We start from the raw sequence: 136683 nt of genomic DNA, 5'->3' as shown, positions 1-136683 counted from the left end.
GAGGAGGTGGAAGGAGCCCAGAGCAGCCCAGTAGGCTAAAAGTGACAACTTGTGCGGCGCAAAGCGCATTGTCCCTGCACGGGACTTGGAGAGGCAGGATGGCAGCAAATAAACAGTGACCATGATCCCAATGGAAACAGTGACCACAATCCCAATGAATGAAAACAAGTCCTCCCGGTCCTGCTGTACCTTCACAGGTGACCCCCTTCATCCTGGCGTATCCCCGGGGACAGGCGGTGTCTGCAAGGAAAAGCAGGAATGTCAGCAGGGAAACGGGGCTGCTCCCGCCTTCCTGATTCCCCAGAGAATCGTGGAATATGCCAGAGCTGGGAGGATCCCCCAAGGATCCTCCAGTCCAACTCCTGGCCCCGCCCAGGACACCCCAACAATCCCACCCTGTCCCTCAGAGGATCATCCAACCCCTCCTGGAGCTCTGGCAGCCTTGGGGCCGTGCCCACTGCCCTGGGGAGCCTGGGCAGTGCCCACCACCCTCTAGGGGAAGAACCTTTCCCTGAGATCCATCCCAACCCCACCCTGGCACAGCTCCAGGCGTTCCCTGGGGGATCCCTGTGCCAGGCAGGGCCTCACCGATCTCGCAGCGCTCGCAGGGGCTGCCCCAGGCTGCCCCCAGGGTGGCACAACACTCCGACTTGAGCGTGGCCCCGTTGATGTTCACCTCGCAGCGCCCGTCCTGGATGTTCAGCCAGCAGGTGCCTTTCATGCTGTCTGCAGGGACAAGGACAAAGGGAGAGTGAGGAGCTGCTCCATTTCCAGGTTCTTGGAATGCTGGGGAGCAACCCTAGAACTATCCCTGGCTGCAAGATGTTGGTCTTTGGAGTCACTTCAGTCTGGGGGGCCAAGTGGCTTCCAGCAGGGACACAAATCCTGCTGGTCCCCAGAGCCACGTCCTGCCCTTTTCCCATTCTCAACCTGCTCCTCTTCTGGGTGGAAATAGTCCTTAATCCACCTGCCCTGAGATGCTTTGCAAGGCCCTGACCATCGAGGAGTGGGAAGTGGGAACCTTCCCTGTTGTCTTGATGAGAAAGGATCTACTTCTTCTTGATGTGCCTTGATGTCACCACACCACAAACTCATCTGCTGAGTGAGAACCCACCAGCCTGAAGGATGGCCTTGCATACTTCCAGGGATGGGGCAGCCACAGCTTCTCTGGGAAAACCTGTGCCACCCACCCAGGGTCCCAACCTAAACCTTCCCTCCTCCAGCTTAAGGCCGTTCCCCCTCATCCTGCCACCCGTGCCCTCACAAAACGTCCTTGGAATGCCCATCCCTGAGCCAGGAGGGCCTCTGGGATGCCCAGCCAGGGGTGCTGGGCAGTTTGGGAGATGGGATTCCCCCCTTACCCACGCAGATGGTGCCACTGGGGTCCAGTTTGCTGCCAGGGGAGCACTCGCAGGCGAAGGAGCCGGCGTTGTTCCGGCACACGCCGTTCACGCACGGGTTGGACGTGCACTCGTTGATGTCTGCGGGGACAACGGGACTGTCACTGGGGGACAATGGGACTGTCACTGGGGGGCAGTGGGACTGTCACTGGGGGGGCAATGGGACTGTCATTGGGGGGGCAAAGGGACTGTCACTGGGGGGGCAATGGGACTGTCACTGGGGGGACAATGGGACTGTCATTGGGGGGCAATGGGACTGTCATTGGGGGGACAATGGGACTGTCATTGGGGGGACAATGGGACTGTCACTGTGGGGACAATGGGACTGTCACTGTGGGGACAATGGGACTGTCACTGGGGGGGCAATGGGACTGTCATTGGGGGGACAATGGGACTGTCATTGGGGGGGCAATGGCACTGTCACTGGGGGACTCCCTTCTCCAGGCCTGAAACTGTGGTAGATGGTGGTAAAGAACATGGAGAGTGGAGGTTTCAGTTTAGATTTTAAGTTGTTTTTTAAATATGGTAACGGTATAAAAAATAGAAAATATGACATGTGAAAGATAGGATCATCTATGAAGGATATAAAATATATGAAATGGGTAATATGTGAATATCTAAAATAGCTAAAATATGAGGCACAATAATGTGTAAAGGATATCTATGAAGGATATGAAAGGATATAAAAGATATAAAATTGGGTAATATATAAATAGCTAAAATATGAACTATAATAATATGTAAAATATATAATAATCTATGAAGGATATGTAAGGATATAAAATCTATAAAATGAGTAATATATAAATAGCTAAAATATCTAAAATATTAAATACAAGCATAAGTAAAAGATATACTAATAAATGAATAATATGTAAGGATATAAAAATATAAAATCTATAGTATATAAAAATATATAAAATATGTGTAATATGTAAATATAATAATATTTAAAATATCTAGCAATCTATAATATGTAAGTATATAAAATATATAAAATATATTAAATATAATATAAATATACAAAATATAATAATATAAAACATATATACTAATATATGAATAATATATAAGTATATAAAATATAAACATTCATGTGTAAACATATAAATATATAAAATATATAAAATATAAGATAGAACATATATACTAATATATGATATATAAAATAGATAAAATGTATAGTATATAAATACATAAAATATCTAAAATAACATATCTAACATATAATCATATAGAACACATATACTACTATAGTAATAATATATAAGTATATAGAACTTTATAGATAAAATGTCATATAAACATATGACCTCTGACACCTGTCTGACCCCATGTGAGGCCACTCAGATTTGGCCACTTTTCACCTCTTTTACAGAAAATCCACTTTTTTTCCCTAAACCTTTCTGTGCAAAGTGCCAGTTCTCAAGTATTTGAGGACTCTGTGGACAGGAAACAATTTCTCCCACTCCAAAACACCACCCTTCAATCCAGTGCCCTAAAACCTGCAATTTTGGTCAGGCTTCAGCTAAAATTTCGGGGGCCTGGAGGAAATGGTTCTGGTTTGCAGGCACTGAAAAGCCCAGATGTTCTGGGTTTGGATGTCCACTCCTCTGATGGAAGTGTGGAACTTCACCCCGAGGGAAAAGAAGCCACCAGACCCACAAACCCAAAAGCTGGAGATGAAACCATCAAACCCACAAACCCCAAAACCCTGGAGATGAAACCATCAAACCCACAAACGCCAAAAACCCTGGAGATGAAACCATCAAACCCACAAACTCCAAACCTGGAGAAGCTCCAGTTCAACCCCACTGCGGTTGAAAAGGAATCAAAGGCACGTCAGACCTCGAGCTGCCTTTCAGGCAGGACCTCAGGCCACGGGTTTTTCCACCCCGTGGAGCTGCTTGTGGTGCCTCCAGAGCCCCGTTACCTTCACAGGTGTCCGTCTCTGTCCTGAAGACAAAGCCCTTGGGGCAGGTGCAGGTGTAGCTGCCGGGGGTGTTCCTGCACAGGCCGTTGTCGCACAGCAAACGGTTGACAGTGCACTCATCGACATCTGGGGGGAGAGACAGGGGGTTCCTGAGCGACAGCACCGGCCACACAGAGCCTGGGAAGGGCAGAAGTTCAGCTCCACCCTCACAAAGGCAGCCTGGAATGCTAAATCTTGTCCCTGCGTGTTCCCACGTGGCACCTTTGTGGCTGTCCGTGTGGGAGAGGCAGCGCTGAACGGGGACAGGGCTTGAGGGCATCACCTGGAGGTCTGGCTCCTGCCCACCCTCTGCCCACCAGCCCTGAGCCCCCCTGGCCCCTGTGCCCCTGGACTCACCCACGCAGTTCTTGCCCGTGGGGTCGGACTCGTAGCCCAGGTTGCAGATGCAGCGGTAGCTGCCCCGCAGGTTCTCACACATGCCATTGGGGCAGATGTCCGGGTTGAGGGCACACTCGTTGATGTCTGACAGAGAAAAAAGGCAAAAGAGATGGACCACAGCGAGGGGAACCACAGAAACATTCCATCTCCCCAGTCTTCATCGTTCCTTGGTGTCCACAGCCAGCAGGGACGTCCCTCTGCTGAAGCACAGTCCCAGACTGGTTTGGGTGGGAAGGGACCTTAAAGCCCACCCAGTTCCACCTCCTGCCATGGGCAGGGACACCTTCCACAAGCCCAGGTTGCTCCAAGCCCCGTCCAACCTGGCCTTGAACACATCCAAGCACGGGCATCCACCACTCCTCCCTGTCCTGCCTGCTTTCCTGGTTTGATCCAGTTTATCCTGGGGAATCTTGTTCCTCTCCCTCTGGAGAGGGCTCTGTCCTGGGAATACACAGCTGACCTGGCACAGTGCTCTGAGCTCAGGAGGAGAGAGAGCTGCATAAGGGGATGAGATAAGCCCAGTTCCATGAAGGCTTTCAAGTCCTTCTGTCCCACTCCTGAGTCTTCTTACAGTACCTTGATCCCACTGCTCAGCCCAGACCCTTTAATTATCCCTGGATTCAGCACCAGTGACCCAGAGGGGTGGCACCTGCCAGGTGGGCAGCACCTCTTCCTCTGCACCAGCATCAGCTCTCTGCTTGCTTTGCAGCAAAGCTCTGGTGCCTGGGCAAGGAGGTTTCACCCTGGCAAGAACGAGCCCAGGGCTGGCCCGTGTTTGCACAGCGGTGTCCTCGCAGTGCCACGGTGCCAGATGGCCAAAGGCCCAGGCCAGGGCTTCCCAGACACTGCTGGCTTTGGTGTCCAGGCAGTTGGAGCTCAGTTCCATCCAGGGAAATGCAGCCCTGGAGAGCTCTGAGTGTGGCTGCGGGCGGGGCCGGGCTGACCAGGGCTTTGTCTGGCGTTAATTCCTTGCTAGAAGGAGCCTTATCATTCATTACCCTGAGCCCGACTCTGGCCAGGACACGGGGCCCTGGCTGGAAGCCCAAGAAGTCACCGAGGGTTTTGCCTCTGGCTCATTCCCATTTGGAAGGTTTTGAAAGGTCGATATCTGGCTGCTTTTTGCTCTCCCAGGGCTGGCACTGTGACCTCTGGCAGGGCTGAGTGACTCAAAGCAGCCCCTGGGCAACACCCCCTCACAGCCACTTATCACCTCCCTCTCCCTGGGAGCCTCGGGACCCTCCCCTCCCACCCCCGAGGAGCCGGAGGGAAACAACCAAAGGGATGCAGTTGGTCACGCTCGTCATTCCCATCCAAGCAGGGAGCAGAGCCAAACTCCGTGGGAGCATCCCCAGAAACGCAGCTCCCACGGGGTGCCAGCAATCAAGCGCTCCGTCCTCAGGGGTAGTTGCTCAACACCAGCTCGTGGTGGTTTGGGGAGGGGGAAAAAAAACATCACACAGCACCCGCTTCCCACCCACCCCACCCCACCCGTGCCCAACTCACATCCCACCCACTGGCACCACTGGAGGTTCCTGCGGGCAGTAAAACCCACCCGGGCTCTGCAAACCCCGCTGTGCCCCCTCACACTCGGCTCTCACACCCCCACCGGCTGTGCCAACCCCCCCCCCCGGCACACCCTCCCAGTGTCACAGTCACACAGATGCAGCCACACCCCTGCTAAAAGCAGCTGAAATAACGAGCTGAGGGTGACAGGAGACGGGTCCAGGACCTGGGCTGCACAAACCTCTGCCATCAGCTGTGATCCCGATGCCGCTGCTGCAGAGAGCCTGGAATTCCGCTGTGGAGAAAGGACAGCAGAGCCATGAGCCTCGCTGGGCACCGCCCCGTGCCATGAACTCTGCTCAGCGCTGGGTTCATTGTCTGGTCGTTGGAATGATCATCCAGTCCAACCCTCAGCCTCGCACAGAACCATCCCCATGTCCCTGAGGGGATCACCCAAACGCTCCTGGAGCTCTGGCAGCCTTGGGGCTATTCCCACTGCCCTGGGGAGCCTGGGCAGTGCCCACCAACCTCTGGGGGAAGAACCTTTTTCTAATCTCCAACCTAAATTTACCCTGACACAACTCCAGGCCATTCCCTGGGTCCTGTCCCTGCTCCCCACAGAGCAGAGCTCAGGACCTGCCCCTCCTCTGCCCCTCCCAAGGAGGTTGTGACTGCAGCGAGGTCTCCCCTCAGTCTCCTCTTCCTCCCCCTTGTTCCCTGGGAGCAGAGCCCAACCCTCCCCAGCTCCCTCCTCCTGTCAGGGAATTGCAGAGAGCCAGAAGGTCCCACCTGAGCCTCCTTTTCCCCAGGCTGAGGCCCCCCAGCTCCCTCAGCTGCTCTTCATCCGACTCCTGAGGCTCTGAGCACAGGTTCCAGCTTAGAACCACCTGAGCTGGAAGGGACCCCTAAGGATCATCCAAGTCCAACCCTCAACCCTGCACAGAACCATCCCCAAGAGTCACACCATGTCCCTGAGGGGATCACCCAAACCCTCCTGCAGCTCTGGCAGCCTTGGGGCCGTGCCCACTGCCCTGGGGAGCCTGCGCAGTGCCCACCACCCTCCGTGAAGGGGAAGAAGAAGCAGAGCTCACCTGAGTTCTTGGCTGGGCAGGGCTGGCAGGGCTCCCCAACCCATGGTCGGGGTTGGCACAGCAACACTCGGACTTGGTGACGGCGCCGGGGAAGGGGCGGGCGCAGGTGCCCTTCTTGATGCCCCCGTAGCAGGTGCTGCGCATGTGGGTGTCCACGCACACCCGGCCGTCCACGCCGATCGCCAGCCCCCCCAGGCACTCGCAGCGGAACGAGCCCTCCGTGTTGATGCACCAGCCGTTCATGCAGATCCCGGGGGTCTCGCACTCGTCGATGTCTGCGGGGGGAAGGGGGGGACACCGAGGAGGGTCTCAGCGGCCCCACGGGCAACGGGGATGCGTGGAGAGGGGGGAGGGATGTGTGGAGAGGGGTGAAGGACATGTGGAGAGAGGTGAAGGACATGTGGAGAGGGAAGACAAGTGGAAGGATGAGGACGTGTGAGAGGGGAGAACATGAGGGGGGACACATGGAGAGGGTGAAGGACACAAGGAAATGAGTGAAGGACACATGGAAGGGCAGAAGGACACATGGCAAGGGCAGAAGGACACATGGAAGGGCAGAAGGACACATGGAAAGGGCAGAAGGACATAAAGACGGGTGAAGGACACACAGATAGGAGTGAAGGACACAGAGAGGGGTGAAGGACACACAGATAGGGGTGAAAGACAGACAGGGGTGAAGGACACACAGACAGGAGTGAAGGACACACAGAGAGGGGTGAAGGACACACAGACAGGGGTGAAGGACAAATGGAAGGGCAGAAGGACACCTGAAGAGGGGTGAAGGATGCATGGAGAAGGGTGAAGGACACACGGACAGGGGTGAAGGACTATTTTGCAGAGAGCCTTGTAGACCAAGAGGGTGTACAGGGCTTTGCTGCCTGTCCCCTGTGGTTCAGGGGGAGGAACAGGGGTCTGGGAGATCTGAGAACTCCTGAGATCCAAGCCCTTCTCAGAGCAGCAGGGTCTGGTCTCTGCTCTGCTGACAGGGCACTGACCCCAAGAATTCACCCCCTGTCACAGCAGCTCATCAAACAAAAGGTCTGTTCCTCCTCCTTCTCCTCCTCTCTCCACTCTGCTCCACATCCCAACCTTCCTGGCTTTGGGAGGCAGCACACAGACTGCACTGGGACATGCTGGAGAGGCTGGGAGCTCTGGGACAACTGCTGGCAGCTCACACTGGCCACCCAGAGCTCCCTGAGAGAGAGCATTCCAGCTCCAACTCGTGCTGGAGCGGAGCAGAGGAGGCAAAAGAACATTTTCCTGCTTTCCCAAAAGAACGTTCTGCAGGGAAGGGACCATTTCTGGCGGCTGAGCAGGAGCTGCCTTGGTTGTTCTCAGCTCCCCGTGCTCTGAGACACACCACAAACCCCGGGGGGATTGGGAATGGGCAGGGAACAGGCTCGGGGATCCACCCACCGACGCAGTAGCGCCCGTTGGGAGCCAGAACGAAGCCGGGCTTGCAGATGCACTTGAAGCTGCCGTCCTCGTTGATGCACATCCCGTTGAGGCACATGTTGGTGGTGGCACACTCGTCGTGGTCTGGGGAGGACAAACAGCTGGGCTGAGCCTGAGAGCAGCAGCAAGACCCTCCTGTGCTCCAAAACCCCCTGGGTCCCGTCTCAAACTGCTTCTGGTGGCGGTGGGGGCTGATCCTCGAGGAAGAGGGTTTGGGATGGTTTGGGATGGAAGGGAGCTTAGAGAGCACCTACTCCACCCCCCTGCTATTGGGCAGGGACACTTTCCCACACCTTCTCCTGGTGAGGAGAAGTCCTGCTGGGAACTTTCTTTCCCACCTTTCCTGGTGGGAAGAAGTAGTCCTGCTGCACCCCTGGTACTCTCAGCCAGTGAAGGACTCAGACATCAGCTGCTGGAGCATGTCCTGCTTCCAAACCTGGCCCTGCTGATGCTCCTGGACCCCAAAACCCACAGGAGCACTCCCAGCCTTGTAAAAACACCTTCCCATTTGAGGCCTCTCACTTTAAGATGTCCTAGGGAAGCACAGGGGGTAGGAACGGGATCCTCCAGACTCCTGAGGTGAAGGAGGTTTGATTAAGCCTCAATCCCGAGGGAGAACACAATCCCAGCTCAGCCCCAACCTCCCCAAGGGCCACCAGGAGCCTCACCAACACAGTTCTTGCCATCAGGGGTGATCTCAAAGCCAGCGTTGCAGATGCACTGGAAGCTGCCGTCGGTGTTGACGCAGCGGCCGTTCCTGCACATCACCCCGTTCATGATGCACTCATCAATATCTGCCAGGAAAGGGACACAGCCAGGTAGGAGCAGCTGGAGTGAGGAGCAGCTTAATAATCTCCATGAGAAAAGCAGGCAAAGTGCTCTCAGGCTCAGGGAGAATTCATCTTAAAAACATCCAGCTGGGAAATTATCAGCAAAGCTTTTCAAGCTGCCGGGCAACTGAGGGGTCCTTTGGAAACCATTTCATTGGAAAGATTAAGAATTCTACAGGGAAATCTGCCTTTGCTTCTTGTTCCACGTGGTGGTGGAATGTTTCCTTCCCATCATTCCCTTTTAGCAGTCCCTCATCTGGAGCACCACTTTGTGCTGCAAGACCCTGAGAGGACAACCTTGCTGGGCATCCTACATCGATACAGATCCGCCTCAAAATCCCATCTTCTGCCAAATAAAATCCTCTAAATAGAGTTCTGCTCTTGGAAAGGACTCTGTGGCTTCCTTGATTGCCACCAACCCATCTTAAGGTAGATAAAGGCAGAGGAAACTTCTCCAAGGCAGATCCCAGCACGTGTGGCTGGAGCTCGGTTGGTGTTTGGGGACTTGTCACTCTGGAACCCTTTGGCTCCCAGGGCTCTGACACCCCTGGAGCTCATCATGTCCCCCCAAAAGGGAGAGGGACAACCCTTACCAATGCAGGCCTGCTTGGTGGGGGTGCTCTGGAAGCCCTCGTGGCACTTGCAGTGGTAGGAGCCCGGGGTGTTGACGCAGTCGCCGTGCACGCAGGGGCTGCTGGAGCACTCGTCCACATCTGCCAGGGGAAAACACCAAACCCTGAGTGTCCAGCAGACACAGCCAGCTCCCAGGGCAGGCATGGGGGGGGCTGGGAGGTGCTGAGCCCCTTGTGCTGTCAGCAAGGTCCCTCAGGTGGCACCACCTCGACGTGGATTCACCTCAAAGCGAATAACTCGGTGGCACCTGCAAGAGTGCTGATGCAGCCACACTACCATCAAAGGCCACCAGGTCAATGCCTTTGAAAATCTTTGTGGATGTGTCACGATAAAAACACCAAGTTTCCCTCTCCTTTGTCACTGAAGTTCCATTTTCACACAGACAAAGCAAATTTTCCATCATCCCACCTGACACAATCCCTCTGTCCTCTGTCTCCAGCCTGCTGAGGGGAGCTCTGATGGGATCACAGAACCACAGAATGTGCTGAGTTGGAAGGGACCCCCAAGGATCACCCAGTCCAACCCTCAGCCCTGCACAGGCCCATCCCCAAGATGCTCTCCCTGTCCCTGAGAGCATCATCCAAACCCTCCTGGAGCTCTGACAGCCTTGGGGCCGTGCCCTGGGGAGCCTGTTCAGTGCCCCACCAAGCTCTGGGGAGGACGAACCTTTCTCTGAGATCCAACCTAACCCTCCCTGGTGCTGGGGCAGCAGCTGGAGGAGCTTTAGGAGCAGGCCCAGGGCCCAGCTGGAGCAGAAGCCACTCACCAATGCACTCCCCACGCACGTCCTGCTTGTAGCCCATGTTGCACTCGCAGCGGTAGCTGGATGGGGTGGGGATGCAGCGCCCGTTCAGGCACAGGTTGGTGAAGTGCTTGCAGATGTCAATGGTCTGGTTCAACGTGGCAGTTCCTGGGAAGCACAGAAACAGCATCAGGGAGAGGGTTCCAGAGCCCTTGGTTGTCCCCAGGGCTCAGGGTGGGGACATGGGAATGGTGACAGCCTCAAAGATGTTCCTGGGCCCTGAACAGGAACCCCCCAGACCCAGCAACCTCTGCAAGGGGCTGCAGTCCCTGCTGGGCCCCCACCCCACTGTTGTGAGCTGGAAGGGACCCACAAAGACCATCAGGTCCAGCTCTTAAGTGAATGGCCCACACAGAGACCAAACCCACAAGCTTGGTGTTACCAGCACCCTGCTCTGACCAGCTGAGCTCATCTCAGGGCCAAATCCCTCGGAAAACCCCTGGGGACATGTCTGGGATACAAACACCACCAGGCATGAGGGGGCTCAGCCTCTCTAAAATCAGGTGGGGATCAATTCCAACCTCTCTGAAATCAAGTGGGGATCAATTCCAACCTCTCTGAAATCAGGTGGGGATCAATATTTGTGGCCACCCAGCACATTCCCACAGGCTCCAGCCCTCAGCAAGGAGCTGCTCTGGGGTGCCCATCACAGGGGGCTCCCGAGCTGGTGGGGGGAGCAGTTTTGTTTGGGGCAGGCAGAGGGCGAGGTGGTGACGTGAGAGCTTTGTCCCTGTTTGGTAACTGTTGGAAAGGCTTCATTCCCGCTCGGTGACTGGAGAGAGATTCCAGACAGGAAGAGCCGACCCCCGGCTCTGTTGCTGTGCCAGCAGACACTGTTTGATGTGTTTGTGGGCTCAGTGTCCTGCACAGTGTTCCTGTCACATCCCACCACCCCCCCACCAGGGTGTCGAAGAACAACACCACGGGTGTGTTGCTCACGTGTGCTGGGCTGGGAGCGGCATTCCAGCATTCCAGCATTCCAGCAGGCGGGAACACCAAAGTGGGGGGGATCAGCACAAGGAGAAAGGAGCTCAATTACCGATGCTGGAGCTTCCTGGGCCCATTCCAGGCAGGCCTGGGATCCCACCTTGCCCGTTGGCCCCGTTCGGTCCGATGCCTCCGGGCCCGTTGAGTCCCGGCCCGACGCCGTTGGGCCCGAATCCAGGGATTCCTGGGAAGTTCCCAGGGAAGCCTGGCACGACCGGGAGCCCCTCGATGCAGAGCCTGCGGTACTCATCTGAAAGGGAACAGCTGCCTCAGGGCTCCTCCCCGCAGGGAACAGCGGGATGGAGATGGATCCACGGGGTGACACCTGGACATGGGTTAGTGGTGGCCTTGGCAGTGCTGGGGGATGGTTGGACCTGATGATCCTGCAGGGCTTTTCCAAACACTGCTGAGTTGGAAGGGACTACGAGGATCCTCCAGTCCAACTCCTGGCCCTGCCCAGAACACCCCAACAATCCCACCCTGCCCCTCAGAGCGTTGTCCAAACCCTCCTGCAGCTCTGGCAGCCTTGGGGCCGTGCCCACTGCCCTGGGGAGCCTGGGCAGTGCCCACCGCCCTCTGGGAGAAGAAATAATCATAATAATAATGGATATTACAATTCCATAATCCCCCAACCTAATCCTCCCCCACGATTCCAGGAGTCCCCACATCCCGCCGGGGTGGGCACAGGACAGGAGCTGGCCGGGCAGCGGCAGAGCCCTGGCGTGGCACTCACCAGAGCCCCTCACAGGGCACATCTCGGGGGTCTGGCCGATGGCCCAGCAGCGCCCCGAGTCGCAGCAGCACTGCATCCTGGTGTACTGGCCCGGCAGGTCCCCGGCGCAGCGGCCCCCGATCAGCGCCGAGAAGCACGTCCCGATGCGCTGGTCTGCGGACAGGGGGAGAAGGAGGGGGACATCCCGTCACAGAGTGCCAGCCCCACGCTCTTGGGGGGCTTCTGGGGGCTCATTCCCAACGGCATCTCCTCAGGCTGCCCCATATCCCAACCCGGCCCCTTGTTCTGCCTCGTCCTCCCACAGCCCGAGGTTCTCCGGCACAAGCGACGCTTCAGGTGGGGCCACAACTCATTCCTGGGGTTAAATCTCCTGTTCCCGTCCTCCCAGTCCCAGTCCCATCCTCCCAGACAGCCCCAGCATCCCATTTAGGCTCCCCAAACAGCCAGACCAAGAGCCAGACACGGGCAGCAGGTGGGCAATCCCAGCACTGCCTGCTCCTCTTCCAGGTGTTCCCAGACAGCCAGAGGACATTCCCCAGACAGCCAGAGGACATTCCCCAGCCATTCCTGCTCCAGGCTGAAGCCTTGGCTGCACACAGTCCTGCTCCTGCTTCTCCCTGGGAACTGCCAGACCAAGGTGGTTGGACTTTTCCCACCCCACTTTGGCCAGGCTGAAGGGAGCAGGTCCCACCCTCCCAGAGTCAGCCAGTGATGCCCTCAGTGCTGCCACCACCGATCCAGCGTGGTCCTGGGCCAGCAAGGACCTTCCCAGAACTGTCCCACATCCCAGGTATCCCACGGGGAAGCTCTCCCTGCCAGCTCCCAGTGGTCCCAGCATCTCCTGGGACTGGAGCTGTTCCCAATCCCACATCCCTCCAGCCCAGGGTATTCCTGTTCCAGGCCACGGGCTGATTCCCACAGCCTGGACTGAGCTGGGAGGAGAAGGAGCCCTGGATGGTGGTCAAAGCCACAGGCCTGGCCCCAGGGTGGGGTGTGTGTGGCTTCTGGACAAGGCCCAGCAGACTGAGGGTCTTTCACACGTCTGGGCAGGCCCCACCTGGCACAGAGTCCTCCAGGAAAACCTGGAATCTTCCACTCCTTCATCTCAAGGAAATTAATGAGGAGGGGGGGAAATCTCATCTGCTTTGCCAGCTGTGGCTCTAGGGGTGACATCAGCCAGCAGCTGGCACTGCCCTGGGCTATAATTGGGATGAACTGCCTGGAGATGTTTGATCTGTGGGCTGTGGTTCCACCTCTGCTCAGAACACAGCCCAGAGCCCTGCACAGGAGACAACCACAACCCAGTTAAAGCTGAGGTGACCAAACCAGCAGGTCCTTCCTCAGGCACAGCCCTCCCACCCCCTCTTAGGAAACTTCACCCACCAAAATCACACTTGGGAGAAGGGAAACTTGAGAGAGGGGGTTGAATGCAACACGGGATTAGCTCCTCATCCTGAGGATGGGGAGTGCAAACCACAAACCCCAAACCCCAAACCATTCCATGATTCCCTGGAGCCCCCTCGGACTCCTCTCTGACCAGCCCAGAGACAGGATATTGGGATAAACCTGGAAAAGCTGCCTCTCAACCCCCCACCCGATGTGAATTATCAACCTGAAGGCTCAGAGCTGAGCTTAAACGATCTGAGGGGTGGTAGTTGGGAATAAAACCCTTTGGCCATCAGCGATCCCACCCAGCTCCTCCCGCTCCCGGGTGGGTGGTGCTGGATGTCCCCAGGGCTGGCAGACAGGGTGACAGCCAGGCTTTTTGGAGAGCTCAGGCTCCCTCCCCGCGGCCAGACAAGCGCTGACAAGTGTGACAAGGCAGGGAGGTCACAGCAGTTTGTGGAACACGGGGGGGGAGGGAAAAACTCCAGCCCTCGTTCCTCCCGCCCCCCTGTTTATTAAACTCATCTGCTCCACTGCGGTTTGCAACAATCACCCCCGTGAAATGAAGGTCAGAGCTAATTGAAAACTCATCTGCAGCTGCCTGGGGCAGGGAGAGGGGTGGGGGGAAAGAGTTGGGTCGCTGCAGTCCCTCTGTGACCTCCTCCAGGACCACCCACACGCTGGAGGTGGGGGCACAGCCCCGGGGTGTGTGGGGGTTTGTCCTGCCCTCCTCTGTGCCTGCTCCGGGAACAGGTTTGCACAAACCCCTCAGAAAAAGCCAAAAATACCCAATTTTAGACTTATTTCCTCCCTTTGTGTCTTGTCACGAGCAGAAATTGAGATGCTCAAGTGACCAAAGCCAAACATGCCAAAGCCAGGTTGGAGCAACCTGGGCTCGTGGAAGGTGTCCCTGCCCAGGGCAGGAGGTGGCACTGGATGGGCTTTAAAGTCTCTCTTCCAGCCCAAGCCATTCCATGATTCCACGAGCCTCAGATTTCCTTCCTCCTCCTCCTCCTGCTCTTTTCTCTCCTGGACAATGCCCAAAGTGAACAGAACTCTCCAGGCAGGTGAAAACCTCAGTAACACCCTCAAAACCTTCTCCTGCTGGAGCAGAACCTTCTGCTGCCTAAAAAAAAACACCAAAAAACCCACAAAACCCTCCCAGCCTGGCTTTTACAAGCAGGAATGAATGAAACTCTTATGGACAGGTGTAGAACTGGACTCTTTGTGTCAAGCCCAGGGGGTTGAACCATTCACTAACTGCTCATTTCAAACCACCACGGGCTTTCTCCAGCCTTGCTGCTGGGGGGGTTTTGCTGGGCAGGGCAGGGAAATGAGGTTTAATGAGGGTGGGGATCAACTCAAGGCCTGAGGTCTTGCTGTTTCAGCTGTGAAAACTTTGGGAGATTATTCAAATCCAATAAAAAGAGGTGTTTCCATTACTGAAAAGGGAGGGGAAAGGGATGGCATCATTTAGCCAGTGATGGTGCCCTTTTATATATATTTATATATATTTATATTTATATATATAGAAACTGTGGTCACCTCCAACCTAAACATCTCAGAGGCACCAGTGTGACAATCTCTCCCCTCTCTCCCCTGATGCTGTTCAGGCTTTAAAAGTGGCCACATTATTTATTAATTTCCCAACTTTACCCACCGTTCCTTCCATTCGTTCAATCGCCACCGTTAAACTCTCCCAAACAAGCGCCCGAAAAACACCCCAAAAAAACCCCCAAAAACAGAACCATGGGAGCAGAGGTTGCAAAATCTGGATCCCAGGGCAACAGCACCCGAGAGCCACGGTGAATTTTGCCAAAAAATACACGGCCTTGTCCCAAAACGTGACGTGTGGGCTCAGGGAAACGGCTGGGCCGTGACGTGGGGAGTCCAGACCCACTCACAGTCCACTTGCAGCTGAACAAGCCTTGGGACTATTTTTAAACGTGGGCTTTCTAATTTTGTTTCGCTTGGGTTTCAAGGAAAGCGAGGAAAAGTCCACATGACTCATCCCTCACACCCCCCTGGGCTCGTGGCAGGGACTGGGAAAGAGGAGGAGGAGAATTTCATCCTTCGGATCCATCAGATTCCCAAACAACACGACTCGTGCCTTGCTTCTTACTCACACTTGACAACATTTCTCTTTCTGGAATCAGAACAGATTGAATTTTGCTCCAGGTTCTGCGGATAGAAAAGACTCTGGAGCTGATTTTTTTTTTTTTTTTTTCCTGCTGTGTTAATTCCCAGGACTTCCAGCTGGACCTGACATTTTGCACTGCAGCAACAACGATCTTTGCCTTTCCTGCGACGGTCCCTCTCTCCAAAATCCTCCCAATCCTGCTCCTTCTGCAGGCAAATCCTCCCCAATCCATTCCCAGCCCCTCCCAGTGCCCCTGCAGGTTCGAGTTTGCCACATTTTCCACCCCCCCGGATGGCCCCGAAACCCAAACCCGATGCGCTGAGAGAGCTGAGGGGGTAAAGAGGATCTTGGGGGGGGGCTCCTGGAGGGGAGTGAGGGTTCCAGAGGGGTTGAGCTGTGCTTTGGGACCTCACCAATGCAGCGGGATCCATCAGGGCTGGTGATGAAGCCCCGGGGGCAGGTGCACACGTAGCTGCCCGCGGTGTTGGTGCACTCGCCGCCGTCGCACGCGCCCGAGATGGCCCCACACTCGTCCACATCTGCAAGAGAACACACCCAGGGTGATGTTTTCCCCTCAGGGCACCTCCTCAGCTCACAGAGAGCAGGAGCTGCAGTGATGGGTGGTGGTGGGATGCTCCAGGTCAGCAGTGGCGTCCTACGGGCAACAAGAGTCTCCCCCAGCGAGGGGTTCGTGGAGTCCCAACAAGGTTATCCCACACTCAGGGATTTGTGGAGTCCCAACAAGGTTATCCCACACCCAGGGGTTTGTGGAGTCCCAACAAGGTTATCCCACACCCAGGGGTTTGTGGAGTCCCAACAAGGTTATCCCCCACTCAGGGGATTCGTGGAGTCCCAAAAAGACTCTCCCTCACTCAGGGGTTTCATGGAGTCCCAACAAGGTTATCCCACACTCAGGGGTTTCAGGGAGTCCCAACAAGACTCTCCCACACTGAGGGATTCATGGAGTTCCAACAAGACTCTCCCACACTCAGGGATTCATGGAGTCTCATGGACACCCTCCCACACTCAGGGGTTTCATGGAGTCTCATGGACACCCTCCCACACTCAGGGTTTCAGGGAGTCTTCCACAACTTTCACTCAATATAATGAAATGTCCAAGGCCCAGGGGGCACTTTGGCTCCAAGGATTGTCTGGGAGCAGAGTTGGAGCTTTGGCCTGGGCAGTGGTTTAATGGTTTGACTCAATAATGGTTTTTGGTTTTTTTCTTTTTTTTTCCTTAATGATTCTCTGGTTTTTATGATTTCTTCTTTTTATTGGCAGCTGAAATGTCTTTCAGGAACTGATCAGATTCGGCCTCTAATTAATTAATCCCCCCCAAAGCAGCTGATTGGTGGGCACAGCCCAGGTGGTGGTAAAAGACAGAAGGAATAATTTACAGGGGCAAAAAAACCCCTCAAACCTGTGCTTTGGCCATTGGGAAAATGAATTATTCCTGCTAAAACCAACATTATTTATGACATTCTAAAAGTCTGGTGCTGTGGTGAATGGATAAGGGTTTTTTTCTCTGGGGCTGGCAGGAAGGAACTGGTCAGAGTTTGGTCCTTGGAGGGAATTTTTCTGCTGGGAACCCCAGCCTGATGGCATTAACACGTGTGGAGCTGGAGCTGCTGCAGGGCAAGGATCTGCTAAAAAATCTGCCAAAAAAACAAACAAAAAGAGAGAAAAAGGCACAACAGCAAAGACCTCTCGTGTTGGAGAGGGGATTTTTGGTGGTGACTGGGGGTCCGGGTGTGAAGGTGGGAACTGCTGGAGCTGGGAAGGGAATTGCTGAGCGATCTCACAGTGCCCTGCAGTGGCTGAAGGTGCCAGTGCAGCCCTGAAAGGGGAGAGGGAGAAAGGCAGGGGATGTTAAATCTGCTCTCACCTCCCGTGGGAGGTGTCCCTGCCCGTGCCAGGGGGTGGCACTGGATGAGCCTGAAGGTCCCTCCCAACCCCAAACCAGGCTGGGATTCTCTGCAGCCGAGCTGGGGCTGGTTATTATTCCCATTTCCAGGCTCAATCGGCTCTTCCTGGAGTTCCTGCACGTTTTTAGCAGGACAGGACAAGGAGGGAGTGGTTTCAAACTGCCAGAGGGCAGGGGCAGGTGGGATTTTGGGAAGGAATTCCTCCCTGGGAGGGTGGGGAGGGGCTGGGATGGAATTCCCAGAGCAGCTGTGGCTGTCCAATCCCTGGAAGTGTCCCAGGTCAGGCTGGAGCAACCTGGGCTGGTGGGAAGGTGTCCAAAATTAAAACCCAAGTGCACAGGGCGGGTTATCCACAGTATAACCTGGAATTAGGGAGAAGGTTCTTCCTCCCCAGAGGGTGGGAATGGAATGGTCACTTCCCAAGGCTGCCAGAGCTCAAGGAGTGCTTGGACATCTCCCTCAGGGACAGTGGGGGGATTGTTGGGGCCAGCAGTTGGACTGGATGATCCTCATGGGTCCTTTCCCACGCAGGATATTCCAGGATTTCATTCTGTGATTCTGTTCTAGTGCAAAAGGGGAAGACACTGCCCTGCTTGGCTTTTTAGGACTAAACTCCTGCTTTCAGCCACCACCTGAGATCTCCCCTGAGCCCTTCCCGTGCTCCTCTGGCTCTTTGATGCTCAGAGCTCCCCTGGGACAAGACAGAAAGGCCTTGAAACCTCCCCAGGCAGCGAAGCAAAAGGACAGAAAACACTTCCCCCACCTGGGCCCCTGCAGTGAAAAAGAGATTTTATCACTCCAGCCTGCCCTGTCCTTTAATTACAGCCCTGCCTTGGGTTACAACTCACAGAGCACTGGAAGGAAAAGGGCTTTGTGGAGCAGGAGCTGGTTTGTACTGTTAGGGAAAAAACCAGTTTAATACTTGTGTGGAGCACTGGGAGGGTGGTTGCATCAGAGGGTTGGGGGCCAGAGCAATACCCACAACACAGCCAGTCATCCAAGGGGCTGTGTGGGCAGCAAATCCATCCCATTCTTAAGGAAAAACAGTGAATTCAAGAGGTTAAATCAAGCTACAATTTTTCCCCCTCCCTGAAAATCCCAGCTCGGCCTAGAGCAGCGACCCAAGGAGCAGGAAAAAGAGGCTGTTTCTCAAAGCCTTGCACATCCTGTACTTTGAGAAACCGAGCTCTGGGCTTTGTTATTGTTTCAGTTCTTCCCCCACCACATTTGCCTTCTTGGTTTCCCCTTTGTGAAGCGGGTTTGGATTCGTTCAGCCCAGGGAGAGCCTGACACGGCTCCATCCACCTCCCATTAACACCCTGGTGCTGGGCAGGGCACCCTTCCAACCCCAACCTGGCTCCTCCACCGCTTTTCCAGCCCTCTGTTGAAAATTAAAGCAATATTCTGAGCGCTCTGCTCTGCAGACAATGGCAGGATTCAACACAAACGTTGATTTTGGACCCGCTCTCCAGCGCCGGGTTGGAGTCGGAGCCTGATCCTCGCGGCTGAAAAAAGCCCTGGAAAAGCCAAAGGCTCCAGAGCTTCCAGGAGGAGTTGGGAGCCTGCAAAGCCCATCCAACACGGTGCCCACAGACATGTTGAAACCCCCAGCTTTCCATCTGCTAAAAAAAAAAAACAACCAACAAAACACCCCCAGGCCTTGATGGAGAAAACATCTCCGTGTTGTCAGCTCCTCTTGGGACTCTGAGACCTCCCCTCCCCCCCAAAAAAAAGCACAAAGGAACCACAGAAGGGAAGGAATGGAACCCTCCAAGCCACCCCAAATCCGTGGAAATGAGCTTTTAGTGGAGCCAGACAACGAGCTCTCCTGTAGGCGTTCTGCAAGGAAAATTAAAGATTGAAAACTGGCTAATGAAGCACCTATCGAGTTCCAGAGCATGGGAAAGATCCTTCCCCTGCAGAAACAGGGATGGGGGGAAAAACAGAGCCTTGGGTTCATGGGAAAACATGGAATTTTGTGGCCCCTGGTGACAAAAGAGGGACGGAAGTGACACCTAGATAGAAAGGGACGAGCGAAAAACAGGTGAGATTTGCGACTCAGGGCTTTGAGCTCTGCCTCGGCAAAGTCTCCTGGAGAGGCCAAAAAGGGTTTGTGCTGGAGGGATTTGAACAGAGCCTGTTGCACACAGCCCTTCTCTCCCTTTCCTGCTGTTTCTCCATGTGGGTTTTGGGTTTTTTTTGGGTTTTTTTGGTATGTCATCAGCCCCGGAACGATTGGGGCTGCGAGACATTCCTTTTGGAAGCATCCCCGGCAGTTGCCTCACTGATAACAGAGCTGGCCTGGCACTCTGTCATCCAGCACAGGAAGGGCTATTAGAAAAGTTCAATTCTTGGCAGGGAAACGCTGGAATTATGGCAGGAAAAGCTTTGTTCAGCCAGTGATTCCACCCTTAACTACACACCACGGAGCCGTTCCCTTCGGTGCAGTTTTTACGGCTGCTTCCAGGATAATTTAAAAATGTCACTGCTTGTAACAATCCCCCCCCCCCAAACCACCACCACTACCACTTCCCTGTGATTTATTGATCCAGGCCTCTGGATCAGGAGGATGTGCCTGAGCTCAGCTTTGATGTTTCCTCTCTCCATTTTTGCACCAGGAGGGTTTTTCTTGCGTCCCCCTCCACCATCTGCTTCCAGCAGCGTTCAGAACTCGCCTGGATTAAACCAGGGGCCTCTCTCCAGGCTCCCCCACTTCTCATCCCCACAAACCTCGACAAATCCTGCTTTTTTTCAACTTTTTTTCCCTATAAGCCAGGCATAAAATCTATTACTTGAGCCCTAAGCTGGCAACTTCTGCCCTCCTTGCTGATTTTTGGTGCTTTGGTTTGTCTCCAGCCTTGCTTTGGGGATCCACCCGAAATCCTCCCCCACCACTTCCCTCAGAAACTTGTGTGCCAGCAAGTTCTCCTCAGACATTTCACAGCCCCACAGCTCAGGAACTCCTGATCCCTCCCTGGGAATACAAGGAACAAAAGAATCACAGTGCAAGTGCCACACTCTGTTAGGGTCTCTCTCAGCCTGGAACTGAGCAGCCCTGAATTTGGAGGATGTTCAGCTACAAAGCCAAACAGAGAGGGAGAAAAAGGACCCAGTTTTCCTGCTGGAGTTGACCAAAATCCAGGCCTTCCAAAATCCAGCTGCAGCCTCCCTGCACTGCCTGGGAGCTCAGGGCCTCCACTATCAGCCTGGAATATCTCACACAAGAAAAGCATCTTTTATTCTTCAGGGATCCGGGGGGCTGAAAGCAGAGCCTCAACTCCAGGTGCCTTTTGTGTTAAGAGATAAGTATCACTATGGGAAAGCAACAACATTTCTCTCTCCTCCTGCCTGTTCCCACCACTAAGCAGCCCCGAGGAGATTAGTGGCACATGCTGCTGCTGTTAATGAGGGAGACATCATTAATCAGCAGCCCCGGTGACACCGGGCTCTGACCTTTGGCTCCGGCACAAGCCCATCTGCTGACTTCACTCCCCAGGAGGAACCTTCCAAGCACAAAATCCAAGCTCCTGGGAACCAGGGAAGAATTTACCATCGAGTTTTAACATTTCCTGGATGCTGAAGGGGTTGGAGGAGGAAACCTGAAGACAAGAGGGAAGCATCTCCTCTTCCTAAAGCAAGAAGATCTCAGTGCAGGCAGAGAAATCCCTCCTTTCACCAGCTCTAAAATTAACACAGAGGCTCAACAAGGGAGCTCCTGCAGCACTGAGATTTTAGACCTGGGTGAAGAATAAATATATCCCTTTATGCCTCTCTGTCCCCTTATTCACATCATTTTAGGGCATTGCAGGGGATGTTCCCAGAGGGGAGCAGTGATGCCCCAAAAGGTTGATCCCAGGATTCTGTGATCACCCTCACCTTGTGACAGGACAGGCTGGTGATTCCCATCTGGGAAACAAACCCCATCCCTTTGGATCATGCCTCCTGTTGATGTCATTCCCCCGGCAGGGCTTCCCAAGACCCGAAGCAAAGCCTCCTCTTTCGGTGGTCTCCTTAGCAACTGAGGCAAGATAAGCGATGGAACAGACACTGGAGATGGCTCTTTTTATGGCCATGCAGGAAGGAGAGTGAAAAGCAGCTGTTTGTGGCCACATGGTGCTGCTTTGGCAGGCGCTGGGGCGGGGGGGACCCACGCGAGGAGGCCCCTTCGCATCTGGAGGACAGAGCCAGACAATGGCTCGGGTTTAATCTCGGAGATTGCGGCTAAACCGATTGCAGATGTGCTCTGCCTGCTCCCCAGCCGGCGTGGGTGAGGCAGAGCAAGGCAAGAACAACTTTGGACTGCCCACGGGTTTGCAGGGGAAGGGCAGAGAAATTCCGGCGGGACCCCCTCGGCTTCGGGTTCTTCACCCGAGGCACGGATCAAAAGGCCGGTCTGGACCCTCCTGCTTTCAGGTCCTGGGATGTCAGGGCACTGCAAGAAACCCCCTTCTGCTGGAATTTGAAGGGAAAGTCTCGTGGCATCCTGCCCAAGGAAGAGCCACAGGCGCAGATGTCTCCCGGAGATAAAAGAGGGTCCATCCCCCACCCTAGGATTGACCTCTGGAGATGGTGGCTCACTCTGGAAAAAGAGTTTGCTGAGGGGCTGAACCCAGGGCATGGAATCAGGGAATCAAGGAATGGTTTAGGTTAGGAGAAACCTTAAAGATCATCCTGTTCCCACCCCCTTCCACTAGCCCAGCTTGCTCCAACCTGGCCTTGGGCGCTTCCAGGGATGGGGCAGCTTCTCCAGAAAGAACCCTCTGGGACAAGGAATTCTGTCAGCCCTACTGCTTCAAGTGCTCAGGATTTCATTAGGGCATGTGGGAAAGAGCCTTAAGAACCGAGGCAGGAAGAGTTTAATGCTGTTTTCCTTTTCATTTGCCAGATGTTTGGAAAATGCAACGAATTTCCTCCCCGACTTCTGAGAGGTGCAAGGTGTGTGTGTGTATTCTGGTTGCTGTTTTCCTACAGAACTGTGTGCCCTGCTCTTGCTGAGCCCCAAATTTACCAAGTCACACACTGGAGCAGCTCACCCCAAGCCCAGGAGCAGGCAGAGTTCTCCCTTAACTACCACAACCAGCCTGGAAATTGTTAAATTATCACACTTTGCGTGAAAAGCCTCCAAAGAAAAGGCTTTTTGAGTTTTCAAAACTTGATCACGCCGAGCTTTGAAGGCATCACCTGAGCTAAGCAGAGACCTGAAGCCTTCCAGAGGTCCCTTCTGTCCACTCAGCTTGTGTTGCCATTAAAATACCCTTCAGAAAACACCTGCATGAAAAATCCACCCCCCTCCTTTCCAGTTTAAGGGAAGCTCAGACAAGCTCTGCTCCTCCTTTCCTCACCCTTGGGCTCCGGGAAGCCAATAAACAGATTAAAACCTCATTTTTTCAGTGTTTCCCCCTGTTTGGGGAGGAGGCAGGATCAAGCCTGGCATGGGAGACCTCTCCCATCTCTCTGTGAGCAGAGAGAGAGATCCTGGAAGATTTCCCACCCCCTCAGGACGTTGGGAAGCCGAGCAATCCCTGCGGGTCCGAGCCGTCCTCACCTTCACACCTGTGGCTGGTCTCGCTCTGCTTGTGTCCTGCAGGGCACTTGCACTCGTAGGAACCCACGGTGTTGATGCAATTCCCGCCTTGGCAGAGGCCAGGGATGGCTTGGCACTCGTCCACATCTGCGGGGAGGAGGGCAAATGTGTGAGGAAGCGCCGCCACCCCACGGATCCACCGCCAACCCCTCGCGCTGGGAGGGCTGAGGATGGGGGGTGTAGGGGGAGAGAAAAGCTTTGCTCCAAGATCGCATTCCATAAACCCCTCAGACCGTGCTGGAGATAAGGGGAAGGACAGGAAACGGTCCTGAATGTATTCCTGGCTCATCTACACAAGCAGGAGGGAGACAGAAGTCTCGGAACGCTTCCCAGAGCAAACACCCGTCCCCTCGCGGATCGCTCCCCCGTGGAAGGCTGGGGGTTAATTTTAAACCTGGAGGAACACCAGCCTGGATTCACAAGCTCCTGTGGGGTGGAGGAGCTTTGGGAACCATGGTGTGGCCAGAATCTTTAAGCTAAAATGGTCCTGGATGATCCCACGGGATGTCCAAGGTCCGTGGTGCCGCTCTGGGGGACACGACGATGGATTTATCAAAGTCACATAGAGAGTTCTCAGTTTTGGGACCCTGTTCTCTGTATTCTCTGTTTTAGAGCCCTGTTTCCTTTGTTCTCTAGTTTGGGGCCCTGTTCTCTGTGTTCCCTGTTTTGGGCCTGTGTATTCTCTCTTTTTAGGGCTCTATTTTGGGGCCCTGTTCCCTGTATTCTTTGTTCTCAGACCCTGTTCTCTATGTTCCTTATTTTGGGATCCTGTTCTCCATGTTCCCTGTTTTAGGACTCTGTTTTGAGGCCCTGTTCCCTGTATTCTTTGTTTTGGGTCCCTCTTCCTCTGTGTTCCCTATTTTGGGGTCCTGTTCTCCATGTTCCCCATTTTAGGGGCTCAGTTTTGGGGTCCTGTTCTCTGTGTCCCCTATTTTGGGTCACTGCTCTCCATATTCCCTCTTTCAGGTCCCTGCTCTCCATATTGCCCATTTCAAGGCCCCCTTCTCCACATTCCCTCTCTTTGCCTGCCCTGGCACAACCTCCTCCTCCTCCTCCTCCCCCTCTCCCAGGGGTGGCACCGACCTTGGCAGGCTCCGGTGCGGATGTTTGGGATGAAGCCCCGGCGACAGGGATGGGGCTGGGCCGGGCACATCTCGCAGGGGTGCCCCCAGGCCCGGCCGATGGTGGCACAGCACATGGTCTTGGTGCAGACGATGCCGCTGAGCTGGCCCTGGCACATCTGGTTGTTCACTTGGCTGAAGCAGGGCCCGGTCCGATAATCTGGGAGAGAGAGAGAGAGAGGAGGAGGGGGAAAAAAAGCACATCCAAGGGTTAGATCCCGACACCAACACCAGGATTCCTTGGCCATTCGGGTTCTGGCAAAAAACCCAACACTGAAATCGTGAAGAGAAGAGAAATTTAAGAGCTGTCCTGGCACTAAAAATGAACTCAAAATAAGAAGTCAGGCAGTTTCAGCTGTGCTGTGGAACTGCTGGGGTTGGCAAAGCAAGCAAGCTTCATTTTATTTAGGGGCAAAGATCCATCCCTGGAAGTGTCCAAGGCCAGGTTGGAGTGACCTGGTCTAGTGGAAGGTGCCACTGCTCGTGACACAGGGTAAAATCTGACAATCTTTAAGGCCCTCCCAACCCAACCCATTCTGTGTCGTGATTAATTCCTTCAACTTAACTCTTAAACACCACCCCCTTGCAATTTGAACTTTAAAACCCCAGATACTGCAGAAGCAACCAGTGTGTTCCCATTCCCAACTGGGATCCTCCCATCCCTTTAAAACCCAAAAAAAAACCAACCAAAAAAGATTTTTGAAGGGCCTTGCTTGCACCGAGGAATGGGGGGTTGACCCTTGCTTAGGGATATTGGCACAGCAGGAAACCAAATCCTGAAATAAGAAGGTTTTCCCTTCTGCTGGCAAGAGATGATTTTGTGTAAGTGTTTGATCCGTGGCTGGGGAAAAAAAAAAAAAAAAGACCTTTAACCCAGCAAATTCCACATGAACTGTCTGAGGAAGTGAAGTGTTGGTCAAACAGCCGTGGTCTGGCTGAGATTTGCTTCGGGAATGTTGGAGAGCCCAGTAATTGGGCTGTGAGCCCAACTCCTGCATCAGCTGCAGGATTAACCCCCAGCTGTCTTTGCAGTGGAATGTTTGGATTTGATGTGTGAAGCAAGAAAAAAATTGAGTGTGTGTGTGGGGGGGTTATACCTGAGTAACGAGGCACCCACAGGTGAAGGTGAATGGTTTACCCTCTGCTGGAATTGTCCCACCTGGATCAGGGCGAGGAGAAACTACCTGGAAAACGCACAGGGAACCCTGGGAAAGGACCAATTAGCGAATAATTGCTTATTTCCAGCTTAATGCTCCCTCTGATTTGGGATTTCTTGAGCAGCTGGGGGCACAGCCAGGCCTGAAAATTAATGCTGATAAAAGCGAAACCGAGAAGTTTGGTCTGCGGATGTCACCGAGATCAAGAGCAAGAAGGATTTGAGGGTGGGGGGAAAAAGCAGTGAGTTTCAAGTTATGCTGGTGTAAAGGTGATGGGATCTTATAAAAAAACCCTTTTTCTGGCAATCTGAACAGAACCATGAGCCGTGTTTGCAAAGGTGAGTTACCAAATAACCATATTTTGGGGTTTTTTGACTCAAATTCTATCAAGATACCGAAGCAGCAGCAGCAGCAGAAGACATGGCTGTGCTGTGTGTTCCTCAAAGGGACTCAGAAAAGCAGATTAATCAATGTTATAACCCCAAATCAACGCAGAGGAGGGGGTGGACTTGCACCTCCCACCTCCTCTGCAGACGGAAGCGCCGCAGCGAAGAATTCCTGGAGATGGATGGTAATGAAAGGCCAGTTGTGAGGAGAACACCCCCTTTGAAACAAGGACTTGACAAAAATAGATTTTCATCTGTAGATCACTCCTTTGGAGGGAATGAGGCCAAGGAAATTGCAGTCTGGAGGCCAGGAAGCCTGGCTGCCTTCCAGCTCCCATCTGTTGCTAATTCGAACGGTCAAATTATTAAATTTTTAATGAGGCACCAATCAAATTTTATTAAGGAAATGCGGACGCTTAGGAGATGTCTAAGGCCGTTTTCCAGCCTGTGCATGGGATCCCATCTTCCAGGAACCCTGGTGAAGGGATGTTGTCCTTGAGAAGTCTGGTTTCTCCCTGGAAAAAGGGGTCTCCCTCGCTGAAAACTGGGATTTCTGAGCTTCCTCTTCCGAGCTCCCTCAGCCTTACAAGTGGTGGGATATGGATGAGTTCCACCTTCCCACCTCCAGGTGAAGTTCTCATAACAGCCATTGCAAGGAATACCGGATCAGGCTTGATTTTTGGGAATATTTTCATCACCCCGCCCACCAGAAGAAGCTTCAACCACATCAAGGTGGGTTTAACTGCAGGACAAACAACCTCCCTGACTCCACCTCCCCAAAGAACTTGGCCAGGAGCAAACACCCAGCAGGGCTGAGGGGGGGACACACAGCCCTCAGCTCCTCTCCTGACATCCATCAGCAGCCTCATCCAGGCCCTCGAGCTTGTTGCCACATTAATTTGCAGCTGAACCGCGCTCGACACGTTCCATCTGCACATTCCCGATGGCCGGAGCGTTGGCTGCGGTTACTCCGGGGTTACTCTGGGGTTACTCCAGGGTTACTCTGGGGTTATTCCTCATCTCTCCTTGCTCCAACAGCAAAAGCCACCCCGGAATCAGAGCTGAGCCACGAGAAATGGGACTCTCTGCTCTCCGTTTGCAGCCCCTCACGCTCCCCACCCCTGAACCATCCGCCAGGGGCTGCAACGGGTGGGACCTGCTGGACCCTCCAGCCAGGCGTGCTCAGAGCAGGAGGCCTGGCAGGGACAGACCTCCTTCATTGAAGAATTGGGCTCTGTGCTCCCTGGGGGTCCCTCCCAGCTCAGAATTGGGAATCATTCTGTGATTCCCAGTCTCGGTGTCATTGGGAACCCCCCCCTCGTTAAGGAACCCCTGACAATTCCCAGCCACAACCCACCCTGAGGGATTCCTGGGTGGGATCCCTGCTCGTCCACAAGCCCTGAAAATACCACTCTAAGACATTTTTGACTTCCCTAATTAGTGTGGGTGGGGTGTCAGTGGAGGAACCCTCCACTTGTGGCCTCCTGCCTTCACCCACGTCCCCCGTGGATTCTTGCTGGAAGGGTTGGGATGTTCAGCTGGGTTCAATTCCTCCTGAATCAGCCAAGCCAGCACTATAATTGAGGAGTTTCCCCACAAAACTGAGGAGTTTCCCCACGAAACTGAGTGGGGGAGGGAGAAAAAAGGTATTTAAAACTAACATTTGAAAATTAAAAAAAAAAAAAAAAGGGTAAAAAAAAAGCAGAGTTTCCTCCACTTCTACAACATCCACCGAGCCAGGAGGGTGTCCCTGAATCAATCCAAGCTTCCAGTGGGAACTGAGATCCCTGAAGATGCAAAAGCAGGAATAATTGCATTGTTATTTAAAGCACAAACCCCAGGGGAGGGAAGGGGGTGAGCAGATCCCAAGGGAAGGTGAAGGAATTGAAGAGCTGCTCCCACCCCTCTTCCAGCCTGGGTTCCTCTGGCACCATTTGGCTGGAATCACCTCCTGGGATGGGGTGAATTCCTTCCTTCCACAATAAACAAACAGAACTTGGGGGAGGGGGGGGTGGGAAGGAGGAAGAGGAGATTTCGCTTTGCTAAAAATCCAATCCCTTCTCACAACAAACACTGGGGGCTTTTTACTCCAAACACTGAGGACAAACAATTCCTGTGAGTCCTCCCTGGGCATCTCTGGCACCCCCAACACATCCAGGAGGCCACGCTGGGATGGAAAAGCTCCAGCAAGTGGAGCAGCAGAGAAAGGGCAGTGGAGGGTCCAGCCAGTCAGGTCATCCAGTCCAGCTCCTGGTCCTGCCCAGGACACCCCAGCAATCCCACCCTGTCCCTCAGAGCGTTGTCCAAACGCTCCCTGAGCTCTGACAGCCTTGGGGTCGTGAGCAACTTCTACTGAAAAAATTCCCACACCAACTCTGGATGGGAATGTTCCCTGGAGAAGGCTGTGAGTGCCCTCCAGGACCTGCTGGGACAGCTGGGAGCTTGAAGTTAAATGTTTAATGGAGCGATGGATGCCCTGCTCATGGAGAGACCATGGAATCACAGAGGGGTTTGGCTTGCAAGGGATCTTAAAACTCATCCAGTGCCACCCCCTGCCATGGGCAGGGACACCTCCCACTAGCACAGGTTGCTCCAACCTGGCCTTGGACACTCCCAGGGATGAGGCAGCCACAGCTTCTCTGCCCAACCTGTGCCAGGGCCTGCCCACCCTCCCAGGGAAGGATTTCTTCCCAAGATCTCATCCAAATCTCCCCTCTGGCAGTGGGAATCCACTCCCCCTTGTCCTGGCGCTCCATGGGACAGCACACAGGGGGAACAGCATCCCAAAGCCACCAGCCAGCCCTCCCTGGAACGATCCAACTCCAAGCCCTGCGATTGTTTCAGGGTGAACACGGAGGTTTTCCAGCCCGGATCGTGGCTCTGGGCTCCCAAATCCCTGCTCAGCCTCTCTGATACGTGACAGCTCTGCTGGGAGGGAGGGGGGGGATCTGCAGAGGGAACAGCATGAGGGTCTCCTTCAAGGGCTCCTTTCTCATGGAATACTTTCTCCACCTAGTCATTTCCTTACCTCATCCAAACACAGCCACATTCCTCGTGTTTAACTGTTTGGACTTTTGCAGAAAAGAAAAAGCTGGCTGGGGCACTTTTATAAGGCCAGACATTCCAAGTGCTGAAAAAACATATTCAAAGGAAATAGTGAAGGGAGAACTTTCTTTTTTTTTTTTTTGAGTTTTCCTGTCCTATTTTTACAGTTTCCTGACGAAGTCTCAGCCCGGTGAAACCCGAGCTAGAGCCCCACGCACAACCCTCCCGCACTCAGCAGCATCTGAGGCACAAAGAACACACAGGGCTGGGAGTTCCAGCAGTTTGGGGAATGTCTGGGAGGGCTGGAGCCGTGTCCTCTGTCCTGGAAGAGACCTTGGGATCAGAACGTGCCGGGATGGAGGGGCTGGAGTGGGGGTGGCACTCGGAGAGAGCTCCAGGCTCGGGTGGGAGATTCTTGGACCTCTCAGAGTCCTTGGGGACAGACCATGAGTGTGGACAGGCTCTTGGAAAAGAGGACATGGAGGTGGTGGTTGGGCTGAAAAACAGGGGATTCCTCCTGGGTTGTGAAGGTTGGGAAGGAGGAATTCGTGGCTGATGGGTGGGAAGCATTTTTGGGCAGAGGTTTTGAGGACTTTGCCCATCTTCCACCTGGGAAAAAACCTGGTTGGGTTTCCAGGCCTTCCCTGATCTTATAAAGGTGAAGAGCATCTCCACCTGGAGAGGATTCTTTGGAATCCTCTTCCCTGTTACTTCCACCAAACCTGCCCTGTTATTGTGGCTCAGACAGCTCTGCACCCAGGGAAAGCAGCCTGGGAAAACTCCAGTCAAAAAAACCCATTCCTGCCTGATTGAAAGCTTGGGAACGCTGTTCCCACGAGGAAACCAATCCCGAGGTCGGTTCCAGCACTCTGTGATTGTCTCATTAAGGACACACCATAAACCCCACGGGCACACAGGGAAAATGGCACGTGCAGGATCCACCTCCAGCCCCACCAGCGCTCCCAGCAGACCCTGCCTGGTTTCCCACAGAGGAAAGAAATGTGGTTTTCACAGAGCTGTCATTATTTTCTCCAGGAAACCTGCCTGCAGGAGGGAAATTAGAGAGCTCTGACATCCAAATGCTTTTCCTACCACGAGGCAGAGAAATGGGGGAGGTTATTCCTGACCTTTGGAGGGCAGAGCACCAAGAGAAACCAGCTGAGCTCCTGGTTTCTGCTGAGGATGAGGAATCTCTTTGGGAATGTGGAGTTTTAATAAAAAGCTCCTCTGGGGGAAAAAAAAAAATATCATGGAATCCCAGAATGGTTTAGGTTGGAAGGATTAAAAATTATCCAGTCCCTTTCCTGCCATAGGAAGGGACACCTTCCACTATCCCAGGGTGCTCCAACCTGGCCTTGGACACTCCCAGGGATGGGGCAGCCACAGCTTCTCTGGGAAATCCATCCCAGCCCATTCCCACCCTCCAGCCAGGAATTCCTTCCCAATATCCCATCTAAATTTCAGTTTGAAGCCATTCCCTGTGTCCTGTCCCTCCATTCCTTGTCCCCAGTCCCTCTCCAGCTCTCCTGGAGCCCCTTTAGGTCCTACAAGGGGCTCTCAGGTCTCCCTGGATCCTTCCCTTCCCCAGCCCTTGGAGCAGCTGGGCATGGATGGAGGGGAGATTTTTGCCAACTTGACATTTATCCCCAGACCAAAAAAACTGACTGGGCAGCTCAAACTAATGAATTTCCCATTTTTCCATCCCAAATTCATCCTGGGCATGGGGGGGGCTCCTCGTTTGTGCTGAGCCTCTAAATTAGATTGAAAAAAAAAAACAATCATTATGAGGGGAAAAATCTGAGACAAAGCCACTGAATAACTGAATAATAAAAGAGGCCTTCCAAGGAAGAGTAATGGGGTATTCTGCAACATTCGCAGCAGCTGGAAATGTGAGTGGATTAAAGTGCAAGTTTGTGCTGGATCCATCTGCGTGTTCCAAGCTGGAATTCTGGATGGGGTGTTGTGTTTACACGTGGCATGGGGTGCATTGTGGCTGGACAAGCTGCAGCTGGAGGGAAGGGGACAGATCCACTGGGATTGATCTTTCCCTCAGACCAGGCTGACTGCCAGGATTTATAGAATTTGGGTTTAATCACTTATAGAAATAAAAAAAAAATCCATGTGATTGTTCCGGTCCCTAAATGTTTCAGGGTGATAAGAGATTCAATGGAATTGTGAGAGGAATTGTTCTGCACAGCCAAGATCTTTGAGAAATTGGGAAAACATATAAAAATATGCCAATCTGGGGGCTTCCACTAATCTGACTCGCTGCTAATGGAGATTCCTTCCAGGATTGGAATGGTGGGAGTTACAAGGAATCCTCAGTTCCCAAGTCTTGTGCCCCTCCCCAAAAAAAAAAAAACCCAAAGGTGTGAAAATCTTTTGGGAACTTTGGTGAATCTACAGAATCTGCAGGCTCAGAAATGCTCCCTGAGTGCACCTCAGAGGGGATCCTCATGTTCTGCACATGATGTGTGCTAAAATAAATAAATAAATATATATATATATATATATATATATATAATAAAGCTGTGTCTTGATGGAAGCAGAATCCTGGAGATGCAGAAGAAGAAATGGATGATATGACCTGTGCGTGGACACAATCCCTTCCAGACAGATCATCTCCAAAAGATGGAGAATGTTACTCTAAAAAAAGCCTTTTTTTTTTTTTTCCCAAGTAAAAGAAGGTTTTTCTTTCTTGGCATCCACAGGGATGGGGGAGAAAAAAAATAAAAATAAAATAAATAAATTAAAAAAAACCAACCCAAATTAAACCTCATCCTTGGCACCCAGGAGGAGCTTCAAACCATCACCTGAGTCAAACCCAGCCACTCGTTACACACACCTCATTTTTTCCTACTTTGCAGGAGGGTGAAATCAGAGACATGACATCAAAATGCTTCACTTTCTGCTGTAAAACTATTAATAAAAAATTATAAATAAAAAAATTGGCCTCTGTCCCCCACAGCTTCATCTTTTTTTTTGGTTTTTTTTCCTGTGCTGCAGCTTTTCCTCCCACACTGATGTAATGGGAGTTCACCTTCCCAGAGGTTTGTACAATACAGTCATTAGTTCCTCATCCCCAAAGATGTCAGGGAGGGGGGGAGGAGGCAGGAAATGATGCCGAGGTGCTGTGAGTACCTCTCTCTTAAGGTATTTCCCTCTGAAGTGGAGAATTTCCTGAATGAAGTGTGAAGGTGCTGGGGTGGCTCCCAGGACAAAGCAGGCTCTGACTGGAGCCCCTGACCCTTCTCAGAGCCCAGAGGTTTCGGTCTTGTGGGCACGATTGAAAAGCCAAGTGAAAAAAAAACCTAAATAAATGAGAGATTGGGGGGTTGGGGGGAGGTTGATGAGTTCTTTTTAGCAACACCGACACGGGCACGTTCAGCGCCTGCCAGTGCAAACTCCACAGATAGATGGGGTTCAGGGGTTTGCAGAATCCTGGGATATTTGGGGTTGGAAGGGGCCTCTGGAGATCACCCAGTCCAACCCCCTGCCCAGGCAGGGTCACCTGGAGCAGGTGAATGTGTCCCACACCCTCCCTGGGCAGCTGTTCTGGCGCTCTCCACGCTCCATGAAAGAAGTTCTGCCTCACGTTGAGGGGGAATTTCTGGTGGTTTCGTTTCTGGTTGTTGCTCCTGACTCATTGTTTCACTTTTTAAGTGAAGAGAGGTCCCTGTGCCTGTGGCAGAACTGGTGATCCCTCTGTGATCCCTCATCCCACTCACGATCTTGGCCTAAAGGCCCAGGACTGGGTGGGATGCTGAGTAAGTTTGCTGATAAAACAAATTTGGGAGGAGCTGTCGACTCCCTCGAGGGCAGAGAGGCCCTGAAGAGAGAGCTGGATAAATGAGAGGGCTGGGAATCACCCAGAGGTGTGGAATTTAACACACACACGTGCTGGATTCTGCCCCTGGGATGGGACAACTGGACAAACCCGGGAAGGAGAGGCTGGAAAGCGGTGCCATAAGAAGGGGCCTGGTTGGTGGCAAGTTGAATGTGAGTCAACAGTGTCCTGCTGGGCAGGGCCAGGAGTTGGACTGGATGGTCCCTGGGGGTCCCTTCCCACTCAGGATATTCCAGGATTCTATGATGAAACTTGTCCTCTCCACCTATGAGTACAAAGAAAACCCTCCCAGCGGGTTTCGGGCTCTGCTTCGAATTAATCTTTCCTCGGAAAAAAAATCCTTGGGAACAAGGGATTTTAGAGCTAAAAATGAGAGCTGCAGATGATCCACGTTGCTTCCAAGCCTGTTACTTGAGTCTCCTGTCACTGGAGGCTTCCAAGGACGCCTGTGAACACCTCAAGCCCCACAGCTGGAGGATCAGCACACAAATTCATCAGCAGTCCCATCTCCAGTAAATCCGGTGCTCGGGGACTCATCTTAACAGGCCCCAGCGATGGAGCAGGGACCCATTTTCCCCTTGGAAGGGTTAAATCTTCCCTGCCACGCTAATGACTCTTGGAAGGTCAGCCCCAACCGCCTCACCTGGCTGCAAAACCCCCCTGACTGGCCCGGCCAGGAGCCTCTTGGAGAAGTGTAACTTTTAACATCTCTCAGCAGAGCGAGGGCTCTGTTTGTCTTGGCAGGGAAGAGCTGTGTGTACACAGCTGGAGAGCTTGTTTTGTCTCTTAGTACAAGTCTGGACCAAGCCAAATCTCCAAAGGCTTTGTAAAAATGCTCTCTTTATTTAAAGAATTTTATACATTACAAGATGTCTCCAAAGTCTGCCCCTGCTCAGACCCCTTCTTCCCCTGTCTCTTCCCTTCTCCCTCCACACTCAGGACGGTTGGGTTTTGCAGCCTTGCTGGATCCAGAAGTTTCTTTGAGGAATTTCCAGCTTTCTGTTCACACCCACGGCCAATGCCTCTATCAATTTATGAGCCTCAACGCTTCAGACCCCGTGAGCTTGGAAAATAAAAAAGTGAGGAGCTCTACAGACACAGCCCTGGAGCTTGGATTTGTGGGGCTTTTAGGGGAAGGAACCTTCAAAAGAGAACTCAGGAAAACCTGCCATAACTAAAGCAATGCAAGGGGAGGACTTGGGGAATCTGTAAGTGCAGCACTCGACGAGATCTGTGTTGGAAATGGGGCTGTCCAGACGTGTTGTGGCCGCCCCATCCCTGGAAGTGTTTAAGGATAAGGATTGGAGCCACCTGGTCTAGTGGAAGGTGTCCCTCCCCACTGCACTGAGGTGGACCTGGATGGTCCACCTCAAGATCCTTCCAACCCAAACCAGGCTGTGACTCCACAAAAGGAGGAGACTGGAACAACGAAAGGCTCCTTCAGCGAACACGTGTGGAGGCTTTTAAAGAACTTTCCCTTCCCTGCAGCCAATAAATGTGAGGCTCCAACCACAGCAGAGGCCTCTTAACGGGGCACCTGCACCGCTCAGGAGATGCTTTTGCAGAGCAGGGGATGTTGCACGAAGCCTGTGGAGCTGGGAGTGTATTTCTGCTGGCAGGGCTGGCCGATGCCTGGGCTACCAGAAACCAACCGTTATTCCCATCTCACCCTCTAAATCACCTGGCCAAGAAGCCCCAACATGGAAAAAAAAACATTCTAAAGGCAAGAGCGGCCCAAGCCTTGGACGTGGAGCTGGAGAGAACGAGCCCAACCTGGGGAAGGCGAGGGGCCAGAAAAGCGGAGCGTTCCCAGGGAGCTTTGATCTCCCTTCTGGGGTTCTGCGGCACGTCGGGTGTTTTCGGTTTCACTTCTGAGCTGTGCCACCCCGGGCCTGGCCAAAAATCACAGCAGAGACGTCCAAGAGGAAAAGGGGAGAGATCTGGCGTGTCAGCCAAAGCCTCAGAGGTGCCCACAGTGCCCAGATGGAAATGGGATCCGGCCCCTCAGCGCACGGGGGGAAAACCACGCTTCCCACTGGAAAACTGCTTCCCACTGGATGAGCGGCTGGCACCCAACCACGTGGGGTTTACAGCACACCAGAGCTGGCTCCTGCTCCCTTTTCCAAAATGCTTTCACTGAAATAAGGTTCTTTCGTGGAAAAAACTCCATGTTCTGGTCGTGGCTTTCAAGTCTTTTCAGGTAAATACGAAAGTGAGCCGCCAAAATAATTTTGCCAAGGTGTCGTTTCTTAGCACAAGAGTATTGGCTCTTGGCTTTTTGCTGACTTGGTGTTGACTTTTGGGGTTTGAGGCCCACAATGGTTTGAAAATTATCAGCTGTTGGTGTTGGTGAGGTCATTAGTTTTCATTTTGGATGAGTGACCTCCTTCACCCAAAAGCCTCTGTCTCAGGGGGCACACGAGACACATCAAAACCAGGCAATAAATTGAGTTCTGGTTGGATTCTGTGTAATAGGAGAGGCAGGAGGCTGCAGAAATGGTGCTGCTGAGAGGAGGGGGGAGCTCAGAGCTCTCCCAGGGAGCTGCCACTGCCTGCTGGATGGAATTCCTGTGCCAGCTGGCCAACCCTCACGGCAGCATTTTCCATGTGCTCCCTGACTCTGGGTGGTCCCTGAGTCCTCCAACATCCCTGCTCTGCCAGAGCTGCTCTGAGCCGTTCCTGGGGTGCCACAGGATGTCAGGCTCACAAGAAAACCTCAGGGAAAGAAGGAGAAAGGGATACAAGTTCTTATATCCCCCCTTCCTCCTCCTTCCCGTGAGGTTTTGTCTTCCCAAGCCGTGGTTACAGGTGCTGTTTCCCAGGAATTGGCTGGATATTGTTCCACTGATGGGATGTGGTGAATCAAGACTTATTTTCCTGTGCTCCCACACACAGCTTTTGCTGTCCTTATTAAAATGGAGATGCCATCCCCGTCCATGTCCCTGCCTGACTTCCATCTGCCTTCTGCCCATCCCAAGGGAGAGGGGAGTGAGAGAGATGTAGGATTGGGTGTTTGGCTGCCCAGTGGGGTCATCCCATCATTAAATCAGGGAATCCCAGACTGGTTTGGGTTGGGAGGGACTTTAAAGCTCATCCAGTGCCACCCCCTGCCATGGGCAGGGACACCTCCCACTATCCCAGGTTGCTCCAACCTGGCCTTGGACACTTCCAGGGAAGAGACATCCACAATTTCTCTGGGCAGCCCGTGCCAGGGCCTCACCCCCCATCACAGCCAGGAATTCCTTCCCAATATCTAAACCTGCTTTTCCCCCCTGACACATTTAAACATTTGGGTTTAAAATGGTTTTAAAAAAAGAGGTTCCTTTCCCTCTCCCTCAGGGATCAGGAAGGGACCAATGGAGTCCCCTGATGTGTCCCCTTCTCCTCGGGAGGAGCTTCCTGGCATTTCTACACTCACCAAGACAAGAAAGAGGGATGTGCCCAAGAGCAAAACACCCTTTTTTGTTCTCAGCAACGACATTTAACAAAACAAACCGCAGAGAGGAGCATCCAGAGACACCACAGGGAGCGGGGACTTCTCCCCGTAAACCACGAAACGCTTTTGGACCCGAACTTGTCATTTCAGGGCAGAAATTCCCACAAACCGAGCGCCTTTTTAACCCACAGATTTCAGCACACACCTCCTGCTGTGGCAACCTGACCCAGTGCCACGGAACCCCCCCGTGTGTCCCTTACCTCTCTCGCACTGGGGGCCGGTGAATCCGTAGACGCAGGCGCAGCGGTTGGGCCCGATGCACCTCCCGCCGTTCTGGCAGCCGTTCTCACAGACAGCTGGGAGGGGGGAAAAAAGAGGGAGAAATCCATGATTTTTTTCGCTCCTGGTGAACCCCCAGGCACATCAGGGCTTGCAGTGTCACCTCCAGCCTCCTCTGCGCTGAGGGGTTTTGGGTTGTTGTTGGTTTGGGTTTTATTTTTTCCTCCCCCTTGGAAAATTCCATCCCTGTTCCTGAATGAGCCCATTTATGACAGGGCTGTAAACTCTTATTTCACTTGAGAGGATTTCCTGAGCTCTGGAATCTCGGTTCATTCAGGGATTTAGATGTCAAGGTCAGGGGATGGATTGATGCGAACGGGGCAAACGCAGGCGGGAAAAGGTTTAAGGAATGACAAGGGGGAAAATGGGAGATGAATCAGGAATTTAATCCCAACGTCCCCAGAGCAGGGAAGGATCTGAGCAGCACATGGACTTTACATATTCACTGGCTTAAAATCAGCCCTGCAAAAAAAAACCCCAAAAACCTGGGAGTCAAAGGAGTAGGTTGGTATTGGAATCCTGGAATATCCAGAGCTGGAAGCGACCCACGAGGATCAGGACTCCTGACCCTGCACGGGACAACCCTCAGCTGCTTTGTGCCCAGCCCAGAGCCCAGGTAGTGCCTTTATCCCGGAGCCCAGCCCATCCCGGAGCCGAGGCAGCCGGAATGCGCTCCTTTGGGACGCCGCCAGCGCGACTCCGCGTCGTTCCCACCCTCCCAGTGATGTCCTGCCAGCATCAGAACCCTCTCCCAAGGACATTCCAGGTGGAGCCGGGAGCTGCACGTAACCCCGGGCTCCCTGCACGCTCCAGGCCAAGTTGCTGTTACTCAGAATTTTCCCAAGGATTTGGCCGTTTGGGATGAAATTTTCCATCTGGTGCCTCTGGCTCCAGTTTGGGCTTTCGGGAAAGTTTTGGCTCCGAGGAACCAGTGGGAGCTGAGGGGAAGTTTAGGGGGAATGTGGGGAGGGGAATTGTCCAGTTTTTAAAAGCACAGGGAATTTGCCTGGGAAGTTCTGATTGATCAGAGATTCTCCCCGAGTCGTTGCTCGTGGTTGCTCATTAAACTAAATGCTTATTAAAATGTAGTATTAAAGAATGTATTAATGATATAAATAATAATAGACATTATTAATAAAAATATTTGAAAATTAATAAATAAAGATTTGTATTCTGAATAAATACAATTAAAGTATTATTCCATTGAATAAATGATAAGACGTAATTTTATGTTCTATAAATAATAATATTATGGTATAAATATAAGAATATATTTATTATTATAATATATAATAGTATCATTGATGTATAAATATATTGTTTAAAGTGCAAATTTTATTATGTTAATAGCTATTGCAATTAATATTGATTTATTGCATTATTATAAATGCAGTATTAAACATCTAAATTATTTGGTTGTTAATAGACATTTGCACTTACATTTCATATTGTACCTATTTGTGTGTGTGTATATATTTATACTTACAGTGAGTTTTTATCTAATATATATATTCATAGTGAGATTAAATCAAATATTTATATTTATAGTGAAATTATATTTAATATATTTACAGCTAGAGTGAATATATATCAAATATATATAGAGAGAAAGATATAAATTTATACTTGCTAAGGGGTTAAGGAGGAGATTCCAGAGGGGAGGAGAACACAGTGCTGAAATCAAACAGCCCATTCCCAAGGCAAATGCTGTTTATAGAAGAACTGTAACTAATATACAAATATATTTATATTCTCTTTATATATTTTATAGAGAATTTATATCTATTTTAAGGAATTCACATCTAAGATGCATTTATAATGACTTTATATCCAATATATTTACCCTTACGGTGAGTCGATATCAAACATACAGAGATATAGAGAGAGATATAAATCTGTCCTGGCTAAGGGGATAAGGAGGAGATTCCAGAGGGGAGGAGGACGAGGTGCTGCCATCCCAGAGCCCATCAGTGCCCTCTCCAGGGGTGGATCCCCCGAGCTGTGCCCTCCCTGCCCCTTCCCACACTCACGCTGCCCGCAGTAGGTGCCGGTGTAGCCCTTCTGGCACAGGCACGACTCGTCACTGCAGCTGCCCCCGTTCATGCACCTCACGTTGCAGGTCTGGACTGGGGGGGAAAAAACAGGGAAATGTCACCCAGAGATCCCCCTGTTTCCCCCCTCCAAAATCCCAGGACAGCAATCAGCTCCCGTGGGGTGGATGGAGCGAAGCTTGGGGAAAAGCTGAGTTGAAAGTGGATGGTTCCTCCTGGTTAAACACACTGACTAAAATCATGGAATGTCTTGGGAGAAGGGACACACAAGGGATCATCCAGTCCAGCTCCTGGCCCTCAGGGCCTTGTCCAAGAGTTCTGGACATGTTCCCCAGGGTTTTGCTTTGTTCCTCTCCACCCTCTCTTTATTTAAGGAGTTGGGGCTCGATTTGTCATCTCCAAACACAGAAACATCCACAGCGATGATGCAGCAGGATTCCTGTGGAATCCTGGAATATCCTGAGCAGGAAGAGACCCCCAGGGATCATCAGGAAACCCCAACAACCCCACCCTGTCCCTCAGAGGATCATCCAACCCCTCCTGGAGCTCTGGCAGCCTTGGGGCCGTGCCCACTGCCCTGGGGAGCCTGGGCAGTGCCCACCACCCTCTGGGGAAGAACCTTTCCCTGAGATCCATCCCAACCCTCACTCCACAGAATCCAAAGGCACCCATCCTTTCACTTCCTTAAGGAATCCACCCCAGTTAAACATCCCCAGCTTCATCTTTCCTACAGGACGTCCCACCATAGCCCAGGAGATGATGAGTGAGGGCAGAATTCCTGATATCTCCCTTTCTTTGATAACTCTCTCGCTTTGAACAAATTTTTCCTTTAGATATTCCACTTTTCAAACATTTTCATACCCTTTTTTTATTATTATTTCACATTACTCCTTCCCTTTAAACACTTCTCAAATTCCTCCGTAGTAAAACCTCGTGAGGCGTTCGTGGAGGGGGGGACAGAATTTCCCATCAACTTTGAAGATATTTATCATCCTTTTACAGTCACTATGTGGCCCTGGGGGTGACATTCATTGGGTACAAGTGGGTTTTGGTTTTTTGCAGTAATCTGCAAAGAAAAGCACGTCCCATCTATTCCTCCATGTGAGAGCTCGGCTTTCCCACAGGATTATGACCCGCTGGATGTGACTAATTCACTGTAGGAAAACAATAGCAATAAATAAGTTGGGAAGTTTTATCCTGCTGCAGACACAAAGCCACTCTTGGGTTTGAAGTGTTTCATCACTGCACAGCTTTGGAGGAATGTGGTGTCCAAGCAGAAGAGTCCCCCCCCAAAAAAAATAAAAAATGAGCTTTCCTGCTAAACACTGAGTTACAAACTCCCTGGAAGATGTGACAACTCCAAGTGCAAGTGCCTGAGGTTAGAGCAAGTCATGTGAAAACTGTTTTTCACATATTTAAAAAAAAAACCCAACAAAAAAAAGGCATGTAGAGATCACAGCTCGTGTCTGCCAGCGAGGGGAGGGGCCGTGTCCTCTCCGTGCATCCAACACCACTTCCAAGCAGGGAAGAGCTGCCTGTCCAAGGGGTGGTTGGACTCAGGAGGGTCCAGCAGGGATAATGAAGCATTTGCTGCCCCGTTCAGAGGAGCTGTGGAAGGAGGGAGGGGTGGGATGGGAGGGCTCGGGGCTCTCCGCGCTCGCCGCACGCGCCGCGCGTTTCATCCCGGCGTGGTTCGAATTAGTCACGATGTCTCCTCGTCTTCCTACTGCTCCACTGGCCAGGGATCGGGCCAAATTCAGAGGGAAGAGCTTAATCCTTAAGGAAAACTGAGCTGGAGGCTTCAAAGCACGGCCCGGATTGTCAGACGTGAGGTCGGTCTCTCTGGGAAAAGGCCCCCGATTCCGGCACAGGCTTCCCCTGCAGCCCTCACCTCAATCACTCAGCCCTGGGAAAGCAATTACAGCCAGAAATCTGGGAGGGCTGCCCAGAGACACGGGGAGCTCGGAAGTGTCTGTCTGTCAGAGCTGTCCATCTGTCAGGACTCTTCTTTCCACATCCCAAGCCTCGCGTTCAGCGCGAGGAATTCGGGGTCTGGATGTAAGAAGAGCCCTGATGCTCATCCAGAAACTTTCCAACTAATTGGCAAAGGCTGTTCCAGCTCCCATTTTTTACCCCTGCCACGATCCCAAAAGCCCTGAGGTCCCATCACTATCTGATTTATCACTCACTCCCACAATGGTTTGGGTGGGAAGGGACCTCAAAGCCCATCCAGTTCCACCCCCTGCCACGGGCAGGGACACCTCCCACTATCCCAGGTTGCTCCAAGCCCTGTCCAGCCTTGAATTGTCCAAGGCTGGCCCTGTTCAACACCCCCTGAAGATCTGGAATGGAGGAGAACCATCTTTCAACCAGGAATTTCGAGGCCTGTTGCTCTGTCAGGATTTTCCAGGGCAGCAGAGGCCGAAGTTGTGGGAAGAGGAGAAGGACAGCTCTCCCTGGTTAACTTTTCCCATGGTTGGATTGGGCTGGATTAGTTCTCCAACTGATTTTGAAGGCTCAGTGGCTGCAGCTGCTGTGCCAGAGGAGTTTGCAGGCAGGTTTTGTCTCTCCTCACACACTCCTCCATCTAAACAGCTACTCCTAAAATGTCTTTACTCCCCAGAGCAGGAAACCCAGCTTTTTGCTACTGACACAGCAGAGGCAGAGTGGCTTTCCTTGCCTCTGAAATGCACAGCCTGTCTGCTCTACCTCCCTGAAGAATTCCTGTGAAATACAGCCCCAAAATCAATGAATCCCAGATTGGAGCCCCTGCAGAGGAACCCACCCCCCTCACCCCCTTTCCCCCTTGGAAATCCACCCACCCCAGGCTCCCAGGAATGCCAGGGCTGTGCCCAAATGTATACACTGCTCACAGCATTCCTCACATTCCTCCCTGATTGCTTCCACATGGACCCTCATTCCACACTCCCGAAATTTCTGTGGCTCCGGCACCTTCCCCTCCCAAAGGGTCTCTCTGCACCCACAGGCCCTCAGTGCTTCCTTAGGGGCATTTCCAGGGATCTCTGGAGACAAAACGTGGCACTTTGGGAGCAGATCCTGGGAATTTCCTCCTTCCAGTCACACCCTGAGTGTGGTTTTGAGGCTTGGGGTGGGGGCAGTTCTCTGGCCTTCCATCAGATGCCTGCAAGTCACTTTATTAACAATAGCTCATCTCCAGCTGGGCAAATAATGGAAAATTCACTTCTGGGTTGTCTCTCTTTTGCATCTGGAACCTCAAAAGGCTCGATAAAATCCCAATAATTGCTGGATTTTACACGGGGCATCAGCAAAACCACCCTCCTCAAAATAAAAAACTGAGTTTTTTTGCTTGCAGGGTTTTTTTTTGGCTGTGGTGGGATTGAAGAGTGTTGTCACATATGGATGGACTGAGTATAAAAACGGTCCCCTGGTGTTGAATTGCCCACATTTAGGGATCTACAGTGCAGGAAAATCCTCATCCATGCCTGAAAATCCCAAATGGGAACATCCCCAAGTGGCAACTCGTGGCCATCAACCTCTGTTATGGGACTTATTGACTCGTATCCAGCATCCACCAGAACTCCCAGGTCCTTCCAGCAGTGGGAAAAGGGCACAGAGGAGCAATAATTCCTTTCCACCAAAAAAAAAAAAAACAAACCCTATGAACTATCAGGATTTAGACTCCACCTGGAGAGTTTTCCATGCAGGGATCACCAGAGGGATTTGGGAATTGCTTCCTGCCTGCCTGTCATCCTGCTGAGCCCTCCAGAATTCAGTTTTCAGAAACCCAAGCCAGCCAGCCCCCACACCAGAATTTTCCAGGTGTTTGTCCCAGAGCTCTGAGATGGGAGAACAAAGCAGAAAAAGTGGGAATGCTGCATTCCCACCTCCACCAGGAACTCCATCCTGTCACTGCAGTTGGCTTTAAAACCCTGGGCAATCCCTGCCCATCCAAACCCACAGCCTGGGAAAAACTTCCTCATTGTTCTACTGGAAAAATAAATAAATAAATAAATAAATAAAGGATATTTATTCGGTTCCCAAAAGCAGGGACTGATTTGATCCCACTTCAAAGAGCAGCCAGGGCTGGGTGGACTCCTTGGCAGTCGTTATTTGCTGCCCTGGGATGCAGATTTTTTTATCCCAGAGGAGCAGAACTCACAAGCAGGTGACAATTCCCCTTCCAGCCTTCAGGGGGAAATGAGGACCCTTGGGGGGAAAACACCACCAAAAACCCACCAGGTTTTGGGACCTCTGCCCGGGGTTGGGTGAGAAAAAAACAACCCGATATTTGAGGTGCCCACAGAAAGCTCTTTTCCCTTTTAAGAGAAGTCCCTGGAGGGAGGAGGGTCCCCAGGATGTTCTCCTACCTCCAGCTGAGCCACAGTTGGGGGAGAGTTGTCCGTTGGAGCACGTGCACATGTTGGGCCGTGAGCAGAACCCATCACCACAGGAATTCCTGCAGATGGCTGGAGAGAGAGAAGGACAAAGCCATCAGCACCACAGGCCTGTCTGGGAGCTCCCACATGGGGCTTTGGCTGCCAGGAGGACGGGAATTCATGTCCTGGGAGAGGAATAACTCAGGGGAGGGGCTGGGGGCACCTTTCTGGGCAGAGCAAGAGTGGCAAGGACCCCCCTTGCCCACCTTCCTCTTGCCACAGACTGGCTGGTCCTGCCACCACTTTGATTTTCCAGCCAGCACTTGAGAGCCCAAACAGGGCAGGAAAACTCCCCAAAACGGAGGTGTGATTTATTCCAAAGCATCATCCTGCCCCGGGTGGCCACTCAGAGATGCAAATTCCTGCTTGTGGACCCACCTCCTGCCAGCAGATTTGTGGTGTGGGGCTTCTCAGTGGGGTTCAAGGAGCTGAAACGTTCCATCCAAACAAGCAGCTCCTAAAATAACTTCTCCAGGAGCCTCATCTCCCTAAGCAGGCACTCAAACTGCCCAGGAATAAGGAGCACAGGGGCTCAAATCGGGCTGGGAATCCAATTCGATCCCATAAAATGGGACTGGGTGGAACCACCCTGGTTTAATCAGGAGTGGGAGAGAACTCCCAGGAGTCTGCTCCTGCTTCTGGGAGTTGTGGAACGTCCTGTCACCTCAGGTGTGAGCTGTGCCTCCCTTCCCAGAGCTCCCAGGGCAGCGGATTCTGGTGGATACTCACGGACAATGCACTGGTTCCCTCCGGGCAGCGTTTTCCAGCCGGGGCAGCAGTAGGAGTGGAACCTGGAGCCACAGACATTGGGCCTGGAAACGAAGAACAGTGGATTTTAACTCTGCTTCTTGGGCAGTGCCAGTGGGTAAATCCAGCAGGGAATGGTTCCTCCCAGGATGCTTCCCTGGTAAACTCCGTTCCCTGTTAAATGGGCCCAGCTGTGTTTAATTCCCCCTAAATTTCACCAACTGACTCGTGCCCTGCTCTGCAGATGCTCTGGGTTAAAAATTTAGGCTTCAAAGCTCCAGAAGGGTTGGTTGATCCCTTTGGCTTGGTGTGTTTTGGTTTTTTTTTCATCCTGATTCATCCCTGATCGTCCAGATCAACAAAAAAATCTCATTTCCCAGGGAGCAGCCCATTCCCAAAGAAAATGCTGTTTACAGAGGAATTTCAACTCATATACACATATATTATATATTTTATATTATAACAATGGCAATATTTATCGTTATTTATAGTATACTATATAATTTATACTATATAATTTATATTCTATAATTTATATTATATAATTTATATTATATAATTAATATTATATATAATTTATACTTTTATATTTAATTTATCTCGAATCTATATTTATAATTAATTTATTTATAATTAATTTGTATCGAATATATTAACACTTTTAGTGAAATTGTATCTAATATATATTTATAGTGAATTTCTAATTTCAGGTGCTGCAGGTTTCTGTACAGGGATGGCACCAACCACCCACGGAACATTAATTTTTATCATTAATGCACCCACAGTCATCCAGGATACCTCAGGATACCTCAAACCTCAGTGGAGATTAAAGAATATGCCAGAGCCATTTTTTTAAGCCAAAAGACTAAGAGAGGTTTTAGTTTTTTTGGGGGGGTTTTTTTGGCCAAAATCAGTGAAGAAAGAGGAATCTCCCATCAATCCCGTGGCTCAAGACAGAAGGAACTCGAATGAAATCGATAAAAAAGGGTATTATTTTTAACTCTGGTGGCAATTCCAGCTCCTTCTAAAAGAGATTTGGCCAAGATTCCTCCAAACTCCGTGCAGGGATCCTGGGAGAGGTCCTGGGCACCCCCTTCCACCGAGGGTGAGGCTCCAAGATCCCAATTGTTCCTCCCCAAACTGGCCCTTTCGGAGCATATGCTAAAAATTAGCCAGAGTTTCCAAACAAACCACGGGGAGAATCCAGTTTGAATGGGCTGAGATTAACAGGGTGTCCCAGGAATGACCTGCAGGGAGAATGGAATTGGATTCCAAAGCAATAACTCAGCGAGGAGAATGGAGTTTTGTAAGGGGGGAAATAAAAAAAATAAATAAATAAAAATAAATAAATAAATAACATCTTCAGTGGGTTTGTGACAAAAATGCTTTGAAAGTGAACAGGCTGGGAAATGCAAGCTGGAATCTTGTCGGCAAGAAGGGGGAGGATAAAAGGGATTGCCGTGGAATTGTGGAGCCCTGGGATGGTTTGGGTTGGGGGGGGATCCTAAAAATCACCCAGTGCCACCCCCTGCCACGGGCAGGGACACTTCCCACTATCCCAGGGTGCTCCAGCCTGGCCTTGGACACTTCCAGGGATGGGGATGTAACACTCAGTCCCAAATTAAAAATATCAAGAGGGTTTCACAACCCTCCTCACTCTCAGCTTTGCTTCCTTGCTACTGAGGGGGTTTTATCCAGAGTGGATGCACTCCAGGAGCATTTTTCCATGGTTGTGGTGGCAATTCCCACAGGATTTTCCTTTGGGTGTCAGAACCCTGGTTCTTCCCAACAGTGTTTTCTGGCAAAGGACCCACTGCTGGTCCAGCCCCTGGTTCAAGTGGTGCAAAACCAGGGCTTGGATCATCCCTGAAAAGGCTGGAAGGGCTGGGCTGCCGAAGAGGATGATTTAAAAGAGGGGAGCAAAGGAGGTTCTGAGGGAGGACAGAGGGAAAAGCAACACTGGCCCTTCCTTTCCCGTCCTTTTCACCCACTTTAAACAAACAATGGGACTGGGGAGATAAGCAGGGATTTCAATGGTGGCACCAAATGCTGCCCTCTGGCAAGTGCCTCCATCGGAGAGTTGGGAAAGGCCAAGGAATAAAAACAAAAACAAACCAAAACCAAACAAAAAACAAACCAGGAAACCACGGGAAAAGAGCAGAGCAGAGCTGTGGCCGTGGGATGCGAGAGGAGCCCTCCTCCCAACTCCACAATGGGCTGGGAGACGTTCCACACCACAGGACTGCCCACGGGCTGGGGGTGGCAGCCCTGCTGTGGGCACAGGGCACGAGTGGCTGCTGGAAAATCAGCCTGGAGTGGTTGTTTATGGGCTGAACAATGAGCTGAAAAGGGCTCAGCCCCCCCCCAGTTGTTGTCAGAGGCCAAGGGTGGCTCCAGCAGGACTGGAGTTGTTAAAGGTGGGACTCCCCAGGCTGAGGAGGCTCTGCAGGCTCTGATTCCACCCCAAAAAAACCAGTCAGAATCACCCTGAAGTCACCCAAATCGAGTCACCCTGAGTTCCCTGCTCACCCAACACACACACACAGGGCTTTGCCCACTGCTCCAGCCACGGGGGACAACTCCCAGCCGGAGAGAAGTCCCCAAATCCTCCCCAGACAGCTCAGCCCAGTCACTAATTGGTGGAATGAGCAGTTCCCCTCCCACAGCTAATGAACCCCTGGCTGCAGGGAGTGGGAGTTTTCCAGACAGCAGGAGCAGCAGCCCAGGATTTGTCTCCCCTGTCACGGGCAATCAATGCACCTCAGTGGTCACCAGCCTTGCAAAGTGGTATTTCCACTCCTTAAATTACAGGAAGACAGAAATAAATGAAATTTGGTGGATTGCCAGGGCTGGGGGGTGGAGGAAGGGGGGGGGGACTCTCAGAGATGTTCTGGGCTGCTCAGGGGTTTGCTGGCCTGGCTGCTCCTGCATCCTCCTCCTCCTCCTCCTCACTGGCCTCATTCAACACATTAATTCAGGAAGAATTCCTTGCTTTGGGACAATTTCCTGCTCTTCTCATCAAGTGGAGAGACCCTTTTCCAGTGGCTGAGACTCCCTGAGCTGTAAACCTGGAATTAGCTTTGCTTGAAGCGCTCAGAGGTCCAGCAAAAGCTGCTCCCAACTCATTGCCTTCCACCTGGAAAAAGCTTGGATGGATGGATGGATGGATGGATATCTGCTACCTGAGCATGGAGAGCCTTTTCCTTATTAATCACAGCCATCCTTCCTTTCCCTCCCTGCTCCAACCTAAAGCTTGGTCCTGTTGGGTGAAATTCCCGGGTGGAATTCCCATCTCCCGGGCACCGCTCTCTGAGACATTCCCTGTTTAATGGGAAAAGGAGCCTGAGCTCAGAGGGTCCAACTGCACTGAGAGATGGTTCCCTGGGCCACTTGGGGTCTCTTGGCAAGGGCTGAGAGGCCACCACTTCACCTCCCTCTTGCAGGTTCCTCCCTTGGTGAGAAGAAGTCCCAATTCCAGGGCAGGTGCCCTCGGAAATTCGACGGCTCCGTTTCGGGGAGCTCAGGCAATAAAATCCTCATTTGCTTTTTTTTTCCCCCTGGGCCCCAGATGGGAGTCAGGCAAGTGACCAAGCCCAAATTCTTTCTTCTCCAAGTGTTTCAAGCAAAACACTCTGTCAAATCCAGCCCCCTGCCCCTGCCAAGGCACAACCGGGCGGGCGATGGTGAGGCTGGAGCTCCACAAACAAAAAAAAACCCTCTTTGGGATTCCTGGGCTAAGATCCCGGTGGAATTGCAGCCTCAGGGGTGGACTTGGAGGCAAATGCTGCTGGAAATCGCCTGTGAACATCTCAGGTACCTTTCTCAGGTAATTAAATCCTTGATTTAAACATCATCCCAAAGGCAGCTCCAGTTTAAGCTGGTGCCCAGAATTCCCAGCTTTCCCTCTCCACTGCTCAGGGAGGGGATGGAGAGTCCCCCACACACACCCCCTCAGCTCCTGTTCTGCAGTTCCTCCCCTCTCCATTCCCTGGGGTCAAGCTGGAAAACAAGGAGGTGTCCAAAAGCTGCAGTTTGGAAACTCCTCGTGTTCCCCTTTCCCCACAGGGAATTCAGACAGCTCAGTCCCTTCCCATCAGCCAGAGCCACGGAAGAGGCCCAAGAAATGCCTCCCCAAACCTCCTCTCCCCATCCATCTTCTCAATTGCAGTGGCCATTTCATAATTAATGGGCTTGACATAATTAGTTGTGTTCAAAGTCAGGCCTTTATCCTCCCCTGAAAAAACAGGCAGGCAGGAACTCACAGGAAATCGTGGTGCCAGCAAAGAGCTCAGCTGGCTGCAGACTAATCATCTTTGCTTTCCCCTTTGTTCGACACATTCCTGCTCTTGGAAACTGTTCAGGAGTTCATTAAACTAATAATCCCATTCAAATCCTGCCTCATAAATGGATTTGTCGGGGCTGTTCCCTTCAGGAGACGCTCACTTCGAGTTGTCCCTCCTCTAATGAGTTCGAGGGCAGATTAAATGGTGGCTTTGGCCCTGATTTATTTATTGCTCCACGTTGCTTTATTAATGGTTATTTGTAAAAGCACTGGTTTGTTTTGTGTTTGGGCCATGCTTTGCATTTATTTCATACTTTGCCCCTTTTTTGAAGGGGGGGGTTGTGGGATGGGAACTGAGCTCCAAATAAATAGATTTCCAGCAAAAACATCCACAACCTTTCAGCCTGAACTGCTGAAGCCTCTTTTATCAGCAATTCATCTACAACTGCCCTCGTGGAGCCCAAACACCAGCAAGAGCTTGTCCTGGGCACGGTGGAGTTACTGGAGAGGAAATTTTGGGTGTTTCCATGGGTGTTAATTGATTGAAGGCTTCACACAAAGGAGAAAAGATCTGCTGGGCCACTTGGGTGGCTCCTTCCTGGGAAATGCCCCATCCCTGGAAGTGTCCAAGGCCAGGTTGGAGCAACCTGGGACAGTGGGAGGTGTCCCTGCCCACGGCAGGGGGTGGCACTGGGTGAGTTTTAAGGTCCCTTCCAACCCAAACCGCTCTGGGATTCTGTGAAACCCTCAGGAAGTCGTTTGTAGGAACAGAATTAATTTCTCTTATTAAAGAGAAACTGAATGATGATATTCAATTAATATATTTGGGAGGTTTGATTCTCCCAGAGTTGGTATAAAAAGCCCTGTAAAGGCACCTGGGTCTCACTTCTCTGTGCAGTTCTGGTGTGGTTCTCTTTTCTTGTTCAAACTGTGGTATAAACACAACTTGGAGGTGGAAGGAATTCGTGTCTCCACCCACCCAAGAGAAAAAGAGGCACATACAACAAATGACAGAATCATTAAGGCTGGAAAACACCTCCAGGACCATCGAGTCCAACCCTTAAATCAGGACAGGAGAGCAAAACCCCACAATGGGAAAGCAAAACCCCACAATGGGAGAGCAGAAGCCCAAAATGGGAGAACAAAAGCCCAAAATGGGAGAGCAAAAGCCCAAAATGGGAGAGCAAAACCAGATCCTGTCAAAACTGGGGACTGTCCTTGGAGTCCCTGGATGTGTCTGTCTGTCATCAACCATCCTGGGAGCAAAACCACTTCTGCCAGGGACAAAATGCTCCATGAACACCTTAAAAGGCTTTGAGATCTGGAAGGCTGGAAGGTCTCAAGCACAGGAAAGGAAAATTCTCACTGATTAGCAGGGTTGTTTTGGGTTTTTTCAGGGAACAAACAGAACAGAGCTCCAGAAACCCCGAGGTCTGATCATCCCAAAGCGACATTTCACAGCAGCAAAGAATCCTGACGCCTCAAAGCAGCAAAACCCAGCTCAGGGAGGATCCCAGAAAGGTTGGGAACAACCTCCAAGATCACCAAGTCCGGTGTTGATGTTGATCCAACACAGCTTCAACTCCCCGGAGTTGGTTCCGAGGCAAGAGCAGAAGGACAAGGGATCAGCACAGTTTGGGGGGTTCCAGAGCCAAAAATCCCTGGGATTTTTGGCTCTGCAGGAGATGGCTCTCCCTGGCTGCCAGACCCACCTGTAGGTGCTTTCTAAGCCCAGCAGAACATTATTTGAAACGCAGCAGATTTCTCGTCGCAAGTGGTGTCCCCTGCCTCGGAAAACAGGGATTTTTAAAGAGAGGGATCGCTGAGGGGCTGGAAATCCTGAGATCTGGCCACAAAACCATCAGGGTCACTCGCCAGGGAGCATGGGAAGCGCCTGGGGCAGGAGCTCCAGCCGCTCCAAGCTTTGCCAGCTCCCCCCTGTGTTGCCCACCACGAACCCCTCCCTCGGAACAATCCTGCTCTCCCCAGGGCCGGGAAAACAATGCATCTTCAGTTGTCCTAAATTAGAGCTGCCCAGACTTCCTCACACAGACCTTGCACTTAGCCCAGTGGGGTTTTATTTTTTTCTTTTCCTCCTGCTCCACAGGGCATGAGGAAAGCAGGAGGGGAAGAGGAGGAGGAGGGAGGAGTGTGGTCCTCAGCTCCCTGCAGGGGACTGGGAGCCAGACAGGGCTGTGTGGCCACTGAGCACTTACCCAACCAATCGTTTGGTGTTGTTTGACTTAAATTTCGGTCCGTGTCTGATGTTTCAAGGGTTTTTCAGAAGTAATTTCTGGCTTGGCAGTCTGGCCTTCGTTTTTTTAAAGCCCGCTTGGGATTTGGACTGTTCAGACTCACCAGAAATCAAAAGGGGTTTTAAGCTGTAAATAATTCTTTTGGAATCAGGGCCGAAAGAAGAGCAAACTGGGCACCAGTGACCTTTTCTTTTGGGTGCTGTGAGCAATGGAAATATTTCTTTCCTGGCTGTGCCCTCCCTTTTAATTCGCAGGGCTGTGTGAGACAACATTATCCGTGCCCACAGCAGCTCCTTCCCGTCCTTCCCACCCCCACCCCGAGCTCAGGAATCAGCCACACGCAGTCCAGGCTGAACCAGAGCCCCTGGATCTGCTAAAACCATCCTTTTCAAGCCACAGCCTTTAGTCCCAGACCCGTGGGAGGGCTGGGCTTGAAGGGACCTCTGGAGACGATCGGCTCCAACATCCACAGCCGTGAGGGTTTTGGGGAGGTTTCCTCCGAGGGATGAGGAGCAGCAAAAGTAACGGGACAGACACAGGGGTGTCCCCAGCCTGGGAGTGAGCAAAGGGCTGCTCTGGAGAGCCCAAATCCCAGGAGGGCGGTTTTCCACCTTCCCCATGTTGGGAAGGGGAGGCCACGCGCGTCGGGATTCCGGGAGCAGATTCCCTGCAGCGGGGCCAGGCTCTGAGCTCCAAGCTCCAGCCCAAACCACGGCACATTTGCCTGCCTGGGCTCAAAGCTCAGCTCTCCAGCCCAAACCACGGCACATTTGCCTGCCTGGGCTCAAAGCTCAGCTCTCCAGCCCAAACCACGGCACATTTGCCTGCCTGGGCTCAAAGCTCAGCTCTCCAGCCCGTTCAAGCCACATTCCCGGCGAGAGCCGAGGGCTCTGGCACGGCCCGGGCCCCGCGCGTGGATCACGTTCCGCCCCGGCCCTGCCCACTGACACAGGAACACTTTCCAAGAACTGCAGCCAGACAGACTTAAAATAACCCAGAGTCCACACCGGGGCCAGGAACCATCTTGAGAGCAGGAAACACAGCCCAGCTCCAGCACAGGGAGCCTCTGGCTGAGCCCTGTCTCCCTCCTCAGGTGGAAAACGGGGCTCTCGCACTGATTCCGTCCCCAGATGAGCCCACGGGGCACCACAAGGGACTGAGGGACACCTTCCCCTCAGAAACACTCCTGCAAAGCAGCTCTCAGGGGCAACAACCTCCCAGTCCACCCCCTGGCCAGCAGCAGCAGAGCCAGAGGCAACTCCAGGGGCAAATCCCGAGGTGAGAACATCCCTGCCAGTGATGTGGAAAACCCAGTCCCAGCCATCACTCCACGTGGTTTGGGTGGGAAGGGACCTCAAAGCCCACGCAGTGCCACCCCCTGCCATGGGCAGGGACACCTCCCACTAGCCCAGGTTGCTCCAGCCTGACCTTGGACACTCCCAGGGATGGGACAGCCTGTGCCAGGGCCTCCCCTCCCTCCCAGGGAAGACAAAGACCAGCATCCCTCCCACCAACAGGTGGGTGTGGGTGGCTCTTTGCGGTCACTGCAGATGAACCTCGAGGTGCTGTGACCCCCAGGCAGAGCTCAGTGCCCCAGCTCTGCTCCCACGGGCCCCTCCTCGGCCGTCCCCCCGTGGCAGGAGCTGATCCAGCTCCTTCCCGAGCTCAGGGAGAGGCAATTCCACCAGCCCAGCATCCACGTGCCGAGCTGGCGACCCGACAGCAACCGAGGACACCAAACTCACCCTCGCAGAGAGTCCTGGCCTCTCCTCCTCACCCTGCTGGGCGGCCTCTCCTCGTAGCCCCCGAATCTGTCGGTCTGCAGGTCCCCCTCGAACTGCGCCCGGGCTCTCTGCAGGCACATCACGGCCGTCCAGCCCAGCACCAGCCTGGCCAGCCACAGAACCCCCATGATGGCCCAGAGCCCTCAGAGTCCCCCCCCGGAGCTCCTTCCAGCCGCGAGGGTCTCTCCCTGCTGCCCCGGCCGAGGACGGATGGCGGTGGCGGTGGCGGCCCTGAGCGCCGAGGTGCCCTCCTTGCCCTTCCCGTTCTGCAGGGGGGAAAGATGGGGAGAGAAAAAGAAGAGGAGTTCTCAGAGGGCTTTCACACACTCCTGAAATCATCCCACTCGAGGCTGTGGGGTGGCACAGTCACAGCCAGTTTGGCTCCCGCTGTCGTTCCCGATCACCACAGAGTCAAGTCCTCCTTTTCCCCCAGAGCTGGAGACCAAAGGAGATGTCCAAAAGTCTCCCTGATAATTTTTCCTGCCCCTCCTGGTGGAGCAACCCGGCGTGGGAAAAGCCCACTGAGCAAGGGGACAACTTCAGGAAAGAGCAGGTCCCATTTATGGACCATCTTCCCAAGCTCTGTTTGACTCCACTGCACTCCAGACAGGCCATGGCTTGGAGATCCCTTTCCAGCTGCTGGAAAACCACCTCTGGGATCATTCTGGCTGGCTGAGGGGAATGATCTGCTGGGAAAGCCATCAGAGGGACATGCACACCGTGGTGGGCTGGAGTGAGATGGAAAACCATGAGCTGGGAGCGGGGAATGAAGATGCCTCAAGCTGAGCCTGGATTCCATGAGGAGGGAAGGGACAGAGGGGAAGGTGGACATGCTGGAGGGATGGAGAAGAGCTCCTGGGATGGGACAGGCAGCTGAGAGGCATGAGGAAGAGGTCCAAAGCCTCTGTGGAGGGGGGGAGTTGGCCAAGGGAGGCAGGAAGGAGACCCCTCGCCCCTCTGGCCGTGGAAAAGCTTGGAATGAGCACAGCAAGCTCCAGAGCCTGGGAGATGGACACAGCTGGGCAGGGGCCAGATCCCAGAATCTGGCCTCAAACCACACCAGGGCAGGTCTTCAGCCCCTAGAGCCTTTTTGCCATCAGCAAACCCCTTCCTGGGAAAACAGGGGCATGGCAAGGGGGGCCCCGTGGGCAGAGAAGGGGAGAGGGAGCCCAGGGTGGGCTTAGTCCTGACATCCAGGCTCTGGGGTGGGCTCTGGGGGGGCTCTAGGGTGAAGGAGAACAGCCCTGACGAGGGGTGCAGACCCTGGCACGGCACTGACCACCCCCCAACCCCCTCCCAGGAGCCACAGGGGACATTCAGTGACTCCCTGGAGTGCCCACTGTGAGCTGGGGGGCTGCTGTGGGGAGCACAGGGAGGGGGGCAAGGAGAAATCCCAAGGAGAAAGCTCTGGAAAGTGGGTCCCACTCCCCGCTCTGCACCCCCTTTCTCCTCCCTCTCATCCCCATCACCCTCCTAATTCCACAATCTGCCCACGGGGAAGCGGGGTTGGGGATCCCATCCTTCCTCCTCCTGCCTGGCAGCAGGGTCAGGATGCAGCTCTCACCTCGAGACCCCAAAAAAAAAGAAATCTGGTCTTTCAGGGAGGCAAATGCTCCTGGATCTGCCTTCTCCAGCCCGGAGTGGAAACAATCTGGAGCTGTGAGAGGCCCCGGGAGCAGCGTCGGGGAGGGAAAGGGGCCCCCGACCCCCCCCCTGCCCGACTGTCCCCCCCCTGCTTTCCCACAGCCCAGCCTCGGAGAAAAAAATTAAATTAAAAATAAAATCAGCCCAGATAAGACAGAAAACGTGTCCGAACTATTAAAAAAATTATTAAAAAAGAAAAATTATTCCCCCCCAAAAAAAAAAGAATTAAAATCGCGTTTCCCTCCCTGCTTTCCCAGCTGGGAACGTCTCAGCTCGAGAGTGCAAGGAATTTTCTTCTTTTTTTTTTTTTTTTTTTTTTTTTACCAGGCTCTAATATTTCAGTGAATGAGAGGGAGAGTGGGAAGGGGGAAAGGCAGGGCTGGGAGACAAAGAAACTGCCCTTCCTGCAGCCCTGAAAACTCTGACTTCGCCTGGCTGGGGTCCGGGTTATCCCAGCGACACAAAAGGGAGAGTGTTCCCTCTATCAGAGGGACGGGACAGATGAAGGAGGTGGGGGGTGGAGGGGGAAAGCGGAAAAAAAGTGAGAAAAAGCATAAATAAAGCTTTGCGCTGCAGAAATTTCAGGGGAAGAAAGTCCAGCTGCTTCCATTTCCTCCCGGAGTGCTGGGAATGCTGAGGAATGATCGATCCACGACCCCCTGAGAGCGCCCGCAGCAGCCTCGCTGGGAGCGGCGTGGAAAAGCCCTTTACACCCGCAAAGGGAGTTAAAATTTAAATAACAATGGCAACGACGAAAAAAAAAAAGCTCCAAAGTTATTTTTCTGCACTGAGAAATTCCATCGAGCCCCCCATTTTACACGAAACGACCCCCTGAGAAAGCGATGGAGAAGAGAACCAAGCCGCTAAATCAGATTTTAAAGCCCCTTGGGAAGGAAGCGGGGAAACATTTCCGAGGCGAGGTGAATTAAATCGATTACAATTAAATAAATAAAAATAAAATAATATAAAAAAAACCCCCTGTGCTAACCCCGAACCCCCCCCCCCAGTGAAAAAGATAAAAGATAAAAGAGAAAGAAACCAGCTGTGGCAGCAGCAGCAACCGCCTCTGGCTGGAAGTGTGAAAAGAGTGTTTTAAATACCTTTTTACGTCCTGGAACGGGTGATGTGCCCAGAGCTCCTTTGTTTAAAAGTGGGAGATCTTTTTTTGGGGGGGGGGCAGAAAAGAAGGGAATAAACCCCTCACTCTTGAAGGGGAGAGGAGAAGAAAAGGTAGAGCCTCATCCAAATTGGACAGGGGGAGGGCCCTGAGCGGGGAAAGGGGTGCAGGAGGAGTGGGAGTAGCGGGGAGGAACAACCCAAGCGCATTCTTGAGCCAAAAGTTTTTAACTTCAAGGAGGGGCTTGGGGTTGGGGAGAGGGGAGGGTGGGGGGAGAGAGAGAGAGAGAGAAAGAGGTTGGGTTTAGCAAAGCCTGAGTGCAGACGTGATTATCACCTCCCCTAGTCCCGGGGCGGTTCATTAGGGGAGGCTTTTCAGTCCAGCTTGTCCCAAATTTAGGCTGGAGCGGCGGGAAGGCATTAGTGACAGTGGCTTCACATCAAAAGGGTTGGGGGGGATAATTCGGTTTTAATTTGGGATTTGGTCCCTCGTTTCGGGGGGGGGTTGGAAGGTGAGGGGGTGTCACGGCAAAAAAAAAATAAAAATCGAGTAAAAAACCACTTTTCTTGCTGCTCGTTTCCCTGGATTTAAGTGGAACTCACGTGAAATTAAGGAAAGGTGGATACTTGAGGAGGTGACCCAGCCCAGGAGCTTCAGGTTCAAAAGTCACCTTGGCTCCAGAGGAGGAAAAGCTTGGAAGTTGAAAAAGCATTTTCTCAAAATAGATACATCCAAAAAAAAAAATAAAATAAAATAAGAAATAAAAGCATAGTGGTGATATGAAGGAGAACTTTGTCAGCTGTGACTTTAATTCCACTCTTTTCCTCCCTCCCCAAAATAAAACCCACCTAACCCCCAAAAAAACCCCAAAACCAAAAGAAAAAAACAACCAAAAATACTTCCCTCTGCCTCTTTGCTTTAGGAATCGTGGAGTGATGGCTTTTCTTTAAATAATATCTAATAAAATGCACATGGCCCTCCTCCTCCTCTCTGCTCCCTGCCACAGCTTTTCCCGGAAGGTGGGAGCCTCCAGCGTGCCAGAATTCCCCCTGGAAAAACCCAAATCCTGCTGCTTTTGGGGTCAAAGAAGCTCCTGCACCAAAGGGGGGGTTAGGGGGGTGTCCCCATCCCTCCCTCTGGACAGAGCTCCGTCCCTTCTTTACCCTCTCCCAGCACCGGGAGGGTTTAAATCCTCCAATCCTCCCAAATCCTGAATTCCCAGAGGGGCAGGAATTCCAGGGCTGGCAATGGAGAACTCTCATCCCTTCTCCTTTGTTCTTGTGGCTCTTCCCCATCGACCCCCCGCGGGTTTTAGAGGGGTCAGGACGATGCTCGGCCTAATTAAGAGCAAAACTTTGCTGGGATCCGACAGGGAAAAGGCAGAGCTGCTTTTTCCCGGGAAAAAAAAAAACACCTCATTCCTGGCTCTGTCAGCACCTCCCAGAGCCCCAGGAGATACAGACCCTAAACCTGGTTGGGAATTCCAGAAACTGGGGGCAAAAATAGCCATAAAAAAGCAAAAAAACCCCAAAAAACCCCAAAAAACCCACTATATTTTCCCCCTGTCGAGGGCTCAGCTGGGGGGAAAGGGGGCAAAAGATTAAATCTGCAGGCCAGTTTAGTTTAAACCTTCCACTTTATTTACCTGGGGAGAGTTAAAAGGTGTCCTGACCCTTAAAAACCCGCTCAAGGGTTTTGTTGTGCCTGCAGGAGCTGCCAGGAATCCCTCTGGGATTTTCGACCACCAAATATTCCCAAACAAACAAACAAAAACACAAAAAACAAAACACCCCCAAACTTTCAAGTGGCCAAATATTGTAGAATTATAAAAGCTCTTTGAGAGGGAAGCGATCCCAGAACACGATTAATTAACATTTCCCCTCCTCTCTCCTCCCCAGCCCTGCTGGCACAGGAGGGAAAATCCACCTTTTTTTTTTTTTTAATCTCCTTGAATTCCACTTTGGAGGGTGAAGATGGAATCCCTCCAACAACCCAGCACTTGTCCCCAAGGGCCACATCCACAGGTGTTTTTTTTTTTTGAAAGCTCCCCCAAACTGCTTTAAAATGAATATAATTTTTTTTAAAAGCCTTAAAAAAAAAAAAAAGAGCAAATATTTGTTTTTCTCGTGCCAACTGCACTGAATTTGAGGTCACTCACTGCCTGTTTTACAGGACCTTAAACCCACCTTAGCTGAGGGAGATAAACTACCTGTGAAGATTTTCACTTCTAAGATGTGAAAAGCAGTGGGAAAGTGCTGGTAATTAATTATTATTAATTATCTGCTTAGAATAGAACTATGTAAATAATTGATTTTAATTTTTTTTCTTTTTTTTTGCTGCACTGAGCAAACTGGAAAATGAAGAGGCAGGAAGAGCCATTGGGGGGTGATTTGAGGAACAATTTAGTTTTGAGTCCAAGGAGAGATGGGAATTTGGGATGGTTTGGATTGGAAGGGACCTTAAAGATCATCTCGTTCCACCAGGGGCACCTTCCACCAGCCCAGCTTGCTCCAGGGTGGAGCCTTGGACACTTCCAGGGATGGAAACTCTGCCAGGGGGAGAATCCATGGATTCACTTGGATGAGACTCTGAGCCCATCCCAAAACTTTGGCTTCCCAGGCAGGGGCTGTTCAGGTAGGAGCAGGTGGGATCCACATGGAGACCTCTGGAAAGCTCAGGAAGATCCAAAGTGACCTCAAGGCTGGAAAAAAGGGACCAAATCCCCCCTGGAACCTCCCAGGGCCGGAGAAACATTCCCTAATTCTACACAGGAAGGAATTGCATCCAGTTAGGGGGGGATTGGGATGAGAGAGGGGCAGGACTGAGCCCAAGGTGCCCTCTCAGGCTGCTCTCAGCCCCTGTGTGTGTGTAAAAATTCCAACCCTCCTCCAGCCTGGGACCACGGTTGCAACATTCCTTTTGTTTTCTAGGAATTCGACTCCACCAAGGAGGGGGAAACCACAGGGAAATTGTTTCAGCCTGTGATGTAGAACACACAGCCCCGACAGCCAAGATGGCTCAAAAAAACCCCACACTTTTCTTTCGACCTGAAAGGAAAGGAACTCTCTTTTTTTTATTATTATTATTATTATTTTTATTCTTTTTTATTTTTATTTCAAGCTTGGCAGGCGGAGGAAGGGGAAGGGGGGGGGGGGAAGAGGCTGAGCTGAGCCCAGGCAAGCACAGATCAAAGCCAGGCGAGTCTGCAGCAAAAAAAAATCATTTTTTAAGACATTTATGAAGATTTTATTCACAAAACGGAGGGAAATTAAAAAAGGAAAAGCCGTGCAGCGAGTGGGGGGGGATTGCACTGTGGAACTTTTGACACGGGAGCTGCCTCATTTAGAAGGGAAATTTGCCTCTTTCTCCTGCCAGGAGAAAGGTGATCCCTCCATTCCAGGGATTACAAACACCTTTCTTTGCTGCCCTCAGGTGGGTGGGTGGCACTTCCAGCCCTTGCTCCAGAAGGGTGGGGAGTCTCCCTGTGTGGAAATGGGAATCTCCCACCACATCCCTCTGCTCCAGCCCCACATCCTTGTCTTTTCCATTCAAACTTCTCTCGTTTTCAAACCTTTTTTTTTGTTGGTTTTTGGGTTTTTTTGGGTTTTTTTTTTTTGTTCATTTGTGGCTCTTTTCTCCCCTCTGTGAAATCTGCAGCACAGAAGTTTAACTTGGCAACGGCGCTGGAACAGATGGAGAACACTGGCCCCAAACTCCCCAGATCCCAGGAAAACTCCTGCTCCATGCAGGATTTCCAGCCACTGCTTGAATCCACCAAGGCACAGCCTAAAAAAACCCAAAAAACCCACCCAATTTTCTGATGGAGGAGCTGCAATTTGCTTTGGGGACACGAGCAACCCACGAGCGACCACGTGAGAGCCCTTCCCCTGTGGAAGGTCCAGAGCCTGCAGGTTCCAGGGGAGCTGATTCCTTGTAAGAACAACAGGATTATTTCAGGGAAAGCTTTAAAATCCCTTTCCCTGGTGGGAGGACCAGCGTGGTGGATCCACAGCTGGGTCCTTGTGAAGGTGGAGATGGGGCAGAGGATGTTTCAAGAACATCCACACACCCCTCAGCTGTGAAAAGTCACAGGTTGGAGTCATTCCCTGTGCCCTTCCTTTGTCTCCCAGTGCCAATAATTGAGGAAAAACCCAGTCCAGATGGGCTGGGTCTGCATCTCATTACAGTTCAGCAGGAAGGGAAGGTGGGAACGTGGAAAGACAAACACACTGGACCCTCCACGTGAAGAAGCTGCTGGGTTTTAAGCAGGATTGGTGACCAAAGAGCTTCTGGCAGGTTTGGGGGAGGCTTAGAGGAGAAGTCTGGCCTGAACTCTGTGTCCTGCCAGGGTTCCTGGGGGCTGGATTAGCCCAGTTCCCTCCTGGGACAGCTGGTCCATCCTTGCAGTCATCTTTGTGCTCCTACATGAAGGAAGATGATCATCACCAGGAGAGGCAGCTTTCAGTGAGCAGGTGGATCCTCTTTCACTCTTCTCCAGGGACACATTTCAAAGGAGATCCAGAGATTTCAAAGGAGATCCAGGGATTTCAAAGGAGATCCAGGGATTTCAAAGGAGATCCAGAGATTTTGCCTCGCTTGCTGTGCAGAACCAGCTGGTAAATGCAAATCCTCTCAGGTTTCCTCCTTGTCCCAGGCTTTGCCTCCACGGAAGGTGCGTGGGGAACACAAGCCCTGCCAGACCACACAGGCAAAGCTGGAGCTGGGACAGTACAGAGTGTGCTGGAACAGGTTCCCCCCTCCCTGCAGCCCCAGTGCCCCAGACAACAAACCCTCCTGGAGCAGCAAATCCAGCCCCGTGTTCTCCCCGACGCTCCAAAGCCTCGAGCAGAGCCCGGCTCCGCCACCCACAAATCATCCAAGGGGGGGACGAGCCCCATCCCAAATTAGGACAACAAGGGCTGTTTCTCCTGCCCTGAAAATGTCATTTTATGGATAAAATCCTGGCACTCTCTAAACTGGAGCAGGACCTCACTTATTCCATAAGCAAGACGTGAGGGATGGGAAGATTTCTGCTCCTGACCTGGTACCAGCAGGGAATGGCTTCCCACTGCCAGGGGACAGGGAGAGATGGGATATTGGGAAGGAATCCTTCCCTGGGAGGGTGGGCAGGCCCTGGCACAGGTTTGCCCAGAGAAGCTGTGGCTGCCCCATCCCTGGAAGTGTCCAAGGCCAGGCTGGAGCAACCTGGGCTAGTGGGAGGCATCCCATGGCAGGGGGTGGCACTGGATGATCTTAAAGGTCCCTCCCAACCCAAACCATTCTGTGCGTCCCCTGATCCGTGACCTTTCATCTTCCATCAGAAGCACAGGGGGAAAAAAAAAAAAAGCAGAAGCACTGCTAGGAATATTTACAGACCCCAAACTGGACAAGTTTTCCCCAGGAAGAAGGACAGGGCTGTGAAAGGGAGGGAGCTGAGGCTGTAAAACAGAGCTAAGGCTGATCAAAGGCCTCGAGAAAGTCCCTGGCCCCAAGGCTGGCAGAGCTCAGGGACTCCCTTTATCAAAGCAAGAGGAAGTCTGAGGGATAACTTCATTGCAACAGGCATGGATATCACTGGGAGAAGGGGGAATGTGGGATAGAAAACAGCTCTTCCCCACTGGGGAAAACACCAGCACGAGCTGGATGCCGAATCCAGATGATTAAAAAATGAGGAATAAGGAGAAGAGTTTCAGCCTGGTGCAGTGGAAATGTCCCTGCCCATGGAATGGGATGGGTTTAAGGTCATTTCCAACCCAAACCTGGGGTTTCCAAGCAGCAAGATTCCAAGGAAGTCACGGATTGCCCTGAGCAGGCCTGGATGTCCTGCAGGAGGAAAGGCACCGGTGGAATGGATGAGTGGGCTCAGGACCAGGAGAAATGGGTGAAATTTGGTAATCCCTGACGTGTATGAGGTCACTGTGCATGATCTCATGTCCCTGCTGGCCTCTGTGGAGCTCTGTCACCATGGAAATGTCACCACACCTGCTCAGCGTTTGGGGGGGAGATGATTCCCAGCCCTTCCCTGGGCTCTTCACCCCCCTCAAACCGCCAATTACTGACAATTCCAGCTGAAAATACCTGAGTACCCATTTCCCCTGGGATTCCTCCCCTGGGATTCCTCTTTCCCTGGGCATTCCTGTCCAAACCTGCCCTCCCAGCTCTCCCTGTATTTTTAGCACGAGCCTAAGGGCAGACTCAGCCAAGCTTCTGCTGCATCTCAAGGGCTCTTAAAGACCAGAACTGACCACTCTTTGAGCACCAGTATCCCAGGCTCTCCCTGAGCCCATTCCTGGCTCACAGGAGGAGAAAACTCCAGGGAATATCCCCCCACTCAGCACTCAACAATTTTTCCCCTCTTTTTTTTTTTATTTTCTTTTTTTGCACCGTGGAGTTTTCTCTTTCCCCCCCTCCCCACCCCGGGGCTGTTTTGCAAGGGATCCAATCCCAGCCAGGAGGTTTGTGCCCCGTTGAGTGCAGGTTCCCCCAGTCCCTGCTCACGGGAGACATGAGTTCATCCAGGCTCCCTCTGTCTAATCACTCCCAGGCATGGAAAAAACCCCCTCACACACCCGAGGAGAACATAAACATCCATGTGATGTGCACAAGCTTATGGAGACAGAGCTATGGGAAACACATGGTTCCATTTTAATAAAAAAACCTCTTACATTTCCAGGGCTATTTTTTTTCTTTTTCTTTCCTTTTTTTTTTTCTTTCCTTTTTTTTTCTTTCCCTTTTTTTTTTTCTTTCCTTTTTTTTTCTTCCCTTTTTTATGGCTTGTTACCGAGCTGTGAATAGCAGGGCCTGTTTTGTTGATGTTGTTTTGTTGGTGTGTTTTTATGAGGACAATGCCATGTCCACAGCCCCAGACATCCCAGATTTTGGTGGGGAAGATAAAGCTTCCCTTGGCTCCCACCCAGGTCTCTGTAAACTCCTTCTGGGATTGCTCAGGCTCTGACAGCCGGGGATGGGGTGGTCAAGAAGCCCCCACGTGCTCTGAAATATTTTATCTAATCTCTTTTCTTAAACAGCTTCAGCCCCTCAGTTGGATTTTTCAAAGTCTTTTGTGCTTTTTGGGTTTTTTTTTGGGGGGGGATCACGAGCGGTTTCCTGAGGGATTTTGGGGTGGGGGGAAGAAGTTTGGCTGCCCAGCTGGGCCAGGAGAAGGGGGATGTGGAACATAACAGCATATTTAGCTCATAAATCATGGGATCAAGGAATGGTTTGGGTTGGAAGGAGCTCCAAGATCATCCAGTCCCATCCTCCTGCCATGGGACACATTCCACCAGCCCAGGGTGCTCCAGCCTGTCCTTGGACACTTCCATGGCTGGGGCAGCCACAGCTTCTCTGGGAAATCCATCCCAGCCCCTCCCCACCCTCCCAGGGAGGAATTTCTCCCTAATACCCCATCTATCCCTGCCCTCTGGCAGTGGGAAGCCATTCCCTGTGTCCTGTCATTCCATGCCCTTTTCCAGAGTCCCTCTCCAGCCCTCTTGGAGCCCCTCCAGGCACTGGAAGTTTGGTCCCATCTCAACACCACCTGGATCCCAGAATCCCAGAAGGGTTTGGGTTGGGGGGACTTCAAAGATCATCTCATTCCAAACCCTGCCATGGGCAAGGAGAGGAGACAACCTTGTTGCCCAGGTAACCCTTTCCAAGGGTGATTTTCCTTATCAGGATATGAATTCAGGATGACTTAAACACATGGATTTGGTTTTTTGAGGGGAGGGAACTCGGCATGCTGAAGTTCAGGATGGGTATTTAGGTGCAAAGTCAGGGCACTGACCTGTTCTTCCTCCTCCCACTCTGTGATTCCCAAGCTCCTCCATCATCCCAGCTTTGTTCCCACTTCCAAAGCCCCTTCCCAAGCCGATCCAGCCTGCCCAGCCCCGAGTGTGAACAGGCACAGCCCCTTCCAGGCAGACATCCCAGGAATCCTGCCCGGGGGCTGGAGAAGAGGAAACCCCCGAGAAGCCACTTTCTCTGACACATTTCATTAATTCTGTCACTTCTAACACCAAAATGGCCTCGAAGTATCATCAATCTGGGTCCAGATCAGCCCAAAATCCTGCAGATAAAGCCCAAAGGGCTTCAGCTCTGCAGAGGAAGGCGCTGGGACGGAGGGACAGCAGCCGTGGGACACATTCCACAGGGGAAAAAGGCCACCAGACACAGCCAGCCCAGCAGAAAGGGGCATGTGCAGGGTGCAGAGAGCCCCACATGGGCTCAATTAGGGATTCCTGAGCATCCCTCCCTGCCATTCCCCGTTTTCAGCAGGCGTGCCGGGATTCCAGCTGCTCGCTGAAGTGAACGAACAGGAAGGAAGGAAGGAAGGAAGGAGGGAAAACCCAACCTAAACCTAATCCCACTGGATCTGCCCTGCCAGGGGGTTTGGAGGGGGAATCACGGGGTTCCTCCTTCCCAGCAGAGGCTGGACCCGCTTTTCCAGCCGTTTATTTCCGGCTGGATTGCTCGGGGAAAGGGATCGAGATCGGGCGAAAAGTAAAATAAAGCGGCCCGGTTTTGATCCTCCCCCAGTGGGAGGATGAAACCTGGGCTAACACAGCATGCCTGGAATATCCTTGGAGATTCCCACTGCAGGAATCTTCATGCACACCCCCCCAGCCTCTTTTCCTCTTTTATTCCTGTCACAGTGTCTTGGGGAGGAGAGAAATGAATCTGCTGCCCCTGCTTATGTTTTCCCCATCACTAAAAAGAAGCTCCCTGGAAGAAACCCCAAATTCTCAGCACTTAGAGTGTGTTTGCCCGGGGAAAGGGAGAGAAATCCCTCAAGGAACACTCCAAAGGCTGGAAAAGGACTGAGATCCCATCCCAGCTCTGCTGATTCCTTCAGTATTTTACTGTCCTGCGTCGCTCTGGGATGTCCAGCCCTGCTCTCCCCGTTCCCTCTCCCCTCCTGTGCTGGATATAATGATGTTTATTTTGGTATTCACTAGAAAATCCCATTTTCTGCTGGCTGCAGGGAAAAAGGGTTTGCTGGGATGAGAGGGAAAGGGGATAAAGGGAGGAAAGCACTCAGGTGAAATGAGGGATGGGGGGGTCTCCAAGCCCCAAACCCCTCTCCAGGGGCTGCTGTGCCACCCTGGCATCCTGAGCCACCACAGCTCCAGGGAAAACTGGAGGCCATTCCAGCTTTCCCCAAAAAACCAGGAGGATCCTGCCCACTTCCTAGAACATTCCTGGAACTGGGGACTGCAGAGGTGCAGCTCTCCGGGGCCGGCACGTTCCATGTGGAGAGCTGCCCCGGCACTGAGCTCAGGGCTCAGCTCCACTCCCAGCCCAGGACGGATTCCAAGCCCTTTTGGCTGCTTCCCCACGCTGCTCCTTCGGATCTGCTGGAGTCAGGCTGAGCTCTGCACCCTCAGAGCTCGGGACAGGACACTGGGATCCTGCTTTTTTTTTAGCCAGCTGAGGTGCAAGAGGGGCCTGGGATAAGGGATGGAGGGACAGGACACAGGGAATGGCTTCAAACTGAAAGAGGGGAAATTTAGATGGGATGGTTTAGGTCAGATTTTGGACTGTTTGTTCTGATGCAAATGAGCTATTCCAGCTACTGGGCTGACAAACCCAGTTATTCCCTAAAGGAAAGGCTGGAAGCAAGCTCAGGAGATGGTACTAAGGACACAAGCCCAGAAACCCCAGAGCACCCAACAAGGCACTCCAGGGAAATGAGGGCAGTGGGAGACCAGGAATAGCAGGAGAGTTGTGCCCTCTGGCCAGGAATACCCTTTGGAAATAAACCTGGAAGTGACTACTGGCCATGTGGCCAGAAAACCACCAACTGGCCACTGCTGATGGAGGAGCTGCCAGGTCTGGAAGGAGTGACAACAGGAGTGATGCAACTCTTCTGTCTCGAGTGTCGCTTTGCTTCCTCCTCAGTCCGAGGTCACTCCTTGTCCCAAGTCCCTCTCCAGCTCTCCTGGAGCCCCTGGAAGGGGTTTAAGGTCTCCCCAGAGCTTTCTCTTCTCCAGGTGAACCCCCCCAGCTCTCCCAGTCTCTCCATGGCAAAGGAGCTCCAGCCCTGGGAGCATCTCCGTGGTTTCCTCTGGACTGGCTCCAGCAGCTCCACGTCCCTCTGGTGCTCAGGAGCCCAGAGCTGGAGGCAGCTCTGCAGGTGGGCTCTCACCTGAGGGGAGCAGAGGGGGAGAATCCCCTCCCTCAGCCTTGCTGGTCTCCAACAAGATCCATCTGCTCTTGGGTTTGGATCGCTGCTGGTTTTGGGGTCACCCCCTGTGTTACTGGAGTTCCCCATCACAAACCACGCTCCTGGAGCTCTGGCAGCCTTGGGGCTGTGCCCACTGCCCTGGGGAGCCTGGGCAGTGCCCACCACCCTCTGGGGGAAGAACCTTTCCCTGAGATCCATCCCAAACCCCCCTGGCACAGCTCCAGCTGTTCCAGGGTCCCATCCCTGCTCACAGACAGCAGAGGTTGGTGCTGTCCCTCGAGGAGAAAGGGGATGACATCAAACACCTCCCAGCAGTTCAAGCCATCCCTGAAACTCCTCCTCCTCCAGAGTCCCCAGCCGCGGTTCTGGTGATGCTTCCACCGCCTCTCCTGACCCCGAGCGCTGCTCGGAGTGGCTTCTGATTAAGCAGAGCTGTGTTTAATCCAGCAGCCGCTCAGCACCTGACAGGGCTGCTCCATCCGCTGTCTGAGCTCCAGCTCATCTTCATCGCGTTTCACGGGTCACTTCACCCCTTAACGACCCGTCCCTGGCTGCGGAACAGCCGCCCCTCTCCAGGGCCGCGGGGCTGACGTGTCCAGCCGGCCCAAAAAGACGTGGAAATGGTGCTCCCAAGAGGCTCGGAGGAGACACTCCTTCCCAGCCGCGCCTGAGCCAGGCGGAGGTCGTGCTCAATTGTGCACCTTTTAGCGCAAGGCTGATGAAGGGAACTCTTGGCTCACGCTTAGGGCGCTTTTTCCAAGGCGTTTGTCGCTGGCGCTCCCGTCCACGCGGGGTGGAAAAATGTGGTCCAGCGCATAAAACAACGCTGCATTGTTGTTCAGCTGCTTCGGTGTAACCCTTAAATAGCCTCCTCCAGCCAGGGGAGGTTTGATTCAGCTCCTTTATTCAGCTTCTCTTGTGCCTGGAGATCTCTATTCCAGTGGAGGGCTGAGATCTCAGGAGGGAGAATTTTTACCTCAGTAACTCGTTTGGAAAATAAGGATAAAAGCTGAAACAGCCCTGGAAATTCTGAAATGCAACCACCACCCACCCATAGGCACACTGGTGGACTCCCCAAAAGTAAAATGAAGGTGTTTTGGAAATAGCACTGCCACTTGGGATCACAGAATCCCAGGAGGGTTTGGGATGGGAGGTGCCTTAAAGCTCATCCCGTTCCATCCCAGGGACACCTTCCACTAGCCCAGGTTGCTCCAACCTGGCCTTGGACACTCCCAGGGATGGGGCAGCCACAGCTTCTCTTGGGCAACCTGAGCAACATCCCTCGGTGTCTTCAGTGAAAACAGGATTTTGTTTGAACCCCGTGAAAAGAAGAAAACAAAAATAAAAAGGAGAGCTCTGAAAAATCAAGAGTTACAGGTGACACCGAAATCCACCCAGATCCTTCCACTGATGGCACAAAGTGCACCCAGTGGGATGGAAAACGATGTTTCCTCACCCCCACAGCCTCCAGGAAGAGTTCAATCCACTCATGGACTCTTGGAATGGGGAGGTTACACCGTTCCCTTCTGAAAGGAGAAGCAGCCTCATCCCGTGCCCCAGTGGTGTTTAGAGAACCCACCTCTCACAGGTGCAAACAACTGCTCCAAAATTCTCCCCAGGGATGTGGAGTTTCCCTCCACCAACGGTGAAAAGGAACCCAACAGAAACTCAACTGCTGGCCCCGCTCTAAACTCAACCAGATCCAGCCGGTGAAGGTGGAAGCAACTCGTAAGCAGGAAGAACAAGCCCATCTCCAGGAGATTCTAAACTAAACAGATTGAAGGATGCCTCCTGCATGTCCCTGCTGGAAGGAGAACATCTGTTTCCTATGCAGGGGGAGATATCCTCCCATCTAATCAGCCTGGGAGGATCAGGGGGCTAATGGGAGCCATTTGCGAATTCCCAGTTTCCTAAAACTCCTCGTTTTTGTCTCAGGAAGCCTGGAAGGAAAGGGTCGAGAGTGTGCTGGGTGCAACGAAAATGGGGCTGAAGGAAGATCACAGAAGAGCAGGAATCATTTACACATCTCTTATCAGCTGGAAAACACCGCGAAATCCGGACCTTTCTGACACCACTGTTCACTTTGATCCGGAGTCGCTGGGCAAGGAGAGGTGAGTTCCAACATCACTCCGTGTCTTGGTAAATCCCACCAGCTCCTCAGGCACAAAGCCAAGCCCCAAAGGTGGGAGACACAACTTGCAGCAGGAAACACTCAGTTTGGAGGGTTTATGTCCAGGCTGGGTGTTGTCAACTGTTTGTCTGCTGAGCCCCTTTCCAGGGACTCCACCGCAGGTGAAGCTGCTCCTGAAGAGGTGTTGGCTCTGCTGAGCCTTTGGTGGAACATTCCATGTCCTTCCCAGCCATCTCCCCTATTTTTCTCCTTTTATTAAGTCAATTAGCAGAGCTAATTTTGCCCTAGAAGGAGAAGCCTGGGTGGAAACCTTCCTTCAGAGAGCGCTGGAAGGGATGTGGTGTCATTCGTGCCAGTGCTGGACACCGGTGGGACCCCCTGGAGCTGTCCATGTGGTGGAGAAGACACTGGCTGTGCACACTCCTTCCCTCTCAAAGTACCAAAACCAGATTAACCAAGTCCAGGGGCATCCCCAAACCTGACCTGGTGAGGGCTGGGGGCTCTCCCGAGGTGGGACTCCCCAAAACACACCCAAGCCATCCCTCCCCACGGAGGTTTGGGCGATGCCACCTCACGTTTCAACGGGCTGGGTTCGGTTCTGAAAGGCAAATACGCTCCTAAAAGCCCTTCTGCTCCTTTTGGGATCGAACCAAAACCGCATCTCCCCTCCCCCTGCCTTTCCCCCCCCTGCTCCCACCTCCCCACGACACACCTTTCCTTCCACTGGAACATAACCCCAAATAAGATGTTGGCCTGACATGAAAGTAAAATGTATAAATATTTTTTAAAAAGAGAAGAATTCCTGCCTCTCCAACAGTTTGCTCCAGCTAATAGGTTTCAGATGTCTCACATACTTCATTCATTCAGCCCCATTCAGTCTCCTAGGAGCCCCCGCTGTATTTATTAAACACAGCAATCGTGGAATGTTCAGCACTTACAGAATAAAACACACCAATTTCCCCCCCCCAACTCCCCAAAAAAGTGTAATTAGAAAGCTTTGTGAGTGACCCAAAACTGTCATTCTGGTTCCAATCCCGGTGCCCACTCCAGCATTTTGCAGCTGTCCCAAAGGCTGTGCCGTGGTTTAACCCTCCCTGGGTCGTGCAAGCCCCCAGGAAAAGTGTATTTTTGGGGGGTTTTCTCCTGGGCAGGATGACTTTGCTGCCTCTCTGGAGCACCTCCTGCTCGCTGTGTTATTCTTAAGCGTGTTCCTTTGGCCACTTGGCTCTCAAAATCCAACTTGTCTCGGCTCTTCCCGCTGCTCAGCGCGAGGCAGAGCCTGGAATCCTGCAGGATGCCAGTGCTAATTTCAGCAGCAAAGAGCTGGAGCACACGAGATCTTTCCTAGAGGGATTCAGATGGAAGCAGACAGAGGAGGAGAGCCATTTTTCATTACGGTGCTGGCAGGGAATGCCGAGGAGGATGTCTGGGCTGGAGAGCCGGAGAGAGGCGAGGGATGGAGCCTGTTCCAGCCCCAGTGACCTGCCAGCGCTGGGTGAGTGGTCAGAAGGGTTTGCTGGAGGCTGGCCCGGCCCTGCTTCGGGGAGAGACACATGAAAAGCAGCTCAGAAAGGGGACGTGAGGCCCTGAGTCTGGGCTGGGATGAGCTGGCAGGAGCCAGCGGTGGAGAGGCGGCCTTTGCTCGAGGCCACGACCAGTTCATGTGGCTGATGTGGTTCTGTCGGGGTCTGGAGGGCCCCAACATGAGTTCATGGCCTCCAAACGGCCTCTCCTGGGTCACAGGCTCCATTCCAGCCTCCCCTGGGTCACCAGCCCCATTCCCACCTTCCTTGGTCCAGCAAGTCCATTCCATCCTCCCTAGGCCATCAGCCCCATTCCACCTCTGTTCCATCCAAGGTGGGCCTGTCCCCAGCTCTGTCAGAGGTGCTCTGGGCTCTGGTTCCCACCTCTGTCTGGTCCCTGGTGGGTGAGGACCTGCCCAGAGAGCTGTGTCGTCCTGCTCACCTACCGGCTCTCCGTCCCTTGAGGAGAAACCAACCCTCTCCCAAGGAGTTTCCCTTCCCACTGCCAGGGTTAGGTGGGATATTGGGAAGGAATTCCTCCCTGGGAGGGTGGGGAAGCCCTGGCACAGGTGAAGCTGTGGCTGCCCCTGGATCCCTGGAAGTGTCCAAGGCCAGGTTGCCCTTTGTGTCACCAGAGGACGCTTCATCATCTTCTTCCTCCCCTCCACCTCCCCCTTCACCCGCTCCAATCCCCACAGCCCGTGCCCCTGCTCTGGGATTTTCCAGCAGGAATCCATCCAGGAAGAGCCCAGCCCTACACCCACCCATCATGGACAGACTGACCCCTCCCCAAAGGTGTGCTGGCTCATTTTTCACCCCTTTTTTTGGCCTCACACCTCCACCCCCCTCCCCCAAAGGAGACCCCCCCCTCCAGTTCCCAGGAACGGCGCTGCTGTCACTGTTTCCACATCCCTGCCCACTTCAAAGCCCCCAGAATGAGCCTCGTCCCAGACACGTTCCCGAGGGAGCTGTTGGTTTCCAGTCAGGATCGTTGATTATTAGTCCCACTGCAGGAGGTTCTACGGGAAGAGATGAATACCACGAGCTGGAAAACACCCCAAATGTGCTGAGAGTCGCTCGGCAGTGCTTCATTACACCACCCTGGAATGAGAGTTCCCCTCTCTCCTCTGCCTGGGGGACAAGGACAGCTCCTTGCCCTGACCACTTCCAGGGGTTCCCATCTTCCCTATACTTTTACACAAGGAAAACTGGGAGACTTGCTGGAGTCTGCAAGTGCTCTGGCTTGTTCCCTGCTTGTTCAGCTCTGCCTTGTCACATCCTGCCAGCAAATCCTTCATTTTCCCTCAGCCAGGCCCCTTCACGTCACCCTCGGAGCGTTCCCTAAATTTCATATAACCATTAAATCCCATCTCACCTATCAACCACGTTACACCCTCACATGAAACTCAGCAGAAGCTTCAGGAAAGCCCAGGCTGTTTTAGGGATCTGAGAGTCCAGATTGAAGGATCTGGGGACAGCAAACCCAAACTTTCAGCTCCTCATGCTGAAGCTGCTCCATCTCAAATCGTTCCCTGAGGTTTCAGTGTCAGGGCACAAGGACAGATTTCCTGGAGAGATGCCCAGGCCATGAGCTCAAACCATTGCCCCAGTCCCAGCATCTGACCATGTATTGGAAAAACCCCCCGAGGAAGATTCCTGCCCATTCCTGAAACTTGGTGCCTCTGGGACAACAATACTCCCCATTCCAGCCGTGGCTTTCCAGCCTTTTTTGTGAGGTTGGCTGAGCATCTGCTGGTGATTAAGGGTTTTGTCATTTGGAAAGGGCTGACAATTACCTCCAATTATTCAAACTAGGTCAGGTTCCTCAGCACGAGTTTATGTGATGACTGTTGGCTGGAATTGAGGATTTCAAACCCCACTGGGGAGCAGAGTCCACCTCTCCTCTCTCACATTCAGGAAAGAATTCCTGCCATAAAAAAACCAGCTCCTGGTCCCACAGAACCTGACCTGTGCATGTCCCTGACCTTGTTTCAGGACAACACCCCAGGAACTGCAGAACAGGCCAAGGGAGTGAAGGGAATTCCCAGGATGCTGGAGGAGTTTCAAGGATAGGTTTCACATCTAACTTTCCACGCTGAAATTCCCAACTTGCTTGCAAGTGTCCTCTGGGGCCTCAGGTGCCAGGTGAGAGGGTGAAAGCTGCAATTTAAATTCCATGTGGAAATTCCTTTTCCTCAGGAGCTCCTGGGATCTACTGGCCTAGACAGGCTCGAATTTCCCACCGAGCTGGGAATTTGTGTGAGCAGCAACCATTGACCAGAGGCTGCACTTTGAAGATTCCTGTCAATCCAGACTATTCCATGGTTCTACTTCAGCAATCCCACAGGAGCCCTGTCAAGCTGTGTGGCTGTCAGGGAAAGGGATTTTCCAGGTGTTCCCTCAAAAAGCTCTGAGCTTTTTAGATGCTCCCAGTGCTTGTTGAGGGATCAAGGTGACTAAAAAGCCTCCTCAGGAACCTTCTGCAACACGGGAAGGTGGAGAGAGAACCTGGAAGCCCATTTGGGGCTCTGCCTGTGCCAGGTTCTGTCCTTGTCACTCTGTCATTGTCCAGGGAAAGGGAAGGATAAGCAGGTGATGTGAGGGAAACCGGCAGAGCCATTTCCAGCTGTCACCCAGGTGTGATGCTGATCAACCTGCAAAGTCTTCCCCTCATCTTGCCTTCAGGCCTGAACAAAGCTCTTCCCAGAAAGGACAGGGCCATTAATTGATCACAGCCTGGTGTGGGACCATGGCAGCCCCAGGGGGGAGTGCATAAGGAATTCCTTATATCCTTAATTCCCTCCAAAGCCAGGCCAGGGATGCACAACTACAGGGACAGCCCAGCACAGGTATCTCCTCCCAGCCCCTTTCCAGGCAGGTTTTTGGCACTGGTGCCTACAGAGAAGATCCCTTTGGAGACAGGAGCGTGTCCCACAGCCCCCAGTCAATGGGACAGTTCAAGTGGTGCAAACACAACTGGAAAAATGTGCTGGGCTGCGAGGCCGGGATATTCAAACCCCATCTCCCTAATTACACGCGATTGCTTTTTGGCAAGAGCTCAACCTGCCAGAGCAGTGAGGTTTTACAAACATTCACACAGGCATTAGATCATTGTTTGAATGAGTTACTGGCAGCCCAAATCTGAAGTAAAAACATGGTTTAAAGGAGACCGTGTTGAAGAGGGGGAAGCCGTCGGCTTTCATGTCTCTCTGGACACCCCGAGATCCCCCTCTGGCTTCGCGTCCCTCCCAGCCACGAGGGTGTTTGTGGGGGTGGATGTCATGATTTTGGGTGGGTGGGGGTTCTGACACAGAGTTGGCACTCACACAAACCACAGGCCACGGATGGGACCCTCCCTTTCCCGGGATTGCGGAGTGGAAAAGGCGGGTCTGAAGTTTTCAGGTGCTGTTCGGGGAGGGGAAGGAGATGGAGGCTCCAAGCGCTCCCAGGTACTCTGGAGACCTGCCCAGACACACAGATCAGACCAGTGGGATGACCACAAATGACTTCAACCTTTCCCATGTTAATAAACACAGCAGTGCTCCTGTCCCCCAGCGTCACTCGGCGCTTTGAGGAGGGAGATGGTGCCACAGGGGAAAGATCGCTGACAGCAAATGTCCCTGTTGGGAAAACGGATTTAGAGAATCCCAGAATCCCAGAGTGGTTTGGGTCAGAAGGGACATTGAAGCTCATCCATGTGCTTCCTAAATTAGATCTCCTGGGAGCAGCCTCGGCTTTTAAGAGGGAGGTGAGCTTGTTAGTGACCAACATCATCCATTAAATGGGAATCAGCAGCTTTTATTGCACCTGGGGGGGCTGTGAAAGGAAAAGAGGGAGGGGAGGGCACCAGGAACCCTCTCCCTGCCCCAGCAGAGCCCCTTTGCCTGGCACGGAACGGGAGTCACTCAGGAGCTCTGGAATTGTTGAGTTACTTCATGCTCAGGGAGAAAGAGCCCCGTGTGTTGCTGGCCCAGAAAAACCAGGGAAATCATGTTTTAGGAGCAAAAAAAGCTCCTGTTCCACTGATTCCCTTCCACAGCTTGCTTGGATATCGTGGATCCTTGTTGGAAAAGGGGCTCATGAGATGTTGGCCCACGGTCCCATTGACTGAGAGGGTTTGTTGTGTGTGTTCCCAAATTCCCAGAGAGCTCCCGTTCCAGCAATGGGGATACAAAGGACAAGAAGAAATTCATAAAGAAGGAAATTAATAATAAACAGTGTCTTTTGGTCACAGGGAAAAGTGCAGACATAGAATCCAAACAGAAATAAATGATGGTGGAACATCCTGTGCCATTTGAGAGCTGCCAGGCACCAATAAAACCTGCCCTGCCAAGGACATTTCTTAATCACAACCCAAAATCAAAGATCTTTGATTAAGAAGAGGAAACAAACACAAACTACACATGAAATTCAGCCGACAGGAACCATCCTGGAAAAAAATTGCCATCATGTTTCAGAAAGAATGTGGAATTTCTGCTGGTTTAAACTGATTTTCACAACGCAAGCCTCGTGCTGATGCAGCAGCAGCTTCAGTAAGATCTCAATCAACAAAAAGCCAGAAGACCTTTTTGGATATTAACCAGTCCCACTCCAGCACCTCGTGAGGTTTTAGTTGTTACTGTCATCCTAAAATATGGCAATTTTGCAGGAGGGCTGATGTCCTTCCTGAGGTCATCCACAGATGCAAGAGCCAGAGCCAGGAATAAAAATAACTGGTCCTGGCTTTAAGTATTAAACTCTGCCTGCCTGAAACGAGGAGTAGAATTTATTGTCTCTTCTTGCCCGCACAGCAAAATCCACAACACTGCAAAGCAAATCAGGAGGGGGAATTTGTGCCCGTGTTCATAATTCCATTTTTTGCCATGGCAAGGTCTCATAAACCTGCATTCCCGAGCCACTGGCTGCTCCAAACACCACATCCCAGCCAACCCAGAGGCTGTTTGGGTTATAGGATCACCCCAGGACAGCCCAGGTGTTCAGCCCAGCCAGTCTGGAATCGCCCTGCATCAAGGAATGGACACACAGGGGCCGATTGTCAGCGTGAGGCCGAAGGGAGCCGCCACTTTCCCAGGGATTTTTCCCTTTGCTGCGTGTTTGGAAGGTTACACAGCTGTAAGTCAGGCTCAGAAGGAGCTGGAAGCCTGGAGGGATCATTGCCCTGATCACACATGTCCTATGGAAGGAAGCTCTCCTGTGGATTGACATCCCATTAATTCCTGCTGGTGGGAGCCCCTTCCTGGGGCTGGAATTCCTTTAGTGCCGGGTGTTTGTCCCGCAGATAACTCCGGTCTCATCCCTGACCCGGTGACTTGTATTTATTTTCTCATTTTATAAGAACCAGGCTCTTTCCCTGCGCTCATTCCTGGTGGGAATGCTGGCGTGGTGCGAGGCTGAGACCGCGCTGCTTCAATCTCGGATGCTCGAGCCGGAAAAACTGGGACGTTTTCCAACGCTCCGTCTCTGCCTTCCTGGGAAAAAAAAAAATCTCTGCTCCACACGCTGCCAATCGTGCCATCAGCTGGAGAGAGATGGAACTTCACCAGCCCTTTTCCAAAATGCCCTTTGAGGACAGGGAGAGCTTCCAGGGCCCGGGCAAAGCTCGGGGAAGGTCCTGGGGCACCCCGAAGGGCAGGAGGACACTGCTGGCTCCTTCCAAAGGTGCCAAGGAAATCTTCCCAATATCTCATCTAAACCTGTCCTGGGGCAGTTTGAAGCCGTTCCCACTTGTCCTGTCATCCTGGATAACACAGGGGACAAAAAGACCTCAGAAGGGGTTCTGGGGGAATAAGAGGAACCCAAGGGGATCAAAGGTGCTGTGATGGCAAATTCATGAGAGCTTCTCCAGGATGGTTCCTGTCGGCCGAATTTCGTGTGTAGTTTGTGTTTGTTTCCTCTTCTTAATCAAAGATCTTTGATTTTGGGTTGTGATTAAGAAACGTCCTTGGCAGGGCAGGTTTTATTGGTGCCTGGCAGCTCTCAAATGGCACGGATGTTCCCCCATCATTTATTTCTGTTCGGATTCTGTGTCTGCAGTTTTCCCTGCGACCAAAAGACACCAGTTTTTATTAATTTCCTTCTTTAATAATTTTTTCTTTGTATCTCGACTGCTGGAACGGGAGCTCTCTGGGAATTTGGGAACACACACAAAGATACAACAAACCTCAGTCCTGCCTGGGACAGGAGCAAGGGAGGTCCTGAGGGGACCAGAGGGACTAAAGGCAGCTCCGAGAAACAAACGCAGGTCTTAGGAGGGAATGTGAGGGAAGAAGGCACTGGGAACGTCAGATCAGGGTTAGGTGGGATATTTATTAGGAGTAAGTTGATGACGGTGAGGGTGGTGAGGGGCTGGGATGGAAATCCCAGAGAGAAGCCATGACTGCCCCATCCCTGGAAGTGTCCAAGGTCAGGTTGGAGCAGCCTGGTGTGGTGGAAGCTGTCCCTGCCCATGGCAGGGGTGGGAATAGATGACTTTAAGGCTCTTTGCCCTCCCAAACCCCTCATTGTTTCAACTTCCCCCTCAGGGCCCCGCCATCGCCTCAGCCCCTGAGGGGCCGCCCCCCGGGGCCTCCGGGCCCCTCGCGCAGGGGCCGCGGGCGGCGGGAAAAGCGCAGCGCCCGCTGGCGGGGGAACGTGTAATGACCGCCGGGTACCAGCGGGGGGGGCGGCCTGTAACGGTCTGTAACGGCCCCGGGGCTCCGGTGTGTGTCGGTAACGGCCCCCAGGGCTCCGGTTTGGGTGTAACGGCCCCACGGTTATCAGAGACCCCACAGCGAACACAATGCCCGCACCCTGCCCGCGTCCGACATGGCCGCCCACCCCTCAGCACCGCCGCTCCCTGGGAATAGCCCCGCCCCTCCCCGTCGCTCATTGGTGGAAGGGACAGCCGGCAGGCGGATTCTCGCTCGCTATTGGTTGTTTCAGGTGTCTGTCAACGAGGGCAGCCGCGGGAGCGCTGAGGGGGCTCGGGGGGCTGTGCCCGCCCCTGAGGTCATGGCGGGGCTGGGCTGGGGGAGTTCGGCCTGGCGGGCACCGCAGGGACCCTCAAAGGGCAGAAAAGGGACCGACCCCAGGGGCAGCAAAGGGACAGTCCTGGGACAGCAAAGGGACCGTCCCGGGGGAGTGAAGGAGCAGTCCCCGAGGGTAGAGTAGGGACTGTCCTGAGGCAGCGAAGGGACCGACCTAAGGCGGGAAAGGGACCATCCTGGGGCAGTAAAAAGGGACCATCAAGGGGCACCAAAAGGACCATCCTGGTATAGCAAAGGGACTGCCCAGGTGCAGAAAAGGGACCATCCTGGGGCAGAAAAGAGACCAGGTGCAGAGAAGGGATTCTCTTGGGTCAGTGAAGGGACCACCCCCAGGAAAACCAAAGGGACCATCCCAGGGGCAGCTCAGCCATCACAAACATGCCACAGTCAGAACAGGGACAGAGCCTGCAGCGGGTTTATTGCCCGTTCTGGCAGTCCTGGGGTCCCTCAGTGGGACAGGGGACAGTGGCCCTGCCCTGCCCGTCACGGGCCCTCCCAGGGCATCCCCGAGGCTGGCAGGCTCCAGGCGCTGGACTCCCCGAAATCCGCCACCTCCTTGGCGGCCACCTGGATGTGGTGGAGGGTCCCGGGTTCCACGCCGGTCAGGATGTGGGATGTCAGCTCGAATGGCCCGATCTGGGGGGACAGCGGGGTTAGGGACACCCGGTGACACGGCCCTGGGTACAGTTTACCCTGAGCAGGGGGTTGGCAGTACCGTGGTGGGGACAGAATCCTTGTCCCGGGCGTAGCGCAGGTGATACTTCAGCGGGAAGTACTCTGGGAAGGGCCAGGATGCCGGAGGGCTCCACTCCAGCAGCAGCTTCGTGGGCTCCCCAGGGATGGGGGAGACCCTCAGGTCCTCGGGGGGGTCTGGCTTTACTGAGGAACAGGGAGATAAGGAATCAGGGAATCCCAGAGTGGTTTGGGCTGGAAGGGACCTTAAAGCCTATCCAGTTCCACCCCTGCCATGGGCAGGGACACCTTTCACTAGCCCAGGTTGCTCCAAGCCCAGTCCAACCTGGCCTTGGACACTTCCAGGGATGGGGCAGCCACAGCTTCTCTGCCCAACCTGTGCCAGGGCCTTGCCACCCTCACAGGGAGGACTTCCTTCCCAATATCCCATCTAAATCCCTCCTTGTGTGGATTAAAACCATTCCCCATGTCCTACCATCATCTGCCTGTGTAAAAAGTCTTTTTCTTCTTCTTTAAATGAAGGGGAAGGTGATGCCTGGGGGATCCAGGGACACCCTGTGTCCCCTCCTTGTGGGCTGAGCTGTGCAATCCAGGCTGCAGAGACGGCCTGAGACCCCCAAATCATTGCACTGATGATCCCCCATCCCGAGGAGGGGACAAACCAGAGGGGAAAGACCCAAAGGGGGTCTGGATCAGACCCGGGGGTGTGACAGGTGTGGAGGTGACTCCAGTGTCCCCTCCATGGCAGCTGCACTCACTGATGTTCTCCAGGAGGAAGGGCAGGATCGCCGAGGCGGCTCCCAGGGGGTTCAGAGCCGTCACGTTCACCACGTAGGGGCTGAGGGAAAACACCTGCAGGTCCCCAAAGGAGCAGCTCCTCGGTCCCGTGCGCTCGCACTCACCCGTGTCCGAGCCATGCCTGGGGGGCACAGGGGGGTGTCACACACTGGGGGGCTCAGCCGGGCTTTGGGGACCCCCCCACTGACCTGTAGGTGGCCACGAAGTCGGTGTCCAGCAGCGGGTCGGGGGTCAGCGCCCAGGAGCAGTTCACGACCTGCGGGTAACTGCTGGCCCGGCACTCGATGGCAGGCGGAGGGGGCGAGTCTGGGGAAGGGGACAGGGGTCACCCCACTGCCAGTGTGCCCAGGGGACCCCCAGCAGCTCTGGGGGTCACAGCGGGGCTGGGGAGGGTCACTCACAGCCCAGGAGCAGGCAGATGGTGGCCCAGGTCTCGCTGGTGCCGGGGTGGTGGCAGCTGTAGTGGCCCTCGTGGGCCAGGCTGGCGTTGGGCAGGACCAGCCCCGGGGCAGGGGACGTGCCCAGGACGGTGCCCCCCCGGCGCCACTCGGCCGGACCCCCCGGGCACCGCAGCAGCACCTCCGTGCCCAGGGGGCTGTGCTGGGGGACACAGCGGGCTGGGGGGGAGGGACATGACAGGGGGACCAGAGAGGGGTCAGGGGGACACACCATGGTGGGGGTGACGCTGGGTCACCCCTCCCTGGGCCCCCCAGTGCCATTCCCAACATCCCAGTGCCCTCAGCCCCCAGCTCTGCCCTTGGTCCCCTCATGTCCCCAGGCCCCCATGTCCCTGTCCCTCCACACCCCTCTCTTCTGCCCCCCCATGTCCCCCATACCTCTGTCCCCACTGTCCCTGTCCCCAGTGCCGTTGTAGGGGACGGTACAGGCAGGTGCCACAAAAGCCACCACCCAAAGCCACTTCATGTCAGGAGGCTCAGAGGAGCTGCCCAGTGACCTGTGGGGACAGGCAGGACAGTCCAACCCCAGGGTAAGGGACAGCAGGGACACCACAGTTCCCACAGTTTCCTACAGGGTCTTGCAGCCACCCCTGCAGTCCCGTGCCTGGAATCGAGGTTTAGGATCACTCCAGGCCTGGATCTGCACCCTGGGATGGCCTCCCCCTCCAGGGACAGCCAGGGTGGGACCAGCCCTCAGAGAGACCCCCAAAGCCCAGCCTGGGGGCCCAGCTGAGCTCCCTGCTGTCCCCAAGCCCAGCCCCACAGAGACCCTGCCCTTGTCACCTCCCACCGTGTCCCTGGGCTGGCTCAGCCCCGGGAGGGACACGCCTCACTTTCCTTGGATCTGGGGTTCCTGCAGTGCCCTAAACCAGGTGCTGTGGGGTCACCCCAGACCCCCAACACCCCCCTCCTCCTCCCCCAGCCCTGTGGGGAGCCCAGTCCCCCAAAATTCTCACCGCAGCAGGGCCAGGCATCTGGGACCGGAGTGTCCCCAGTGGAGCGGGAAGCCACGGCCTCATCCCACTTCCTCGGGCAGGAAACGCCGTCCCCCGTGGGGACCAACACACTTCCCAGTGTTGTTCCACCGGGATCCCCACGCTCGGGGCCCCAGGCTCGTGGCAAAGGGGTGTCAGCTCTATCCAAGAGGGTTCCCACCTTCCTACGCTGCCACTTCACCCCTTTCCTTCACAGTCACCCTCTGGGGACAGCGGGGCTGGAGATGGTGGCACTGATGCCCACACAGCCCCCCGTGCCCACCCTGGTGCCCCCAGAGAGGAACCAGAATTGGTGTGACTATAAATACTTTATTGCTGCTGTGCTGGGCTGGGGGGCAGCGGGGTCCTGGTGGGTTGTGGGGGGTGGGTGCCAGTGACAGGGCAAGCAAAGGGGCACAGAGGGTGCTGTGACAGACCTGTCCCCACCCCGCGTCACTGGCAGTGCCACCGCCCCCCATGGCACTGCCGTGCTGGCAGGGGCTCATCTGCTCTGCTGCTGCAGCTGCTGCATCCTCAGGATCTGGCACAGGAGCCTCTGCACGTCCTCGTCCATGTGGCCCTGGGGTGGAGGGGACATGGATGGGGACATCAGGGAGTCTCTGCATGTGTCCTGAGCGCCCCTGTGCTGCCACCAGTCCCTCAGTCCCCCACACCTCTGCCCCCAGGCCTCCCCAACCTCCATCCCAGCCCCTTCTTTGCCTGCTGTGGGCACCAACACATGGCTGGCAGGTGGCCCAGCCCTCCCCCCCAGCAGTGTCCCCAGTTGTCCCCCCAGCCCCGTCCCCATCTCACCTGCACTGCGTAGAGCAGGTGGCTCCGGTACAGCGTCACCACCTTGCTGTGCCGCCTCTCTGTCTCCTGCCGGACAGGGAGGGGGTTGGCCATGGGGCTGGGGGCTCGTGGGAGCCCAGAACCCCCCAGGTGACGGCCACCAAACCCCACAGGGCCCACCTGCAGCTTCTCCTCCAGCGCACGGATCCTGTCCTGGAGCGCTGTGGTGTTGGGGGGTGACTGTGGCGGCCCCCCCGGCTCGGGGAGGGCGTTCAGGGCTTCCTTCAGCCTGAAAACCTCCTTGGAGAGCTCAGTGATCTGCAGAGTGCACAGAGATCATGGGGACCCCACTGGGGTGCAGCCCTGGGTGGGCTCTGGGCCTGGGAAGGGGAAGGGAAAAACAGGGAAGAGCCAGGAGAGCAGAGGAAATTCTTCCCTGGGAGGGTGGGGACGCCCTGGCACAGGCTGGGCAGAGAAGCTGTGGCTGCCCCATCCCTGGAAGTGTCCAAGGCCAGGTTGGAGCAACCTGGGCCAGTGGAAGGTGTCCCTGCCCAGGGCAGGGGGTGGCACTGGATGCTTTTTAGGATCCCTCTCAACCCAAACCATTCTGTAACTCCACGTGTGCAGCTCCCAGAGGCAGAGCTGCCTCCGGGGGGTATTTCCTGGGCTTAAAAAACCCCTGAATCCTCCTCCCAGCACCATCCCCCCTACCTTCCTGTCCCTCTCCCTGACCAGCCGAGCCGCGTCCTCGGCGTGGCCGTGGAGCTCTCGCAGCCGCCGCGCCTCGTCCCGCGCCTCCTCCAGCTGCTTCTGCGCCGCCGCCAGCCTGTCCTCGGCCGCCTGGCGCTCGCTCTTCATGAACAGCGCCTGGCGCTGCACCCTGAACACCTCCTCGCACGTCCTCTCGTGCCGCCGGCCCAGCTCCTCCAGCCGCCGCCCCAGCGCCGCCGCCTCGTCCCGCAGCGCCGCCGCCGCCGCCTCGTGCTGGGCACGCGGCACGGCCTCGGCCAGCCGGGCCTCCAGCCGGGCCGCCTCGCGCCCCTTGGCCTCGGCCGCCGCCTCCAGCTGCGCCAGCCGCTCCCGCAGCGCCCGCGCCTGCTCCTCCAGCGCGGCCGTGGCGCGGGCGTGCTCGTCCCGCGGCACCCAGCCCTCGTCCCGCGCCCGCCGCAGCCGCGCCAGGGCCTCCTCGTGCTCCTGCCGCCCCACGGGCCGCGCCGCCAGCTGCTCCCGCAGCCCGCCCAGCTCGGCCTCCCGGCGCGCCAGGGCGTCCCGCAGCTCTGCCAGCTGCGCTGCCGCCTCCTCCTCCTCCTCCTGCCGCTGTGCTCCTGGCGCCTTGGCCTCCAGCTCCCGCCGCAGCGCCTCGGCCTCGGCCTCGGCCCGCCCGCAGCGCTCCAGCAGCGCTTCCTTCTCCCTCGACGCCTCCTCCGCGGAGGCTCCCGGGGAGGCCGCGGCCGCCTCCAGCCGGGCCTGCAGCTCCTTCACCTGCTGCTCCCGCTCGCCCAGAGCTTTCCGTGCCTGCTGCAGGGCCGCCCGTGCCTCTGCCAGCTCTGCGCCCGACGAGGAGGAGGAGGAGGAGGAGGGTGGTGGCTGAGGCGCCCGCAGCTCGCCCAGCGCCGCCTTGCACTCGCCCCACGTCCAGGCCGGCTCCTCGGCGAGCCCCTGTGCCGTGCTTCCCTTTGGGAATCCCTCCAGGATTTGCTCTGGGATTTGCTCCAGGGCTCCCTCCGGCCGCCCCCCGGTCTCGTCCCTCGTGCCCTGTGCCCGCAGCTGCTCCAGCTCCCGCTGCAGGGCCCGGTAGAGGCTGGCGGGCACCACGTCCCCCGGGGCGGGCAGCTGCTCTCGTCCCGCTCGTAGTTCTCCAGCACCTGCCGAGGACACCGTGAGGCCCCCATGGGACAGGGGGTGGAGGAGGGAGGGAGGGATGGATGGACGGACAGGGACGTGCCTGTATTTTGTCCCTCAGCTCCTTGTTCTGCACGGTGAGGGACTGCACCTGCCCCTGCAGCGTGGCCAGCAGCTCCTCAGCCGAGGGGCTCAGCGTCTTCTTAGAGAGCAGCAGCTCCGCTCCTGCGGGGCACAGGGACTCCACTCGGTGCCCACCTGTGCCACCCCCCCGAGGTGGCATTGGGAGGCCTTTGGGGCCCTACCTGGGAACTCGAGCGGGTCTCCCTCCTCATCCTGCAGCGTCTCGATGTCGTAGCTCGTGTTCTCCTTCTCGTTCTGGGGATGCAGGGTGGTGGTGACGCCCCCTCACACACACATCCCCAGCCCTTGGCACTGCCAGCTGCTGCCCACACCCACCTCCAGCGAGGACAGGCGGCTCCGCAGAGCCTCCACCTCCTTGCCCAGCCGCTCCTTCTCCCCATCCCGGGCCGCCAGCTTCTCCTCCAGCTCCTGGATCTGTGGGGCAGGACGCGGGAATAAAGGTCCTCTTGGCTCCCACCGGAGTCCTCGTGGCATTCCCAGCCCCAGGAGCACCCCTGAGCTCCTCACTGGCCTTTACCTGCTTCTCCATGGAGCGCAGGGAGCCCTCGTCCAGCTCTGCCCTCTAGCAGGAGCCAGAGAGAAAACAGGGAGGGATGAATGCTGTGCTCATCGCTGCTGTCCCCATCCCTTCTGTCCCCTCCATTCCCCAGGGACACAGTGGCATCTCCCCAGGACCCTGCAGCCGGTACCTCCCGTCGCTGCTTCTCCTGCTGCTCCAAGCCCCGGATCTTCTGCAGGAACTGGGCCCGTTCCTGCCGCAGCCTCACGATCTCCTCGTAGGCATCCCGGTCCTCCTGCGGGAAATCAGAGAATCGTGGGATCCCCTCAGCTGCAAGGGACCCACACAAGGATCGTGGGGTCCAAAACTCCTGGCACGGGACACCCCAAGAATCCCACCGTGTGCCTGAGGGGACTTTCTGACCCCAGAGAGGGAAGGAAAGGCTCTGGCAGGGCGTGGACCCCCCCCAAGGTCAGCACGGCCTCCCAGCTAGGGGTGTGCCCTGCAAGAGAGCCAGGTGAGGACCTGGAGCTAAGGGGGACCCCCCTCTCACCTGGCTGAGGGTGCCCAGGGGAGGCAGAGGGGCCTTCCTCTTCCTCGGGGTGCTGCTCTTCTCCCTGACGGACGACTGGCTGGGTGAAGAGGTCTGTGGAGACACCAGGGCAGAGGGGACATCACACCCACGGTGATCCAGTGCCACCTCAGAGAGCCCCGGGGGACCCCCTGGCAGACCCTCACCTGGGATGTCTGCTCAGTTGACTCCTCTTCTGAGGGGCAGAGCGGGAGGGAAGAGAAAGGGGGGAAGTTTTTAGGGGACCAGAGCCCATGTGGGTGTGGGGACACTCGGGGGACACCCACACGTGAGTGCACAGTGTTCAGGGGGACACAGACAGACACATACAGGGATGTGGATGGGTGTGTAAGGACAGGGATGCAGTGCAGACACAGGGAGACACGTGCACACACAGACACACGTGACAACACCCGTGCACTTAGACCCCCTCGCGTGCAAACACACGTGAACACGCGTGTGCGAGCGCCGAGCCAGACAACCGAGGCTCAGCCCCACCTCAGCTGGTGACAGCACAGCCAAAGGCAGCCCTGGTGCCTGGCACAAGGGGACATGAGCCCCCCAGCCTCACCCAGCCCTCCTCCATCCCCACCCCAAAGCGCCCTGACGGTGCCAATCCCCCCGCGGGTCCATCCCCTGCGGGGTGACAAATCCCCTGGGCCCAGGGAGCCCAAGGGTGCCACAGCTGCCTCACCACTGGCCCAGGAGCGGCGCTGAGCAGCCTCCTGCAGGAAGTGCTGGATGAGGGCATTGCCTGTGGCCAGGCTGTAGTGAGCAGCGTCGTGGCCCGTGGCGTCGACCACGGCCACGCGGGCGCCGGCGTTGACCAGCACCTCCACTGTCTCCACGCTGCCGCTCTCACAGGCCAGCATCAGGGCTGTCCTGAGCACAGGGGGACAAGCAGAGGTCATGGGGGGCCATTCCCTTTGTGTCCACGTGCCCTCCCTCCCAGTGCCCAGTGCCCAGCCCCACCTGCCCTGCAGGTCCCGGCTGTTGACGGCCGCCCTGCGGTGCAGCAGGTACCGGCACAGCTCCGAGTGGCACATCTTGGCAGCCAGGATCAGCGGGGTGGAGCCGTCCTGGGCAGGGCAGGGGGGGTGAGGAGGAGCAGACAAGGCTCTGATGCCCAACCTGGGGCACCACGTTCCTGATTTCCCGCTCCCCCCATTTCCACAGCCCCAGTCTGGCACGAGGAGCAGCAGGACCTCACCTTGTCCCTGATGTTCAGGGAGCCTTGAAGTCACAGAGGATCTCGGAGCAGGAGATGCAGCCGCTGACGGCTGTGGAAGGGACAGAGGCTGAGCACTCCCTGCCCGGGGACAGAGCAGGACAGGGTGGCACTGTCCCCACTCACCTGCCAGGTGCAGCGCGGTCCGGCCGCTGCCATCGGCCACGTCCACGGGGCAGGAGGCCTGAGGGACAGAGCCTGGGTTAGAGGATGGGACGGACAGACAGACAGACAGACAGACAGACAGCCACTGTGTGGCATCGTGGAAGGCTGAGCAGGTGCCAGACAGCACCACACAGAGCCAGGAATCACCATGCCAGGTCAGGGCACTGGTGAGGAAGGGGGGTTCAAGGACAGGGAGGACACCCTGCTGGCACAGCACCCTCCTCCTCCTACTTCTCCTCCTCTTCCTCCTCCCCTCCCTCCCTCTCCTCCCACCCCGTACCTGCAGCAGTTTGCTGACACACTGAGGGTGCCCGTGCTTGGAGGCCAAGTGCAGGGCAGTGGAACCTGGGGAGGGACAGACAAACAGGTCAGAGCACGGACAGCGGGTCTGTGGCAGAGGGGACAGCCCGGGGGACACCCAGAGGGATGGGCACACGGGATAGGCACACAGGGACATCCCCAGGAGCCTCATCGCTCGGTGCTTGAGCTCCTGGCGTGGCCGTCACCTCTGTCCCCTGGGGACAACCAGGTGGCCCCGTGGCAGTAGCCAGGGGCACGTGGTGGCCCTGCCCTCACCCGAGCTGTCCTTGGTCATGGCATCCACGCCGTGGGCCAGCATGGCTTCCAGGCAGTCCACGTTGCCCCGGGTGGCAGCCAGGTGGAACCTGCAGCGAGACCAGGGCGCTGTGGCACCGTGTCCCTCGTGTCCCTCGTGTCCCTCGTGTCCCCAGCCCCGTCCCCGGGGCGTGGGGTGGCACTCACGCGGATTTGCCCTCCGAGTCCAGCTTGGTGGGCACCAGGCCCTTGCGGACCAGCAGCGACGTCACCCGCCCGGCATCGTTGTAGTCCACGGCCTGCAGGAGCTTCTCGTCGTTCTTGGTCCAGTCCTGGCTCTGCAGCAGAGCCAAGAGGAGGCTGTGACACTGTGCTGTCCCCAGGGCTGGCCCGGGGGGCTGTCCCTGTCCCCGTGCCCGCTGTCCTGCACCCAGCCCTGTCCCTTGGCGCGGCCATCTCTGTGCCAGCCCCTCTGCTGGGGGCTGTGCTGTCCCACCCCTAGGGATGGAGGGTTCAGCTGGGACTGGGATGAGGGTCCCCTCCAGCCCCTCCCAGTTTGCAGCTCACAGACCAGGGCGTTTACAGACCCAGACGTGCCAGGCTGGCACCGGCTGGGATTTGGGAACGAGCCCGGCTGTCCCTGCCACCCCAATAAACACAGCCAGCACCCAAGGGAGCCCCACCCCTGCCCGGTTCTCCCCACTGATCCCAACCCCAGCCCTGAGGAGGAAAGGACCAAGCCGGGACAGCTCCCCTGGGATGCTCCAGCCTGGCTGGGATAACGGGGAACGACACCGTCCCCATCCACACAGGAGCAGGGCTGGCAGGGAGCTTGCCTTCCCCGTGCTCCCGTTCATCCCTGTCCCGAGGGACTGACCCGCAGCGGGACAGCACCAGGACAAGAAGTCCTGGCTTCACCCCGCAGCCGGTGACGACAAAGCCGAGCCGGCTGCGGCCGCGGCGGCAGGAAATGGATGTCACCTTTCGGGAGCTGCTGGCACCGTGCCCCGAGCCAGCCCCGGGGCCACCGCGCCCGCCGGGAGCTCCTCGGAGCCCCTGCAGCCCGGCGGGCCCGGGGAGCGCACCAGTCTGCCGGGGTTACTGGGCAAACTGGGAGGGTGGTGCCCGCGCCCCCCACGCCCCCGTGGAGCGAGGACAAAGCAGGTTGGGGTGGGCGCGGGGGAGCCCCGGGGTGCGGCCGGGGATGGGGTGCGGGGGGTGCAGGCGGGGCGGGGGGTCGGGACACGGCTCAGCCCGCAGGACGCGATCGGAGGGGTCCCGAGCAGGGGGCACCGGGGACGTACCGCGAAGGAGGCGGCGGCACAGAGGCAGATCTGCTTCATGGTGCTGAGGAGGAGGCGGCGGGCAGCCATAAACCCCGCGCCCCCGCCCGGGCCAGCCCGCCCACCCCAGAGCCCGGCTCGGTCCAGCATCGCCGCCCGGGCGGGGCAGGGGCTGCCGCAGTGGGAACCGGGACCCGCCTCCCTCCATCCCTCCATCCCTCCGTCCCTCCCTCCTCCCCTCCCTCCCTCCCTCCTTCCCTCCTCCGCATCCCCGCATCCCGCTCCGGAGCATCCCCCCAGCCAGCGACCAGCACCCAGACTGGTCCCAGTTCCTGTGGGAGGGCTTGGGGGGACAGTTTTCCCACCCCAAGCTCAAGCGAGGTGTCAAACCACCCCCAAAGCAGGGCCGAGAATCCTCCTGGCCCCCACATCCTGCCCTGTCCCCCGGGTGCCTGTCGCCCGCCCTGTCACCCTGTGCCCCCGGGGCAGAGCCCGCGGCCCGTGCCAGGCGGCTCCTGAATAATTGAGGAGCATCGACTCGCTGCTTGCACGGGCTGTGGCAGCTGGAAAGCTGGCGATTGTCACCAGGGAGGGGACCTGCGACCCACTTTCCCTCTCCTTTGTTCTGCCCCGCTCCCAAGGATGGCTCTGGGAGCACTGGGGGTGCGCTGGGGGCTCGATGCCACCAGCCAGGGTGGCAGTGCCAACCTCCGTGGAGCTGCTGTCCCCGTGGGGAGCGGCCACCCCCTGTCCCAGGGGGTGTTCCCGTGTCCCTGTGGCACCGGGGACATCCTGGGGAAAATCTCCACGTCTTCAAGTCCCTGTAGGACCTGGGACATTCTGGGGCAGGTCCCCATCCATATCCCAGGGCAGGTCCCTGTGGACATCCTGGGGCAGGTCCCCGTGTCCTCATGGACATCCCAGGGCAGGTCTCTGTGTCCCTGTGAAACCTGAAACACCCTGGAGCACATTCCCATGTCCCCAAGGACACACCAGGGCAGGTCCCCATGTCCTCATGTCCCTGTGGACATCCCAGGGCAGGTCCCTTTGTCCCTGGGGACATCCCCATGTCCCTGGGGACATTCCAGGTCAGGTGCCTGTATCCCTGTGTCCTCATGGACATCCCAGTGCAGGTCCCCATGTCCCTGTGGACATCCAGGAGAGGTCCCCGTGCCCCAGAGCCCCCCAGGGACGGCACTCACGTCTCCCTTCTTGAACTTGGCCCTCAGGCTCTTCATGGTGGCTCCAGCCTCAGCCTCGTGGCACCTGCTGGGGGGACGGCCGTGCTGGAGGGTCTGTCCCTCCCCGGGGACAGCTCAGCCCCCCCCTCCCAGTGCTGCCCTTGCCAGCCCTGTCCCTGTCCCCAGCCCTGTCCCTGTGTCCCTGCAGCCGCAGCAGAGTTGGGAACAGGAGCTGGGGAGTTGGGTTACGGATCGGCTGCGGTTACAGCACGGGGGGGGCTGGCTGGGGAGGGGTCTGTGTGTCTGTCTCTGTGTGTCTGTGTGTCTGTGTGACCCTGCAGGGACAGGGACAGGGGGCAGAGGGGACATGGGCTGGAGGGGCAGCCGGAGGGGGCTCAGGTTGGGCTGCTCAGCCATCCTGGGCTGCAGCTGGTGACAAGCATGGCTGAGTCCTGATGGTTGGCACCCTCTGAATTTCCCCAGCACTCCCTGAAATTCCATGGCACCCCCTGTCCTTGACGCTACCTGTGTCCTGCCCTGGCACCTCCTGACCTTGGTGGCACCTCCCGGCCTGGCCTGACACTCTTCCCTTCCCCTCCCTGGCATTCCCCACCTCTCCCTGGCACCCCCTGCCCTGGCCAGCACCCTTTGCCTTCCCTGACACCCCCTGAACTTCCCTGGCACCCCCTGACCTTGGTGACACCTCCTGGCCTGGCCTGACACCCCCTTCCCCTCCCTGGCATCCTCTGCCCTTGCCAGCACCCTTTGCCTTCCCTGACACCCCCTTCCTCTCTCTGACACCCCAGAACTTCCCTGGCACCCCCTGTCCCTCCCTGGCATCCACCGTCCTGCCCTGGCATCCCCTGGGCATCCCCCTGGGCGAGCTTTGGGCAAGCTTTGGCTTTGCCCGACACAAAGATGGCGGCGGCGGCGGCGGCGGCGCTGGGGGCGTGTCCCGCTCAGGCCCCGCCCCCCGCGGTCTCCGCTTCCGGCCGCGGTGCGGCCGCGCCGATGGCGGTGAATTACGCGGCGGGGCTGTCCCCGTACTCGGACAAGGGCAAGTGCGGCCTCCCCGAGGTGAGCAGAGCCCGCGGACGGGACCCTCCGACCGCCCGGGGGGGGGAAATCCGCCCGCCCGGTCACCCTCCCCCCCCCAGCCTCCCGCGGGCCCTGCCCCGGCCCGGCGCGTTCCCATGGCAACCGCGGCCGAGGGGCCCACGGGGACACGCGTGGGGAGCCCAACATTGGGGAGGGACCGAGCGCTTTGTGGGACCCTCTTTGGCCCCCTCCATGGCCCCCCTCCATGGCTCCCCCAGGTCCATCCAGCTGCTCCCTCCTTGTCCCCCCCAGAGCCACCCCGTGGTTCCCCCATATCTCCCTCAGGCCCACTGGAAGGGACCTGAAGGATTATCCATTCCCACCCCCTGTCCTGGGCAGGGACACCTCCCACTGTCCCAGGTTGCTCCAACCTGGCTTTGGACACTTCCAGGGATGGGGCAGCCACAGCTTCTCTGCCCAGCCTGTGCCAGGGCCTGCCCACCCTCCCGGGGAGGAATTCCTTCCCACCCCCACGTCCCTCCATGCCGGGTTTGTGTCTTTGCCCAGATTTTCGACCCCCCGGAGGAGCTGGAGCGGAAGGTCCGGGAGCTGGCGGAGCTGATCCGGAGCTCCTCCAATGTGGTGTTTCACACAGGGGCAGGAATCAGCACGGCCTCGGGGATCCCTGACTTCAGGTAAGGGGATGGCACCTCCTCCTCCAAGTCCATCTTCCAGCTTGGAAAGCTCTTGGAAAGCTCTGGTTTACCCCAGCCAGACCTCCTCACTCCATCCACCCATCCATCCATCCATGCATCCACCCATCCATCCATCCCATCTGTTCATCTATCAATCCATCCATCCCACCAGTGCTGGACCCAGCTGTGAACACCCTTTTTCACACCTCCCTGATGTTCAGCTCTTCCCCCAAAATCCCCTCCTGTGCTCTGCTTGCATCAGCCACCAGAATCCTGGTGTTCCATGACCTCCATTCCGCAGGGCCTGGCTCATCCCACACGGATTGGGGACTGAGCCCTCCCTTCTCCCTCTCTCCCCTGGCTGCAGGGGCCCCAATGGTGTCTGGACTATGGAAGAGAAAGGGCTCTCCCCAAAATTCGACACCACCTTTGAGAATGCCAGGCCCTCCAAGACTCACATGGCGCTGCTGGGGCTGCAGAGGGTCGGAATCCTGAAATTCCTGGTCAGCCAGAACGTGGATGGCCTGCACGTGCGCTCGGGATTCCCACGGTACTGCCCCTGCCTTTCCCGGCCCCCCTGCAAGGGATTTGATTCCCAAGGAATCCCATGTGGGGAGTGAAAGCTGGAAGGGGATGAACCAGCTGGAATTTAGAGGGTGTGGTTCCAATCCAGAGGGTGATGGAGTGGAATTGTCCTCGGTTTGTTGCTCTCTGGAAATGCTTCTTGTGCACAGGGAAAACAAGGTTGTGGAGTTGTAGAATCCCAGAATGGTTTGGGTTGGAAGGGACCTTAAATCCTATCCCATCCCACCCCCTGCCCTGAGCAGGGACACCTTCCACTATCCCAGGTTGCTCCAACCTGGCCTTGGACACTCCCAGGGACGGGGCAGGGCCCTGGGGGTGGGAATCTGGATCCAAGCAGGGCACGTGCAGCTCAAAGCCGTGCTCAGGGTCCTTCCCACCCTCTCCATACCCATCCAGAGGGATGGAGGCACAGGAGGGAGGATGGGAATGCCTGGAATGGCTCTGGGTGCAGGGATGTGTCTTGGCCCGGTTTGCCAGAGCTCTCGGAGTGCTGGATCCTGGGCTGCCTGGATTTGTGTCAATGAAATTCCAATAAAACCAGTGCTGGGCCCCTTAAAAAGCACTTGGCCTCTCGATAAACCTGGAAATCTCCACGAGCAGCAAGAGAGAGGGAAGGTCCCGTGGCTGGAACTGCTCTGACTTACCGGTGCTCTCTGATTCCTTGGTGGCAAGGTCGGGATCCCACGGAGGATTCCCAAGGATTCCGAGAATTCCCTCTGTGGGAAACTGCGACATCCAAGAGCTGAGGGTACCAGAGCTCCAGTCCCTGTGTGGAGGGGGGGACTGGAGTGGCTGTTCCAAAGATGTCCTCAAAGGAACCTGCCTCTCCCCCAGCCCTCGTGACAGCCGGAGCTCTGCCCTTCACCAACCCCAGCCCGGTCTAAAAGCCATTCCCGGCACTTTAGAGCAGCCAGGGATTGTCTCGGGAGGGAAAAGTGCTCGGAGCTGCCTGGGAAGGGGAGGGGAGAGCAGCAGAAGATAAAAGGAAGGGAGGCACTGAGGCTTGAAAGATGCTGAGTGTCTGGGTCTGACGTTGGTACCTCCGGGGTTTTTATGCTGAGGCGCTGGAAGAGGTTTCCAGGAGAATCTGTGGATGCCCTTGGAAGCAAGGATGGAAAAAGGGAAACAGGCCGTGGACAACGATCTCAGGGATGTGGTGGGATTGTCAGGGTGTCCTGTGCAGGGCCAGGAGTTGGGCTGATGATCCCTGTGGGTCCCTTCCAACTCAGGATATTCTGTTATCCCTGGAAGTGTCCAAGGCCAGGTTGGAGCAACCTGGGATGGTGGGACCTTTAAGGTCCTTCCCACCCAAACCATCCTGGGATTCCATGAGTGGGGGATGAGAATGAGGATCCTGAAGGAATCTCGGAGAAGATGCTTCTCACAAATACCTTCAGCCACCTCTGGCTGAGCAGAGCTGCCTCCAGGGGGTATTTCCTGGGATTGAAAACCCCCGAGTCCTTCTCCCAGCACCACCTTTGCCTGTTTAAACTGAACAGCCCTGGGAAAAGGAACAGGGAAGAGGGACAGGACTCCAGTTTAGCCCAGCTCTGCCACCCAAACGAAGCCTGTGCTTGAGTAAGTGCTGCTGAACTGGGGCCAAACTGGGGGAAATCAAGTCAGTCCTGTCTCATCCCCCCTGGAGGAGGTTCCCAGGCGTGGTGGGGTTTGGAGGAGCACAGGGAGAGCGTGGCTGTGCTTTCCTCTGCCTCCTGCACCGAGCCCGGGGGGGACTTTCAGGCCAAACGAGTTTCAGAGGGCTGGGATGGCACAGGGATAGAGAGGAGCTGAGGAAAGCAAAGATCCAGGTGCTATCAAGGAGCAGAGGTTTGAGCTGGATCAGGAGCTGGAACCGATGCTGCAGGTGGAAGCATTAAAAAGGCAGGACATGCTGTCCCTCCTCAGTCCCTGCTGGGGTGGCCACAGGGAGATGATGGCAGAGCTGGAATGCAGGGAAGCCGTGGTGAGGGAGGAGAGGGGTTGCTCCAGGGCTCTCCACCCTCTCCCACCTCACCCCTGCTGTTGTCCCTCCCGCAGGGACAAGCTGGCCGAGCTCCACGGGAACATGTTCGTGGAGGAGTGCGTGAAATGCGGCAAGTACGTGTGCGCCCTGAGCCTGGGGGAGGGGCTTGGGGGGGGGTTTCCACGTCAAGGGGGGGACATTGCAGCCCTTCCCTGTGTTCCTGGCCCTGAGTGGGTCGTGTCTCCACAGGCAGTACGTGCGGGACGCCGTGGTGGGCAGCATGGGGCTCAAACCCACCGGCCGGCTCTGCAGCGTCACCAAGGCCCGCGGGCTGAGGGCCTGCAGGTAGGGCTGGATCCCTGCAGGTAGGGCTGGATCCCTGCTGGAATGCTGCACGTGGGATGGCAGGGAGATCTCTTGGAGTGGCCAGCGGCTCCTCAGGGTTAGGAGAAGCGGCTGAGGGTGCAGGAAGGTCTCGCAGCGCTGCCACGAGGGAGGGTGGGACACCTCTGTCACCTCTGCCAGGGCAGCTCTGCTGTTCCCTGCCTGGCAGGGGAAAACTTTGATCCCTGTGTGTGTTTTCCAGAGGGAAGTTACGAGACACTATCCTGGACTGGGAAGATTCCCTGCCTGACCGGGACCTCACGCTGGCAGATGAAGCCTGCAGGTAACTCTGGGAAGTGGGAGGTGGAACTGGATGAGCTTTAAGGTGCCTCCCAACCCAAACCATCCCGTGGTTGTGGATTTTTGTCTCCTCCCTGCAGGAAAGCCGATCTCTCTGTGACCCTGGGGACCTCCCTGCAGATCAAACCCAGTGGGAACCTCCCTCTGATCACCAAGAAGAGAGGAGGGAAGCTGGTCATAGTCAACCTACAGGCAACCAAACACGTGAGTGAGAGTCCTCAGCACCCTGTGCTGCTCCTCTCCCCTCCTGTCACCTCTCCCAGGCCCAGCCCAGCTTTGTCCCTGTCCCTGTCCCCTGCAAGTCCTGATAAACACTTGGAAATTGCAGGTAAATCCCAGAATGGTTTGGGTGGGGAGGGACTTGAAGCTCATCCAGTCCCACCCCCTGCCGTGGGCAGGGACACCTTCCACTGGTCCAGGTTGCTCCAACCTCACCCAAGCGAGTTTTAAGAGCAGAATAAAATCTCAGCCCAAAGCCTGATGCATCCTCTGGTGAATCAAAGCCCAGTGAAATCATGGAATATGCAGAGTTAAAAGAGTCCCATCAGGATCATCCAGTCCAACTCCTGGCCCTGCACAGACACCCCAACAATCCCTCCCCATCCCTCAGAGCGTTGTCCAAACCCTCCTGGAGCTCTGGCAGCCTTGGGGCCGTGCCCACTGCCCTGGGGAGCCTGGGCAGTGCCCACCACCCTCTGGGGAGGAAGAACCTTTCCCTGAGCTCCCACCTGCCCTTCCCCCAGGACAGACAGGCTGACCTGCGCATCCACGCCTACGTGGACGACGTGATGACGAAGCTGATGAAGCACCTGGGGCTGGAGGTGCCCGAGTGGACGGGGCCGGTGGTGGTGGAGAGCGCAGAGCTCCCGAGGCCGGAGCAGCTCCTCACGTCCCCCGGGAAGTGGCTGAAGGAGGAGCCCCTCTCCCAGCACAACGGCATGGGAATGCCACATCCTAGGAATGTGCCGTGTCCTGGGAATACACCGTGCCCTGGGAAGGTGCTGGTGGAGCACCACGAGGGGCTGAAGCAGGAGTGTCCCAGCCCGGACACGGGGCCGCCGCCGGTGAAGAAGGTGAAGGTGGAGCCTCTCCTGAGCTGAGCCCCGGACTGTTCCCTCTCTCCAGGCACTCGTCTGTGCCGCTTTTCCTACCGACTTTTTTTTATATCCTTAAATATTGTCCCTTTTTTTATGTAAGTATTAAATACACTCGAAGCACACGCGGCGGGGCAGCTGCACCCACGGAAGGCCTTGGCAAGGGCCTTGCTCCTTCAAGTGTCCCAAGCTTCCGGTTCCTTTCCTGGAAGGAGGCAGCTGTGGGGCACAGCTGGAGCTGGGGGCACTGGGATGGTGACATGGGATCACTGGGACAGCTGGCACCAGGTGGTGGTTGGGATGAGCCCATCCCATGGTCTGGGGGATGTGGATTTTCCCAGAGAAGCTGTGGCTGCCCCTGGATCCCTGGAAGTGTCCAAGGCCAGGTTGGAGCAACCTGGTCGAATTGGAAGGTGTCCCTGCCCATGGCAGGAGGTGGGACTGGATGGGCTTTAAGGTTCCTTCTAACCCAAACTGTTCCATAATTCCATGTCACTTGGTCATGGAAGGGGACTGGTGCTGGCTGGATCCCAGTTGGACACAGGGCTGTGCCCTGGTGTCCCACTGGGCCTGGCCACGTGTCCCATCTCTCCTGGGCCCCATTGCCTCCAGGCAGTTGGGCTTGAGGTCCCAAGGCTCCTTGAGACCTTGTGGATCACCCCCTCTTAAATTAAATCAGCTGGATTTTTTTCCAAAATAACTTGTATTTGGAGATGAAAATAAAATTAAAAAAAAAAAAACAAAACAACAAAACCAAACACCAAAACAAACCCAAACCAAACCCAAGAACAAACCCAACCAGCTGCACCATCAGCAAAACCAACCAGCCCAGGGCCCCTCCTGCTCCCTCAGCCCCATCCCGAGCGACCCCTCATCCCTTCCACAACTTCCACTGCACCCAGGGGGCAGGAGCAGCCCCTTCCCTCCCAGTAAGGCCAGTGGGAAGCAGTCTCCCCTTCCCACTTCACAGTCCCAAGCAAAGCCCAGCGGGTCCAGCAGCTGGAGGCACGTCCTGCAGGGCTCACCCCGAGGGCTCGTCCCGGAGGGGCTGATGTGCTCTGTCACCCCGTGGCGTCCCCCATGGTCCCTGGGTGCTGCTAAAGCTCCTCCTCCGGCTCCAGCCCGGCGGGATGGCCGTGCCCAGCTTTGGCCCAGGCCAGCGCTGCCGGGCTCTGCTGGGACGTGGGGCTGTCCCCTGGCACGGCGTGGGTGCCACCCCCGGCCCCGCGGCTCAGCCCCTCGGGAGCCTGTGCCGGCGTGGCTGTGTCGTTCCTGAGGGACACTTGGTCCAGGTGTGTGTGGCCACTGAAAGCTCCGTGCAGGGTCTCGGGGGCCTCCTGCAGGTGCTCCGACCACAGGGGCTCCCGGGGCTTCTCGTCCCCGGGCTGGGGCTGGCTGTGAACCACGCGGGAGGCGGCCGCGTTGTGCAGCGACCTGGAGAAAACTGAGCGCCACGGCACGAGGGTCAGGGCTGGGGTGGGGCCCGAGGGCCTGGCACTGCCCCAGCTCAGCCCAGTACAGCCTGGCACTGCCCCAGCACCGCCCAGTACAGCCTGGCACAGCCTGGCACAGCCCAGTACAGCCCAGTACAGCCCCAGCTCAGCCTCACCTCGCACTGGCCTGAAGTCTCCGTTGGGCTCGGCCTTGCTGGGGGCGAAGGGGCTGATGGAGGGGAAGACGATGAGGGTGAAGGAGAGCAGCAGGACCTGGGGACAGAGGGGATGTCACCACACAGCAGTGCAGGGGGACCAGGGGCTGGGACAGCTCCCAGGGAGGGGCTGGTGACAGAACCAGGACTGCACTCATCCCTCCATCCCCCTTGGTGCTTGTGCTCCTGCCAGGGCACTTCCATCCATGGCTCCCTGCATCCACCCATCCCTTCATCCATCCACCCACACATCCCCACCCTCCATCCCTCCCTCCCTCCCTCCATGCAGATATCTTTGTGTTCTTCCTTCCCTTCATCCATTCATCCCTGCTTCCACCTATCCCTTCATTCACCCATCCCTGTCTCCATCCATCCATCCATCCACACATCCACTCCTCCATCCCTCCAAACCCCTCTCCCTTAGCACATGAGGGATGTGCTATCCATCCCATCCCTCCAATGCCCCCATCCACCCTTTCCAGCCCATCTCCACGGATCCCCCTTCCCAACCCCAGGATCCCGGGGGTTTGGAGCCCCACACACCGCCAGGCAGGTTCCCGTCTGCGCCGCCTTGTTGCTCGACTGTACCACGAGGGCCTGGAGCTTCTTCAGCTGCTCCAGGAGGGATCTGGGAACAGGGAGAGCCCATGAGCCCCCCAGGCCCCCCCAGCAGGTCTGGATGGGGGTGAGGGGGGCGTCCCAACCCCATCCTACCCCACACTGTCCCCATCCCACCCTGGGAACACCTACGAGTTCTGCTTCTCCAGGTGCAGGACTTTCCTCTGCAGCTCCTGGTTCTGGGCCGTGCACGCCGACATCCTGGGGCACAGGGAGAAGGGGTTGGGATCAGGGGGACAGCTGGGGGGCTGGCTGTGCCCCCCATGGTGCCCCCATGCCCAGGCTGAGGGGTGGGGGCCGTACCTGCTCTCCAGCCCATCGATATATTCCTTCTTCTTCTTGCGGCTCTCCTGAGCCGACTGCTTGTTCCGGATCTTCCGCCGGATCTTCTTCAGCACCCGCTCCTCGTACTGGGGGACACGACGGGGGGGAAGTCAGGGATGCTGGGGATGGGACCCCCCCCCTGGCCCCACACCCTCCCCAGGTGTGCTGGGACCCACCTTGGTGAGGGGCAGCTGCGTGGGCAGGGTCACCCCCTCCTTCGCCAGCAGCTTCTTCTCGTCCTCCGTCAGCACCAGCTCCTGGAAGTGGCCCTGGTTTGGCCGGAGCAGGGAGCCGGGAGCCTGTGGCTGCTGTGGGAACAGGGAATGGGCACCCCAGGGGACTGGTGGGGACCACGGGGTGGGTCTGTGGTGTAGGAATGGGGACAAGTGTGGGGATGGGGATGGGAATGGGGGGATCAGTGTGCAGGAAGGGCCAAGGGTGCAGACAGGGAGTGTTGGGGACACAGGGACAGGGACTCACGTTGTCAGAGCTGCCCGAGAGCAGCAGGTCCTTGACGGTGAGGGCGCAGGACGGTGGCGGGGACACCACGGGCAGGTCCTGGCTCTCCTCCAGGAAGAACCCGGGGTGCCACATGTCTGGGGGGGAGCACAGCAGGGCTGTCAGCTGTCCTGTGTTCCCCTCTGTCCCTGCTGTCCCTCCCCCAGGGGTGACCTTCCTCCCTGCCATGGCCCCAGACCTGGGCTGACTCTCTGCCCAGTCCGTGACCCCAACTCTGCACCCCAAACTGTCGTTCTGGTCCTGCCCCAGCCCCCCCTCAACACCCTGTGCTGCTCAGCCCAGCTCAGCCCCCCCAAACCCCTCTCCCCATCCAGCCTCCCCCACCAACACCAGTCTGCCCAGTTCACCCCAGTTCCCAAGCTCTCCCCACTCACCAGTCCTCCAGACCTCCCAGTTCTCCCCAGTTCCCTCCAGTCCACTCAGCTCCCCTAGTCCCCTCACAAGCCCCAAAAAGCCCCCACCTGCCCCACCCCTCTCATCTCCCCAGTGCCCCCAGCCCAGTGTGGCTCACCCAGGTCGATGGAGACCTCGGGCTGCAGGACCCCAGCCCCTGCTGGGATGGGCTGAGCCCGGCAGGGGTTGGTGTAGGGGTACAGGACCTCTGGGGGCCCCCCGTCACAGCACCTGGGGGGGCTGTCGTGCTGGTCCGAGGGGGGGTCCTCGGAGACGCCGCTGTCGCTGGTGGCCGGGGAGCAGCTGGGCGAGTCCGACGCCGAGTCCCCGGAGCCCAGGATGGAGCTGAGGAAGTCCTCGCTGTCCTGGACACGCTGTGGGGACACAGCACCCGTCAGCACGGGGTGCTGTCACCCCGGGGCGCCCACAGGACCCCCCCCAGGCCGGGGCTCTCACCCTGCCCTCGTGCCAGGCTCCCGGCGGCGTTCCCAGCTCCACCTCGCGCAGGATCCCGTCCTGCCGGTCGAACAGAAGGTCCAGCAGGTCCAGGCTGTCCAGGCTGCCCACGCTGGAGGCCATGGCTGGGAGGTGACACAGCGTCAGTGCCCCTGGTTGTCCCCTGTGTGTCCCCCCCCTCCACCCCACACAAGCTGCACAGGCCTGGGGACACACTGGGGGGCAGTGGGAGGGAGCAGGGAGCGGGTTTGGGGCTGTCCCTGCACAGATGTGGGCACAGCTGGCAAAGCCCTGCATGTGTGGGAGGGAGAGCACAGGCTGTGGGGGCTCTGGGCATAGCAGTGCCCCCCACACCACCACCATCTCCTTCCAGCTGCTGAAAGTCCCAAATCCTCTATTTTTCCACCTCAGAATGGCCCAGCCAGGGGGTCCCTGCAGGCACAACCCCCCCCAGATTCCCTGAGGGCAGGAGGGGCTGGGTCAGGGGAGGGGACTTATCCCAAGGAGGGGATTCAGCCCCAGGGAGGGGGCTCAGTCCCTCAGTGCCACCCCAGGCACTGGTTGACACCCCAGACTCAGACAGAGCCACCAGGCCAGTTGACACTTGCCCACCTGGCCAATCAACCCACTGACAACCCAACTACCCCACCAGCTGACCTACTGACCAACTGGTTGACCAGTCAATCAGTGAGCCCATCAAGGAACAGTCCAAATGGTCAACCTGTTGGCCAAGTGACCAAAGGATGGACTGACCAAACAGCCAACACACCGACCGATGGACTGACCAGTCAACTCTCAGGCTGATTGATCACCAACCCATCACCAACCCAACACCCAACCCAACTCACAACTGCTCTTCCCAACCAATTAACCCCAGGCTCAAGTGTCCTCCAAGCCAGGTTTGGGGACAGTGTCATTTATTGGGATGTCTGTCTGGCCAACCCAGGCACGGGAAGGTTTTATTGCAGCCTGTCCTTCACCCTGATGGTCCCCTGGGACCCCCCTGAGGTCCATACCTGGGTGAGATCCCATGGATTGTCCTCTCAACCCTCTCTGAGCTCTGAGGTGGACACCAAGTCCAGCCTCCTCCTCCTCCTCCTCCTCCTCCTCCTGTGTGATGCCCTGACCAGAGTGGCAAAGTTTAAACTCCAACTGCACAGAAATAAAGTCCTGGATTGCAAAATGTCCCTGATTGGGGCCGGCGGGCTGTGATGGCAGGGGCTGGACCCGTAACTCATTAGCCACATGTTTTTGTGCTCCCTCGCCAAGCAGGGCAGGAGGGGCCGGGACTGCAGAGCGAAGTCCAGGTGCTATAATTGTCCGTGAACCTTCACCCACTTTTGGGGACAATTTCCCTTTTTTTTTCAGACGGGTGTCTCGGTGTTAAATTCCATTTGGGGGGTGTTGGGGAAAACATCCGGGGGACACCAAAACAAACCTTGGGCCCCTCAGCTCCCTGAGCCCAGGGCTGGGCTGGGGCTCTGCTGCCTCAGCCCTCCCTGTTTCCCTCAGTGTCCTTCCAGGGCCTAAAGGGGCTCCAGGAGAGCTGGAGAGGGACCTGGGACAAGGGATGGAGGGACAGGACACAGGGAATGGCTTCCCACTGCCAGAGGGCAGGGTTGGATGGGATATTGGGGAGGAATTCTTGTCTGTGAGGGTGGGGAGGGGCTGGGATGGATTTCCCACAGAAGCTGTACACCCGGGATCCCCAAACCCCCGGGATCCCCAAACCCCCCCCGGGATCCCCAAAACCCCCCCGGGATCCCCAAACCCCCCCATCCCGGGCTCCCGGGTGCAGGGAGGGGCCTGCGCTGACTAAGGCTCCGTGTGCCCCAGGTGTGGCACAGGGACAAGGCCGCGGCCCCTTATCGGCCGCCCCACGGCCCCTGACACCGACGGGGCGGCGGCTGCTCCCTGGTTTATGGCCCCGCCGGGACCGGGCAAAGGGCGCCCGGGGTTGTGAGGGGCCTCCCCGGTGACGGCTCCCGGAGCCGGGCAGCGAACGGGCTGGGGAAAGGCGGGGAGGGCTCCTGCTGGTTGCTGGGTCGCTAATTAGTGAATTAACGCCCCTCACACGGCGGGACCGCCGGTCCAACCCGGAGCCCGCCGGTGCCTCCCCTCAGGCCGCCATGGCCATCGCCGCCTCAGCGAGATCTCGCGAGACTCCGCCGCCCTCAGCCCCGCCCCTCGGTAGTCCCATCAAGGCTCCGCCCCTCATTACTCAGGTCACGCCCCCGCAGCTCGGCCACGCCCCCCATCCATGACCACGCCCTCTTAAACATGTCCATGCCCTCGGCCCCGTCCGCGGTCCCGGCCCTGGCTCCGAACCTCCAGTACGGCCACCGAAGGCCCATCCCGCCCCCAGAGCCCTCGCTCCCACCCCAACAGTCCCGTTCATTGCTCCGGGCCTCTCCCGTGACTCCGCCCCACTCCTCTTGTCCCGCCCCACGGCTCTCTGAGGCCCCGCCCCCAAGCCGCGCGGCCCGCCGCACTCAGCCCGCGCTCGGCCCCGCCCCCATGCCCGTTCCGGTCGCTGATTGGCCCCCTGTATGTCCCGCCCACTCCAGGCCCCGCCCCGCGCGCCCCCGCGGCCGGCGCGCCCCGCGGCCTCAGCGCGGCCCGGCCCGGCCATGCCGGCCAAGAGGAAGCCGGTGCTGCCCGCCCTCAACATCGCCCCAGCGCCGCCGAGGGGCCCAGCCCCGACGGCTCCGCAGAAGTGAGTCAGGGCCGCCAGGGAACGCCCCGGCCGCGGGGGGCCGGGCCTGGCGAGCGGAGCGGGCCGGGGAGTGGCAGGGGACACGCTGGGCCTGAGGGGGACACGGCGTCCTGCGGGGGACACACCGGGATGGGGAGGGCACGGGGACTGGGGGCAGCCGGAGCAGGGCGGGCTGGGGAGGCCGCAGCGGAGCGGGCACTAGGCCAGGGGGCCGGGATAGGGCGGGGAGGGGCCTGGCGGGGGTGGGACAGGCCCGGGGGCTGCGACAGGCTTGGAGGGGCTGGGACAGGTCTGGGGGTGAGCAGGGAACAGGCTTGGGAGGCTGGGGACAGGTCTGGGGGCTGGGACAGGGCTGGGGGCTGGGACAGGGTCAGGGGGACCGGGAAGGCCTGGGGGATTTGGGACAGGCCAGGGGATTTGGGACAGGCCTGGGGGCTGGATGGACCCAGCCTGAGGAGGGTCTGTGGTGGGTGAAGGATCAGGGAGCCAGAGCTGGAGGGGAGGTTGGGTGCTGGAGGGGGTGGGGTGGGCAGGGGGGAGGCTGGGATGGTCCCTGGGCTTGCTGGGTTGGGCTGGGGGCTGCTGGGGGCTGGGGTGTGAGAGAGAATCAGGCCTGGGATGTGAGAGAGAATCAGGCCTGGGGTGTGCAGGGACCATGCCTGGGGACACAGGTTGGAGCTGGGATGGGGTCCTGGAGGTTTGAGGGGGATTTGGGGCATAAATGGGGGCTCAGCAGACAGGACATGTGGAGGGGAGAACAACAGAGCCTCGTATCAGAGCACACTGGGTGGGAGAGAGGGGCTGAGACCCTCCCGTGGGTGAGGGGGGACAAGGGGGTGGGCAGCAACTGGGAGAGAGCAGCTGGAGCCCTCAGCAGGTGCTGGGGGAGCACAGCCACCCCTTTGTGCTGGGGGTTTGGGGCTGGGGGGTTGCTGCTGGACCCCGTGGAGAGCCCTTCTCGTGTTTCTGAGCGAAACCCAAGCTCGGCTTCCCGGGACGGGGAGCGGTTGCTTTGCTGCCTCTTTAAGGATTGAAGGATTTTTTTCCCCTACTCCTTGGGCTCTCCCAGAACAGCTGACTGCTCCAAAGCCTCTCCCTGGAGCTTTGCTTTAGCCCTGCTGCTCTGCCAGGGGGCTCAGGACGTGCCAGGGGGCTCAGGACGTGCCAGGGAATGGTTTGAAGGCATTTCCCTAAAAAAAAAATGAAACCTTTCCCCGTTGCTGAGCGTGCTCCCACCTCCTCTTCCTCCTCCTCCTCAGGGCGAACCTGGTGGACCTGCAGAAGAAGCTGGAGGAGCTGGAGCTGGATGAGCAGCAGAAGAAGAGGCTGGAAGCTTTCCTCACCCAGAAAGCCAAAGTGGGAGAGCTCAAGGACGATGACTTCGAGAGGATCTCCGAGCTGGGGGCCGGGAACGGCGGCGTGGTCACCAAAGTGCAGCACAAACCCTCAGGGCTCATCATGGCACGGAAGGTAACGGGGGGCTGGGGCTCTCCCTGGCTCTGGGAGGGCTGGTTTGGGTTGGGTTCTCCCCATTTTGGGTTGGGTTCTCCCCGTTTTGGGTTGGATTCTCCCCGTTTTGGGTTGGAAGCTGCTTTTAATGGATAAACTTGCAGGTTGTGGCTGAGGAGGGCTGGAAGTGGCAGAGGGAAGGGCTGGGTTTGGCAAACACTTTCCTCACCCCTCACCACCCACTTACCAGATCCCAAAGGTCATTCCAAGCAGTGACTGGTTCCTCTCAGACTTGGATTTATGGGGAGCATCTTCCTCTGCAGTAGAAAATCAGGAGATGCTTCCCGTGCCTGTTGGAAGAGGCTGAGTGGGAGCAGCACGACTGCTCCAGAGTCTCTGCTCCCTCCTGCTCTTGGGATCATGGAAGCAGAGCATGGTTTGGGGTGGAAGGGACCTTAAAGCTCACCCAGTTCCACCCCCCTGCCGTGGGCAGGGGCATCTTCCAACTGACCCCACGCGGAGCCCCCGAAGCAGCCGCACCTTCACGGGCAGAACCTTCACGGGCTTGGCTTTCTTTTTTCTTCTTTCTCTGTGGTTTCCTTGATCTCAGAGCACCTTCTTACAACACCTCCAGAGCCTGTGAGAATGGTCCTGTGTGCTGAGTCAGAGCTGCTGAGATCAAACCTGTGACTCGTCTTTCCTGACTCGCGCCCTGTGCAATCCCGGCGCAGTCGTGGCCTTCCCTGGCTGGCAGGAGGGAGCACAGGGCTCTCCCTCTGCCTCCATCATGGAATCACAGCCTGCCTTGGGTTGGAAGGCACCTTAAAGATTGTTAAATTCCACCCCCCTGCCACGGGCAGGGACGTTTCCGCTATCCCAGCCTGGCCTTGGATGATTCCAGGGATGGGGCAGCCACAGCTTGTCGGGGAAATCCATCCCAGCCCCTCCCCACTCTCCCTTCCCAATATCCCATCTAACCCTGCCCCTCTGCCAAGTCATTTGAAGTCATTCCCCTTTATCCTCAATATCAATCTGCAGATGGGATAAATTCTGTTCCAAAGCAGAGCTTCCCTTGACTTTGTTTCTTCCCAGCACCCGGGACGTGCTCACGACGCTTCCCGTCAAGTTGTTCTTCTTTTTCCCAGGTCTTACACCCTGAACTCTTTTCTCCCTTGGCAGCTGATTCACCTGGAAATCAAGCCAGCCATCAGGAACCAGATCATCAGGGAGCTGCAGGTGCTGCACGAGTGCAACTCCCCCTACATCGTGGGGTTCTACGGAGCCTTCTACAGCGACGGGGAGATCTCCATCTGCATGGAGCACATGGTGAGCTCCTCAGCCTTCCCCATTCCATCTCCCTGCCAGCCTGGGGCACTGGCAGCTCTGCTGGCTCCTTGCTCTGGCTGCAGTGAGGCCGCTCTGCTCCTGAATTGAGGGAGAGAGCGACTTTTTGGGGAAGAGGAAGCGGAGGTTTTGGGGGTTGGCCAAGCGGAAACGTTGCCAAGCCGCCGCTCTCCCGAGCCCGCTGAGGAGCTCAGTGAGCACCTTCTGAGCTGTTTCTGGTGGTGAATAATGGCATTTCTCCTCCAAATCAGCACCAGCAGCATCGCCCCTGCGTTTCCACCGGTGGAAGGAAGAAAAGAACCGACAAAACCAGCATTAAAAATGGTTTTCAGTGATAAAGTGGAGCTCAGATCAGCAGAGATCTCTCGAAGGAGCGTGCTCAGTGCGGAGGGTGCTCTGTGCTGCTTATCCACCACTGCACAGCTCTGTTTTCCTGCTGGGAATCATCCCTTTGGTCATTCCCATGTCCTCCCTTTTAGGATGGTGGCTCTTTGGATCAAGTGCTGAAAGAAGCCAAAAGAATTCCCGAGGAAATCCTGGGCAAAGTCAGCATAGCGGTGAGTCGTGGGGGCTCCTCAGGCCTCCAGAGGGGATTTCCTGGGAATAACGGGCTGCTCCAAGCCCTTTGGGTTTCCTCTGGGTGGTGTTGACTCCTCCTCAGGATTGGGAGCAGCTTTTTTGGGGTGGTCAAGCCAAGCTCTGGGCGTGGTAAACTGCAAACCCCGAAACCTGCGGGCACCCTGGGGGGGTTTCCTCGCCCTGCAGCGTGTCCTGAGGGAGGGAAGGCCCTTCCCTTCCCGGCTCTGGTCTCATCCAGCCTCTGGATTCCTCCCAGGTTTTACGAGGCTTGGCCTATCTGCGGGAGAAGCACCAAATCATGCACAGAGGTGAGAGGAGGGACCTAAAAAACAGCTGCCTGCAGTGCAGGAGCCTCTGGGGTGTCACCCCCCCTTTCACACCCTGCCCTCTCCTGCCCTCCCCAGATGTGAAGCCTTCCAACATCCTGGTGAATTCCCGAGGGGAGATCAAGCTGTGTGATTTCGGGGTCAGCGGGCAGCTCATCGACTCCATGGCCAACTCCTTTGTGGGAACTCGGTCCTACATGTCCGTAAGTTCCTTTCAGATGGGAGGTTTTTTGGGGTGTTTTTTTTTGGGGGGACACCATTTGGGTTCAACAAAACAGAATCAGTGACTTGGCTCGATGTTTCCACCCTGGTTTGGTTTGGGGTGAGCTCAGGCCTTTGGAAGTGACCTCCTCATCCTCCCGAGGACTTGGTGTCCCCTCAGCTCCATCCTGTGCTCACCAAGCACGTGGGAATGCAGAGACTTCCAGGTCCTGCAGAGCCCTCCATGTTTTATTTTAGTGAGTTTTAGGGGGGTTCAAAAAGTCTCTTTCTGTGTGCAAAGCTCTGTCCAAAAACTGGTGGATGGGGGTAAAACCACTTCAGTGCAGCTGGGATTTGGTGCAGGCTGATGGGAAATGAAAGCCAAACTGGAGTCAGCCCAGGGAGAGTGAACCCAGAATGGATTGGGCTGGAAGGGACCTCAAAGCCCATCCAGTCCCACCCCCTGCCCTGGGCAGGGACACCTCCCACTGTCCCAGGTTGTTCCAAGCCCTGTCCAACCTGGCTCCATAACAGAGCACCTGTCACTGGTGCCCAAAATTCAGGGAGTGGGTGAGGGGTGTCCTCCCAACGAGTCAGGGAAGGGCCCACACTGCACTTGAGTGCTCAGGTCTGAGCTGCTCTCGTATTTTGGGAATGGTTAGTCAAGTCCAGTTATAGTTAGACTGGGGGCTGTTTAAAAATAAGATCCCCTTTGCACCCAGGCACTGGCTCCAAGCTGCCTCAGAGCTGCCAGTGGGGATGACTTGCAGGGATTGGTTTATTTTTAATTTTTCCTGTCAATGGGAAAGAGCCTTTTCTGCTCCTCACGTTCCTCCTGGACGTGAACAGGAACGAGCAGGAAAATAAACTTTGGTTAATAAATCAGATTTAAACACACAGAGAAAGAGATTCCTGCTGTGTGTTCCACGTTCCCAGATATAAACAGCTGTAGATGCTGCTGAGCTGGAGCTGGGGATGAGGTGCTACAAGTGCTTTATGTCTGCACATGATGCTGCTTTTCCATCCTCTTTGCCCATGACCCTTTTGGGACCGTCCTCTCCCTGGAAGGGTGGAGGCTTGGAATGCACAGAACATTGGGATATCACAGACTCATGGAATGGTTTTCCACCCCTGCCATGGGCAGGGACACCTTCCACCAGCCCAGGTTGCTCCATCCTGGCCTTGGGCACTCCCAGGGATGGGGCAGCCACAGCTTCTCTGGGCAACCTGTGCCAGGGCCTGCCCACCCTCACAGACAGCAATTCCATCCCAATATCCCATCTGTCCCTGCCCTCTGGCACTGGGAGCCATTCTCTGTGTCCTGTCCCTCCATCCCTTGTCCCCAGTCCCTCTCCAGCTCTCCTGGAGCCCCTTTAGGCCCTGGAGTCTGAGTCCCATCCATTTAATTCCAACACAGGATATTTATGAGCCTGGGTGCTGATATTCCAAGTCAGTGGATGTTCCTGTGTTTATATTCCATGGCAGTTGATATTCCCCCGCTTTGTGTGTGTGACTATTCCATGTCAGTGGATGTTCCTATCAATATTCCATGGCAGTGGATGTTCCCATGCTCTGTGAGTGTGACAATCCCAAGCCAGTGGATATCCCATGCTCTGTGTGTGTGACAATTCCAAGCCAGTGGATATTCCCTGCTCCGTGTGTGTGACTGTTCCAAGCCACTGGATGTTCCTATCAATATTCCATGGCAGTGGATATTCCCTGCTCTGTGTGTGACAATCCCAAGCCAGTGGCTATTCCATGCTCTGTGTGTGTGACAATCCCAAGCCAGTGGATATTCCATGCTATGTGAGTGCAACAGTCCCAAGCCAGTGGATATTCCCAGCTCCCTGTGTGACAATTCCAAGCCAGTGGATATCCCATGCTCTGTGTGTGTGACAGTTCCAAGCCAGTGGATATTCCCAGCTCCCTGTGTGACAATCCCAAGCCAGTGGCTATTCCCAGCTCCCTGTGTGACAATCCCAGGCCAGCGGCCGTCCCTCCCTCACCTTTCCCACCCCGCTGACGCTGCCCTGCCCTTCCCTTGCAGCCCGAGCGCTTGCAGGGCACTCACTACTCGGTGCAGTCGGACATCTGGAGCATGGGGCTGTCCCTGGTGGAGCTGTCGATCGGAAGGTACCCAATCCCCCCGCCAGACTCCAAGGAACTGGAAGCAATATTTGGCCGTCCCGTGGTGGACGGGGCGGAGGGAGAGTCCCACAGCATCTCGCCGCGGGCCAGGCCCCCAGGACGCCCCGTCAGTGGTAGGGGCTGTGGTGTGACTGCACAACGACACCTCACGTGGGGGATGAGGGGGTTGGTGGGGCTGGGACACGAGGGGGTTTTTAGGGAAAGCCGCCTGGATGCTCCGTGGAGCTTTGGAACTCCCCGGGGGAAAGCAGGGGGGGAGCTGGGCGTGCGTGGGGAGGTGGAGGTGGCATCCCAAATCCCTCCCTTGGCGGCTGCCGAGGGACACGGTGGCTGCTGGAATGTTGGGCCCCTCGGATGGGGCACTGCCACAGCCCCTGGTGCTCCCCAGCAAGTTCCTTGCGAGCTTGAGGGAAGTTTTTTTGGGAAGAGCTTTGCTGGGGGGCTCTCACAGGAGCACCACAGGGGCACCAGAGTTCCAGGGAGGCTCTGCTGGAGCCATTCCCTTGGAAGCAGAAGGCACCAGCAGCAGCAGATGGTGCTCTCCGAGTGCTCTGAGCTAGGAAATAAATCTGGACTGTGCAGGCCTGGTGAAAGAAAGCCGAAATTTCGGAATGTGGTTGGTTTTCTCTTTGACCACAGCTCGGTTCCCCAGCGAGTTGCCTCTGCCTCTCCCAGCAGGAGTCCCCCAGGCATGGTCTGCACACCAAATTGAGTCCTTTGCTGTCCCTAAACAGTCCCTGACCGCTGTTTTTGTCACCTTCCCCACGCAGGCCACGGGATGGACAGCCGGCCTGCCATGGCCATCTTTGAACTGCTGGATTATATAGTTAATGAGGTGGGTGTTTGTTTTCCACGGGCTCTGCCGGGCATTCCAGAGGTGCCAGGGTGATGTGTCCACTCTGCTGAGTCAGGGTGGGCTCGGAAATGTTTGTTTGTTTGTCGTGGAATCCCGGGCTTGGTTTGGGTTGGGAGGGACTTTAAAGCTCATCCAGTGCCACCCCCTGGATGGCAGGGACACCTTCCACTAGCCCAGGGTGCTCCAACCTGGCCTTGGACACTTCCAGGGATGGGGCAGCCACAGCTGCTCTGGGAAATCCATCCCAGCCCCTCACCACCCTCCCAGGGAAGAATTCCTTCCCAATATCCCATCCAACCCTGCCCTCCTTCAGCTTAAGGGCCCTTCCCCCTTGTCCTGTCAGACTTGTGAGGGTGGAAGGAGCAGTTTCCCCTTCCAAGGCGATGGGAGTTGACCCCAATTATCCTTTCTGGATTGTTTCATCAGCCAAAGGCGGTGCCAGAGCTGGACTGGGAGCTGGGATGCTTGGATTTTGATTTCCCAGCTCTGGCTGGGATTCAGTGAGGGGGCCCCCCAGCTGCAGGGTGAGCTGGAGCAGCAGGGTGAGGAATGGCAGGGATATGTCCTGGTTGGAAAACCAGTGAGGATGAGGAGGATGAGGATGGCTGTGGAGCACTGAGCTCGCTGAGACTGCAGGTGACACTGGGGTTTTTTTGGCCCATTAACACAACAGTGATGCAGGAAACCCTTCTCCTTCTCCCCACAGCCACCTCCCAAGCTGCCAAGTGGAGTTTTCACGCAAGATTTCCAGGAGTTTGTAAATAAATGGTAAGGATTTCATCTCCTGGCTGGAGGTGGAGGCCTGTGCGTGCTCCCTGACAGCTCCACCTGAGATGTTCAGCAATGCTCTGGGTGATCCCTCCCTGCCTCACCTGCAGCCACGTGCTGGGAACTCCAGCCTTGGGAAGGCTTGGAAGAAAAGCAGTTTATTTGGGGGGGATGCCGAGCAGGATCCCAGCTCCTTCTAAATCCAGCAGGGAGGTGGGGGAGCAGATTCCTGGGGCTGAGTCACCCCAGAGGCACCAGGAACACACCAGCCCTTCTGGTGGGGTGGGGGGACACCTGAAGGTGCTGCCAGAGCTCCCATTTAAACCAGGGATCGGATATTCCGAGGATCAATAATCCCTGCCAAGCTTTAGGGCCTTTCCTGCCTTTGCAGGGGGAAGGAGCCAGGAAGGCCCAGTGGCTTTGGGGGAAGCTGGAGACCTCTCCAGCCTGATAACCACCTTCCCCCAGGGAATGTCTCACGGTGATTTTTTTTTTTTACTCTCTTGTTCTTCTCATTTCAGCTTAATTAAAAACCCAGCAGAACGGGCAGATCTGAAGATGCTGATGGTAAGTGGAGGTGGGGGGAGGGGGAGAGAATTTTCTTCCTGCAGTGGGGTGGCACCAGCTCTGCCAACTGCTGCCCCTTCCCTCTGATGAGCCTCTTGCTCCAAAGGCTGGAAACTCCCAGGCTGAGCTCTGGATGAGCCAGATGGAGTCAGGGAGAGGGAGTGACTCACCCACCTTTGGTTCAAAGGCGCTGATGGTATCAGGGAACCACCCGCCTGTCCGGTGTCTGCTGAGGTGCCTGGGCCAAACCTGGCTCCTCACCTGGGCAGGTGGATGGGAGTGAGGGATGAATCCGAGCTGGAAATGTGTGCTCACATCCCAAGAATCCATCCATGTCCTGGGCTCATCCCAACAGCAGGTGAGGGAGGGGATTCTGCCCCTCTGCCCAGCTTGGGTGAGACCCCACCTGCAGAGCTGCCTCCAGCCCTGGGGCACCAACATCAGAAGGACCTGGAGCTGCTGGAACAAGTCCAGAGGAGGCCACAAAGATGCTCCAAGGGCTGGAGCCCCTCTGCCCTGGAGCCAGGCTGGGATAGCAGGGGGGGTTCACCTGGAGAAGGGAAAGATCCAAGGAGACCTGAGAGCCCTAAAGGGGCTCCAGGAGAGCTGGAGAGGGACTGGGGACAAGGGATGGAGAGACAGGACACAGGGAATGGCTTCCCACTGCCAGAGGGCAGGGCTAGATGGGATATTGGGAAGAAATCCCTGCCTGTGAGGCCGATGAGGCCTTGGCACGGGACTGCAAAGAGCGAATGCTTTCCCAGACTCAGCCGTAGCACCAACACCTTCTCCCCTCTCCAGGGTGTATCCCACAGCACAGAGCTCCGCTCTGGGAGCTGGGGAGGGTTCTCCTAACCCGGTGGTTTGTTTTTTTTTTTTTTCTCTTCCAGAGTCACACCTTCATCAAGCGCTCCGAGGTGGAGGAGGTGGATTTCGCGGGCTGGCTGTGCCGAACGCTGCGGCTGAACCAGCCCAGCACCCCCACCCGCGCTGCCATGTGAGCCCCGCTGGCACTGCAGCTGCCTCCTGGCACCGTCTCCTCTCCTCCCTCGGCCACAGAACTGCCCTCCTTCCTCCTTCCCAGCTCTCCCCCACCCCCCGAGTCCCAGCGCCAAAGCACCGACCCCCCCTCGGCGGCGTCTCCATCGCCCCCTCCCCGACCGAGAGCGGGGTTGGTTCCTTTTGATGTGTCTGTATAAGGGGGTGAGGGGGTGTTTTCCAGGCCTCTGCTCCGGCTCTGGAGCTCCTGACACTTGGGAATTGTGGTGCTGCTTGTGTTGATTTATTTTTTTGGTTTGTTGGGGTTTTTTTGTTTTTTTTCCTTTATTTGTTGGGTTGTTTTTTTAATTTTGGAATCGTGTTCGTTTGGAAACAAGAAGGTAACGGTGGTGGGGGGAGGGGGTGAATGTGGGTGCTGTGGGAGGAGGTGGCAGGGGATGGGGGTGATGCTTCACCTCCTCCCTGCTTTTCACTCCGAGGTGGAGAATCAGCAGGATCAGGAAAGGAGAAACCCTATTTGGGGTTACCCAAAACAGTGTCACTGCCCTGCCTGGGGACAAGGCGCAGGCAGGGGGGTGGGGGTCACCTGGGGGGTGATTTATAGAGGGAGACCCCACACTGGGCTCCTCCTGCCCCTCAGAACAAAGATTTCTGCTTTTTTTTTTTTTTTTTTTTTGGGTTTTTCTTTTTTTTTTTTTTTGTTTCCTTTTCCTTTCCTGGTTTTTTTTTTCGTTTGAAACGGTTGTTTCCAAGCCTGGTCGGTCTCGTCACGCGCTGGATGTTCAGGGAAGGGGCTGGATCCGTCGGGGCCGAGCTCAGTCGGAGGGAATCAGGTGGGAACTGGGGGTGGGCGAATCCCCACAGAGCTGTGGCTCCCACTTTTCAGTGTCAAGATGAGGGGAGAGCGTGGATTTTTCCTTCCCTGGCTCCTTCCAGCCCGGAGAGGTGGGAGCAGAGAGAGCCTGGTTGTTCACCGTGGCCGTGCCCAGGATTTGGGGTCCCTCTCCCGCCATTCCCAGGGCACAGGGAAGGGGGAGACCACCTCAGGCTGCAGGTTTTCCTCTGCTCCAGCTGCCTCTTCCCCCATCCCCCAGGTGGCCTCATCCACTGTGGATGTGGCAGAGCTCCAGGATTCCCTGTCGGAGCCCCCCCTGGAGCCCCCTGGGCCAGTGCGGGGATGAACCCACCCAGCCAGACCTACATTATCCCAAATCCACGGGGTTTTCCAAAGGGCTGGATGGTCTCTCCCATCGTGCACGGACCTTGCAGACCCTCAGGACCCCACAGCTGAGCCCCCACCCCCCCTCATTTCCCTGTGTATGTATTTTGGGGTGACTCCCCTGCTCCCCCCACCCAGGGCTCTGCGACCCCTGAGGATTTGGGAAGCTCGGTGGGATTTTTTGGGAGCGTTTTCCTTCCTTTTTTTTTTGGCTGTTTTTTCACCCAGTCAGGCTGGCAGGTGCCAATCCCCTCTGCCTGTGCTCGGGTGCCACCATGGCAGCCCCTCCCTCCCCCCCAAAATGAAGTGCCAGGGCTTGGTAACCCCAAACCCTTCGTGTACCTTTTCCTTCCCTATTTTCCAGCACTGGATGAAGGCACTGCCCTGCTCAGGGCAAACCTGGGGGGCAACTGTGTCCCCCCCGAATTTTGGGGGGGAATACCCCAGATTTGGGGAGGGAAACCCCAGGTTTTTTTGCAGGGGGGGACACCCCAGATTTGGGGGGGTTCTGTGCTTGCTGGCTCAGCTCATGCCCGGACAAGTCACTCCAGGGTGCTCAATGGGATGGATTTTTTGCCTCTTATTTTCTGTGGGAAGTGGGGAAGGGGACAGTTCCTAAAGATCTGGGCTATTTTCCATAGGTTTTGGTGCTGGGTTTTTTGGAGGAGGAAGAGGAGGAAAAGGAGGAGGAGAGTTTGGATCGAGCGGTTTGTTGGTGCAATTAATTTTTTTTTTTTAAACTCGATATTTTCATCGTGGGGGTAGGGGGATGGGGGGGGAAATAATAAATAAACGGCACTTTACATTTCCAGGCGTTTTTTCTCTCCTTGGTTGTGCCCTAAGTGCCTGGAATTCCAGCCGGGAATGATGTCACTGATGGGGTTTGGGGATGCTGGGATGCACCAGCAGCTTTTCCCACACTGTCCATCGGCTGCCTCCAGTGGAAGCAGGAGATACTGGAGTTATCTTGGCACGAGGCAGCCCTGGATGGGATGGATGTGGAATCCCAGGACCTAAATCCTGCCCCAGGGGAGCCGGGATGGGCTTGGGAATCCTTTGTTGGGGGGGAAATATTTGTGGGTCTTCACTGTTTGGGGTGAGCAGGAGAGGGGAGAGGCCGAGCTGGGCCCTGCTGGGAAATCAGAATTAGCCCAAAACTGGAAAATAATTTGATTTTGGAAAGTTTTTGTGCTGTGAGCGGCGCTGGAGGTCAGGGGGTGACGCTGGGCAGCTGCCACAGTGCCATCCCTGGCGCCAGGCTCCTGGGGTGGCACTTTGGGGGTCCCATGGTGGCAATTTGGGGGTCTCGTGGTGGCTGTTTGGGGGTGCCTGTGGTGTGGTCCCTGATGCCAGGCTCTTTCTGGGACAATTTTGGGGCTCCCAGGATGTCCCTGACACCGCGGTGCCACTTTTAGGGGCACCTGCTTTGTCTTCTCTGGCTGTTTTGGGGTCCCTGAGGTGTTTGGGGTGTCCTGCAGAGACTGGGACAAACTCACTGCACCCGTGGGAGGTTTGGGATCACAGTGGGGGTCCCCAGGGTGGGGTTGAGCACAACCCCTGCCCCCCCAGCAGCGTTTTTGGGGGTGCAGGGAGGAACAAGGGCTGGAAAAAGGAAGGCACCCCAACACCTTCACCCTTAGTGGGGCAAGACTGGGGAGGGGTGGGGTTTGGGGTCTTCCCCCCTCCCCTAAACACACAGGGGGGGATTTCTATCCGTGCTGCAGCTGTTTTTGGGGTGGCCCCAGCGCCAGGGGAGGCGCTGGGGGGGCAGGGGGGGTCAGAGTGGGGTTGACGTTTTGGGGGGCAGCCTGGGCGTGCCCCCGGCAGCCACGGGGAAAGCGAAAGCGCTCGGGGAGCCCGTGGCTGTGACGTAGGGGCAGGGCCCGGCCTGGGAGTGCGGCCCCAAAAACCCCTCCCTGTGCCCCCTCCCGGCACGCCCAGGGAGCCCTCGACCCTCCCCTTCCCCGTCCTGCCTCAGTTTCCCCCACCTGCACGATGGGGTTAAAACCACAAACCCCCTAAAATCCCCGCGGGGAGCTGGGGAGGGGTGAGGAGCCGAGCCGGGGGTTATTTAAGGCAAAAAGGGGAGAAAAGGGAAAATCCTGAGGGGTTGTAGGGCCCCCTGGAGCCCTGGGGGTTGAACGAAGCTTTGCTTTTCTTTCTTTCTCTTCCTTTTAATTAATTATATTTTTTTAAAATGATGATCGAGTCAAAAGCCACCCCAAAATCTCGCTGTGGTGTCTGCCCCCCCCCGCTTCCCCCACGGTGTTCCACGTGGATTACCGTGGGAACACGCGGGTTTTAGGGACGGGTTCCCTCTGGAGCGGCGCGGTGGGAAGGGGGGGGTCGTTGTGGTTGTGTCCCCGTGTCCCCCCCAGCCCGGGGCGGGCCCGGAGCCGGTGGCTCCGGAGGGATTGTCCTGTCCTTGCCAGGCTGGCTCCCAGCCCACCGGTGACCTTGGGCTCCGTGTCCCCTTCCCAGCGTGGGGCAGGGGGGGCTGGGAATGCGGTGGGAATCTCGGGGATATTGGGGGACACAGGGGTGATGGGGGCGCTGGGGACACGTGGCGGGGCCGGGGTGGTGACACGGGTGGGTTTGAGGGCGGGGAGGTGACACAGAGGGTGACGTGAGGAGGGGAGGGGCGGGGGGGCATCTTAGGGGGTGACACGTGGTGAGGGGTGACACGGGTGGGTCTGGGGGTGCGGGGAGGTACCTGAGGGGGTGACGTGGGTTGGAGGTGGCACGGGTGGGGCTGGGGATAACAGGGGGTGACACACAGGTAGGGTGACCCAGAGGGGCTGGGGAGATGCCCCGTGGGGTGACACGAGTGGGTTTGGGGACCTGGGGGTGGGGACACGTGTGAAGGGTGACCCCGAGGGAGCCGGGAATGGTCCCGTGGGGTGACACGAGTGGCTTTCGGGGAGCACGGGGGTACCCCCTGGGGGACACGCAGGTATGGTGACCCAGAGGGGTCTGGGGGGAGCCCAGTGGGGACACGAGAGGGTCTGGGGTCACTCGGGGGGTGTGACCCTCCTCGGGGGTGACCCTCCTCAGTCCCCCCCACCCCGTGACACACGTGGGTCTGAGGTCTCTCAGGTGTGTATAGGTGACCCTCCTCGAGGGAGTCTTCCCGCAGTCCCCCACACCCCGTGACACGCGTGGGTCTGGGGTCTCTCTGGGGTGTGTGTGACAGTCCCCGTGGGGGGGGGTTCCCCTCACTCCCCCCACCCAGTGATACGCGTGGGTCTGGGGTCTCTCAGGTGTGTGCATGACACTCCCCGAGAGGGGGGCTTCTCCGCACTCCCCCCCGTGACACGCGTGGGTCTGGGGTCTCTCAGCCTGTGCGTGACACTCCCCGCGGCGTGGGTGTCTCCCCGCACTCCCCCCCCCACACCCCGTGACACGCGTGGGGTGCCACTCTCTGTTGGGTGGGCTTGGGGGCGCGGACCACCCCACTCCCCGCGTGTGCGTGTGTGTTGGGGGCTGTCCCTCCGCTGTCCCTTCCCCGCGTCCCCCTGCACCCCCTGTCCTCGCTGCGCCCCCCCCGGCCGCGGAGTGGCTGCGCCCCTGCGTGTGACGGGGAGAGGGGGGTGGCGGCTGGGGGGAGGGGGGCGGCGCGCGCCCTTTAAGAGCGGGCGGCCCTGGCCGGAGCAGGAAGGAGCCGCATACGGGGCCTCGGCGAGCAGCTTCCCGCGGGGCGGCCAGAGCCTGCTCCGCCCGCCCGCCCCTCCGCACGGCCCGGCCCGCCCGCCTCGGCACGGCGCGGCCCCGGCTCCGCTCCACCGACCGCTTCGGCCCCCGCCCGGTACGGAATTGGGGAGGAGGGGGAAGCGTCGGGCATGGGGGAAGGGGGACGGGGGAAGGGGGGTGTGGGGGGTCAGGCCTCAACACCCTCAGCGTGGGGAGGGGCCGTTGGGTCCGTTGCGGGGGTGGGCGGTTGTTGCCCTCTCACACACCCTCGCTTTAACTCCACCCCCGCCCGGGATACGTTGGACTTGGCCGGGCTGGGGGTCGCGGAGGGGGCGAGGGGGGTGGAGGGGGAAGGGTTCGGCGCGGGGCGGGTGTGTGGTGGTGGTGGTGGTGGTGGAGGGGTTTGTTGGCGCGGGGCTTGCCGGGAGTTGTAGTCCCTTCGCGGGGTCCCCGCCGCAGGTGCGGGCGCACCGCGCGGGGCGCGCGGACTTCGCTTCCCGGCGGCCCCCGCGCGGCGGCGGCGGGGGGAGAGCGAGAGGCGTTGTTGACGGGCAGCGGGCGGGGCCAATCGGGGCGCGCCCTCCTGCCTCCCGCCCCGCCCCCGCCGCCCGCCCGGCCCAATGGCGGGCGCCGCGCGGGGCGGCCAGGGGACGGGCGCGGCGGGGCTCGCGCGGGGCCCCCACCCCCTCGCCCTCAGCGCGACCCCCGCCCGCACCGCCACCCCCGGCATCCCCCCAGCCCGCAGCGCGACTCCCGCGGCGCCACCGACGCTGCTTCGCTACGCTCTTCTTCCTCCCTTCCCACCCCCCCTCCTTCTCCGCCCTGCACGGCGCCCCCGCCCCCTGCCTCCCCGGCCTCCATTGCGGCGCTCGCCCGGGAAGGGTGGGGTCAGTGGCGCCCGGCCAAGGCTCCCTGTGGGCCCCGCGGGGCGGCCCGGGCCGGCGCGGGGGGAAGGCCGGTCATGGGTGGGGTCCCCCGGGGCCGCCCCGCGCGGGGGTGTCGGGCAGGGCCCGTCCCCGCGCACCCCCAAGGTCGTTACGGGCCGGGGGGCGCCGGCCCGGCCGGGCCGCCCTCGCTCGCGGCGCGCCCCGGGAGGGGGTTGTTTTGACCCCCCTCGCCCGTTCCCTTATCTCCCCCCGGCCGGCTGCGGGCAGGGGGGGCCGCGGCGATAATCCCCCCGCGGGGCCGGGGCGCTGCTGCCCGGAGGAGCCCGGCGGGATAAGCCTCTCCCCACCGCGGGACTGCGCAGCGGCCGGGCCGGGAGAGCTCGGCCAGAGGGGCTGCAGCCCCCGCTCCGGCCCAAACACCCCCCCTGCTCGCCCGGGGAGCTGCCGCTGCCTTCTCCTCGTCGGCCCACCCTCCGGGGGTCTGGAGTTGGAGGTGGTGGGGCGGTTCAGGTACCCCCGAAGTGCAGTGCTGAGCCCCCCGTGAGAGAGCCCAAAGGTCCCTGGCCTCTTCCCCCGGGATTGCTGCGCTGGGAGGCTGGAGGCAGGGACAAAGTCACGGGCAGATCGCTGGGAACGTGGGCTGCAAGCTGGGCACTGCCAGGGGAAGGGCTTCCTTGGCTCTGCTGCTCCAGAAGTGTGGGAAAAAGTTGGTTGGTGAAGCTGTGTTCAGGTGGGATCTCAGGGAAAGGTGCTTCCCCCAGAGGGTGGTGGGCACTGCCCAGGGCAGTGGGCATGGCCCCAAGGCTGCCAGAGCTCCAGTAGGGTTTGGATGATCCTCTGAGGGACAGGGTGGCATTGTTGGGGTGTCCTGGGCAGGGCCAGGAGTTGGACTGGATGATCCTTGTGGATCTCTCTCAGCTCCACGGTTCTCTGGGAAGCCCTGCGTGCAGAGCAGGGCTCCGGCACCTCAACCAGGACGTGTAAATCCCGGCGTTCCCGTGTCGAAAGCAACAGTTCCTGTTGTACAACCACAGCCGACGTGACTGCCTGGCCCCCAGCCTGGCTCTCCCTGTTCCCAGCTCCTGGAGACCCTTAGTTTGCAGGGCAGGAGGAGGTTGGGCAGCCAAAGTTTCTCTGGGCTCAAGGACTCTTGGTAAGAGTTTGCTGCCGGTCCGAGTTCAAGATCAACCCTGTGTCCCCAGGGCTGTTAATTGTCCTGGCTATCGAAGCCATAACTTATATAATAAGTATTTTATGGACATGGGTAGAGAAAGGCTCTGCCTGGAAGAATTTACAACCTAATGAGGGTTGAAGTTGTGCTCGGCGTAGCAACGGAGCTAAAAGGTCATCCCGGCGCTTTCTGAAAGTGTTTGGGTTGGTTCTTGTTGGTGTTTTTCAAGGAATCGTTTCATTTCTCAAGGTTTCTGCCGGGCCTGGATGGAACTTGTCGTATGTGGGCACTTGTGGAAGCTGAGCAGGAAGAGACCGGGCTGGTTTTAATTCGGGTGGTTTGCTGGAGTTGTTGGATTTAAACTACTTTAAAAAAAAAAAATATAAAAAAAATAAAAGAGACTGAGAGAAACTGAGCAGTTTATTAGAGAGGAGCCATTCTTGTTTAATATTCATTCTGGCCCCTGTTTAGGCTTGTTCTGGTGAAAGAGGGAGTGAAGAGGCGCAACCCAAACACGGGTGAGAGATGGTGGGATTTTTCCACCAAGCCTTAATTGCATTAGTAACTCCAGGGAGGGTTTTGCAAGGCAGGAGCTCTTAATAAATTTGGTGGTGAATGAAAGTAAGTTCTTCGCTTTCTGCTGCTCTGCAACTCTTCCTGTCCCTATTTTTTTTTTTTTTTTTTTTTTTAATTATTAATGGGTTTTCACTCGTGTTTCGTCTCAGAGGGTCTGGTGCTGAACTTCAGCTGTGCCGTGGGTTTTGTGAGGAGCTCCTGCTCCCTGGAGCTGCTGGGTGGAATTCGTTTGGCCCAGCAAAGGAACTCTGGGTTCCCTCCGTGTGGGGCGACTTCTGGAAGCAGAATTAAAAATTCCACTTGTTCTCCCGGCGTGGGAATCTGGATGTGGGACGCAAATCAGGGGGAAATTTATGCTCCCATCGAGGCGCTGGGATGGTTTTGGGTGCTCTTGTCTTCTCTGAGACCTTCTTTGGGCATCAAGTCCTGCCCAAGTGCTGAGTTTGAGCTGCAGAATCAAGTCCCACGCAGGTGTCCCACCTAAAAACTGAGGGGTGGCCTGTGAAACTCCCGGTCTGCCTTCGAGATGCAGCTGAAACACTTGAGAACTGTGGTTTAATCTTGATTAAAACTGACACTCGAGGTTTTTTTCCCCCGTCTCAGGATGCTGAGTTTATTGGAAAAGGAGACTTGTGTGGTGAACAATTAGAGCCCGGCTCGTTATCTTGCCTAGTCCAGGCAATAAACAGTTGCTTTAGCTACGCTCCCGACCAGCCTTAACCTCAAATTCGAGCAGAGCAGGCTGTAATTAAAAACCTTGAGAGGAGCAGAACTCAGGGAAAGGGAGAAAGACAGGCGGTCTCTGGGATGAAGGGGAACATTTATCCCCTTTGATCCGAACGGGCGCTCGTTTTCGGTGCCGCCTCCGGTGCGTCCGTCCCGATCCCTGTGCCCGGAGCATCCCGGAGGAGCTCTGGGAGGACGGAGGAGCTCTGGGAGGACGTCAGCGGGAGTAAACGAGGTCAGACGAGCGCTGGGATCCTCTGCGAGTATCCAGGGACAATTGTTTCCCTCCCAGCTCCCTGCCCGTATCGCCTTCCCTGCGCGCAGTTTCAGTTTCCGTGTCATCGCCGGCTCCGGTGGCAGAGTCCGGGCGGCGGCAGAAGCACCTCAGAGCACGGTGGGGGCTCCTTCCCCTGCACACACACAAAAGATTTGGGAATCTTTCCCGCTGCAGGTGGGAGGGAACTGACCGGGCGTCCTTAATGTGACAAGGTGCGAGAAACTGGAACCGGGCTGGAGCTGCCCCGCGGGCGCAGGTGGGAGCCAAGGCCGCGTTGGTGAGATGAGCCGCAGATCCCTTGGCAATCAGCGGCTTCCCAGCGCCCATCCCTGAAAAAAAAAACAACCAGTGCGTGGCTGGAGGGGCGGGAGCGTGACCTCCTCCCAACCGCCGGGCTCCTCACGGATCCGTGGCCTCGCGGGGCGCCCGGGCAGCGACTGCCGGCACCTTCGGGATCGTTTTCCTCCCGTTTTTCCACCACGTGAGACCCTCTCCCTGCCGTGGGAAGGGCTGCTGCTGGCATTTTCCACGGCAGAGGATGCTCCCAGGCGTCCCAGCGCCGCGTTTTAACTCCCTCCTGCCCGCTCTTAACCCCACCCGTGCGCCCGTTTCCTTCCTGCTTCGTGCGCCTCCTTATTTCCCACCGGCAAACTGGAAACCAGTAAGTTGATGTCCTGGTGTTGGGGTTTTTAGTGGTTTGTTGTTTTTTGGTTTTTTTTTGGTGTTGTTGGCCTGGCACGGAGCTGGGAAGGTGCTGGAGGTGGGCTTGTAGCTACAGGTTGTTGCTCTCCAGTTCCTGGGAGCCTCCTGCCCGGACAGGCAGAGCACATGCGGTCCGGGATCGGCGTTCCCTCCTCCTTCCATCCCCCTGCTCCGAGGAGGGAAGAGGAAGGAGGGAGAGCATTGCAGGGGATGAAGCTCCGGGGATTCGCTGTCACACGGAGTCGGGAATGTCGGGAAGAGCTGCCTGTTAATCCACAAACTGGGAATTACATAAGGGGCTGCCCTGCCCGGTGCGCTCCGCTCCGTCGCTGAACTCCACTCTTATTTCTTATTCCTTATTCATATTCCTTCTTTTTCCCCCTCCTTCCCGGTGTGGAAAAGAACAAGCGGTGTGAGAGGTGTCATTTGAGGCAATTAGATTAATGCCAGAGCTCCGGAAACGTCAGGAGTGTGGGGGAGGGGAGGGGAGGGGGGACACGGCTGTGGGAGGGAGAGGGGCGGGTGGGTTTGGGGTCGTGCAGGGAGCAGGTCAGGAAAAGGGGGTGGGGGCTGTGGGAATGGGGAGATTTGGGACTTATGGTTCAGTTTGGGGGACCACGGGAAGATGTGACAGGGTAGGGGGAATGTGGGGTGAGGGGGTGGATGGTGTCCAGGGCCAGCGGGAACAGCGGGATTTGAGGAGTTTTTTATGGTTCTCTTGTTTTAGGAGACTGCAAGAAGCTGTGACAGGGGAGAGGGAACATGGGATGAAGGGGCAGATCCTGGCCAGTGAGAATGGGGGAGATTTGAGCGGTTTTTGTGGTTCTCTCAGTTTAGGAGACAGTGAGAACTGTGACAGTGGATCAGCAGTTTATTCCTACATGGATCTCGGGGCCTCCAGGCTCACGGGTTGGAAAAGAAACCTCCTCCAGCCAGGACTCAAGCACAGCTTCACGTTCTGTGGAGCTTTTTCCCCTTTCTCCATATAAATTCTGAGGTTCTGAAGCATTGAGGAGAACTGGGGCTGACTTAGGTGTTGTCTGCAGGATCTCCTGGAAGCTTTGCAGGGGAGAGAACCTGTCAGAGGAGTGTGGGCACACTTGGGCTGGGCTCAAAAGAGTTGTTCCAGCAGCAGAACAAGCAACTTCCAGTCATGTGGAAGGCCAGGATACCCAGCTATCCTGGGACCGTTCTCATGTGGGCTCAGCCTCGGGCTGAGGATTGAGGGAAGCCTGGGAGCGACTCACAGCATCACTGGAGCAGAGATGGGTTTGGAGCAGGGATTGAGGAATTCTCAACCTCCTCAGTGGATTGTGGCCTGCTCTGTCTCAGTGCAGAGAAGCTCCTGGGACCTGTCGGTGCCAGTGCCAGCACAGAGACCTCGTGCCGTGAACCTTCACGTTGAGAAACCCCCAGACAAGGGGGGGGGCTTCCCACACCAAAACACCCACCTGCACGTGCAGGGACACACGTGGACCGTGGGCCTGTGACTCCCCAGGCTCGAAATAAGGCACATTCCTGCCGGATTAAACACGGGCTCTGATGACAAAGGAGAAAATTGGCGAGGAGGTCTCTGGGTGGAGGAACCAGTTCGGGGGCAGCCTTGCAACACGAGAGGAGTCTCTGTCAGCGGGGTGAGGGCTCCCTGCTGCTCCCTGGGGTGGTGGTGGGTCAGGGAAGGTCCATGCTGTGGCTGCCTGGTTTGGATCTGGGGTGTTTGGCCCCGTGGCCGGTGGCTGTCGGGCTCCACGTCCCGCTTTTTGCCAGTGGCGCAAACCCGAGCGTGAGCCGTGCCCTGGAAGGACACCCCATCCCAGTTAGAGACATCCCAGGGAGCTGTGGGGTCACAGAGCGTGATGTTTGGTTGTTCCTCACCTGCTTGGGTTGTGGAAGGGACTCCAGCATCCTCAGGGAGGGAGCTGTGCCGTGGCTCCCTCAGCTTACATGGAAACCACAGACCTTGTCCTGGGAGAGTCTTTCCCCCCTTCCCAGGCCTTTGGGGTGGGTTGGGGTGAGCCCCGTGTGCTGCAGCAGGTGGCTTTCCCTGGCCTCTGTAGCAGCATCCCTAAAAATTCCCTGTAGCATGATGGGGAATCCCAGACCTCCAGGGTAGTCACCATCTCCCTGCTTCACTGTGGTCACACCATCTTTCCTGATGCTGCTGGTGGGATTTGGGAGCCCCATTCCAGTTGCTTGGGTTGCACCAGCGGTCACTGCCACCACCAAGGTGTCCTGGTGAAGTTCTCCTTCCCTCTGAAGGGCTGGAAGCAGGGGCAGCTTGGAATACTGAGCAGATCATAAATGGGATGAGGAGTAATGAATGGATCCCTTGGGAATGCCTTCAACCCCCTCCCATGGTTTGCCTCGGCTTGCAGGGAGAATTCCAGCTGAATTCCCCCCCAAACCTGTCTGTCCAGGAGCTGCTGGGCACTGGGTCACCTTGAGGGAGAGGCTTGGTGTTCCCTCACAGTCCTGACCCTTGGGTGAGACGACACCACGGACCGTGGGTTTGGGTTTTAGATCCTCTGCCAAATATTTGGGCCTTGGGCAGGCTCCTGGGAATGAGCACAGGATGCAGCCGTTCCCGAGCGAGGAAATGGCTGGTTGTGGGGCTGGGAAGAGTTGGGAAGGGTTGGGAAGGGCTGGCCTTGCCCTGTACATCGACCCCTTTGGGCCAGGAGAGCAAAGCCTGGCACTGCTCCTCCCTCTGGGCTGCTGTAACTGTTACTGTTGTTATTACCACTTTATTACTGTGAAGGAAAATAAAGGTGATTGAAGTTCCTGGGATACTTGTTGGGTGCTCAGTTCCAGCTCTCCATCCAGGCTTCAACAGGAAGCAATCCCTCTTCCTTAGCAGGGCTCCCTTGGCAGCAGTTGCAGGATTTGGGATTCTCCTTCCCTGCGCTGCGAGATCCTCGCGTGTCCTGCCCTCGCCAAGTGTCCCTGAGTGTATCAGGGTGGACAGTAAATCACTGTCCTGTCAATAAATGGCTTGTGAAGGGTTTGGTTCTTCTCTTTGCAAGGGCCTGGGATGACAGGACACAGGGAATGGCTTCAGAGTGGAAGAAGGGAAATTTAGATGGAATGTTGGGAAGAAATTCCTCCATTCCTCCATCCCAAGGCCAGGTTGGAGCAACCTGGGATAGCAGGAGGTGTCCCTGCCGGTGTCAGAGGGTGGACCTGGATGATCATTAAGCCCCTTGAGTGGACTCAGTGATTCCAGCAGCAGGGAAATGTTGCTCCGTGGATCTGTGGGGTGTGGGGTTGATTTCCTTCCACTTGAAGCAGCTGCCGGGTGTGAAACAGTCCCAGAACAAGAGCTGACTGACTCGGTGCTGGAGCTTCCCGATTTTCCCATGCTTCCCAGGCACATATTTGCAGGCAGGAGGGAGAGGCAAACCTCCCTGGCAGGTTGGACCTGGCAGGGGCAGGAAAGCCCCGGCTGTTTTGGTTACCTGAGAGCGCCGCGAGTCCGGCGGGTTGGGCTGAACTGTGGGGCGGCTGCTGGAGAGGAGAAGATGCCATCCCACATCCCGGGGCTTCCTCCACCTCACCTTCAGTTTGGGGGCACTGAACCACCACGGAATGGTTGGGTGGGAAGGGATCTTAAAGCCCATCCAGTGCCACCCCCTCTGCCATGGGAACCTTTCACCAGCCCAGGGTGCTCCAACCCGGCCTTGGGCACTTCCAGCGATCCAGGGGTAGCCACAGCTTCTCTGGGAATTCCATCCCAGCCCCTCCCCACCCTCCCAGCCAAGAATTCCTTCCCAATATCCACCTAACCCTGCCCTCTGGCAGTGGGAAGCCATTCCCTGTGTCCTGTCCTTCCATCCCTTGTCCCAGTTCCAGCTCTCCTGGAGCCCCTTCATGCCCTGGAAGGGGCTCTCAGGTCTCCCTGGAGCCTTCCAGCAGCACTCCGGTATCCAAAGGGCTCTGCAAGAAGTGGGATGCTCCAATCTTCTGAAGGACCAGGACAAACCAACCCCCTCAATCTTTGATGCCCCTCTGGAGCCGTGGTTTGGTGTGGGGGGGACACTGAACCCTCCTGATGTGGTCAATCTCATTCCCAAGCCGAGCCTTTGTGTCCCAAATCCACAGCAATTACAGCTGTGGTCGCTTTTCCCTGTTTGGGAGATGGAAGGGCTGGAAAACAGAGCCAGATTGTCCAGAGCAGCCCACAGATAATTTGCAGGATGCTGGCTCTGCTCTGATCTCTTCACTTCAAGAGCTGCATGATCTTGGTCATGTTACCCCAGATGGGATGTCCAGTCAGGATAGGAGAAGCCTGGAATTCACTCTCTGCCAGTGAGGGCTCAGCACCAAAGGGATTCTTCCCATTGCATTACAGAAAATTTAGATTTATTTACATCTACTTATTTAAATCTAAATTTTATTTGATTTATTAAAAAAAAAAAATAAAATCAACATGCTTTTATTTTCTCCTAATTCTCATTTTCTCCTCATTTCCCTGGATTTTTTTTTTTCCCAACAGTGCAGTTTCTTCCTGTCAAAAGGCAGGGTCTTCCTCTCGGGAACATCCACCTGTTCTCCACGTTCCTTGGGGAGAGCAGTGGAATTTTTCCCAGCACCACAGAGTTGGGACAGTGACTTCTCCCGAGCAGGCAAAAACACCCTCCTTCATTTCCTCCTGCCTCCCATCTTCCCACCTTGCTGCTGCTCCGTGCTAGGTGTGTTTCCCGAGGCCTCTGCATAGTTTTGGGTGGATCCTGGGCAGAGGGAAACCTGCCTGGGCTTGTCCTGGGGATGTTGCAGGGCTTGGTGTCAGCAGAGAGGGTGCCTTGTGCTCCCAGTGGCCAAGGAGCTGGTTTATCCAAAGGGATCCAGGCTTTCAGGTGTATCTGGAAGAAGGAGAAGGGGGGACTGGGATGGTCTCTCCTTAAATTGGTGTTGTGTGAGCTGGAATTGGGGTGAGCTGTTTGTAGGGAATAAATAAATGCCTTTTCCTCTGGTGGGTGGGGAGGGAGGGCTGGGATCATGTTTGGAGCTTGGGCAGCAAAGCACTGGCTTTATTTTTCTTCATAAAGCAACATGATTGTAATAATTCTTCCCTGCCTCAGCCATGTGTTTGTCCTCTGAGGAATCCCAGGGGATTTGTGATCTCCTTCCTGGGGCATCTCGAGCCGCAAGAGACCAAATATCCCAGAATCCCAGGATGGTTTGGGTTGGAAGGGACCTTAAACCCCATCCAGTGCCACTCCCTGCCGTGGGCAGGGACACTTTCCAGCAGCCCAGGGTGCTCCAACCTGGCCTTGGACACTTCTAGGGATGGAGCAGCCACAGCTTCTCTGCCCAACCTGTGCCAGGGCCTGCCCACCCTCCCAGGAATTCCTTCCCAATATCCCATCTAAATTTCTTCTCTTTCACTTTGAAGCCATTCCCTGTGTGCTGTCCCTCCATCCCTTGTCCCCAGTCCCTCTCCAGCTCTCCTGGAGCCCCTTCAGGCCCTGCAAGGGGCTCTCAGGTCTCCCTGGATCCTTCTCTTCTCCAGGTGAACCCCCCAGCTCTCCCAGCCTGGCTCCAGAGGGACTCCAACCCTTGGAGCATCTCCATGGCCTCCTCTGGACTCTTCTCCAGCATCTCCAAGTCCTTCTGACATTGGTGCCCCACCTCCATCATCCTCGTAGGCTCAACATCCACGTGCTTTCCACACTGCTAATCCCAGGAAACCTTGTAGGGTTCCCTAAATCCCTTTAGCCTCGTGTTCCTTAGGGAAGGTGATGCTGATTTTCCCTTCCTGCCCCGAGCAGGTGCGAGCTGCTGCTCAAGTTCTCACCTGTCTGCTGGGAGTGGGTGGCACCTCTGCCTCTTGGAAAACCTTTTTGGATCTTTTCTGGATAAGAGCAGGGAGCAAACATCGGCTCTTCCCAGCTCTCGAGGTGGGACTGAGCTCTCCCACCCAATCCCTGCGTTTTTCCAAGCCTGAGCTGCTCTAAATCTTCAAGCAACTCAAATAAGCAAAAGGGGGAGGGGGGGGAGGGGTTTGGGGGAAAAAAAAAACAACTAACCCACTGAGGTTTAGGTGGAAAAGTGGTAATTAAAGAGGTGTTTTGTCAGCACTTCTGGTTGTGATCCCATCTCCAGTGCGGTCGCCTCATTTGAATGTAAATGTCAGAATTCCAGAGCTCCCAGAGGAGAGGGGTTGGGAGGGGAGGAAAGCACAGGCCCGGGGAGTTTTGGTGAGGGCTGCTCCTCTGCAGTCGGGCTGGTGGGTCTGGGAGGAGGAGCAAGTTGATAAGTTTGGGTTGAAGGATGGAAAATTAACGATGCAGGGGTGAGGCCACACCTGGAGGGCTGTGTCCAGTTCTGGGCCCAGCATGGCAAGAAGGACTTTGAGGGGCTGGAGCGTGTCCAGAGGAGGGAATAGAGCTGGAAAAAGGCCTGGAGAACTTCTGAGGGAGATGGGTGGGCTCAGCCTGGAGAAAAGGGGGATTAGGGGGGACCTTCTGGCTCTGCAACTCCCTGACAGGAAGGGGGAGCTGGGGAGGGTCAGGATCTGCTCCCAAGGAGCAACAGGACAAGAGGCAACGGCCTCAAGCTGTGCCAGGGGAGGATCAGGTTGGACATCAGGAGGAATTTCTTCCTGGAAAGGTCGGTCAGGCCTTGGCAGGGACTGCCCAGGGAGGTTTGGAGTCCCCACCCCTGGAGGTGTCCAAGGAGTGAGTGGACGTGGCCCTCAGTGCTCTGGGCTGGGGGACAAGGTGGGAATGGGTCACAGCTTGGACTGGATGATCCTGGAGGTCTTTCCCAACCTCAGTGATCCTGGGATTGTGTTTTAGTGCTGAGGAGCAGCATCAGAGGGCGGTTGGTGCTGGTGGGAAATCAGCAGCTCGGGGAGCTGGAGGACATCCCTTGCTCCCACGGCGTTCAGCATCCAATCCAAATCCGCTTTTCCTGCCTGGAATCGGGGCTGTGCGTGTGTGCTGGACTGACCTGTGGAGCTGGAACAGCCCGAGCTCCCTCGTGTTGGTGTTTGGGAGGCGCAGAGCGGGGCTGGGGCTGCGCGTGGTGTCACGCCAGGTCCGTAAATCACCTTCGTAAATCCCTCGCGGGGCTCCGGGCTCGTCACAAACCCTCTTTTCACACGGGGCCGTATTTTTAAGTTGACGGTTCCCCCATTCCGTTGGATGTGAGGAGGCCATTCCCAACCTTCTCCCAGGCAGCTGCTTTGGGGTGAAATGTGGCATCTCGGAGCCCTGCAGAGCCGCCCGGTCTGGGACAGCGCCGTGGAACTCCTCGGAGCGGGCAGGGAGAGAATGGAGCTGCCTGGGAAATTTAGGTCAGTAGTTGAAGCTCCCCCTTGGTGGCCCATTCAGACCTTTTCCTTGCCAAGGAGGGGACGAGCCGGTGGTTGTGCCAGCGGCTTTTGTCACTTGTCACCTGGCCCTCAGGGCTTTTCCAAGTGGATTTCACCCATCCCGCCCCTGTGGCTCCTGCTGGGAGCAGACAGCGGGTTTAGGGCTTGGGGGGGGTGGAACCATGAGGCAGAAGACCCCAAAAAAGCTCCCAAATCCATAAGGTGGAAAGACTCCATCTCCCATCAGTAATTCCCAGGTTCGGATGATCTGGGACGTTCAGCCCCTTGGAAAGGGAAGGGGGTGGGATTTTAAGGGCTCTGGGTGTGGCTTGGAGCACCCAGGCCCCAAATCCATTCCTGGGGGGCTCAAAACACCCCCCTTTGCCCCCCGACGTCCTCGGCCACCGCAGCCGAGGGACACAAAGGGCGTGTTGTGCGAGGAGAATGAGTGGAGAAATTGGACAACTCTCCAGGCCAGCCCTCGGCAGTCTCATGACCCTGCAGCCGTTCCCACACTGTCCAGCCGATTATCCCGGCCCCCAGGCTGGAGGAGGGGGATGTGTGACCTTCCCTGGATGGCCTGGCTGCTCCCTGGTCCCCCCCAGAGCCGGGATCGGCACCGACGGAGCTTCCTGTGGCTCAAATTGGCTTTTTTGTGGGAGGAAAAATCCTTTGTAAAGCATCTCATGTAGATGGGAAGGGGAGAGGGGAGGGTTTAATGTTATTTTAGGGTGGTGGCTCCGAGCAGGGGGGTTTTGGGGAGCTCTGGGACTGAGGCAGTGGGAGCCTCCCCTGGAAGCTCAGCTCGGGAGGCAGGAGGGGTCCCTCTGATCCCCTGGGGATTCTGGGATGAGGTGACCTCGCCCAAGGTCACACCTGGAGCCTGAATTCAGAGCAATCCTGGACTTGGAAACAGCCTTTCCCTCCCTGCCAGCACCAGGATTTAAAAATCCCTGAAATTAGAGCTTGGAGGTCAAATCCTGTAGCCCAGGAGGAAACTCTGGAGTCCATCCCTTGCTCCAGGTGTCTCAGGAAGCCACCTTTGGTCGTGATGGGCAGTGTTTGTGCCTGCCCTGCACATCCAGCCCAGCTACCCTGGATCCTCCCTCTTCCTTACCCCCATCCCATTCCTGCTGGGAGCAGAACCCCGGGCTGTTGTGGAATATCAAGGGATCTCTTCCTGATCCCTGCTCCTCAGCCTGGGACCTGCCTCCCTCCTGCCTCTTCTTTGTAGCAAACAGGAAGGTGCAGCAAATAAATTTTATTTTTTTGGGATTAAGGAAACTTTTGAAGAAAGAAGTAAATATGGAAAACTACCGAGGAGGACGGAGGGTGGGTGGGGGAAAGCTGGCGTTGTGCAACCCAGTCTCCTGCTCTGTGCTAGAAGCCGGTGCTGGGAGTTGCTTCCTGGATAATGACTCCTGTTTGGATCTGTCCTGACTCATCCATCCCCCCCTGTGGTGTGGGACAGGCCACGTCCTGCTGTGCCTCAGTTTCCCTGAAAACCTAGAAACCAGGGGCTTGGATACTCAAGGCTTCTGTGCCAGGGTGGTTTGGGACCCGACCTGTACGTGGAATTTTTGGCTTCTGGTGAAGGAAGGGAGGGGAAGATGTTGATTTGTGGGCTGCTGCAAGGAGCACGTGGATTTGCTGCTGGAGGTGGAGAGGTGGGAAACGTTATCCCTGATTTTTGACATCAGAGGAGTGGGATCACGGGAGAATTAGGGGCTTGTTCAGGCTGGCAGTGAAGCCACATTTGGCCCCCAGTGAAGGGAATCCCTCTGGGTTTTCCGGTTCTTTGGAGTCGAGTGGATCTGTCAGGGGTGACTTTATTCCTCTTGTCCATGGGGAGGAACAGCTGCTTCTGGTGAAGCCTTTCCGAGATGTGGGTCTTGGTCATCCCAATGCCCTTCCTCTCTCCTGTTCCCGGGAAGGTGCAGCAGGTGGAGGTTCGAGGGTTTCAGGTCATCTCTGCCACCTTGGGGTGGTTGGTGCTCCCCAGAGTGAAGAGCACCTGGGCTCTGTTCCTCCTCCTCCTCCTCCCTCCAGGAGTGAAGGTAAGCACAGGTCCATCCTCACCTGTGGAGGATGAAGCCAGGCAGGGTGGCAGGCTCAGGGACACGGAGAGGGACAGGCACGGCTGGTGCTGCCGGGCGCGTTCCTCGGGGGTTCTCCCGTGGATGTGATGCCTCCAGGCTGTGACTCACTGCCTTCCCCTTCCTCCTCCGCAGCCTTTTGCGTGGAAGATGGCGGGTGGCGTGGACGGCCCCATAGGGATCCCGTTCCCGGATCACAGCAGCGACATCCTCAGCAGCCTGAACGAGCAGCGGAACAACGGGCTGCTGTGCGACGTGGTCATCCTGGTGGAAGGCCAGGAGTTCCCCACCCACCGCTCCGTCCTGGCGGCGTGCAGCCAGTACTTCAAGAAGCTCTTCACCTCAGGGTTAGTGGTGGACCAGCAAAACGTGTATGAGATAGACTTTGTGAGTGCGGACGCCCTGTCGGCGCTGCTGGAGTTCGCCTACACCGCGACCCTCACCGTCAGCACTTCGAACGTCAACGACATCCTCAACGCGGCCACTCTGCTGGAGATCCCGGCCGTCAGGGATGTCTGCACGGATCTCCTGGACAGGAAGATTCTGGCCAAAAATGACCAGATGGATACAGTAGATCAAATTGATCAGAGGAACCATCTCAGAGCAAAAGAGTACCTGGAGTTCTTCCAGAGCAACCCCGTCAACGGCCACCAAGGCAGCTTTCCGTGGACCAACCCAGAGTTGAGAGACCTTCAGAGACTGAACTTCCGAGGCCAAGAGGAGGAGGAGGAGTCCAACTGCAACGGCCTGGACTTCTACTCGCAGGCCACCCCAACCGAAAGACCAAAGGCAAGTGACTGTGACCCTGACAGCAACCCGGCCATGTGGCTGGACCGGGAGGAGGAGGAGCCGGTCACCGGCGGCATGTTCTCGCCTTCCCAGAACGGACATTACAGCAGCCGTGGCTTGGCCACGCCGGGAGAAGAGGAGGGGGGGACCCCCCGGGGGCCTCTGGACCCGCAGGAAGCCGGCGACTCGCCCGGCTTCATCCCCACCGGAGCGGAGACGGAGGACGACGCGCGGGAGGTGGACGACTTGGCCGCCAGCGCCCTCCTGCAGCAGATGATCAACTCGGTGGGGCGGCAGCAGCTCGGGGACGACGACCGCAAGGACGACGACGGGGTCATGGATTATTACTTGAAATACTTCGGCAGTTCGAACGAGGGCGACGTCTACCCGTCCTGGTCCCAGAAGGAGAAGAAGATCAGGGCCAAAGCATTCCAGAAGTGCCCCATCTGCGAGAAGGTGATCCAGGGCGCCGGGAAGCTGCCGCGCCACATCCGCACCCACACCGGGGAGAAGCCCTACGAGTGCAACATCTGCAACGTGCGGTTCACCAGGTATGGGCTGGGGGGCTGCAGGGGGGGCTCTCCCACAAATCCAGCTCTGCCCTTGACTTGGCTCTCCCGCAAAACCAGCTCGGCCCTTTCCCTCTCAGGTGATTTTATCTCTCCTGCTCCACTCATTTCCATCTTAGCACCCAGGCACCAAGGTAGGCAGGCCAGAGCTTTCCAGGGAGATGAGCAGTTTGGGTGTCCCTCTGTCCTGAAGGGCTGAGCTCTGCTGGAAACCCGGCCAGAGCCGGGATTCTGAGGAGGCCAAGGGATGTGGTTGATGGAACAGAGCTGCAGCTCTTCACCTCTGCATGGTGGCCGAGGCCAGAGCCGTTTGGAAGTGGCTCCCTGGGGTGGCTGCAGCGTCGGTGGTTGGGTTGGAAGGAGGTTGCACCTCGTGCTGTCGGTGTCCTTGGCACACCGTGCCCTGAGCTGCCCCTGCTGCAGCTCCCGGGGGCGTTGGCCTGGGCCCTGTTTCTAATCAGGGTTCCTGCTCCTTCCCTGGCCACGGGAACGCCAAAGAAAGGGGATATTGTTTGGATTCCTCCGGTTCGCTCCCGTCCCAGCGTCGCGGCGCCGCCTCCTCTCTCCGGGCTCTGCGGCTGCCGTGGCTGTGCCGGGCTGGAGGTCCCACCCCACTCCCACCCCGCTGTCCCCCCGGCCCTGCCGAGGGCTGCGTGGGCTGCCTGGCCCAGGAGCCTTCCCTGCCTGCTCCCTGCCTGCTCCCTGCCTGCTCCCTGCCTGCTCCCTGCCTGCTCCCTGGCTGCCTGGTCATTCCCAGCTGTGCCAGTGCCCGCTGCTTTGCTGCCAGGACCAGCCCCTCGTGCCCTGGGGTGGTCCCTGGGGCTGCCCCTCGAGGCCGGTGGGGCTGTGCCGCTGGGCAGGAGGCCGTACCCTGCCCCTTCCCCTGGGCAGGGCCGCACCCAGCCCACGTTGGAGAGCTGAGGAATGCAGATAATGGCGGGGGCAGGATGCCAACCCCAACCCTCCCCGCTCCCCCGGCCCTGCCACGCGGCACCTCCCTGCTCCGGGGGCCTGGGGGGCTGATCCCACACCCCCTGCACGGGATCCTGGGGGGGGCCTGGCGTGCTCCTGGGAGCAGCAGGATGTGCAGGTGCCACGGGGTGCCTGGCAGCTGGTGCCACTGGGAGTGGTGGCAAGGGGGAGACGAGGGGAGACATGGGGATTTTTAGTGAGGCAGTGCCACCCCTTCCCTTTTCCATCTCGCCCCCATTCCGTGGGATTTGGATGGGGGACTTACTCCCTGCTGGCACCTGGGAGGGCCTGGCACTGCAGATAGCAGGTTGGGAGCTGTCTCCCAGCCCCTATAAACAAGGTGCTTCCCTAAAACCCCCCCTTCCAGGCAAAACACAGCCTTCCTGCTTCTTCCCACGGCCGGGATTTGGGCATGGAGAGGCCTGGATAGGAACAGGGAGCTGTGCTCGGCCTTGCTGCTCCCTGTCACATGTGCCCTGAGCTTGATGTCCCCTCGGTTTTGTTATCCCTCGGCGTTCCTTCCCCATCCTCATCACCCCACCAGTTCCCCGCATTGCTGGGGAACAAAATCCCTTCCCCATTCCTGGGGAGCCTGGACACGGGTGGGGATAAAGCAGCCCCTGCTCCACCAGGGGGTTCTGGGGCGAGGCAGGAGGACGAGCCGGGGCTGTTGGAGCCGGGTGTTCCCTGCATTCCCACCCGTTCCTGCTCCCTGCTGCTTCCTGGTTCCTGTGCGGTCACAGGGGGAGGAGCAGCAGATAAGGAAGGGAAGGCAGAGAGAAGAGAGAGAGAAAGAGAGAAGGGGGGTTTTATAACACGAAACAATTTGAATTTCCAAAGGCCAGTTTCGCTGTGCTGCTCCATCCCCTCTGGGGCTCCGTCCAGGCCGCCCCTCGGAGGTGGCCACGACCCCAGTTGGGGTTTGGATCCTTTCCCTGCAGGTTTAGGGTTTTGGGGGCCCTGTGGGTGAAGACAGAGGGTGGCCGTGTGGGGTGTGGATCTGTGTGTTCCACATCAGGAGAGGAGAGAAGGATGGGGCTGGAGCAAGGGCAGGGTCAAGCAGGGCCCTTGAGGGGGCGGGAGGGGCTCCTCTCTCCCTCGCCACGTGCTCTGGGCCTGGGTTTTTTCCTCCAGGAAGCAGCAGTGGCTCATGTGGCCCTGCTGGCCCCGGGCCCGGCTGCTGCAACTGCCCTTCCCTGGCCTGGCTGCTCCAACTGCCCTTCCCTGGCCCTGGCAAACTGGGGCTGTGCTGGCCCTGCAGGAGCCAGCTGGACCTGAGATGGGCACTGTGTGACCCCACAGCCCTGCTCAGCCCCCTGTACCCCTGCTCAGCCCTGCACTGGATGATGCTCAGCCCCATAGTGGGTGATGTTCAGCCCTGTACCAGTGTTCAGCTCCATACTGGATGATGCTTGACCCTTACCAGTGCTCAGCCCTTTGTCAGTGCTCCATCCCATACTGGGAGATGCTCAGTCCCATACTGGGAGATGCTCAGTCCCACACCAGGTGATGCCCAGCCCTGTACCAGGGCTCAGCTGTTGCTCCACCCCATACCATGCTGCTGTGCCCACCCCACCACCCCGTGCCATCCCCACCCCACAGGCAGCCACTCAGGCCCCCCAGACCCCCCTGGGCTGACCCCCTTACTCTCCCCTGTCCATCCAGGACCCCCAGGCTGATTTCCCCCCCATCCCCTGACCTCTCTCTGTGTGGGACCCCCCAGGCTGACCCCTGTGCTCTCCTCTGTCCAACCAGCACCCCCAAACTGACCCCTCACGTCCATCCAGCCCCCCCAGAGCCCTGAGCTGACTCCCTCCACTATCCTGTGTCCATCCAGCCTCACCAGACCCACAGACTGATCCCCCATGTCCATCCATCCCCTGCAGCACCCCCAGGCTGATTTCCCATATCCATCCTTCCCTCCAGCACCCCCAAACTGACTCCCCCCTGTCCTCTATCCATCCATCCATCCCCTGCAGCACCCCCAGGTTGACTCCCCCCTCTCCCCTGTCCTGCCATCCTCCTCAGGACCCCTGGGCTGCCTCCCCCCTGTCCCTCCACCTCCTCCAGCACCCCCAAACTGACTCCCCCCTCTCCCCTATCCATCCATCCATCCCCTGCAGCACCCCCAGGCTGACTCCCCTCTATCCCCTGTCCTGCCATTCCTTTTAGGACCCCCAGGCTGATTTCCCACATCCATCCAACCCCCACAGCACCCCCAGACTCCCCCTTCTTCCCTGTCCATCCCTTCCCCTGGGCTGATTCCCCCACTCTCCCTCCTGTCCATCCATCCCCTGCAGCACCCCCAGGCTGACTCCCCCCTCTCCCCTGTCCTGCCATCCTCCTCAGGACCCCTGGGCTGACTCCCCCCTGTCCCTCCACCCTCTCCAGCACCCCCAAACTGACTCCCCTCTCTCCCCTATCCATCCATCCATCCCTGTAGCACCCCCAAACTGACTCTCCCCTCTCCCCTATCCATCCATCCATCCATCCCCTGCATCACCCCCAGGCTGACTCCCCTCTATCCCCTGTCCTGCCATTCCTTTTAGGACCCCCAAGCTGATTTCCCACATCCACCCATCCCCTGCAGGACCCCCAAACTGCCTCCCCCCTGTCCCTCCACCCCTCCAGCACCCCCAGACTGACTCCCCCGTGTCCCCCCCCGGTGTCCCCCGCGCAGGCAGGACAAGCTGAAGGTGCACATGCGGAAGCACACGGGGGAGAAGCCGTACCTGTGCCAGCAGTGCGGGGCCGCCTTCGCCCACAACTACGACTTGAAGAACCACATGCGAGTGCACACCGGGCTGCGGCCCTACCAGTGCGAAAGCTGCTGCAAGACTTTCGTCCGCTCCGACCACTTGCACAGGCACCTTAAAAAAGATGGATGCAACGGGATCCCCTCGCGGAGGGGCCGCAAGCCGCGGGTGAGGGACGGGGCCGGGGCGCTGCCGCCCACCCCGACGGGCGCCGCCGAAGACGGCGGGAGTTTTGCGGCCGGTGGGGAGAGCCAGGAATCCGAGGACACCCCCCCATCCCAAGGGAACGACCAGGAGCAGCAGCACTTTGAGGAGAATTCAAACCATGACGAAGCGCCGGGATTGAATGTAGCAGGAGGAGGAGGGTCGGATGAGGGTAACGCGCAAGGACTCTCCTAAACCAAAAAAACAAACAAACAAAACGCAAAAACAAAAACCAACAAACAGACCCCACACACCCGGAAAAACGAACCAAGTCACAAAAATCTAGTTAGTACTTTTTTCCCTCCGATTTTTCTCTTTAAAAAAAACAAAAAAAACCACAAAAACATGTTTCTCTCCCCCCACCTCCGCCCCCTTCTCTTTTTTTTTTTTTTTTAAGGAAAAAAAAAAAAAGAAAAAAAATGGAAAAAAGAAAAAAATAAAAAAAAAAAAAGATTATATTATATATATATATATTACGTTTCCAACCTTTCCCATCGTAAAAAAAAAAGCAGGGATTCCTCCCCACCCACCCACCCACTCCCCTCCCGGAGGATCCCTCGTAGCCAAGGACCTTTTTCTTGGAAAGGCAAAGGAAAGCACGAGGTGGGGATGGAAAGTGGCTCTGTCGGCATGGAAAAGAGCTTCCATGTAAATCCAAAGCTTTATTTTGTGTCCAAACGTGTGTTTTAAAAAAAAAAAAAAGCTTATTTCAGAGAGAGAGGGAGAGAGAGAGAGAAAGAGATCTATTTAAGACAAAAAAATAAAAAGAAAAAAAATAGATTAAAAAAACAAAAAAGGAGGAGCGGTAGGAGCGGAAGGGCTGTGGTGGCAGGGCGGGATTTGGGATCTGGGGGGGGTGCCAGGGGTGTCCCTGCAGCCCCTGGGAGGAGCTGGGGGAGCTGCATCCCCGGGGGGAATTGGGGTCAGGATTTGGGGTCTGTCCCCCCAGCCCCACCCCCCGGGCGAGGGTCGGTTTGGCAGCGAAGGCTCCGGGTGGGAAACGGCCCAAAATGGCTGGAAATCGCCTAAAAAAAAATCATGTGAGGAGGAGGCAGCAAGTTTGGCAGGGCTGGGGACACCCCGAGGTGGGGACAAGGCAGGGGTGGGGACAGCCAGGGATGGGACACCCAGATTGGGGACACCCACCCTGGGATGGGACACCCAGATTGGGGACACCCAGTATGGGGACATCCATCCCGGGATGGGACACCCAAATTGGGGACACCCACCCTGGGATGGGACACCCAAATTGGGGACACCCATCCCAGGATGGGACACCCAATATGGGGACACCCAAATTGGGGACATCCATCCCAGGATGGGACACCCAATTGGGGACACCCACCCCAGGATGGGACACCCAAATTTGGGACAACCACCCCAGGATGGGACACCCAATATTGGGGACACCCACCCTGGGATGGGGACACCCAATATGGGGACACCCACCCCAGGATGGGACACCCAATATGGGGACACCCATCCCATGGATGGGGACACCCAAACTGGGGACACCCACCCTGAGATGGGGACACCCAAATTGGGGACATCCATCCCGGGGATGGGACACCCAAATTGGGGACATCCATCCCAGGATGGGACACCCAGTATGGGGACACCCATCCAGGGATGGGGACACCCAATATGGGGACACCCAAATTGGGGACATCCACCCCAGGATGGGACACCCAATATGGGGACATCCATCCCAGGATGGGGACACCCAATATGGGGACACCCACCCTGGGATGGGACACCCAAATTGGGGACACCCATCCCGGGATGGAACACCCAAATTGGGGACATCCATCCCAGGATGGGACAGCCAGATTGGGGACATCCACCCTGGGATGGGACACCCAATATGGGGACACCCACCCCAGGATGGGGACACCCAAATTGGGGACATCCACCCCAGGATGGGACACCCAAATTGGGGATACCCATCCAGGGATGGGGACACCCAATATGGGGACACCCAAACTGGGGACACCCACCCTGAGATGGGACACCCAATATGGGGACATCCATCCCAGGATGGGACACCCAGTATGGGGACACCCACCCTGGGATGGAACACCCAGATTGGGGACATCCATCCCAGGATGGGACACCCAATATGGGGACACCCACCCTGCAATGGGACACCCAGTATGGGGACACCCAATATGGGGACACCCAAATTGGTGACACCCACCCCAGGATGGGACACCCAAACTGGGGACACCCACCCTGAGAGGGGATACCCAATATGGGGACACCCAAATTGGGGACACCCACCCTGAGATGGGATACCCAATATGGGGACACCCATCCCAGGATGGGACACCCAATATGGGGACACCCAAATTGGGGACACCCACCCTGGGATGGGACACCCAGTATGGGGACACCCAGATTGGGGACATCCATCCCACCCTGGGACACCCAAATTGGGGACACCCATGGATATGAACACCTGGAGCTGGGGACACCCACCCAAAGCTGGGAACACCCCGGATGGGGTCACCAGCTCCGTGTCCATCCCCGTGTCCATCCCACGTCCCCACATCCATCCCCACCCCGGGAAGTGCCTGAGTCAGCCCCAGCCCCCCCTGCCGGCAGAATTCGGGGCTGGGGGTGCCCAAACCCCCCTTTTTTTTTCCCCTCCCCCAGGTTCATTCCCAACCCCCCAAAAAAAACGCCTCGAAACGGCAAATTCCTTTGGGGAAAAAATAAAAAAAAAAAGGTTATTTTGGTTTCCCTTAAAGGAGACCTTTGGGAAGGGGGGAGGGGAAAGCCTTGGCAACCCCCCAGCCTCATTCCCAAAAATAAATATATATATAGAGAGAGATTTATGGCTGGAGAGGCGGGTCCCGACCCTCGGGAGGAGAGGGGGGGGTGGGAAAAAAAAAAAAAAAAAAGGCACCTTTGAGCTGGTCACCTGTTTTCTAAAAATGCACATTTTTAAATGATATATAAAGAAAAAAAAAAGAGAGATTTTAAAAGCCCTTTTATTTTCGAAGCACTTTTTAGATTCTCTTCCTTTTATTTTAAAGTTCAATTTTTTTGCTGGGGGAGGGGAAGGGGGGGAAGTTTTGGGGTGATTTTTTTTCCTCTTTTTCTTTTTTTTTGATTTTTTTTTTGGTGTTTTTACTTTTGCAAAAGCAAAAAGAGCAGATTTGGAAGAATGTATTTTGGAGAGGGAGTGAGAGAGAGAGAGAGAGAGGGGGAGAGTGTGTTGGGATAGGGTGGGATGAGTGGTTGGGTTTGTGGGGGTGGGGTGGGGGAAAGAGATGGATGTTTATTTAATGCAGAAAAAAAAATAAATAAAAAAAACACAAAAAAGCAATAAAAAAATCCCCCTCAAAAAAAAAAAAAAGGCTAAAAAATAATAATAAATAATTTAAAAAAAAAAAGAAAAAAAAAAACAAAGAAGTCTTAGCACTTTGCGATGGAACGGGTACTTTGAGCTCACTTTATCTTAATTTAAAAAAAAAAAAAAGCAAAATTCAAGATGTTTACAGGTGAAAAAAAAAAACTTAAAAAAAAAAAAGCTTCTACAGAGAAAAAAAAATAATATTAAAAAGAAAAAAAAAAAAAGCCTAAATTTATTTTTGTAAGAAAAACAAAAACAAAAATGTGTGTATATATATATATATATATATATTTAAAAAAAGTAAAAAGAGACAAAAAAAAAATTGAAATATATATATATAGGCAGAATCCAAGTGATAATTCCAGGTGTTGGATGGGAGGAAGGATGCTAATTAGGTTTCTGTGACGTGCCCTGACCCTCGGGAATTTTAAATATTTTAGAGAAAAAAAAAAAAGAAAAAATCAAAAAACATGGAAGCTTGAATTTTAGGCAGGAATCCTAAATCCTGGGGGGTGTGGATTGGCTCCCCACAGCCTTGAGGGAGGGTTGGGGTGGGGTTTTTTTTTAAATAATTTTATTTTTTGATGATTTTTTTTTCTTGTTTAACCAGTGCGGAGCTGTCGGTGTTGGAATGTGGGAATAGGGGGGGGATCCCTGGGGAATTGGATCCCACCTCGGGCAGGGGGAATTGGGATCTGGGAAGAGAATCCCACCGGGAAAGTGTTGGAAGGACCCAGATGCAGGTTGGAATTGTGTTGCTCCCTGTGGGTTTGGATCCTTCCAGTTCTCCCTGGGAGGTAAATTGGGATCTGGGAAGAGAATTCCCACCAGGAAGGTGTTGGGAGGACCCAGATCCGGGTTGGAATTGGGGGGTTGTGATGCTCCCTTTGGA

General features: G+C 56.3%; 7 protein-coding genes across 8 annotated transcripts in view; 3 read left to right on the top strand and 4 right to left on the bottom strand.

The window, feature by feature from the left end:
* LOC126643067 (fibrillin-2-like) overlaps nucleotides 1–51836 on the bottom strand; it is a 79185-nt gene extending 27349 nt beyond the window's left edge. Inside the window, 22 exon segments of the mRNA XM_050321202.1 lie at nucleotides 190–240; nucleotides 589–726; nucleotides 1362–1481; nucleotides 3334–3459; nucleotides 3730–3855; nucleotides 5516–5569; nucleotides 6366–6404; nucleotides 6407–6640; nucleotides 7782–7904; nucleotides 8489–8614; nucleotides 9244–9363; nucleotides 10050–10253; nucleotides 11137–11322; nucleotides 11806–11958; nucleotides 15745–15870; nucleotides 22802–22927; nucleotides 23924–24121; nucleotides 36093–36188; nucleotides 38202–38297; nucleotides 42572–42670; nucleotides 43370–43452; nucleotides 51670–51836. Of these exon segments, the coding sequence (XP_050177159.1) occupies nucleotides 190–240; nucleotides 589–726; nucleotides 1362–1481; nucleotides 3334–3459; nucleotides 3730–3855; nucleotides 5516–5569; nucleotides 6366–6404; nucleotides 6407–6640; nucleotides 7782–7904; nucleotides 8489–8614; nucleotides 9244–9363; nucleotides 10050–10253; nucleotides 11137–11322; nucleotides 11806–11958; nucleotides 15745–15870; nucleotides 22802–22927; nucleotides 23924–24121; nucleotides 36093–36188; nucleotides 38202–38297; nucleotides 42572–42670; nucleotides 43370–43452; nucleotides 51670–51836 (2791 nt within the window).
* Nucleotides 51837–75728: 23892 nt separating this feature from the next.
* On the bottom strand, nucleotides 75729–78280 carry EBI3 (Epstein-Barr virus induced 3). The gene is made up of 7 exons (XM_050321216.1): nucleotides 78237–78280; nucleotides 77659–77777; nucleotides 77224–77439; nucleotides 77011–77128; nucleotides 76783–76943; nucleotides 76047–76210; nucleotides 75729–75967 (listed from the first exon to the last, which is right to left on the bottom strand). The coding sequence occupies exons 2-7, from the start codon at nucleotides 77744–77746 to the stop codon at nucleotides 75815–75817; spliced, it is 900 nt and encodes a 299-aa protein (XP_050177173.1). The 5' UTR covers nucleotides 77747–77777; nucleotides 78237–78280; the 3' UTR covers nucleotides 75729–75814.
* Nucleotides 78281–78568: 288 nt separating this feature from the next.
* ANKRD24 (ankyrin repeat domain 24) lies at nucleotides 78569–85494 on the bottom strand. Its single transcript, XM_050321203.1, is given in 21 exon segments — nucleotides 78569–78834; nucleotides 79068–79133; nucleotides 79227–79364; nucleotides 79758–80884; nucleotides 80887–80911; nucleotides 80992–81113; nucleotides 81194–81266; nucleotides 81348–81446; nucleotides 81550–81594; nucleotides 81722–81826; nucleotides 82085–82177; nucleotides 82270–82298; nucleotides 82797–82984; nucleotides 83075–83181; nucleotides 83313–83332; nucleotides 83335–83382; nucleotides 83457–83514; nucleotides 83776–83840; nucleotides 84072–84160; nucleotides 84258–84388; nucleotides 85355–85494. Coding segments are annotated over 21 exon segments (2835 nt in total). The 5' UTR covers nucleotides 85484–85494; the 3' UTR covers nucleotides 78569–78756.
* Nucleotides 85495–87465: 1971 nt separating this feature from the next.
* SIRT6 (sirtuin 6) lies at nucleotides 87466–92762 on the top strand. The gene is made up of 8 exons (XM_050321214.1): nucleotides 87466–87591; nucleotides 88120–88247; nucleotides 88615–88797; nucleotides 90870–90929; nucleotides 91045–91140; nucleotides 91382–91462; nucleotides 91560–91683; nucleotides 92223–92762. The coding sequence occupies exons 1-8, from the start codon at nucleotides 87526–87528 to the stop codon at nucleotides 92577–92579; spliced, it is 1095 nt and encodes a 364-aa protein (XP_050177171.1). The 5' UTR covers nucleotides 87466–87525; the 3' UTR covers nucleotides 92580–92762.
* Nucleotides 92763–93531: 769 nt separating this feature from the next.
* Nucleotides 93532–98182, bottom strand: CREB3L3 (cAMP responsive element binding protein 3 like 3). Of its 2 annotated transcripts, none has more exons than XM_050321211.1 (10): nucleotides 97548–98182; nucleotides 96532–96656; nucleotides 96194–96449; nucleotides 95644–95759; nucleotides 95340–95468; nucleotides 95143–95249; nucleotides 94972–95040; nucleotides 94765–94849; nucleotides 94183–94279; nucleotides 93532–94017 (listed from the first exon to the last, which is right to left on the bottom strand). In XM_050321211.1, exons 1-10 carry the CDS (start codon nucleotides 97561–97563, stop codon nucleotides 93671–93673), a joined length of 1347 nt encoding a protein of 448 aa, XP_050177168.1. In that variant the 5' UTR covers nucleotides 97564–98182; the 3' UTR covers nucleotides 93532–93670. The 2 variants fall into 2 exon arrangements, with proteins under 2 accessions (XP_050177168.1, XP_050177167.1); XM_050321210.1 differs by having other exon boundaries at nucleotides 95340–95471; nucleotides 97548–98181.
* Nucleotides 98183–99161: 979 nt separating this feature from the next.
* Nucleotides 99162–110456, top strand: MAP2K2 (mitogen-activated protein kinase kinase 2). The gene is made up of 11 exons (XM_050321261.1): nucleotides 99162–99247; nucleotides 100507–100717; nucleotides 101876–102022; nucleotides 102520–102597; nucleotides 102876–102927; nucleotides 103024–103148; nucleotides 105194–105407; nucleotides 106065–106129; nucleotides 106857–106918; nucleotides 107440–107485; nucleotides 108376–110456. The coding sequence occupies exons 1-11, from the start codon at nucleotides 99162–99164 to the stop codon at nucleotides 108484–108486; spliced, it is 1197 nt and encodes a 398-aa protein (XP_050177218.1). The 3' UTR covers nucleotides 108487–110456.
* Nucleotides 110457–113500: 3044 nt separating this feature from the next.
* Nucleotides 113501–132797, top strand: ZBTB7A (zinc finger and BTB domain containing 7A). The gene is made up of 3 exons (XM_050321196.1): nucleotides 113501–113508; nucleotides 127279–128483; nucleotides 132154–132797. Exons 2-3 carry the CDS (start codon nucleotides 127294–127296, stop codon nucleotides 132626–132628), a joined length of 1665 nt encoding a protein of 554 aa, XP_050177153.1. The 5' UTR covers nucleotides 113501–113508; nucleotides 127279–127293; the 3' UTR covers nucleotides 132629–132797.
* Nucleotides 132798–136683: the final 3886 nt, after the last annotated feature.

This window comes from Myiozetetes cayanensis, unplaced genomic scaffold, assembly GCF_022539395.1.
Source record: "Myiozetetes cayanensis isolate MyiCay16 unplaced genomic scaffold, myiCay2020 scf26, whole genome shotgun sequence".
NCBI classification, from domain to species: Eukaryota; Metazoa; Chordata; class Aves; order Passeriformes; family Tyrannidae; genus Myiozetetes; species Myiozetetes cayanensis.
This window is presented reverse-complemented; position numbering and strand designations above follow the sequence as displayed.

Excerpts from the sequence above, each read along its gene's own strand:
- EBI3 (XM_050321216.1), bottom strand. The coding sequence starts at position 77,746 with ATGAAGTGGCTTTGGGTGGTGGCTTTTGTGGCACCTGCCTGTACCGTC. Across the intron at positions 77,440-77,658 it reads CAGGGACAGTGGGGACAGAG|CCCGCTGTGTCCCCCAGCAC; the intron begins GTATGGGGGACA and ends CCTCCCCCCCAG. Across the intron at positions 75,968-76,046 it reads AGGATTCTGTCCCCACCACG|ATCGGGCCATTCGAGCTGAC; the intron begins GTACTGCCAACC and ends CTGTCCCCCCAG.
- SIRT6 (XM_050321214.1), top strand. The coding sequence starts at position 87,526 with ATGGCGGTGAATTACGCGGCGGGGCTGTCCCCGTACTCGGACAAGGGC. Across the intron at positions 88,798-90,869 it reads GTGCGCTCGGGATTCCCACG|GGACAAGCTGGCCGAGCTCC; the intron begins GTACTGCCCCTG and ends TCCCTCCCGCAG. Across the intron at positions 90,930-91,044 it reads GAGTGCGTGAAATGCGGCAA|GCAGTACGTGCGGGACGCCG; the intron begins GTACGTGTGCGC and ends GTGTCTCCACAG.
- CREB3L3 (XM_050321210.1), bottom strand. Across the intron at positions 96,450-96,531 it reads GAGCCTGGCACGAGGGCAGG|CGTGTCCAGGACAGCGAGGA; the intron begins GTGAGAGCCCCG and ends GTGTCCCCACAG. Across the intron at positions 94,850-94,971 it reads CACCTGGAGAAGCAGAACTC|ATCCCTCCTGGAGCAGCTGA; the intron begins GTAGGTGTTCCC and ends CCCTGTTCCCAG.
- MAP2K2 (XM_050321261.1), top strand. The coding sequence starts at position 99,162 with ATGCCGGCCAAGAGGAAGCCGGTGCTGCCCGCCCTCAACATCGCCCCA. Across the intron at positions 100,718-101,875 it reads GGCTCATCATGGCACGGAAG|CTGATTCACCTGGAAATCAA; the intron begins GTAACGGGGGGC and ends CTCCCTTGGCAG. Across the intron at positions 105,408-106,064 it reads CCCAGGACGCCCCGTCAGTG|GCCACGGGATGGACAGCCGG; the intron begins GTAGGGGCTGTG and ends TTCCCCACGCAG.
- ZBTB7A (XM_050321196.1), top strand. The coding sequence starts at position 127,294 with ATGGCGGGTGGCGTGGACGGCCCCATAGGGATCCCGTTCCCGGATCAC. Across the intron at positions 128,484-132,153 it reads TGCAACGTGCGGTTCACCAG|GCAGGACAAGCTGAAGGTGC; the intron begins GTATGGGCTGGG and ends TCCCCCGCGCAG.